This window comes from Hyaena hyaena, unplaced genomic scaffold (genome assembly GCF_003009895.1).
Source record: "Hyaena hyaena isolate Hyena2069 unplaced genomic scaffold, ASM300989v1 scaffold_128, whole genome shotgun sequence".
In the NCBI taxonomy this organism is placed as follows: Eukaryota; Metazoa; Chordata; class Mammalia; order Carnivora; family Hyaenidae; genus Hyaena; species Hyaena hyaena.
In genome coordinates this window covers 2,113,810-2,236,092 of record NW_024080760.1, presented here as the reverse complement: position 1 = coordinate 2,236,092, position 122,283 = coordinate 2,113,810, and the positions used below count along the sequence as shown (strand labels likewise).

The window sequence follows — 122,283 nt, the reverse complement described above, 5'->3', positions numbered from 1 at the left end:
AGCTGGCAGTCAGCACAGAGCCCGACGCGGGGCTCGAACCCACGAACCGCGAGATCATGACCTAAGCGAAAGTCGGACGCTTAACCGACTAAGCCACCCAGGCGCCCCTGTGGTATTACATTTTAATTTGTGACATAAATCATTAAGCTTGTCATAATCAGGAAACGATATGAAAAAACTGAAATTTTTTTAAGTCTAGGATTTTATTTTATTAAAAATTTTTTTTAATATTTCATTTAATTTTGAGAGAGAGACAGAGACAGCATAAGCAGGGGAGGGTCAGAGAGAGAGGGAGACACAGAATCTGAAACAGGCTCCAGGCTCTGAGCTGGCTGTCAGCACAGAGCCCGATGCGGGGCTCGAACCCACGAACCGCAAGATCATGACCTGAGTTGAAGTCGGACACTTAACTGACTGAGCCATCAGGCGCCCCTTAAGTCTAGGATTTTAAATCTCATACAAAAAGTAGAAGGAATTTTAGAAGCCACCTGCCAACTTTGTAGATGACAAAACTGCAGCCTGGGAAAGTTGATTTCTTAAGGTCATGTAAGCACTAGTCAAAGAGTGGTATTGGCATTCATGTCTCCTGGGTACCAGTCATAGAAACTTCTCTTCCGAGATGCAAGTTAGGGCAGCAGATAGCAATAAGGCTATAACTTATTCTTGAAAATTTCCTGCCAAGTATCCCTCATTCAGCTGCTAATCAGTGGCTTTTCCAACACCTTCAACGGCTTGGTCAATTAGGAGAACAGTGGTTTTACAAAGAAGAGTCTAAAATAATGATATTTCTAAGTGAGAAGTACCGTTGGACTGCCCACTGCAGACACCACCAGGCTCACTCGCAGAGAGAGATGAGAACTCAGTGGCTCAGTCGGTTAAGCGTCTGACTCTTGGTTTCGGCTCAGGTCATGATCTCACTGTTTTGTGAGTTCAAGCCCCCCAATGGGCTCTGTGCTGGGAGCCTGCTTGAGATGTTCTTTCTCCCTCCCTCTCTGCCCTTCCCCCACTTATGCTGTCTCTGTCTTTCCCAAAATAAATAAATTTAAAAAAATTTTTAAAAAAAGAAATGAAAACAATGCCTTTTGGAGATTTGACTGACTGATGAAAGCCTTGCACTCACCTCTCTTCTCAGGGATTTTGGAATGAATAACCAGCGAGAAATAAAGCATCATTCTTGCTTATCTTATAATTTGGGGGAAAATGGATCAAATATCAAGGACAGTGGGCAAGGCAAAGTGTTGTCTTCCTATCTTGAATTTAGAGACTTAGAAAGAATTCTAAGAAAACTAAGTTCTGTATCAGCACAATCCAATAGAACATAACATGAGCCATATATGTAATTTTAAATTTTCTGGTAGGCATATTTTAAAAAGTAAAAATTAATGTTATTCATGTTTTTTTCTTTTTTTTTCTTTTTATTTATTTCTAGGAGAGAGAGAGAGAGAGAGAGACAGCGTGAGCAGGGGAGGGTCAGAGAAAGAGGGAGTCACAGACCGAAACAGGCTCCAGGCTCTGAGCTGGCAGTCAGNGACCGAAACAGGCTCCAGGCTCTGAGCTGGCAGTCAGCACAGAGCCCGATGCGGGGCTCGAACCCACGAACCGCGAGATCATGACCTAAGCGAAAGTCGGACGCTTAACCGACTAAGCCACCCAGGTGCCCCAATGTTATTCATGTTTTTACTTTAAAAGTAAAAATTAATATTATGTGTGTATTTATTTAACCCATCACATCCCAAATATAATCATTTTAACATGTAATCAGTATAAAAATTACTATTGAGTGATTTCACAGTGTTTTGGTCCCCTCAAATTTTTGAAATCTGGTGTGCATTTACGTTTACAGCCCTTCTCGCTGGGACTGGCCACATTTGGAGCACTCAGTAGCCACGTGTGGCAAGTAGCTTCTCTATTGGACTGCAGAGCCTTCTACAACACAATTCGGTCTCTATTGGGTCCATGCCTGTGGGTTTTGTTACCAAAGTGGAAGAGGTATTTGGGACTAGAAAAGATGATGCAGTCATTTCTATCTTTTAAATGTCCAGCAGGCAATGTGTTTAACTTATTATTCAGAAATGTGGATGGGAGATGGGGTGCCCAGCTGGCTCAGTCGGTAGAGCATGAGATTCTTGAGCTCAGGGCCACGAGTTCAAACCCCATGCTCAGTGTAGAGCTTACTTAAAAATAAAAAACTACAATAAATAAGAAAAGAGAAAGAAAAAAGTGTGTATGGGAACGAGAGAAGTTAATCAGCCTCAGCTGGGCAACTTTGCACACTTGGCCGACAGCTTGAATTCACTTCCCCGACTCTCAGAAGATTGTCTACCGCTGACCTTGCAGGCCACCCAGCCTTCCGCCTCCATTAATCACACCCAGAGGAGCCCCAAGGGCCTTGCCAGGGAGAGGAGCTGTTGCCACAATTGGCAGAGGGTTTCTCTTATCAGGGACTCGCAGTCGGAGAAAGAAAGTCTCCTTGTTCCAGGAGGGTTTCTTTTGTTTGCTTTTTCTTTTTGCTTTTAGCTGAGGGGTGTTCCTGGGGAAGATGAATGCCATTGGAAGAGGAAATTCTTGGCAATAAGAGAAAAAAGCTGCCCGGTGCCGACGCGTGCCCCACCCAAGCAACTCCCAGAGTCAGGGGATCCAGCCAGTGTCTGAGTCCTGCTTGCCCGGGATCACAGGAGGGCAGCCCCGTGGCCCCCGCAGAGGCCGGTCCAGCCCCTTCCGCTCCCCTGGGCGAGGGCTGCGTTCACAGTGGCTGCGCCCACAGCCTTTGCTGATTTGAATCAGGGGAGACCAGGCAAGCCGTGCAGACCTTGGCATCTCGGAATCCACAAGTGAGGAAACCTTGAAGCCACAATCCAGGAATCTGGGGCGGGGGGTAGGAGCCTGGAGACCACGCGCCCAAGAGAGGGGGGTCCAAAGAGGCAGAGGGCCTCATCTAAGTCACACAGCTACATGGCGGCCGCACTGGGAGTTGAAAGTCTCTGCCTGGCAGCCTGGCTACTCTTCCTTCTAATGCCTGCAGCGCTTGCACATGGATGAAGAACCTTCTCTGGGGTTTGCTGCTGAAATGTCACTATCTATTTGCGGGTGCTTGGCGTTGTAGGGGTGTGGTGGAGAGGGAGAGGGAACCTGGGAGCCACACCCGAGCTCATCACCCAGGCCACCTGTAATGGGGCTCACAGCGTCCAGCGCAACCCCCAATCCCAGGCTGGCCGCACCATCATTCAGTAGATATTTCTTGTGCTGCTATGGTATCATGGAATGTTCCAGATCCCAGGGGTCCAGCAGGGAATAAAATAGGCAGAAACTTTTGCCCTTACCCTTCCCCCTAGTGAAGGGAAATAAACAAAATAAGCAAATGGCATAGTTGGTTCGAAGGTGATGAGCAGGGAAGGGGGTTGCCATTTAAACAGGGTGGTCGGGGGAGGCTTCACTGAGAAGGTCATATGTGAGCACAGTCCTCCCAGATATGGAATGTTAGGCAAATCCTTTACCCTTCGGGACCCTTATAACAATGGTAATGATAATAATAGATTTAGCAGGCTTAATCTGCAGCCTTCGAAGTTCTTTATACACCTGAGACTCATTTAATCCCCACAGCCCTATGAGACAGGAGCTATCATTTACCTCATTTTACAGAGTGGGAAAGAGAAGCAGAGAAAAGGGAAGCAGCTTTGCCTGAGATCCCACGCTTAAGAACGCAGGCAGTCACGTTGACTCCAGAGCCTGCCCCTTTCTTTGGCAACCCTAAAATGGATGGTCTCTGACAGATTTCGGGTCCGTCCTGGTTTCAACAAGGAAAATCGACAGGAAGCGTTTCCAAGCTAAATGTGACCGGGGGCTGGTGCTTTATCTGTGTGCGTTTCTCCTAGCGCTTCCATTTTGCTGTCTCCAAAATTAAGTGACTGCATGTTCCAACCTCTAGTGTTTTCAAAACATCATGCTGGACTTCGCAGAGGATCCTCAGCTGTGGCGTTGGATGTGAACCCGGTCCTAAGAAGCGGATCTTCGCTTTGGGCAGAAGAGAAACAAACCCATTTGAAAGGTAGGCAGGACGAGATATCACAAGAGGCTGCACCGCCAATGTCCACAGTGGTGAGTCCCTTTGGGGGCAGTGAGGCCTCCGGCAAGACTTGCTCAGAGGCTTAAAACAGGGGGTCCTGCCTGCCAGGAGGACATGGGCGGAGAGTGAGCAGAAGGGAGGGCCCTGCCCCAGACAGGCTCAGCCCAGATTCAGGCTGGGACAACGCAAGGCACATGAGGAGAATGTCTATCAAAATGTCTATCAAAAACAACCCTATTCTGAAGTCTGTTTCCTAGAGCTGTTAAGATTAATAGGCACACAACTGTTCCCAACCCCTAATTATCTGTTCTGATTTAGGGGGCTAAGAAGCTGGCTAATTGGCAACATCAACAAATCCAAAAGTAATTTCCAGCTGGCTTTGGAACGCGGCTGCTCTGACTTGCTAATTACCTTGCTTCCCCTGGACGCACATCGCCAAGGCCAGGTGGGAAGCTGTCATGGACAGTAGGAAGAATCCCTTTCTGTGGTAGAGAGGAAGAAGAGTCTGGAAGACCAAGCACAGCCAGGTGAGTTTTTTTTTTTTTTTTTAATGATCATGTATTTATTTTGAGAGCAAGAGAGCACACGTGCACCAGTGGGGGAGGGGCAGAGAGAGAGATGCGGGGAGAAAGAGAATTCCAAGCAGGATCCACTCTGTCGCTGCAGATCCCAATGTGGGACTCCATTCCATGACCGCGAGCTCATGACCTGAGCTGAAATCGAATCTGAGGATTAACTGACTGAGCCACCCCGAGTCACTTAGCCAGGTGAGTTCTGTACATCTTGTTATTTACACTGAGCGTGTGTGACCTTGGGTACAGCTTTCTCTTTATCTCAGCTTCCGCAGTCTGTAAATGGAGGCTATAGTCCCTTCTGCCTCCCCGAGTTGTTTAGGGACCAGCTGAGCTAGCCTAGGTGCAGCAAACACTATCAGTGTTGCATGCAGACGCCCTTGGAGCCTGCTCCCTGGTTCTGTGACCCATCCCCCAGTTTCCGAGTGCTTTGCTTCCAAAGGCTCCAACCTGACACCTTCTTTGGTGGATGGCCCTTGGTCTGCTGTAGCTGCTGCTCCCCCTGCCCCCTTGCTGGCTTCTCACGGGAGCACCTCTGTTGTAAATCACTCACACGTGAATCTTCTTCTGACTCTGCTTTGGGTGAATCCAACTGAAGACAGTTAAGAAAATCATTTTGAAACTTTGCAAGTGAAACACTTGTTAGGAATTACCATGTGAAATAACTTCAGAACTGACTGTACAAATCTTACATCTCTGAATTATTGGGGTCAGGACAGAACGAGAGGTCAAAGGGGACCCGACACTAGTTGTTCCGTAACTTACTCGGCACAATCAGCCTCATGACTACCATACTCCTGACTTTGTGTTTACCGCCCCATCACAAGACCAACTGGGAGCCTTCATCTTCTTGGGCCTCTGGGGGCCTCTACTGCTGCTCTGTCAGCTCAGGCTGCACTGTTTTCCACCCAGGGGTCGCCAGCTTATTCCCTCTACACTTCCTGCGTGACCTTTCTCAGGGCTCCAGGAAAAAGCCAAGTCTTGAGCGTAGGACAACAGCCCAGGCTGGATGCATTTTTGAGAACTGTATAAAGAAGGTGCATGCTTTTGGAAACTGTCAAGGGAAAAAATCATGACCCAGATTGTTGATCAACAGAACTTAAATAGAAACAGAGACTATCGATTGTGTCACCCGATTTAGTATTTTTATAAGGAACATATACACACATGCTTTCTGAATAGATCCTCAGAATTCAAAGTCTTGTTTTGATCTCTCTCCTATGGCTGGTGAGTTTCCAGATATCAGGGACATCCCCCCATGGTAGCCTGGGGATAAGGAGGGACCCAACACCATGTTCAGATCCTCAAAAGTTTTCACCTTCATTTAATGAGAACATTTCAGCTCCTGTGCAAAACCAGATCACTTTAAAGACAATAAATAATCACACTTACCTTATGAGACCCAACAGCTTTATTTTATAATGGTCAAATTCTTGGCACCCTGTGCTTTCATACCAAAAACCAGAGAAATAATACATGTGCTTGTATATTTATGTGTGTACAGACTTCTTTAAGTCATGTGTATTTAGCCTGCCCCCCTTGACTTTCATAAAACAACATAGACTTGATCTAGAGCAGGACCCACCCAAGAGCTGAAGGAGAGATGGGTCAGACTGAGTAGAGACTGAGAGGGAAACCGGAGAGCTGTTTAGTCTACAGCCGTCCCATTCTTCTGGGGCATCAGCTGAATGTACAGACATGTGGGGTCAGAACCATCAGGTGCTTCATTCAAGCCCAGGCAGGTGAGCCTTCAGCCCTGGAGAGGTCTAATTAAGATTGTCCCGTGTCCCGAGAGGAGGGTGGGACATAGGCACAGGGAACCCAGAACCCAGCAGTAGGGACATTTCTCATAGGGTTGCAGGGGACAGTGAGTGAATGTGCCGAGATCAAACCACGGAACCTGGTAGATGATGCCATGAAAGGCTACCCCTTAAGCTCAGAAGAACAAAGCATGGAGACCGACTTAGGAAGTTGGCAGTGGGCATGTGCTGAAGCTTAGAGTTTAGGGCTAGAGCTCCGTAAATCCCTCCTACAGGCCCGGCCAGGACTGAACCTTTCTGAGGGAGCCAGACAGACACTGGTCAGACTCTAAATCAGACCCAGGTCCTCTGGCTTTTGAATCAATGGCTCCATTAAGAGATGTCTCCAGGACCAAATTAAAAAAAAAAAAAAAAATCCCAGACCTAACCTGCTACCCCTGTTAGTCTGCCTCAAGGGCCCAGAAGTCATTTGTCATATGTGTCCTTTCCAGGGGTGCAGATGCAGGAGAAATGGGCTGGATGTTTGTGGAACATGAATTTCCTGAGCACGAATCTGGTACGAAACACTCAACATGAGTGAACTGGGTAAACAGATCGCTTCTAGGAAAGTCAAAAATCATCTTTTTCCAACTGAACACCTCAAACCACGTAAACACAGAATTTCAAATCCCTAGGTTCTGCTGGAATTTTCTCATAGCAAATATTGACTGAAGTTGGCCGGCTGACGGCAGGGTCTTGTCAATGCTTTGGTTATCTGGAAACTCTGACGGGCTGTAATGGGAAGATAAAATTGTGGGGAGTCGAGAGGCCCGGCTGGCTTCTGGCCCAGTCTCTGTTACCAACCAACAGCTGTCCTTTGATGGCGCTCTTCGACTTTGTGCCCGCCAGTTTCCCCCCTCTGTAGCACGAGGCCACTGACATGGAAGACCTCTCAGATCCTTTCTAGCTCTGAAAATGCATGATTTTATGACATAAAGTGGGGGGGGGGGGGATGCGCTGTGGCTAAATTCATCTGATGTTAATTTGGACATAAAATCATTTTGATAAATGTGTTCAGGCGTGGGAGGTGTCCTGTGGTGCATTTGCAAGATCCAAACGGATCATTTCCAAACCCCAAGCCTGTACGAGGCTTGCGGCCCTGGTGGGGAGCCATTTGGAGTCTCCAGGCTCAGCAGACTGTGCGGACTTTGGAGCCTCTGACCACAAACGCTGGTCCATATCTGGCTGAACCTGCAGTAAAGAACACTTCGAGTACTTTCCTTCCCTTTTTACCTGGACAGAGCTCAGTGCAAACACAGGCCGGAAACTCCAAAAGGAAAACACAAGCCTTTAAATATATAGTCTGTTGAAAGCATTAAAATTCTTCCAAGGGACGCACCAGACCTCAAACCACATTGGCACAGGCTATCAGAACAGACTCTGAGATCCTGCTTCAGGGTCACCGGGGAGAAGCAGGACAACGCCCATGTGGCAACTGTCTCTAGCAGCATGACCCTATTTCAGACATCTGTTGCTTTCCTTAAAAAAAAAAAAAAAAAAAAAAAAAAAGCTTTTTCTCGTTGGGGAGTAGCAAAGCCATTATGATGATGGGTGGCCTTCCTTTGGCATGAGCGTTAGAAAAACCATCCAGTGTGATTGGGGAGGGAACTCTCCTTCAAGAAAACACTGTTCACAAAAATTTTAATTCACAAAATCAAGAATGAAGGTAAAGAGGATTCTTCTGCTCTCTAAAGAATCTACAGCAAGTTCATGTAGGTAGAGTGGTGATTCCCAACAGGCTGCTCTCCTGCAGAAAGGAAGCCTGGTCGTAAGCAGCAGTCGTCTGGGTTCTGGATGCACAGGGAGAGGTTTAGCAGAGGCAGGTGCTCTGCCAGGAACTAGACCAGACTTGGGTGGTGATAACAGGTAACAGTGCTCTCTCCTGCACTCCCCGTGTGGGCCACCCCTTTGCTGTGTCTACCATGTACATTTGCTTTTATAACAGGAGAGAAGACTTTTTTTCTTCCAATCGTAAAAAGAGTATCGATTGTACGGAATGTCCCAGGACTAAAAGTGGGTTCAATGAGACACTTGAACACCTCGTTAAACTTACCTCTTACTTATCCACAATGCTGGTGGTGAAGAGCAATCTAGATATTCCAAAGCCACAGAGAGTCCAAAAATAATTTATATCAGGCACACAGGTGATTATCTTGTATTGTTTCTAGAGTTTTGCTATAGAATCCCATATTTTTAGAATGAGATTGGTCTGTGCCTTTTTAAAAAAATAGTAGTAAAACATAAATTTACCCTCTTAATTTTTAAGCATACATTACAATATTGTTTACAGTATGTACACTGCTGTACAACAAGATGTCTAGAACTTTCTCATCTTGCAAACTTAAACTCTATACTCATTGAACAAGAACTCCTCTTTTTGCCCTCTCCCTACTTCTGGCAACCACATTCTACTTTCTGTTTTTATGAGCTTGATTACGTAGCTACCTCGTATAAATGGAAACATGCAGTATTTGTCTTTTGGGGACTGGACTGGTGTATTACACTAACAAAATATCCTGAAGATTCATTCCTTTTATAACACACGATAGCATTTCCTCTTTTTTTTTTTTTTTAAGGCTGAATAGTATGCCATTGCATGTATAGACCATATTTTGTTTATCTGTTGATGAACATTTAGGTTTCTTCTACCTCCTGGATATTGTGAATAATGCTCCAGTGAACATGGGTGTGTACCGATTTCTCCAACATCCTGTCTTAAATTCTTTTGGTTAGGGGGCACCTGGGTGGCTCAGTTGATTAAGCGTCTGACTTTGGCTCAGGTCATGATTTCACAGTTCCTGAGTCTGAGCCCTCTGTCGGGCTCTGTGCTGACAGCTCTGAGCCTGGAGCCTGCTTTGGATTCTCTGTCTTCCTCTCTCTCTGCCCTTCCCCTGCTTGCACTTTGTCTCTCTCTCTCAAAAACATTAAAAGAAATTTTAAAAAAATTAAATTCTTTTGGTTAGGAGCATCTGGGTGGCTCCGTCAATTAAGCATCCTACTCTTGGTTTTGGCTCGGGTCTTGATCTCCTGGTTTGTGTGTTCAAGCCCCACATTGGGTTCTGTGCTGAGAGTATGGAGCCTATCTGGGATTTTCTCTCCCCTCACTCTCTGTCTCTCCTTACTCTCAATCTCTCTCTCAAAATAAATAAACATTTAAAAGAAATAAATTCTGGGGTGCCTCAGTGGCTCAGTCAGTTAAGCGTCTGACTTCAGCTCAGGTCATGATCTCGCGGTTTGTGGGTTCGAGCCCCGCGTCCGGCTCTGTGCTGACAGCTAGCTCAGAGCCTGGAGCCTGTTTCAGATTCTGTTTTCCTCTCTCTCTGCCCCTCCCCCACTCATGTTCTGTCTCTCTCTGTCTCAAAAATAAATAAACTATAAAAAATTTTAAAAAGGAAACGAAATAAATCCTATTGGATAAATACTCAGAAGTGGGATTGTTGGATCATAATGTAGTGGAACTTCCAGACTGTTTTCCATAGTTGCTACACCCACTTACATTCTCACCAACAGTGCACAAGCCTTCCCTTTTCTGTACATCCTCACCTATGCTGGTTATTTCTTTTTGATACTAGACATTCTAATAGGTATGAGGTGGTATCTCACTGTGGTGTTAATTGTATTTCCCTGATTAATGTTGTTGAGCACTTTTTCATATATCTATTGGCCATCTGTATGTCCTCTTTGGAAAAAATGCTTATTCAGTTTGTCCAAACTTATTCAGTTTGTTTTTTAAAAAAAACTTTCTTTGCCATTGAGTTGTATGAGTTCTTTATATATTTTAGATTTTAACCTCTTATCAGATACATGGTTTGCAAACATTTTCTCCCATCCAGTACATTGTCTTTTCACTCTGTTGATAGTTTCCTTTGCTTTGCAGAAGGTTTTTAGTTGGACGTGGTTCCACCTGTCAATTTTTGCTTTTGTTGCCTTTGTTTTTTGGTATTAAATCAAAAAAAAAAATCACTGCAAAACTTAGGTCAAGGAGCTAATTGCCTATGTTTTCTTCTGGGAATTTTATAGTTTGAGGTCTTATGTTCAAGTTTTTTTGAAATCTATTTTGACTTGTTTTTGTGTATGGGGTAAGACAGTTGGCCTAGTTTCATTCTTTTGCTTGTGGCCGTCTAGTTTTACCAACGCCATATATTTATTTATTTATTTTAATTTCCGAGAGAGAGAGAGAGATACAGTGTGAGCAGGGGAGGGTCAGAGAGAGAGGGAGACACAGAATCCAAAACAGGCTCCAGGCTATGAGCTAACTGTCAGCACAGAGCCCAACATGGGGCTCGAACCCACGAACCATGAGATCATGACCTGAGCTGAAGTCGGATGCTCAACTGACTGAGCCACCCAGGCGCCCCTTACCAACACCATTTATTGAAGACACAACGCGTTTGCCGTTTTCTTGGCTCCTCTGTTATAAATTAATTGACCATATAATTGTTTGTTTATTTCTGGGCTCTCTATTCTGTTCCATTGATCTGTGTGTCTAGTTTGATGCCACCACCATACTGTTTTGATTACTACAGCTTTGCAATATAATTTGAAATCAGGAAGCATGATGCCTCCAGCATTATTCTTCTTTCTCAAGACCGCTTGGGCTATTTGGAGTCTTTTGTGGTTTTATACAAATTTTAGGATTATTTGTTCTCTTTCTGTGAAAAGTGCCATTGGGATTTTGACAGGGGCAGCATTGCATATGTAGATTCCTGTGGGTAGCATGGATATTTTAACAATATTAATTCTCTCAGTCTATGAGCACAGTATATCTTTCCATTTATTTGTGCCTTTTTTAACTTCTTTTTTAAGAGTTTTAAGTGTGCAAGTCTTTTAGCCTCTTGGTTAAGTTTAAGTTAACTTGGTTAAGTTTCTAGATTTTTTTTTATGTAACTATAAATAAAATTGTTTTCTTAATTTTTTCTTTTTGATAGTTTATTATCAGGGTATAGCAACTCCACTGATTTTTGTAAATTGATTTTGCATCCTGAAACTGCACTGAGTTTATTTATTAGGTTCTAACAGTTTTGGTGGTGTCTTTAGAGTTTTCTGTATGTAGTACCATGTCATCTGCAAATAGAGATAATTCCAGTTCTTCGTTTCTAATTTGGATGGCGTTTTTTTTTTTTTTCTTGCCTAATTGCTCTGGCTAGGATTTCTATTACTATGTTGAACTAAAATAGTGAAAGTGGGCATCTTTGCCTTGTTCCTGATCTTTGAGGGAAAAGACCAGCTTTTGAGCACAGAGCATGATGTTGGCTGTGGGCTTGTCATAGATGGCCGTTATTATGTTGGGGTACATTCCTTCTATACCTACTTTGTTGAGAGTTTTTGTCGTAACTTTTTTATGTACAAAATGGGTCCTTAGTTGGGGAGGGATTCATAGCGAATCTCTTGGAATCCATAAAGTTATACAAATTGTGGTTTTCATTTTGTGGGTAAGGGAACAGAAGGTTGAGAACTCTCAAACACGGAGATAAAGGTCCTGGTGGAGAGGGGACCCCTGAGAAAAGGGGCAAGGAGAGATCGCTGGTGATGGGAATGTATCTGTCAGGGAAGTGATGCCTGGTGTTGAATTATTACTGACTCCTGTGCTGTTCCCCAGTTCCATCCGATCCAGACCCTTGGTAAAGTTACATTGCCATATCCATGGTGCTGATCTGGGGAGAGGGGTGGTGGTGAAGGAGGAGAGATAGGGGCTGGTGGGGGGCAGAAACGGAAGTGCAGCAGCAGGGGGAGGACAGGAGCCAGAATGGAAGTAGGGGAGATGGTGGGAATGTGAGCCCCTAGGGGTGCTGAGAAGTCTAGACATGGTACTGGGTTTCACACTGGAGAGGAGGATGCATTTTCTTCAGTTATTTAAGGAAAGGGTACCTCAGAAAGGAAAATGGGACACTATTCCTGCCCCTAAAGCTGGCAATAACCCAGTTAGGGGGAGAAGGCATGCGTGCATGTGTGTGCACACACACACAAGAAATGTACCTAGTAACTAAGGCAGCAAATGCTAAATGCCCATTCCTTGAGCAGAAAAGTTAGGAAGCACTATGAGAGTTTAGAATTTAGAGGGATTACTTTGGCTGGAATCCGTAGTGGTGCTGGTGAATGTTTAACAACCAGCTCCTGGGGAAGAAAATTAAAGGTTTACTTTGTAGCACTTGCCGTTTTCCATGGTGTGAATACCATAATGCCACCACGATCAATTTCAGGTCACCAAGTTGACTTCATGAGACTTGGAGTTGGGAAGTGACACACAAGAGCATGCCAATATAGAGTAGTTCCACCAGAAAGGTGCCGTTGGGGCAATTAAACTCATGCATAGATTATTGTCACATGTATTATGATCATTCAGAAATGCTGACTTCTGAGCATTTACTACCTTTCTTTTTAATACAATTTCTTTCATTGTAAGTTTACATAATTTAATTTTTAATAATGCCCATGTTCAATAATTGGCTTGCAAAATTCCTGAAAAATTACCAGTTGACTCTTATGAGCCAACTCTAGGGCACTACTGGCTTCAGGCTTTCTGGAAAGGTGGGACTTAAGTTAGGCTTTACAGGGTGAATAGGAGTTTGATAGGCTTGGCAGAAGGCATTCTAAGCAAGGTAAAAGATGTGGCAAACGTGTGGCTGTGGTAGGGTCCCCTCCCTTAGGAAAGAAAAAACAAAACAAAACAAAAACCTAAAAAACCTCAAGGAAACCTGGCTATACATGTATGTGACAGCATCTCTCATGACCTTGTAACTTGAGGCCACTTAATCAGACTGCATGTTTGTGTGTTACCATATATGGGAGACAAAGAAATAGAAAATGTGTAAAAAACTATGCCACGTGGTGTTTGAGTCTCAGTTCTTTGGGTACAAGCCCAAGTGAGCAGTGCCAGCATGAATAAAGTTGCTTCCTAGAAAGAAAAGCAGGGCTTGAACTTACAAATTGTAAGACCATGACCGGAGCCAAAATTAGATGCTCAACCAACTGAGTTACCCAGGTGCCCCTGTTTCTCAATTTTTAAATTGATTTAAGAGACTGTATTAATGTCTAGTGAGAGCTATTATACCAGAATACCACAGACTGGGTGGGTTATAAACAACAGAAATTTATTTTTTCCAGTTCTGAGTGACTAGGAAGTCCAAGATCAAGGAGCTGCCAAATTCAGTGTCTGGCTACATTCTGGTTCATAGATGGCTGTCATCTTGTTGTGTCCTCACATGGCAGAAGGGGAGAGGAGGCTCTCCGGAGTCTCTTTTATAAGGGTACTAGTCTCATTCATGAGGGCTTCCTCTTATGACTTAGTCACGTTCCCCCAAAGCCCCACCTCCTAATATCATCACACTGAGGATTAGGTTTCAACCTAAGAGGGTGGGAGTGTCACATTCAGTCTGTAGCAATTAGTCCTCTATGGGTGTGTAAAAAAAAAAAAAGTATCCCACAATTAGTGGCTTAAAATAACAAATACTAACTTCTGTGGGTCAGGAATCTGGATGGGATCCTCTGCTCAGGGTGTCTCACAGGCTAGAATCAGGGTGTTGGCTGGGGCTGCACCCCTCTCAGGGTTAACTGGGGGTGGATCTGATTTTAAGCTCACTTAAGTCGTATTGGCAGGATCCTCCAATTTATCTGGACTGTCAGTCCAATGCCTCCCTTGGCCCCGTGCCACATGGACCTTTCTATGGGGCAGTTACAACATGGCACCCACTGTCCATCACAGTGAGGAGGTGAGAAAGCAAGAGACAATGAACAACACACAAGTTGGAGGCTCAGGAATGGTAGCCCATCACTTTTTCCAGATTCAGTAGACAGTGAGCTGTTACATGTCCAGTCAATAATCAAGGGGAAGGGATTACACAAGGGTGTGGATGCCAGGAGGTGGGGGTTTCTGGGGGCCATTTCAGAAGCTGTCTGTCACCTGAAGTTCTGTGACTTCCAGCTTAGCCAGTCTAGTGATGGACTTGGGTGCTGCCATTGCATGAAATTAATTCCATGCCCCAGTCCCCCAGAGGTTCTCACTCCTGTCTCACAGCAACCTTGAGATGTCGGTGTTGTTCCCATTTTATAGCAAAGGCACTGGGAATTTAATGACTCATCCATTTCTGCGTAGCTAGTAAGTAAAAGAATCAGATGTTGAACCCAGGTCTCCTGAGTTCTAAGCTGTGGCCTTTGCCCTTTGCTGTATGGTCCTAGGTCGAATCATGTCATTCCCCTTGCCCCCCACCAAATTCATGTCTTCCTAAAACCTCAAAATGTGACCCTCTTTAGAGCTTGGGTCTTTGCAGACGTATTTAATTAAGATGAGGTCATGCTGAATTAGGGTAGGTCCTAAGTCTAATGACCAGTGTCTTTATGAGATGACCATGAGAAGACAACACAGGGGGAAGATGCCGTGTAAAGATGGAGACAGAAATTGGAGTGATGTAGCTACAAACCAAGGAAGGGCAAGGAATACCAGCAACCTTCAAAAGCGGGGAAGAGGCAAGGAAGAATTCTTTTCATAGAGCCTTCAGAGGCCCAGTTGGCCTGTCAATACCTTGATTTCAGATTTCTTTTTTTTTTTTTTAATTTTTTTTTAAATGTTTTTATTTACTTCTAGGAGAGAGAGAGAAAGAGACAGTGTGAGCAGGGGAGGGTCAGAGAGAGAGGGAGTCACAGACTGAAACAGGCTCCAGGCTCTGAGCTGGCAGTCAGCACAGAGCCTGATGCGGGGCTCGAACCCACGAACCGCGAGATCATGACCTAAGTGAAAGTCGGACGCTTAACCGACTAAGCCACCCAGGCGCCCCTGATTTCAGATTTCTAACCACCAGAACTGTGAGAGAATAACTTTGTGTTGTTTGAAGCCATTTGGTTTGTGGCCATTTGTTATGGCAGCCCCAGGAAACCGATACATGTATTATCTCCCCTGAAAAATATTCCAGCCATAAACCGTCTGATGTCTACAGCATGTTACAAGGGCTTGTTGATAGTGGTTGAAGAAGCACAACTACTCTGCATTAGGTTCCAATCAGAATGCAGTCTCTCAGTTCCCCCTGGTCAGTATATCCTGTCTTCCAAGCTAGGAGCCCTAACCTAGGGCGGGGGTGGGAGGGTGGGGGGAAGGCACACAGTAAGTAGATTCCCTGTCTGTGATCCAAGATCACAGGTCAAAGATTAGAATCCCTCTGCCCTTTTCTCCCCCTCATTCCCTTGAACTTGAATGCACTTGGAGTAATTGGCTTACAGTAGCTCTGTGTGTGTAGAGTTGTTGGTAGTCTCTGTTGCCTTGTATACACCTCTAGCTGAGGTCAGGGTTCAGCTAGAAAAGGGGTGGGTGTTGTGGAATGCCTGTGGGACATGTCGTCCTGTGCATTCAAGTTGGCAGGTTTGCACAGAGGAATCAGTAGCATTGGATCAAAGAAGAGGGAGGTCAAAGGATGTTCTTTGGACTCGGTGCTATGGCAAGGGGCTCCTGCTCATGTTTGCAGGTTCTAAAATGCAAGAAATTCCTCTTGTAGGAGGAAAACAGTTCATCATGTGAATTATGACTAAGGTTTAAGGATTATCCTTAAAATAGTGGTAAAAAAAATGTCTGCCACCTTCCAACTGACCTTCTGATGAAAGTAGCTTGTGTTCTGCAGGGCCCAGTGAAGTATCTCAAATGGCAAGGGGCCTTAGAGATGGTCTAAAACTACTCCTTTGGTAGAAAGAGAAGCAAAGGCACAGAGACCCTCTCCTGCCCATGAAATCAAGGCACAGACCAAGGGCACTGTCCTCCATTTCTTCCTCTACTTGGCATTCGGCTGTCTTCTTAAATCCACATCTACCTGTACAAATCTATCCCTACAGCATCTGCAGTTTACATTGTGGGCTCCAGTGGAGTGTAACCATCCATCCATCCATCCATCCGTCCACCCATCACATATTTATTGAGGAAATTGCTATGGATCCACCACTATGCACAGTGGATATAGAGATTATTATTACTAGATCCTTGCCATCAACTAGCTTACTATCTAATCAGAGAGCAAACACGTGTATGCAAATAATGAGACCTCAACCTCAAATGAGACCAGACTCCTTCAAGGGAGCATAGACTAGTTCCTATCTGCAAACCATTTGAAGAGTTCGAAAATAATCATCACTAGGGGCCATAGACTCATAAATAGGTATTATCTATTGACCTATATAATTTGAAAAGTGGGTGGAACATATATTTGACAACCACACATTCTGAATTTTTCAAAATAGCTCTAATTGAAAATACTCTCTTTTCAGTTCATGTGTTCTAACTGTTGGTCAGAAAGAGCTGGATGTTACACAGTTAGGGTTTTCTTACCAATTCTATCTTGTCTGTCCCCTTCTTTCTTTGCCTCCAACAGATTCATTCTTTGGATCACAATCTTATAATGTATCTATTCGTGAAAGAGTAACACCCTAAGCCATCCATTAGCTGTATCTTCAGCAATCACATGAAACTCCACTTTGGACAGGGAGGGCACTGCTCATGTGGTACAGGCGTGCTTGAGTGTATCTGAGAGCACTGGGTTGGGGAGCTGAGTGGGGGATGGAAACTTATGACTATCACGAAGTAGGCACCAACAGGATGCTTAGGGGGTATTACCACTGGGTTTTGGGGTAAGTGTTCAGAAGTCGGAAGAAGATGAGAGAGGGTCCTGGGGAGTGGGAGAGAATCTGATTCTTCCAGCCATTCATTCCATCACTTCACCCAGGGGCAGGCCTGTTAGACAGGAGCTCACTGGTCAGGGGCCTGGAGATCCAAACCATAATAAGCAGGAAGGGCCTTTAACGTCTTTGCATTTCAGTTGTATAGGTAAAGGGAATCAGCTCTCTCTTTTCCCAGCAGTTTAGAGAGAAAATAAGTCAACATTGCTTTTTGGATTAGTGTGAATGCCTTTTCTCTATGTATAAGGACAAATGGTTCCCCGGAAGGCAGATGTTCATTCAATCATGGACAAATTTAACCAGAAATTAGGGAGCATGCTAGGGAATGGGCTCAAGGCATCCAGGCCTTCATCCAGCCTGGTAGCCCTGACACATGTCCCTGTGCTGCCACAGATGTCCTGATTCCCCCCCTTACTGGCATTGCAACAATTATCAAGGAAACTAAAAAGTATGTTATATAATATATGTGTATTGAAGTCGATATATAAGTTTAGAATAGATTTGCTATAGATGGACATTGTCCCTCAGTGAAACTTATTTTGTTCATCCAAACATAATTTAGGCACCAACTGTATACCAAACATGCATGGGACTGAAAAGGGAAGAGTCCTTGGGGTACATCAAGTTGTAAAGTCCTCTGGGAAGGAGGCAGGAGTAGTGCCTCCTCCCTGCTGGGGAGTTGGCTCTTTGGACCTGATACCTGCTCCCCAAGCCAGATCACTGGCGTGAGCCCCATGGTGAGCCCCCTTACATCCCACGACCGGAAACTCTAAGGCATTGTCCCAGTGCTCTTCCTCATTGATATCATCAGAAATATGCTTCAGAAAACCTCTGTCTCACAAATGTTTTGACATCAGTCATTTGACCTATTACTCTTTGCTCTGGTGCTTTAAGCACTTGGTGGGCTTATGGTGACCCTGTCCTCAATCTTGTCTACAGATTATAGGAAGGACCCCAGAGCAAGGCCCAGGGAAGTTCCGTGACTTCTTCCAGGTTGGGCAGTGAGTTAGGATGCCTCAACACCCCTCCCAACATGCACTAGGTTACCCAGTGATGGCCTTACACCATCTTGGGCTGGGAACAATCCTAGATGTTTATCTTGTGTCGTGGCTCTCATCTTCCTGAAAAGGAAATCGAAACCCAGAGTGGGTTATTGGTGGTTCAAAGCCAGGGAATGGCAGACTCCTAGAGCTAGAAGGGACCCTCGGCCTTTTGTTACCTAGGTTTGCCTCCAACCCAATGGAGCAACACTTTTCTCACACTTCTTGCCAGGTGATTACCCAGCCTCTACTCGAACACTTCTGGAAATCGGGAGTGCATGGGTTTTTCTGTCCATTCCACTTACAGACATGTCTCATTGTTGTCAAGCTCTTCTCTGTAATCAGAGGGGATCTGGCTTCCTGCTGTGTCCATCTGCCTTGCAGAACCATCACAACAAAACCGACAGCCTCTGGGTCCTGGGAGAGACATCCCCACCATGGATCCCTTTACTCAACCAGACCATTTCAGCTCCTGTTGCCTCAGTTTCCCTGGTCCAGGCTGATTTTCCTTAGCATGGCTTAGTTTAGAATGTTTATTTATTTTGCTTTTATTTGTTAACGGTAACCACTACCTTCTCTAAGTCCCGTCCATCCCCCCCTTTTCTGAGGTGCAGAAGGCTCTCATTAAACATCAGTGAGTTCACTGCACTCTTCAAAATCAGGACAACAACAAAAAAAAGCTTGCACGTACTTCGCCCGACAAGCCTCCTTAAAGATAATCATAGATCTGTCACAAAATATGCAGGCTTATGAGGGGTTGTCAAAGTCTTTCCCGAAGTGGGAGATGTTTAGGGGGAAAAAAATTCTTTTGCATTAGCTGAAAAGGAACAAAGTAGAAAAAAAAAGAAAAAAAAAACAACAAGGACCAAATGATTCTGTGAAGGTTTGACATAGCTACAGTGTTGCAAGCTTTGTCTTGATTAATGATAAAGCAGCAGCTTCCAGAAAGAAAGAAAAATTAAGTTCTGAACGGTACATGTAATTGGTGTTGACATTTCTGTTCTATGAGTTTTTCTCTTAACTGAATGGGGAAGTAGGTGAGGTTAGAGAAGTGAAGTGTGACTTTCTAGTCATCCAGATTCAAGTCTCTGATTCTGATGGGAAGTAGACCAAAAGGCACTGTACATACTCAGTTTTCTTTAAGCAATGTTCTGCTCCCTGATTCCCTTTAAGTTGTATGCACACGATGACTCTCGGGAGGGTTGATGGACTCTTCAGCATTTAAGATGTTTTTAATTTCTTTGTTAAAAATGTTTGTTTGTTTTAGAGAGAGAGGGAGAGAGAGAGAGTGAGTGAGTGAGCGAGCAGGGGAGGGACAGAGAGAGGAAGGCAGAGGATCTGAAACAGGCTCTGCACCGGCAGCAGAGAGCCCAATGCACGGCTCGAACTCATGAACCAGGAGATCATGGCCTGAGCTGAAGTTAAACGCTTAACTGACTGAGCCACCCAGGCACCCCTAAAATTTCTTTTTGACCACTATTTGGATTTGTATCTCAACACAAAGGAAAAGAATTCAGATCCTTCTGGGTTCTACAGAGGGGATCATAGAAGGCAGCTGTAGTTTTCTCTGTTTTTTGGGGCAGCCTCTTGGAGGTCTGCTGGACATCTGCCTGTGCCACCATTTTCTGAATGAAGTCCACCCTGACCTAAGCATCTAGGTGCTTCAAGGGCCAGCATAGACACGCCTTCACATTGCATGGCATTGGAGGGACAATTTCAAGGACGTGCAATAAAGAAATCCAGTGCTGTGGCTCCTCTGGGGCTCTCCAACTTCCCGCAGGCATGATCACATCACTCTGTCCTCATCTGATGCCAGATCTCCCAAGCAGTCCAGGGATTTCTAAGCCTTCTGCAATTACTCAGCATAATAAGATTTCAGAGCTCTCCCTGGCTTAAAATGTGCTTTCCATTTTCTCACCAGCCCACTTCCCTCCCCCGGCCTTGCCCTGAATTAGAAGTGCATCAGCAGAAAGATTCACAAGCCACTAAACTGCCCAGTGGCATATTTCTGTCTTCCATTTCTTCTATGAGCATCTCCTTGCCCTTCTTCTTCACACACCCAGGCTGAACGAGAGCACGACATTCAGACACAGCTATGGTGCCCTGCCTGGAAATAGAGCATTGTGAAAATCCACTTAGCCTTTCCTCCAAATGAGAAAGCAATCCCAGCCTTCTAAATTCCCAGTAATTGTAATGAGGATTATGAGCAAGCATTGCAGAGATCAATTTTCAAATGAAATGGAAGAGCCCTTTCAAGTGCCTCACCCTAATTGTAGACTCTTTGAGTGTTACTGGAGCTGGTTTTGAAAACCAAGTTGATGATGCCTTAAATTAAGTTACCTGCACCTGCGCATGCAAAGGGAAGGGACATCAAAGAAAGAATCAGTGCAAATGTCAAACAGAAAGAAATGCTGGGAACAGACATTGAAGACATCTGGCTTTTCTGGAACCCGCTGTTTGTTTCATAGGCAAGGACCATTAGTGACTTGAAGGAGAGGTGGGTGTGGCTTTGCTGTGTCCTCAAACTTTCCTGTGAGTCTGTTTCTGAAGCCTTCTTATTTCTAGGCAGAAAGGGTACATCGATTATCTCACTTGTCATTCTTCAAAACTTTTCCTTGTACTTTATTTTCAGTTTTTTAGAAGTGTATTTATTATTTTGACAGTGAGCACACGTGCAAGTGGTGGAGGTGCAGAGAGAGAGAGAGAGAGAGGGAGAGAAAGAGAATCCCAAGCAGGCTCCACACTGTCATCGTGGAGCCTGACGTGGGCCTCAAACTCACGAACTGTGAGACCATGACCCGAGCCAAAGTTGGATGCTCAACTGACTGAGCCACCCAGGCACCCATCCTTGTATTTTAATAAAGAGAAGTAATTGCTCAGGTAAGAAGTCACTGTCACCCTGAATTCATGCAAAGTCAGGTTTAGGCTGTTGTAAAAGAAATGCAGCATCTTTTATTTCAACCTAGAGAAAAGGAACATTGCTTGGGAGAGGTAGGTCTTTTGTGGATTTGCTCAGATGGAAAAATAACAAATTCTTAATTAATGTCATTTGTCTTTTTTTTTTTATGGAGTTGGACGTGTTTCGAATCTATTTTTGTATGTAATTTTAACACTGCCTCCTAAGACTTTTTTTAAAACTTTATCTCTGACATGTGTCAGATTCTAAATTGACACTGTTTTAATAGGAAGGATTTTGGTGCCCACTAGGAAGTGGCATTGGTGGCTATAGAGTCGCATGGACTGGGGTTTGAGTCCTCTGTTGGCAGCACTGTTTGCGTGACTCTGGGCACGTCATCAACCTCAAAGGATAATGACAACTCCCACTTCCTGGTGGCATTGTGGAGATAAGATGACCCAGTGAGCACAGCCACTTACACGGGGCCGGGCACAGAATGTGAAGAACATTAGCTGGTATCTGGGGATTTCTGAGCAACACGGCCCTGGCGATTTCAGATCCATGGGGCACATGTCTCTGCTCCCCACCACCCTTCCCAGGAGGGAGCCAGACAGCGGGGACACCTCCTCCTGTGCCCAGGCTTAAGCCCTAAGTAAATAACAGATTTAATCTCAGGGGAAGCAAGTGCATTCTATTATGGGCACGGAAACATTTTATCGGTCTTCAGACAAGGTAAACAGATAAAAGAACGTCCTCTTCCCAGTTTTTCTGAGGTGTAGGAAAATGGCCGTGTGAGTGTCTTGGCAGCCGTGGAGGCACCAGTAGTACAAGAAAGAGGCCCCTGGGTGGCTTAGTCGGTTAAGCTCCAGCTTTGGCTCAGGTCATGATCTCACAGTTCGTGAGTTCGAGCCCCGCGTCGGGCTCTGTGCTGACAGCTCGGAACCTGGACCCTGCCTCGGATTCTGTGTCTCCCTCTCTCTCTGCCCCTCCCCTGCTCGTACACGCTCTCTCTTTTTCAAAATAAATAAATTTTGACAGATAGACAGAATGAACCATGAAGCGTGCACAGGCATTTCTGGACGCCTGGGTTCTGAAGCCACTTCTGTCCCTGTGGATGAGGCACAAGCTCCACGGACCCAGCTCCCCCTGAGAATATGATGGCTCCACTAGTGGGTCCCCACGATGCTGTGACCAGCGCTTACAGGTGGTTGTGACCCATTCTGGGGGTGTTTTGTGACAGCGGTGGGCCCATCTGATAAAACCTACCTGACAAAAAGGCCCAAGGCAGGGTGCGTTTTTCCTTCCAGATGCTCACCTTCAGGGGAAACACCCCACCCGGCTGTCTGGGAGGCTGATCCCAGGCAGGTCAGCCACCACCCGCCACAGGGGGCCACCTGGGGATGTTCTCTTCAGGGCCACCACCCACTGCGGTCGAGGGGCGCTGTGCTCAACCGGGGGCCCCTCCGGAGAAGAAACAAGTTTAACTAGAGCCTGTGGCGATTGTCCAGACGGCCAGGAAAACGCACCCAGCGCTCCATCAGAGTGACGGAAGGTCTTTGCAGGGAGTTTCAGAACCTTCCATATTTAGTTCCAAACTGCACGTCCTCGTCTCCAGTTTGTCAGCGGGCCAGCTGTCTCTCAGTGGGAGTGCGCGCTGCTGTGTCTTCCTGACGTGGGTTTACTTGACACTGTCGTGCTCGCTCCATTTGAAAGCAGGGTCCACTCGCTGTAGCCGGAAGCACTTAAAAATCAAATGTGGACCTCTGGTGCCTTCAAGATGATGAGGGCGCGTCACCCGTTCAGCGGTGTGTCTTGAATTTGTCACAGTATCGATATCCTTACAAAGTGCTCCGTAGGCAGAGTAAAAGCTTGGTAGCAAACCATGAGTGAATGTGGAGAATGCTTTACTTACCCATAATTTGCTCCCTGACTGAGCCGTTTGCCTTTCCTCAGCCTGCCAGCCGCCATGACACCTGTAGTGAGGATGCCAGGAAGTCCCGGGATTTCCACAAAACGACTGACGCTCTTGCTCTTAATTATTCTTTCTTTTAATGTTTGTTTATTTTTGAGAGAGACAAAGTACAAGTGGGGGAGGGGCCGAGAGAGAGGGAGACACAGAATGCAAAGCAGGCTCCAGGCTCTGAGCTGTCAGCACGAGCCAGACGCAGGACTCAAACCCACAGACTGAGAAATCATGACCTGAGTCCAAGTCAGACGCTTAACCGGCTGAGCCACCCAGGCGCCCCTTTCTCTTAATTATTCTTATTTTTACTCTAATGTAAGACTTGGGTTTAAATGAAGAAGACCTTAATGACTCCACCAGTGTTTAAAAACCAAAGGCTCCTACTGAGACGAAGAGTGGAATGTGTGGTTAGAAGTGGTGCATGTACGTACTGGGAGGGGGTGAATCCAGGATGGTGGGGGAAAAAAAAAGAAACCAATGAGCTTGGGAAACAGTGATGAGCCATCCATCAATCAATGAGCGCCTTCTGCTGGGCCTGGTGCTGATGTGTGGAGCCAACGGCCTGGCCTTCGGACTCCCCGTCGCGGCCTTTCTAAGGAGAGCTATTTTCTTTCTTTCTTTTTTTTTTTTTTTCAATTTTTTTTTAATGTTTTATTTATTTCTAGGAGAGAGAGAGGGACAGCGTGAGCAGGGGAGGGTCAGAGAGAGAGGGAGACACAGACTCCGAAATAGGCTCCAGGCTCTGAGCTGGCTGTCAGCACAGAGCCCGACGCGGGGCTCGAACCCACGAACCGCGAGATCATGACCCAAGCGAAAGTCGGACGCTTAACCGACTAAGCCACCCAGGCGCCCCAGGAGAGCTATTTTCTAAAGTAGGTTGATTTAAGGCACCGGCACCTGTGCTGCGCTGCCAGGAGGGGCCTGCTTCTCCTCTCCTCCCTCTTCCTTCCCTCCTCCTCCTCTTCTTTGGTAAAACCAGAACTCCGCACCTATATGAGTTTTCTGTGCAGTGTTGTGACAAATGACCCCAAACCTAGTGGCTTAAAACAGCACACATTTATTGGCTGACAGTTCTGGAGGTCAGAAGTCCAAAGTGTCTCAGCGAGCCGAAAACACGACTGCTTTCCTCCCAGAGGCCCCAGGAAAAGCTGCTTCCTTGCCTTTTCCAGCTTCTGGAGGCCGCCTGTGCTCGTGGGTGCTCTCTTCCCAGGTTCCGGGGATTAGGATGTGACATCTTTGGGACCTCATTCTGCCCACCACACAGGCAGATTCACGGAGTGCAGGGGAGGGTGGGCGTGGGGGGAACAGCACAGTGGTTGCTCCTCTCGGACTTGATCAGCCTTCTGAGGAGGCCAGGAGCCCGCAGCGTCTGGGATGGATTTAAACCTGACCTCTCCTTCCGAGTTCTTCCTTCCAAAACCACACAGCTCCCTGTGCATTTTGTCAAAACGTTAACTTGACTTGTCAGTTATACACAGGGATCCGTGTAAACAGATATATAAGAGATGATCTATTATATTTGACAAATCTTAAGGCACCCAGGAGACAAAAGCGCAAGGTTTTGTTGTGGTTGAAGAGTTTAGGGAGGGGCGCGGTGTCTCCAGCAGAAGATAGAAAATCCCTGAGTGCTTTGAAGTGAGTAAAGGGAATTTTTGCCAGGTGACCGCATTTACTTCGGCCCTGCCCGTGCTTACTGTTGTCTGCACCCATTCCTTGCCCTAAAGTAAATAAAATCCAAATGCTTCCTTAAGTAGAGACCATTGCAGAGTTTCCCTCCAAAAAACAAGTAGCCACCACCTCCACCAAAACCAAGAGCAAGAGATCATGCCTGTGCATTATCCACAGTTGTAAAGAAAATTGTTTCCTCTGGGGCCTGATGTTGTCTTTAAAAGATTCCTTCATTTTCTCCTCAGCACCATGTCCCCCTTCGCCACCCCCCACCCCCGCCCCAAAACAGAACTGTAATCTTCAAAGGGATTTTTTTAAAAGCAGGTAGGTTGAATGAATCCTCACCAAACTTCCCTGCGGGGCAGCAGCCTGCTATAAGTTATGAGAGTATATTTGTTTGTGATAAAGTGTCAGGATAGGAAAAGGCACGCTAACAGTCCTTTGACAAAGTTTTCTGTCTGTGTTTGCATCTTTAACCTGGTTGCCATATGTTGTTTCTGAAGGATTAGTTAATTAAAAAGACCTTGTTTTCTTGTTTTGGATTCCGTGTCTCCCTCTCTCTCTGCTCTTTCCCCGCTCATGCTCTGTCTCTGTCTCAAAAATAAATAAACCATAAAAAAAATTTTTAAAAAGACCTTATTTTCTGAACAAGTTGGACTAGCATTAGCAATATGCCCGAAAATAAGAAAAAAAAAAAAAAAAGAATTTGTCAACTGCAGAAACGTCTCAAAAAATGCTTCTTAAAGTTTTGATAAAACGTTTAAAAAAATGAACCTGGAGTCGAAAGAGAATATCGATTTTGCTCCAAGTTCATGAGCATTTAACCCATAAGAAATGAATACTCCTAATTCTTTCAAATATCATACATAAAGATCCACTGGCAATAATAAAGTCAGAGCCTATGATTTGCACACCTCTAAATCAACTGTGTTTTTTTTTAACTGTAGTTTTTATTTATTTATTTATTTTTTTAATATTTTTATTTATTTCTAGGAGAGAGACAGCGTGAGTAGGTGAGGGTCAGAGAGAGAGGGAGACACAGACTCTGAAATAGGCTCCAGGCTCTGAGCTGGCAGTCAGCACAGAGCCCGACATGGGGCTCGAACCCACGAACTGCGAGATCATGACCTAAGCGAAAGTCGGACGCTTAACCGACTAAGCCACCCAGGCGCCCCTCAACTGTAGTTTTTAAGTAAAAGTTAAAACAGTAAGTGCATGCTGCCCTGTTAGAATTCAGTGTTGCTCAGCTGTTAGTTTTTTAAAACAATAGTAAATATTTGCCTAGAAGTTATTTATAGTTACTCAGTTTCCTAAGGCTGTTGTAGCCCAGTACAACAAACTGTGTGGCTTAACACAACAGAAATTTTTTTCTCTCACGGATCTGGAGGATGCGAGTCCAAGTTCAAGGTGTTGACAGGGCCATGTTCCCTCTGAGGGTCCAGAGAGAAGCTGTTCCATTCCTCTCTCCCTAGTTTCTGGAAATCCGTGATATTCCTTGGCTTCTAGATGCACGACTGCCTTTCTGACTCTGTCATTACATCGCCTTGTCTGTGCACATCTCCAAGTACCTATGTCTTCACATGGCCTCTCCTCTCCCATGCGTCTGTGCCGAAATTTCTTTCTTTTTATAAGACCACAACCTTAACACATTACGACCTCATCTTTACTAATTATATTGCAAAGATGCCATTTCCAAGTAAGGTTCTATTCTGAGGTTCCAGGTGGACATGAATTTGGAAGGGACACTGTTTGACTCAGGACAGTTACTGTCTATTAGATCAGCTTCTTAATCCATAAAATGGGAACAATATTGCTTATTCATATTTGGTTTTAGTGTAATGAATAAGACTCCTTCTTTGAATCTTACTCCTGAGATCTAGTGAGGTCAGAAGCCAAACTTCTTCTGGAATTATTTTTATATAACCTGAAAGTTACTAAGCAAGGAATTTTTTTTTTTCATGTAATCTCTTCAGACTAGCATTTCCCAGAAAACACCTTGGGAAACATCAGTTTAATAATGTGGCCTCTATGTCAAGTAGAAATAATAAAGCTAGAGATGTAAGTAGTGTGATCTGAATATTGGTGTCCTTTCCACCCATTAAAATTCATATGTTGAAATCCTAATCCCCAAGGTGATGGTATTGGGATGGGGGGGAGGGGGACCTTTGGAAAGTGCATGGGTCATGAGCGCGGTGGCACCCTTGTAGATGGGATTAGTGCTCTTGGAAAAAGAAGATCACACTCTGTGGTCTTCCCACTTCCACTCACAGGAGTGAGAAATTGGGAGTCAGCAGTCTGGAGGAGAGCTCTCACTGGACCCAAGCATGCTGGCACCCTGATCTGGAACTTCTGGCATCCAGAACTGGGAGCAACAAATTTTATATTGTTTATAAGCCACTGAGTCTGTGGAATTTTGTAATAGCAGCCTAAAAAGTCCAAGACAGTTAAGTAAAACTCTTGTCTTCAAGTCTTAGTCCTTCATAATACCCCCCCCCCCACACACATACCCACTTTGAACCATTCAATGCCAGGTAAGATCTTGGCTTCAGGAGGGCTGTGTCAGAACTTTTACTAATGCAGCCTAAGATTTCCATTAGTGATTGGATGGTTGCTTTATTGCTTTGATGATGTTAAAAGATGCACAAAGGCTTTGGAGATGGCTATCCTTAACAGTCGTAAGGAAGGAAGGGTCTCGTGAATGCTCAAGGCAGGGAATGATGGTCCTTGCCCAGAGAACAGCGCAGGCGGATGTGGGAGAGATCAGTTTCTGGAACGACAGTGTACAGGACTCTGCTGATCTGCTCCCCCGTGAAACTGGTGAAAAATATTTTAAAAAGCAAGCATTTAAAGACTCTGGAAATGGTCCTACGGTCTGACAGTAAAGGAAGAAACATCTGTTTGAGAAAATCTATGCAACTTTGGTAAAAAGTTGAGAGTCTGTAATATCTGAAATGAGACCGCCCCCTCCCTCATCCTGCTGTCTCAGGAGGGTGAAGACTTCACTCTGGACAATGGTGGCCACCAACACAGGCTGCCTCGGCCCCAGCTCCCGGGTGGAAGGCTTTCTTCGCAGGAGGAGAAGGACTTCAGGGTTTCTTCCTACCCCTAGATACCAGGTGCTGCATCTCAGTCCCGGCAAGCATCGTCAAGAGGTGGGGGCTTCCTTCTCTGTCTCAGCCCCTGCTCCTGGAATAGAGACTTGACCTTGGGTAAGGTGCTATGAGAACACTGGGCCCAAGACTGTCCTTGCCCCAGCCAGGAGAGGCAAGCCAGCAGGACTTCAGGCTCCTACCTCCTCACCTTGCAGGGAAGGCTCAGCTCCTAGAAGAAAAACGTCACTCAGAGAGCATCTCGCCACCGTGGCGTTCCCAGCTCCAGGGCCCTGGCTCAGAGATTTTGCCTGGAGGTGAGGGGGAGAAGCCATTGTAAAGACAACTCCTCTCTCCCTGAAGGAACTGATTTTATTTGCAACAGAGAGTGAAAACGTTCAAATATGAAGGCACTTTCAAGAGCAGTGGAGGTTGCGATTAAAGGCAGTTGAGAGGTGATTCATAGATTTCGTGAACAGCCTAGACTGTAGGCAGGCTAGTTTGCAGGATGGAACAGAAGAATAAGAGCTGGGGAGGGGCCCTCCTGATGTTGACACTGACCTCAGAAACTGCTTCTTCAAAGGAGCCACAATTTGAGTGAGTTCATTTGTAGAGCAATTTATGCCCCAGTGCGCTGTTGCAAACAATAGAGCAGTGGGCTGGAAATGATGAGTTTAACAGCTGGGTGTGGTTACTCAAAGAGAGGAAGAGTTCCCTGCGAATACCACAGTCACCCCAGGGTGACCGTAATCCAGCCAGCCACTAAAATTAAACAGGCAAATGACAATAACAGTTGGGGTGCCAGTAGCCAGAGTGGCTACAGTATGTTATCTAAAGTGTTCAGTTTGCAACAAAAAAAATTATGAGGCCTGCACTGAAACAGGAAAGTCTGACCCACACTCCAGAAAAAAAGCAGGCAACAGAAGCTGTCTGTGAGAGCAACAAGATGCTGGACTTAACAGAAAAAGACTTCAAAATAGCCGCTATAAATATGTCCACACAACCAAAGGAAAGCGTGATTTTAGGAGTAGAGGAAGGTATGACGACAGTGTTGCATTACATAGAGAACATCAGTGAAGAGATAAAAATTGTAAAAAAGAAGCAAATGGAGGCCCTGGAGTTTAACAATATAATAAATGAAATTAAAAATTCGCTAGTTTAAAAAAAATTTTTTTTAATGTTTTATTTATTTTTGAGACAGAGAGACAGCGTGAGCAGGGGAGGGTCGGAGAGAGAAGGAGACACAGAATCTGAAACAGGCTCCAGGCTCTGAGCTGGTGGTCAGCACAGAGCCCGATGCGGGGCTTGAACCCACAAACTGTGAGATCATGACCAGAGCCAAAGTCGGACGCTTAACCGCCTGAGCCACCGAGGCGCCCCCAAAATTTGCTCATTTAACAGAATGAGAAGACAAGCCACAGACTGGGAGAAAATATTTGCAAATGACATTCTGATAAAGACTATTATCTAAAAGTCAACAATAAGAAAATGGGCAATCTGATATTTAAAAGGCTTTTTATCATACTTTTATCATATCCAACAATTGCACTCCCTGGTTTTTATCCAAAGGAGCTGAAACCTATGTCCACACAAAAGTCTGTATGCAGGTGTTTATTGCAGCTTTATTTCCCCCCCCACAGTATCTGTGAGTTTATTTATCACGAGAATCTATTCCATAGCCCAATATTCACGTTTCATAGTTCAGGAACACAGGTCAGTGACAAACTTCCATGGAACTCAACCCAAAGAAATTCTATGCTCTAAAACCGCTTTGCACTCTGAAAGATACCAGCCTTCTTCATCTCCTCAAAATCTTTCATGGAATCATAATCTGTAGAAATCTGCATATGCCTTCTTTCTTGGTTTAGCCACAGCAAACTTACTTATAGAAAGCTGCAAGCCCCAGGGACACAGCAAACGCTCCAACAAATGAAATCACAGATGCTTGGCCAGAAGGCCTTGCATCTGCGGTTTCGTCAAAGCACAGGAAGTCATGGTAGTTATTCTCCACAACACCAACCTCAAATCCAACGTCTTTCCTAACTGATACAGAACTGGACCTATTGCATCTTTATTCATAATTGCCAGAACATGAAAGCAACCGGGATGTTCTTCTGTATATGAGTGGGTAAATAAACTTTGATATATCCAGACAGTGGAATATTATTCAACACTAAAAGAAATAAGGTATCAGGTCATGAAAAGATATGGAGGAATCTGAAATGCACGCTACTAAGAGAAATAAACCTATCTGAAAAGGCTATATATTATATGATTCCAATCATTTCACATTTTGGAAAATGGAAAGCCATGGTGATAGTGAAAAGATTAGCAGCCGCCAATGCTTAGGGAGGATGAAAGGATGAATAGACAGAGGACTTTTAGGGCAGTGAAACTATTCTGTATGATACTATAACGGTGGATACATATCAGTATACATTTGTTAACCCATAGAACATAGAACATCAAGAGCGAACCCTAGTGTAAGCTACGGACTTTGGGTAATAATGATGTATCAGTGCAGGTTCATCAACTATAACAAACGCACTAGTCTGGTGTGGGATGTTGATGGTGAGGGAGGCTGTGCATGTGTAGGGGTAGCAGATATATGGGAAATTTCTGTACTTTTTGCTCAGTTTTGCTGTGAACCCAAAACTGCTCTAAGAAATAGTCTATTAAATTTACCAGAGGCCTCAGAGCATTTGAACTAGCAGAATAAAGAATTAGTGAACTTGAAGATAAATCAATCGCAAGTATGCCAGCTGAAGAACAGAGAGCAAAAGGAATGAATGAAAATGAACAGCACCTCGGTGAAATGGGCGATACCATCAAGCACAGCAACAGGAATTACTGGAAAGAGAAGAGAGAGAAAGGAGTAGAAAAATAAAAAACTTACCAGATTTGTTGCAAAACCATATGGTGCACATCCAAGAAATTAAATAAACTCTAAATAGGACAAAAAAAAAACAAAACCCAGAGCTCTCTGAATAGACACATCATGATAAAAATTATGAAGGTCAAAGATGAGAGAATAATCTTGAAGGTAATAAGAGAAAAATTACATGTCACCTACAAGAGAATCCCAATAAGGTTAGCAGAAACAATGAAGGCCAGAGGCAGTAGAAAAACCTATTCAAAGTGCTCAAAGACAACAACTGTCAACCAGAGTTAGTATAGACACCACAAGTAAAAAAAAGGGCATAGTCCACAACAAGACTGATTTTGTGTTAGATCAACTTACTATAAGCCTGGAAGGTTCCCATGACCTCCTTGGGCTCAGTAATTCACCAGAACAACTAATAAAATTCAGGAACATACCTAAGTGAAGAGACATGTTGAGTGAGGTCTGGGAGGATCCTAAACACAGGGCTTCTGCGCCTTCTCCCCATGGTATCATCATCTAGCACCCTCCTGGGACATTGATGTGTTCAGCAGCCAGAAGGCCCCACCAATTGTTTCCAGAGGTTTTATTAGGATTGCATTGCATAGGCATGATTTACCGAATATTGACCCTGTGATTGAACTTCATCTCCAGCCCTCCTTGTCTTCTTTGCGGGGGAGGGGGTGGCAGGAAATCAGGCTGATATCATGTGGCTCAAAGCTCAACCTTCTAATGACATAGTTGGTCTTTCCAACCATGATCAGCCCCCATCCTGAAGCTATTCAGGGGCTCACCAGGAGTTACCACGTTAGCATAAACTTAGATGTTATCCCAGAGGTTTGTACGAAACAAAAACACTTCATCACTCAGGAGATTATAAGGCTGTTAGAAGCCCCATACCAGGAACTTTAGGCCAAGACCAGACAAATTCTTTATTAGACAACATTCATGGCATGCTGCTCTTTTTATAGGTTTCAGGATACAGGTTTGTTAGATTTTTTTTCAGTTTGTTAGATTTTTTATTGAGGATTTTTATATCTATAGTCATAAGAGATACTTGGTTTGTAGTTTTCTTGTGACATGTTTATCTTATTTTGGTACCAGGCTGGTAGAATGAGTTGGGAAGTGTTTTTGCTACTTTTTGGAAGACTTTTGTGAAGAATTAGTATTAATTCCCCTTAAAATACACTTGGTAGAATTTACCAGTGAAGCCATCTGCTGCTCTTGGGAATATTTTTGTGAGAAGTTTTTAAACTAATTCAGTCTATTAACTTGTGTAGATCTTTGAATATTTTCTATTCTTGAGTCCGTTTCAGTCACTTTGTCTTTAGAGAAATTTGTCCATTTTATTAAAGTTATTGATATTTCTCATTCATTTCCCCTTCATTCATCATTTTTACTTCTGTAAGGTTGGTAGTAATGTCTCCCATTTCATTTCTGCTTCTCTGTATCACTATTCTGACAATGAGAGTGGGGATAGTGGCCTGCTTTTTGGGAGTGACACTCAGGCTTTGTGAGGAGGACACTGGCTGGGGTGGTAGCCTCTGGTCTTCTTGGGTGACATCTGGTATGGAACCTCTGCCCTGAGTGAGGTGGACTGAGGGCGTCCCCTGTCCCAGTATTCTTGGCTTGCCATGCCTGGGGCCGAGCCTCCACTGCATGAGTGTGCATGGGTGAAGGAAGGCGGACCCTGACCTCTTGGCTGCATGCACCTGGAATTCAGCGTTTTCAGCACCCAGGTTGAGGGGATGAGAATGTTGGCAGCCTGCCTCCCTGGGGAATAGCTGCAGCACTCTCCTATGGACCAGGGGAGAAGGAGTCTGGCCTTCCTGGCCACATTCACTGGAGTAGAGCTTCTGTCCTACTGATCTGGGGTGGTGGGAGTGAGGGAGTGGGTCATGGCTCTAGTGCCACAGATTCTCAAGCTTTTTACCTAAATTTGGTAGACTTTTTTTTTTATGTTTTATTTTTGAGCGAGAGATAGAGACAGCATGAGCAGGGGAGGGTCAGAGAGAGAGGGAGACACAGAATCTGAAGACAGGCTTCAGGCTCCGAGCTAGCTGTCAGCACAGAGACCGACGTGGGGCTCGAACCCACCAACTGTGAGATCATGACCTGAGCTGAAGCCAGGCACCCAACCCACTGAGCCACCCAGGCGCCCCTGGTAGATTTTTTTTTGAATAAATTGTTTCTCCATTTGCTGTATACCCTTGGAACAATTTGCAGAGATTGTAGATGGTTATTTATCAAGGATTTTCACCAGCTGTTCAATGGAGAGAGGGTCCTCAGAACTCCTCATGGGACATTCTGGAAGTTTGCCTAGTATCCCCTATTAGCCACCCTTTTCACGGAAGACATTGCTTAATTTTTGGCTTTATAGCTTCAGGTGGCCATGCAACAGCTCAGGCAGGGCTGACAGAAAACAGAAGGCTGAGGAAGAGAACCTAGGAGGCATACACGTAGGGAATTGGGATCGAATTGAAGACAGTGTTCAAATATGAAATGATTAACTTTGAAAAGAGAAGGATAAGGTTATGAAGAGCTAGGATGTATGTTCACCGAGCAGCACACAAGTGGAATGCTTATCATGCAGCACAAGGTACTTAGACGCAGGGAACCATCCCTTTGCAAGATTGTTAAATAATAGAATGTACTACCCATGAAGGTTGCAGAATTGCATTTTAAAACAGGCTAGACCCTTGTTTTTAGATCTCATGAGTGACTAACCGTGCAGGTTCTCTATCACCTCCTTCGTTATGATAAAACCTAACGGGCATTTTATTAACAAAAATTATCAAAGTAAGTTCAGCATGCTACCTTTCACCTACCACTCTGAACCTCAGCAAAGCACCCAAGAATATCTTAGCATTTGTAATAGCGAAGCGCAAGTAAGCCAAATAAGGTTCTGGGCCACACAGATGATTATTTTGTTCTTCCTCCAGAAAGTTAAACAAATAAAAGCAGCTGTCTTTCCTACTTGCTGGCCTGCGAGGCTAACTTAGGTGTGTTTCTGCCTAAAGACCGCAGCACAGGGTAAACAGCCTCATTAGATCCCTTGCAATGCTTAGGCGCTTAGGTCATGTCAGCTTCCTGAACATGGGTGAGCTATTGTTTTTTTCCTCCCCGGGATGGGGAGATAAAAACTACACTTCAAATATTTATCCTTCTTATCTTTCTTGCTCTAATAAGGGCCTTGGCTGTGGGGCCATTTCCAATGAAATGCCTAATATAGAACAAAGTCAGTTGAAAGAGGTAGCTGTTATTTAACGAGATGAGGATTTTCAAATTAAAATCTTAACAATATTAGGGGAAACGAATGCTCTCTTGTGTTGGCAGGATTGCAGAACTTGGCCTTCCCATTCCGCTAATGGCAGTTCAGCGTTTTCTTCGATAAGAGGAAGAAACAATAGACACAGTGATGGCAACTATCAGTTTCTCTTAGCAATGAAATGAAATTAAGATATGCTGGGCATAGATTGAAACTGTAATTTGCAGAGTTTAATTAAACCTACTAAAGTTGTGCTCTAAGCTTGACTAGAACTTGAGTTTTGGGTTAAATGGGGGAAACTACAACCGGCCAATGTACACACGCACAAACTAAATTATATGTTAAACCACAATTATGTGTGTGTGTGTATGTGTGTGTGTGTGTATATATATATATATAGTGATATATCCATAGTGATTATAGCTAAACTATATTTAGATCTAGATAGATCTATGTCAAGGAATGTGGATAACTGAAATGACAGGCAAATACATTTTCCAGCTTTCACAACGTGAAAATTGCCTTTTGAAATGGGGAGGAACCATTCCCTCATCGACATCCAGTGAAGTGTCAGTGTTGCTGATTGTTTTTCAAGAGGGGTATACACCCCTCAAAATAGATAAACAGGATTGCTTCAAATCAGTTTTTAAATCACCGGGTTTTAGTGAAACTAAGATGGGAATTTCTTTTCCCCATTAATGAACATCATGAAGTCCTAAGGCACAAGGTGGTTTAAAGGTTATAGAGATGTCTTTAAGTCGAACCCTATCAGAACAGAGAGGAGGTCAGTCACTTCAAGTGCTTTGGTGAATAGGAAAACGAAGTACAGTGTGCATTTCTGTGAAAAAATTGGTTTCTCATCTTAGTTTCACTAAAACCTGATGATTTAAAAACTGATTTCAGCAGCGCCTGGGCGGCTCAGTCAGTTAAATGTCTGACTTTGGCTCAGGGTCATGATCTCGCAGTTTGTGGGTTCGAGCCCTGCGTCAAACTCTGTGCTGACAGCTCAGAGCCTGGAGCCTGTTTCAGATTCTGTGTCTCCTCCTCTCTCTGACCCTCCCCTGCTCATGCTGTCTCTCTCTCTCTCTCTCTCTCAAAAATAAACATTAAAAATTTTTAAAAATGATTTGGAGCGATTTGTGTATTTACTTTGAGGGTATTTACTTTGCCGCCCCCTTGGAAAGCAGTCATGGCACTGACATGTCACCGGGGCTGCCTTGCCACACTGACAGGCAAGTTTCAGACTGTAGGAGTTTGGAAATACATTTGCCTGTCATGTCGGTTATCCAAGTTCCGTATTCCTTAAGAGCTGACAAGACAAGAATTGAGCACACAAGATCCTCAATGTCCCTGTGTCATGAAAAAAAAATCACATAATAAAGAGCAACATAGTTTTTGGAAACCTGTTAAGTTCAAGGTCACAAATCTGTAAAATAGCACAACGGCTGAATGTTGGATAACCCATGAGTTTTTAAAACTTTTTAAACCTTCATTTTAATGAAGTTTAAAAATATCCAGGGTAGCTCCGGTAGCTCAGTTGGGTAAAAGTCTGACTTCAGCTCAGGTCATGATCTCATGGTTTGTGAGTTCTAGACCGGCATCGGGCTCTGTGCTGACAGCTCAGAGCCTAGAGCCCGCTTTGGATTCTGTGTCTCCTTCTTCTCTGCCCCTCCCCTGCTTGTGCTCTCTCACTCTCTCTCTCTTTCAGAAATAAACATTAAAAACATTTTTAAAAGTAAAGGAATTAGCTAGAGAATGGAGTTATACAACATTATGTACATGAACAAGGTTGTCTTTGGTTAGGTAAAAGTGTTTAAAATACTTCTCTCAGTCCTATTAAAAATTTGTATATCTTTAAATGTACTAAAACTTGAGTTGGTTTATATATACGCATTTCATTCTAAAAACTTAATACAAAGTTCCAGGGTATCAATATCAAATTGTTGTTATTTTGAAGTAGAGCTAAACAAGCAGGTTTCCCCATATATGTTCTAAATTGCAGAATCTTAGAATGGCTCGGAACCTGAGGTCATTGGCTTGCATTTCCCACCTGCTAGGATAAATACTAGGGATACATGCATCACGTGTCTTCTAGTCTCTATTTGAAGAAGTTCATAGGCAGAGAAGCCGGTGCTCCCCATTAGCATGAATGACTCAGGGTTTGGAGTATTTACTAATGTTAGTCACTGGGCTAAGTGCTTCTCTAATGTTGTAAAATAATTCTGTGAGGTAATAATATCTAGTTTCACAGACAAAGAAACTGAATGTCAGTGGAGACGAAGTAACTTGCTCGTGTTCATTCTGTGACTAACTGATAGTGTCAGGTCTGTTGGCACAAAGGTGGTGTGTTTTAGACACGATAATATATCGTGTGACAAATTTACTCTCATTTACATGATTTCTCTCCATGTATTCTAAGATAACCACTTGAGGCTTTCTTTCCCCTCCCACAAACATTTATATAGACAATCCTGCTTCTCATCTTACTCTTTATTACCCTTCTGGTTCCCTTTTCCAGGGATGACACAAAGCAAGCAATGTGATTGTAGGGAACAAGTAACCTTTTCCACACTGTAGTTTACTCTAAACAACTGTAATACTAATTTGTAAAATTTCAAACAGTACAAAAATACATAGGGTAGATAAATGCCAGTCCTTCTCTATGCCCTGTATTCAACTCTATGTAGTTATCAGGCTTTGTCATATCCTTCCATTTCTTTATTCCGTTTTCTTACCCGAAGCAAATACGGGAAGTTCTTGCTCCAAACATATTGTAACGTGCCCAGTTTCAGTGACAACAATTTAAGCAACACCACTCCCTCAAGGACATAGTTCTAATTTCAGTTGCACAGCATATTAACTGTAATTACCGAAGTACAAACTTCACCGTTAGCTCCTCAGTCCATAAATCACTGCGTAATAACAGACGTGCCCCATGATCAGTGGCTAATAATGCCACTACTTCCAAAGTCTGCTGGTGACTGGTCACTGTGCGTGATATTCAGTTTATGCACAGACAGCAGAGTGTGTAGTTGTGGCGACTTCTTGTTTCCTAGTGATAAAGCCACGTGACATTTTACAAAAATGGGTAGCCAACAGAGGGAAAGACAAAGTATACAGCAAAGAAACAAAGCGTGAACACACTGAAATGACATTTGAGTTGAATGTAGATGGAGCCGTACAGGCAGTAACTGGTCTTGGGAATGCTGTTGCCCTTCGATAGACTCGTCGCGCACTCAGGGAAACTGAGTGAGGGCGACCTTGATGTACATGAGGAAAGTGGCTTTGATGAGAAGGATGATGGCGTCCCAGAGGAAATGATGATAGAACAAGAACAAAGCTTCACATTAAAGAAACTGTAGGAGACAGAGCATAGCACTGAAAGCATGGATGAAAATGTTGGGAGCTGATTCAAACTTAGAAAGGCCTATGACAATTTGCCTTTGAGAAAAACGCTTGCTGTGTATCATCATTTATAATATTTACTACAGTGTGCTAAATTTTAGCTTTATTATTTTTTCATTGTCCTCATACTTCCATAATTGACACTGAGAGTTTTTAATATTTTATCATTTTTAAAGGTCATGAAACAGTCCTATCTTCTCTCATTGACTATTAAGATTTCTTTGCACAGTTTCAGACTGCATGGTCCTCTTGTGGTCTTGCATTAACTGTGCAAAGTCAAATGTATCAGCAAATCCTCTTGGTTTCACCTCCAGAATGTCTCAGATTTATCCACTTCTCCCCTACTCGCCCAATTCATAATTAGCCTTTTCCTGCTTGGACTAGTAAATTAATAGCTTCCTACTTCTCTCCCTGCCCCATTCCTCAGAATCCATTTTTCACTTAGCAGCCAGAGGGATCTTTTAAAATAGATTTAGGGTTTCCCTATCTAAAAGCCCATGACGGCTTCTATTCAAACTCTGAATAATTAGAACTCACGTTGCTCAAAATGTGCTTGCTGCCTATCCTTTGACTTTACTTCCATCCCTCTGGCCCCTGTTCAGGGCAGCAAGTTTGTACCAGCCTCATTGCCCTTTGCTTTTAATGAAATGTAGGGACATAAAATAGTATCCACTGTAATCCTTGGTTCTTCACGCTCAATAAAAACTCCTGAAACCACTGCCCAACCTACAAGCTGGACTCATGTCGAATGGTCACCTTCATCTCATCTCTCTGCTTCCTTGTATCCAAGGTTAACCACCATTCTTAATCTGGTAGTTATTATTTCCAAGTTTTTCTTTTTAAAATAATTTTAACTTCTCTCTATGTATATACCTAACGTATATTTAGTTGTTTAAAATTTTATAGAAAAGTCATTATGTTGAGTGGAATCTTTTGGGGCTCTCTCCCCCACCCCCTAGCTGACTTTGATGGACTCTTCTGACGATGGTTATCTAAGTTTTGCTGAACCCGGTGCTATGAGCTCTCCAGCACATGCATCCTGCGTGGCCTATGGCACTCACTCCGTGGAAGTATCTAGGGGTCCTAACGCCCAGAAACAGATTCATGCATGCACAGAGCTTTGGCATATGGTATAGGGAGCATGTCATGTCAGTAAGAGAATGTTTTGCAATAAAAATAGGAAACATGTTTATTCATATAGAAATCACCACCACTGGATTTCTATTCCATATATATACATACATACACACATACATACACACACACACATGCTAGAGGAATTAAGGACTTAAATGCTTAAAAATGCACAAAACTTGGGGCACCTGCATGGCTCAGTTGGTTGAGCGTCTGCCTCTGTGATTTTGGCTCAGGTCAGGATCCCACGGTTTGTGTGTTTGAGCCCCATGGTGGGCTCTGCGCTGCCAGTGTGGCAGCTTGTTTGGGATTCTCTCTGCCTTTCTCTGCACCACCCCAACCAAATAAATAAACTTGAAAAAGATACACAAAACTCAAAACCTAAAAACTTTATGAGTCTTAGCAGAAAGCATATTATCATTTATCACTCAGGAGAATAGTTTTTTAAATGAGACACAAAAAATTTTGACTAAATTTATAAACTTTTTTTTTTTCTCCAGCAAAAGGCACCTTAATGAAAATGAAAAGGTAAGCTACTTGGGGAGAGTATTTGCAATCATGCACTATCACAACTGGTATAATGTTTACATGACAGTAAGCACATAGAAAACAGAAAAATGGGCAAGAGACACAAAGAGGCATTTTTTTTTTCCTATGGAAGAGGAAATATATATGGCCAATTAAGAAAATGTTCTACTTTGCTGATGGTCCTGGTGATAGAAATCAACATCACGATGACCTATCATCTGACCTTTGTGAGGACAAAATTCAAGTCTGTCAATTCAGTGTGGGAGGGAATGTGGAATCAGTGGCTCTCACAGTCTTTGCCACAAGAGTAAATTGGTAGAACCACTTTGGGAAAAAGTGGCCTCCATGGCTTCTGCACTTTCTGCAGGTGGATGTGTGATTGGCTATGTTCAAGTTCAGTGTGAGGCCTTTTCTCTCTCATTTAACTTGTCTTAGAAATTACCCCTTTTGGTTTATTTATTCACTCTTATCTCTCCTTTCAACTACAAGACAAGCTCTAGAGTGAGGACCTTGTCTAATCTGTTCATCACTGGAGCTGGAGCACAGGATCAGAGGTGCTCAGTTAAGTGGCCAAATGGATGGATCTGCATTTGATTTAGCATCTTTTTATTGTTCTCTTTTATGAACTGTGTGCTTGCATTCTTTGCCTGTTTCCTATCTTGGGTAACTTTCTCTTATTAGTTCAATGGAGCTCCTCACATATTATAATGATTAGTTTTATGACCAATTTTGTTTTGCAATACTTTGTTTTTCATTTTAACTTTTCATTTCTGTTCTCATTTATTATACAGATGCTTACAATTTTTATGTAGTCCTAAATATCAATCTTTCCCATTATTCCTTTTGGGTTTTAGGTCCTACTTAGAAATGCCATCCCCACCCCGACACTATATTCTTTCATTTTCAACTTTTATGCTGCCATTAATTCCTTTCAAATTCTGTATACAGTGTTAAGTAGAGATTTTTTTCTTTACAAATGTTCCCAAGACCATTTACTGATCACCTTTCCTAAACGTATTTTTTAAGATTTTTAATTAATGTAATTATGATTTTATTTTCATTATTTGCAGTTTTTTAAAAATTAAGTATTATGCTCATTTCCCCCAAAGTTCCGGTCATAAACCATGAATTATAGGCTTTTAATCAGTAAAATTATCTCATGATCTACTTAAAACAGAAAGCATATTAAAAACAGAAACATGGCTTTAGAGAGAAAATATTTAATCTATTTCATGAAAAAAAACTGTGCAAAGTTTTAGAAAAGAGGCATTAGGTTTCAGTATAGAGTATAAATACATTCTTGCTTTTGTAACCACACGCATTACACATCGTTCGGGTTGGTAGTGAAGGCTGTTGCGCACACTCATTCCAAATGGTCTTCTGTTAACACATGCGCTGGAAAGCGTCACTGAAAACAGTCAGGAGATAGATGCAGAAATACAATGTTATATAAAAATATATTAATCTGCCTACATGAAACACTTAAAAAAGCAGACCACAACCATTTTTAGAATTAGAGTATGGACGGAAATATCAATATGTGAAGTTCTAAATTGGATTTTCATTGCATTTTTATCTCTGGAGAAAAAAATAAGCAAACCTTTGGAATGACAGATACGAAGTCAGCACAGCAGACCAACTCTATTTTCAAAAATAAAAACACAACCTTATCCACACAAAAGATGGGAGAGTCTGAGTCTCTAAAATTTGACAAATTGATGAAATGTTACAATTTGGAAATCTGTTTTATACATATATATCTCAAGCACACAGCAAACTTTGATTTGTCCACAAACCACATGTAATTACAGCAATGAAAGTATTTCTAAACTGGTTCTCAATGCACCCTTAACAGAATTTCAAACTTAAAAAAAATATTAACCTATGTAAAATACAACTAGGAAGGTATGTATACTGCAAACTAGAGAGAAATTAATCTTAAAATCACCAGGGGGTACTGTTCTGCTCTGGAAACCGAGATATTATTAGGAATTCTAGAAAAAACACTTTACCACAACAAAACCTTTCTGCTGCAGAACCATAGCTCCTCACGGAAACTTCTACAGAAACTACCATTGTTTTTAAAGAGAGGGAAGACTAAGGTGTGGAGAGGAAGTGGAAGTATATATTTTACAGGTAAATTTGGGTGATGAGTATTGGAGGCATGCATGGACAAGACATTTCAACTCTATACAAGCAAGACCTTGTTAGTTTTGAACAGCATAATGAACAAAACAGGCAGCTCGTCCTGTCCATACTCACAGAATGATTGTAATTCTGGCGGGGTTAAGAATAATGACCACAGGGGGGGGAAAAAAAAAAAGGAATAATGATCACAGATTCTAACAATAGAAGATTGTTACATGGCAGAGTCCTTCTACATTTTGAGAAAGGAACATGTCTATTTTTATCCTTCATTACCATAATGTATCAACTACTGTTTTGCTCTCTATTTTAGAAGATATTTATCATGAGCACAGCACACCAAAGAGTCATAAAAATACTGTTTAAACTGGGCATATTTAATCTGAAGGCTTCCCCCCCATTTCTCAGCATTATGAGGTCTCATTTCACTTTATTTCAAATGTAAGTATGTAACCAAGCATATTAAAAACAAAGGCAATACATTATGTTTGTCCATGTAACTCATAGTTCCAAGTTTTTAAACATTAACAAATTTTGCTGACCTCCGTGTCACCGAAAACCGGCAGGTCTGTTAGTTGCTCTAGAAGAGGAAGGAATTCATACCATGCCCTGGAAGCCACAAAAAGGTCCGAGTATATGGTTGTTTAGCGATCATTTGTGCTTGTTTAGTGTTTCTTAGCACATGGCTGCTGGTAGAGGCAGGGAGGCATATTTGGAAACACTTGTGATTCTTTTTGGCTGGGGCTTTCGACAGAACAAAATGCTCTTTGGTGTACCTGTAAGTGCCATGCCTTGAAGGGGGACACCCCAGACAAAGGACAACTCTAATTAGGCAAACATTCCACAACCAGGATCTAGAGTTTTCACCATTCAACTCTAACCTTTGAAAATAATGAAACCCAATGAGCACACTAGGAAATAGAAGGGTGGCAATCGGAAAAGCTGCCTCGCGCTGCCTCCTGGCCCACTGTGCCCAGGCCTTGGCTGGTCAGACCGGCTGCCGGGAAGCCAGAAGCAGCCAGTGAACGTGTAGGTCTGATGTGCAAAAGGGCCAAGGTTGGCTGTCAATGAACACATGTAGACAGATCGGTAAGCCCCTGATTTATAACACTATTCTTTATGTTACCCTATTGCCAAGAAAATGGGGAAAACAAACTTAATTATTCAGGACAAAATAGAGATTTATGGTTGGTGTGAATTCTTCATTTAAATAAACTATGTCTCTGCCACAGGAGGAAGAGGAGGAAATCTTGGCGATTAATGGTGAATTCTACTTCTAAGGCAGGACACGGTAACTACCTTGTAAGTTTTACATTTCCGTATGGGTTTCAGGAGTGAGATTTTGTTATAATGAACAAGTTCTAATAATTTAAATTTGCAAACTATTTAATGGAAAGATGTTTATAATCTTGTTCCTGGATGATTATTGAGTCACAGTGGTAACATTTTACTCCATCCGTTGAGTACCTAATGCTAGAAGAGGTTTACTGTAATAAAACCCCATGTATTTGAGTCACTGGAGTGGGGGCGGGGGAGGAGGTCTTACATACCAGTGTCATTTATGAAGCGAGTAAGCAGAGAACTTTATGTGTTAACAAGACTGGCCAAATACTATGTATGCTTCTAGAACTTGCTTTGGTTATTAAAATGTTCTTAAATATGGCTAAGATTCTTAGGTTGTTAGACAGTCCTGTTCTAAGAATTAAGTTATTCTTATGACAAGGTCCTATAATTACCTTTTGAAGACCAATTAAAATAGCATTGTTGGAGCTAACATTGAAAATCTACTTAATTCCTTAATACATCCATCTGCCAAGAAAAATCCTGGATAACATCTGAATTTAAGAAAGAATAGTACATAAAATTTTTTGGGGAAACAAAAGTATACAGACCGTTCCAGCCATGAAGGATAAGAACGTATAATGAAAAGTCAAAAACTAATACAGTTAAATGGATTTAAGTTAAATTTCAAAAACAATCATCACTAGGACTTTTTGGATTCTTTAGATTGACTATTATTTAGTATATATTTAAAAGCTTCATGTTTTTTAAAAAATTAACTTTTGAGAGGCAATTTAACATGGTAGTTCAGCCAACTCATCCAGGCCTGGCCACTTCCTAAATGCGGGAGTTTGAACATACTGGTGGAAAGGCTTATCACTCTTCTGTTTCAGTTTCCTCGACAGGGAAATAAGGAAAATTGTACCTCTCTCAGAAGGCTGTTATGAAGATTAAATGAGTTAATACATAAAAAGCACTTAGAAAAGTGACAGGCACATATTAAGCACTCAATATATTCGGCTATTTAATTTACTCTATGTAAATACTACAAAGGCTTAAGAAAGCATTCACAGAAGCAAGTACTCTAAATTCTGCAGTCTGTCTTCACTCTACATCTGGGAGTAGAGGTAGGAATTAGGAGACTGTATTAAAATAAAAGACAGATCACTCACTATTCACCTTGTTAGTCATTCCACGAAATTGGTCCAGCGACAGCCTGGGCCAGGCACCACTCCAGTGTCTAACATTATTCTCAGAGCTTGAGATATGGTCACCAATGTTCTAGAGCCATTTTCTCATCTGTAAAATGGACGTAACATCTATTTGTCTGACTCATAGGTTACTTTGAAGCTCAATGAGGCAAAATGCATGAAGGCACTTTGAAGATTTTGTAGAGCACCATCCGAGTGTATTAACAGGAATGGGGTGCAGGGTGAGTATGCGTGGACCCTCTCAGAGGAAGATATTACTTGCAATTCTGGGTTTAAGAAAATTTTCATAAAACTGTAGGTTTCTAACTCTAACATCATTTATAAATAGTAACATATTTTATTATAAAACTGTGTTTCTCTTATTGGGTCCCAACTCTCTGGAGAGTATTAACATATCAAATAGATGGTTGAGAAATATTTTCCTTTAGAAACTGCCATTGCAAAGAAAATGTCAAGCTAGATATTATGGTCATAAATTATCATTATTAACTAATAAGTAGCAGTTCCATTAATTACTAAATGCTTTGCAAACATTATTTCATTGAATCCTTATAGCGACCCCATAAAACAGAGCGGCCCCATTTTACACAGTTAGAATCCGAAAGCCTACAAAACACATGCACTTTAACCTCTGCACAATAAAATCACAAGAAAAAGTCCTAATCATTTCTGTCTTCACCAAATCACATACTTAAGAGAACCAATAGATCAAATCATTCCAAATTATGTTCTGATCATTGCAATAAAGGTGATTTTAAAAGTTACACCAGTGCTTACAATTCAGGTTCCTTTAAATTCAGTATCACTTTACATCTTCAAAAAAATCTTTTTTTTCCCCTGAAAATAACACATTGTTCACTGAAAAGAAACTACAAGTAGAATTAAAATATTTATAATTTCATCATTCAGGAAAACTACCGTTGACATAGTTCCTCTCCAGATATTTTTATGCAGTTGTGAACTATGGGATTTAGTTTTTGATGACTGTTTCTAAACATGATACCAAATACAAGGGCCACACTGAAGTCTTTTTAATTGGCAGACATAATAAATCATAAATTTTGTGCATGCAGAAAATTATTACAGATATCCATTTTCAGTATTTTCCTAACATTTCCAACCATGGAAAAAGCAGCAGAGACTTATTTTGGTAATACTAACCAAAAGAACACTGCCCATAAGAGAAACTTAGATGGGAAGTTTTTGACTGTGTTAAAGATTTATAGCTTTCTGCAGATCTAATAATACTATGACTATAGTATTAATTAGAAGTTAAGGAGAAAATTGTTTTGTAGTCATTGAACTTTGCCAGAATTACACTTGTGGGTGATTCAACTGTAAAGTTTTTCCTTGTGAATAGGTTAAATATTTGCTTGAGGCAGCATATTTAAGATAAGCTAAGTTCTTTTCAGGGAACCTATTACTCCTGAGTATAAATTCAGGAAAAAAAAAAAAGTTTCACTACTTGTGAAATAATATCCCAGAGTGTGATGGAAAAAATAGTGACAAAACTGCACAATAATTTAGGGCAAAGACCCCAGGTACTGAGTCAAAGTGTGTGTGATGCCACATTACTGGCACTTCGATTAAGGTGACTTATACTGAAATCTGACTCTTTTTAAACTATCACTGGGCATAATTTATAACAGAAAAGCAAAAGTTAAAAAAACATGCAAGTCCTTACAGAAAACAGAAGGCAGAAAAGGATCAAGAAGTTTTTAAAAATAAACTTTCTAGTGCTTCCTCTTATGTAAGAGGTTTATGTTAGTCATAAATTCTAGGAACCTATTTATACTGCTTTAGTAGGATTCCTAAAAAAATCATACTAAATCCACATAAATAATATTTTTAATGTAAAAAGTAGTGCATACTGGTGACTAAGAATAAGAATGTTCAATAAAACTGTACTTTGAAAGAAAAGTATAAGCTTAATCCTAACTGAAAACTGTCTAGACAAAAGGAATATTAATAGATTCTAAGAGATAACATAATACATATGTGTTTGTGTATTATACTGAAAAATTAATTATCAGGTATTTCTGAATTAGGATAAAACCGTATATACTTCTTTCCCAGGGAGTGAAAACGTTTATGTCTTTAAATAGGAAAAGATTAAGCCAACATATTCTTATTATGTCCAAATGGAAATGAAAAGTATAATATTTCAAATGAGATTAAAACAGGACTTCAGCCTATTTTTCATAAAAGAGAATATTAATGTTATTCATCCCTTTCACACAGAATGCTTTTTATGGAAAGAAAAGGTTTATGAGGTAATTACATAATAATTTTAAACAAGATTCCTTTTAATTTTACATTTATGCTTCTCTTTAAAAATAGCTTTAGCAGTTTACAAATTAAATCCAAACCATGACTTTGCATTTCCTTACTTCAGAGATTTAGAGAACCTCACTAAATGAAGCTATTATGTTCAAAACTGTATTTCAGAAAGAAAAATGGGCAAATGATGGTACTCTAAAGATTTGTTTCTGAAGGAGGGAAAAGCATATTATGTCATCTTGCCTATAAAGATTTTTTGGGGAAATATAGTTTATACCTTGCATTTTCAAAATCCTGTACACTGATTAAATCACAAACATACTGAATCAGTTATAGTAAAAACAAGAATAGGCTTTTAAATAGTTATAAAGGGAAATTATGATAAGAAAAAAAACATTCCATATCTTCTACTGACAAATTTCTTTTGGGGTTAAAAGCCACCCCAATGTCATTAAATCACTATATGTTTCAGCCCTAATATTTTAAAGAGTAATAAATATATATACATATTAATAGGATGAAAGTGCTTCACACTAAAACTTTCCTTGAAGGCTTAAAAGTGATTTTTAAAAACATCACAATAAATGATCATCATTTAATAAAGTTCTGAAATATGGGAACCAAAAAACCCCAAATGCAACGAATCTGCATATTTTCACGCTTACAAGTGAAATTTAAACCTCTGAGAAAATGTTTATATCCATTTACTCAGATTCACCCGTCACAATTTATTCTTTATCATAAATAGTATCCCGGATAGTAATATGTCCCAAAGTCCCTTTCTCCTTGTGAGTTCTAGTATTTCTGAGGACTCACTTATCATCTGATAAGACTGCATTCATTCAGAAAAAAGTTAAGGAATTGAGTCAGTACATCTTTAGACATCTTTTTCTGTATAGAGTTATAAGGCATTAATAACAGTATGTTATCATAGCAAATAATTTATAATAAAAAATAGAAATTCTCTTTTAAATTGCTCTCAAATGAGAGAATCACAGAGGAGAACAAAGAACATATCGACCACCCTGATAACTCTTTAAGCTTCTACTGTGACATGAAGACTTTTTTTTGTTGTTGTTTGTTTGGCTTAAAACCGACCTTAGGCCCTGAATGGCAGGTGTCCTGATACCAACACGTGGACTAGATCTCAGGTTCTGTTTAAAGTTACTGTGAAACGTATATATTTAAATGTGCTATTCACTACTAATAAAAATAGAAAAAGTTAGTTAAAATATTTGGTTTCACTATTGTTATCAGTATTCATTGCAAATTACTGTCATGATAATAGTCTAGACTATAGTGTGGACTTAAGTTTTGTGCCAAATAGCACAGATTACAAAATCGTGGTTCAAATGATGGTCAACGATTTCTCTGGTACACAGCCAGAAGGAAGGGATTGGTTTCTAACAGATAAGTAAATATGGAGCATAGCTTTACGTTAGTATCAGTTGCTAGAACTGAGCACTGAGTCTCTTGGTATCCAGAGGCAGAAATAAAGCTGCGTTTCGTAAGGTACAGTGGCTGGGAGGACGGGGGACAGTGGCTCTGGTGACTGGGTAGCTAGCTGGCTTGCTAAAATACATACGCGAGCTCGACTGGCGTCATGCACCCTTGCTGCGCACTGGTGATCTGTAAAGGCTGACTGAACATAATTCCCTTCATCATACAGGCACTGCTGTCTGCGCTACAGTAATAAAGAAACACGCTGATAGACAGAACGGCTTCAAGTGATAGGCAATCTCCAGGAATCTGCAGGGAGATGGCTGGTTGACTGGAAATGCTCTCAATTACTCCAGAGGGTATCTGTCCTTGAAGAAGCCATTCATTGCCTAGAAAATAAAACCATAAATTACCAAGACTGTGTAAGACATCATGTAGGAAATCAGACAAACCTTACAAAGACTAGATTCAATCAACAGATATTTACTGAAAGCCTCTAAGTGTGAGGCATTATGCTCTGCGTGAACGACATAAATAAGATATAATGGCCACCCACGAGGTGTTCCCAGTCTAGTGATCTCGATATCAAATTATTAAAATTCTTCCTCTGAACACCATAATTTATAAATTTCTACTGAAATCAGACTGAATAATGAAAATCTGGCTATAGAGTCTTAATCCTTGAAATTAAAAGTGAAACCTATTAAGTTCTAGAAATTAACATAAATAGGTCATTTTTACCAGGTAAAAATGTTCGGGAATATCATGAAAACTACAAAATAAATGAGGGTATACAAATATGTGTACAACTCTGTGGTGACTCTCAAGTCCTTTAAGTAATGATGAATTCTTAAATATCCAAAAGTAAAAACCAAATAATTTTTAGAAACAAGAAACACTGTATATATTATTCAGATGATTCAGATGATTCTATCTACCTCATTTTAATACATAACTCTTCTGAGACTTAACTGCGTAGATTATAACACAAGTCTAATAAGCCATTAACAATCTTTAAGCTTCTAGTATCAGAATTGTTAAGATGTCTTTATTCATGAGTGCCTCCTCTCAGAAGGAATGTCCGTGTCCTACTGAGGAAGCACACATGTACATGGACTTTCAGCTTAAAGAGGGGTTAGACACCTAGAGCCAGCATTTGGAAAACACATGCCATGCTTTCCCGCCGATTTACATGGAAAACACCGAACAGCATCTCATGACTTCTCACTGACGTGGGCCATTTGCACAAAAGCCAGACCACCTACTGAGTGGTGATGAAATTCTAGGTCTACTTTTTAGCTTCTTTCTTTCTTTTCACTTCAAAATGAGCCAACAGACTCTGGGCACCTGCTTATATTAGGCTGCTCAGTCTCTCTTCTAGTGTATTGCTTCTAGTTCTCTGTTGATTGAAAAATTGTATTTGAGAAACAGAAGGTCAAAGAAAGAGGAAGGAGAAGGTGAAAGGTGAAAATCTAAAGAGTTAAGAGCTTTTAAATCATTATTTAAAAATTCTCTTTAAAATTCTTCAGTCGTCTTTGCTTATTTCTGTATTGGGGAATATGTTTTATTTAATGTTAGGCTTCGCTAGATGGCAGGTTACTGGAGCACTTCTTATACTTTAAATCAAAACAGGGATAAACTGTGCTACTTTAATATCCAATTCTAGAAATAAAACACAAAGTTTCCTTAGTATTTTTCAGATACATTATGTGTGGGGAGAATTGTAAAGTTATAATATGCTAATGGTGCTTTTATACTGACTTTTTTTGGGGAGGGGAGGACAACCTTATACAGACCACAGTTAAAAATGGGTATTTTAAGTCTCTAAATAATTGGTCGAGAAGAAAAGCTTTCCTTTATTCATAGGTGTATAAATGTACCCTATAAAATAATTATCAAAACCCTTAGATTATTAGGACTCTAGTCTGAAAGCTTATTTGCCCCTGCACAATAAAAACAAAGCCACTACTTTGGACAAGTGATAAAACAGGAATTTTCTCTACAGACTACTTCACTCTAATACTATCTGTATTTTATATTCCAGTGGCTCATTATTAATCTGTGTGTTTGACCAAGTAGACCTACAAATGTTAATTTGTCAGTAACATATTTTACAAGTTAATCTACTGCTCTTTAATTTCACACACAGATGAAACTAATAATGGTCTCCAATCGATGCACTGCTTTCAGACTAACAGCCGCAGGCCCAGCAGTGAGGCCCACAGTCAGGACCTGCTTGAAATCCACGGACAACCGAGGTATGGCCAGGGTTTGAGTGCATCCTGGTCACAAAGCTGGCTCTGAACACCCTCCACGCCTGCAGAGCTCAGCGCTCTCCCTTGTGGGGGGCGGGGTGGTTGGTCTCCCACAGCTCAGCTGGCCACCCCAGAGCCAGCCTCCCCAACTCTGGCCCAGCAGTTCCTCCCGGCTGGCCCACCGAGATCTCTGTTCTCTCGGTTCAGATGCCCAGCACGTGGCTGCTGCCCTGGGAAAGCAGGAAGGTAAGGAGGCAGAGAGCCTGGGTCTGGGTCAGGCACACAAGAAGTGTGTGAGAGGGCGTGAGGGAGGAGGCGGGAGGAAATGGGAGACTGAGAACATGTGAAAGAGCGTGGGAGAGCAGGGCAGAGGAAGGTCAGTAGAGACAAGAAGTCAGCACTTGGTTCTGGACCACTAATGTTTTATTTTAAAGTTGTTGTCCACTGTTAGTGGGGCTGGAAAGCACTGCTATAAGGCAAGCGGCAGGCTGAGTCCTTCTTATAAATTAATGAGGAGCACACAGGGATTCAAACACACACTCAAATCTTTACACAATTTACAGTCACTGGGGATACTTTGAGAATAGATGTGAGCAGGAAGTGCTCTTAGCTTACACAACTACAAATTAGTGAGTAAGGACAAAAGCTCTGCCCGGGTGCCGATCACAGTAATTCACCTGTATTCAATTACATATCCTCCAACAAGGTTTTATTCTGCTACTTGAAGGGCATTACTTTGAAGATACGGTTTTGGCATCCTTCTTATAGCAAGCAAGTAATCGGGCTCAAGTTCTACCTCTGGCATCTCTGAAGAAGAAAATGTAGCTTCAGGCTTAGTAACTGGTAAATCCAGTCTTAATGATCCTTTTGAAATAAAATGAACAGCAATTGAAAAGCTCTAAAGCACCTAAAAGATGCTATCTGGAAAAGTAAAAGATAATAGTAAAACCACCAAAGAATGGAACTGGAAAAAGTCCAAGTCAAGTTACTTCAGTTAAAGTAGTATGTTTTTAAAAATATCATATTCCACCAGGGAGGAAGTCAATTTCATTCTTTAGAATAGAATCTGAGATTTATATCACTGTATTACTGGAAGGTAGAACGGTAAACATGATTTCATACTGGAATATTTCCAAGATTATTCTCATACCTTCAGCTGTTAGAAACCAACAACTGGGTACTCCTTCAGTTAACTTTGTTCCTGAGGGGAGGTCTAATCTTAGCTTGAACTGCAGAGTCTGGCCTGGAGATGCAGCCACTGGTGAAAGTCTAATGTTTGGAGCAGATTTAGGTAGTTTGGGTAATGTCTTCTGTTTTTCTCCTAGGAATGGGCCATCTACAACAGCGTTTTCAGATCTGAAGACTGGAAGCTAGGAAATAAGGAAATCTGTTAATTAAAACACAACTACTTTATAGTAATTATAGAGAGCTTAATTTTGGATCTCAGTAGAAAAATGAGGTTGTGTGTCAATGAAACTTAATTGCCATTCTAGTCTGAATTAGAAATGTGCTTCCTTAGACGTCCTTATGATTATTTTGTAGGCTGAGAAACATATTTCATCCTGGCAAAAAACGTTACCAATATTAATGAATGAAACAGAATTAAGTTCATTGTCTGATATGTTAATAGATGGTAGGAAATTAAAATGTTATCAATTTAAATGTAGGGGAGATAATTCCAATTACAATTTTCACTGCCAACTATAAGATGACCTATGTCAGGAGAAATGACACTTATGTTATGATGGTAGTCTGTATTTTTACTTTAAATCTTGGGAAGCTAAAACCCTAGAATTTTAGGAAGAAAAACTCTTGCATTTTTTTTTCAGGCAAATGTTACGTATCAGGAGGTAGCTTGAAAAATTTTGGAGACTATAGCTTTATCTTTAAAAAATTGGAAAGGGGCGCCTGGGTGGCTCAGTCGGTTAAACATCCAACTTTGGCTCAGCTCATGGTCTCATGGTTCATGGGTTTGAGCCCTGCATCGGGCTCTGTGCTGACAGCCAGCTCAGAGCCTAGAGCCTGTCTCAGATTCTGTATCTCCCTCTCTGTGACCCTCCCCTGTTCATGCTATCTCTCTCTCTCTCTCAGAAATAAATAAAACATAAAAAAAATTGGAAGAAACTTAAATGAGTTCTAATCAATCTTATGTTCAATGTGTTGAGAAATGTGGCTGCTGGAGTTTCCTTTGGGAGGTTATTTGCTAACAATTCACCATAGGAAACAAAGACTACATGATGATTTAAGAATCATTAAAAAAAAAAAACAAACCTCAAAACACCTTGACAATCCACGCGATACGTGTGTGTTATGTATCTTTATACATTCTGTTTTTAGACATTTAAACACAGATCTGAGTCCTCTTTTCTCCTTTTCTGAAAGTTCAAAATGTCTCCAGCTTCTAGTATCTTAAACATTCTCGGAGCAAACAGAAGTTTTATTTTAACGGGAACAGAGCATTCCTGAACTAGGCGTTAACTCACTACTCTACCTGTTTTACCGCCAACACTGGAGAGGGTTTAGCCACAAGTGACTGTGCTGTGAGGACTTCAGTATGATTCTTAAAATGATACTCTTCAACTTCTATTTCCCATTGCTTACCACAGATATCGTTCTTGTTTCTAACTCCATCACTTTAATTTGATGATTATTGGTGTCCGCTACATATAATAACTGGCCATTCTCTCCAATACACAAGCCTCCTGGTTCATTAAAAGTTGACTCAGTAAAGCTGGAAGTGATAACATTACTTGCGTCTCCAGTTCCTGCTAATGTTGTACAGTTTTTTGTTTTGGGATCCACAACTTTGATCTAAAAAGAAAGAACAAAGAAGTATGTATTTGAAGGTCAATCTCCTGTTTGTAGTAAGGAAAAGTGTAGGATCAAGCAAACCAGAGGATTTGATTGCCATTAGCATTCCTGCTAAATGTCAGAAAAAGGATAGGCATTTCCATGTTTTCTTGAAAAGCCAAACATTCAAATTACAGCCTCGGGGGAGACGCTCCATTCTGAGAGCTAAAAACTACGTAAAACTCCCAGTTACATCTTATCTTCTAGCAGCAATCTTTGATGAAATTATTTCTGGAATTAAAAATTAAATTCTTTTCCTCACAGTGAGACACAGTTGAACTGACTTTCTTCTTTCTCACGAGCATCTAACCCTGGCTGAGAATTGGCTGCTTATGTTAGACCTAATGATTCCCAATTGTGTCTCAATTATGTTAATTTATGGTATCATCACAAGGTATTAACATTTATTTTCCACTAGTTTTTATAGAGAAGAAAAATGCAATAAAAATGGAAACAGTTGAATAATCTGTGCAACAGAGACAAAAATGGAAATGTTGCTGAAAATGGAATTATTTGCTAACAGGCACTGCAACTATGCAACAGCATGAAAATGTTCCTTTGTTAGTTGACATATTAATTTCCCTGTCACCTGCCTTCTTTGCTGTGTTACTAGGCAGCTTTGATGGATTGCAATTCACAATTTTTTTGCAGTAGTCATTGGGAATTTGTTCAGTCCCTTCCTCAGCTCAGAGTGCCACCATATGCTCTCTGCAAAGAAAGGACCAAGAAAAGAACAACAAAGGCTTATCCATGGTTGTCAAAGACTGTTACTCCTCTCTATGCCACAGATGCAAAGCAGGGTGTTCTATAACTCAGTAAGGACTCACCTTGTGATTATAAGAATCTGCCACATAAAGTACATTCCTTTTCTTGTCCCAGGTTACTCCAAGTGGGTGTTGAAGCTTGGCATTGATTCCTACTCCATCAACATCACCAAAAGCAAATAAATTCTTTTTTTTTTTTAAAGAAAAAAAAAGCATATATTAAAATTTTTACAGTGTTACGGTATAGGGTATAAAGTAAAAAGATGACTATATATGCTAGTTAAGTTAAAGAGGAAATGGGTCTGATGTTTTTAAATGTTTATTTATTTTTAAGGGAGAGAGAGAAAGACATAGAATCTGAAGCAGGATCCAGGCTCTGAGATGTCAGCACAGAGCCCAACTCTTGGGCTCAAACCCAAAAACCACGATATCACGACCTGAGCTGAAGTTGGATGCGTAACCAACAGAGCCACCCAAGTGCCCCGAAAATGTGTCTGATTTCGCATAAATAGGCCTGGGTGTTTGATTTACACAAGAAAAAAAGAATGACAGGATTTTGAACCTATGTTAATTCGTGGTGCTTGGTCGTTTTATTCACAGTTATGATGCCTCCGGTCAGGAACAGGTCAAGTCTACTAATCTGGTGCCCCTTCCACCCTACTGCCAAATATCTAATTTATATTTTCCTCTGCTTTCGGTAATCAGTATTTTATCCTTCCTTTCTTCCTGAAGCCTGGACATTTGTGTAATCAAGCAGAGTCCACTAACTTTTCTTAGATGGTTTTGTTACTTGTGTTCCTTTATATTCACATTTCCTTTGGCCTGACTTCCACTTTAATTTATGGATAGGCCAAGAATGTTCTCTCCTAAAATTTATTAACTCTTCACAATTCAAAAACCACAAGCTTGGTAAGGGTCTGGGCACAGCGTGCAGCAGTGACTTTCAGGCATTACCATGGGGTCTCGTTCTCCTCCGACAAGGTGCTTCACCGCCCCATCTTTCAGGGAGACGGCTCTCACGGTACTGCTCTCACTGTCTGCTACAAACAGGCAGTGCCAGGGCTCTTCAGAGGCCAGAGAAAGACCAGAAGGTTGGGCAAAGGCTGCCTTGTGAGGATATGCATTATTTCGGTTCTCTTCGTTTCCACTTCCAGCAAACCGAAGGCAGGTTCCTTTTTTCAGCTCACTAAAAAAAAAGACAAGTTCATAGGTGGAATCAACATGGTTATGCTGTATCCAATTTAGTTAGCAAATGAATGTAAATGATGAAATCAGTGGTGATAAGCATTGTTGAAAAACAAACTAGTGATCCTGGCCTGAAGAGGCAGCTTTACTTTCATTGTAGTTTTTCTTTTTTGAGAGAGAGAGAGAGAGAGAGAGAAACAGAGAGACAGAGACAGAGCTCACAAGAGGGCGAGGGGCAGGGAGAGCGGGAGACCACGGATTCAAGCAGGCTCTGCACAGTCAGTGGAAAGCCTGATGTGGGCTCGAACTCACGAACCATGAGATTATGACTTGAACCGAAACCAAGAGTCAGATACTCAAACGACTGAGCCACCCAGGTGCTCCTTTCACTATAGTTTTTCTAAATCATTAACTTATTCACTGTGTAAGGACCTTTACTTTTTTAAGACACACACGAAATTGAAACTATTCTGAATGGCTAGATAGGAAATCCCTGACAAAATCATTGGCTAGTTTTGGGTTTTTTTCCCCTACACTTGGCCAGAGAGAGGTATAGCTAGATCCCACCTTCACTTTAATCAAATGTAAAATCAATTTCTTAACATACAATAGGAAATTTCTATTTAAGGCACTCTGCAAGGATTCTTTTTGTAATATGGAGAAAGTTTTACACTTTGGCTTCTAAGTTTATGCTGGAGGAACCGTAAGGAAGGCATGGTGGTGTGTTGAAGGAAGGAAAGAAGCTGGCTCAGGATGCAAAATAGTGAGACTACATGCACATCACCTCCAGATATGGCACAGCAGACAGAAGTCCAAAATGACCACCCATCACTTATTAGTTGATATGTTCCCAATGCTAAGTTAGAGAACAGGGGATAGAGGCAAAGGGTTACAGAATATATAAAATATGGTCACTTATTCAAGAAACTATTTAAAAAATATAGTCATAAAAATACATGGGATAACTAGCTGTGCCAATCAGATGAATTAAAAGGTAATTAATATGAGTCTTATTTCTATTGGAGTTTCCTTAAATAAAAAAGAGTGGGGAGAAAAAGTAACTTCTAAAATGTTAGGAGTCTTGCGCATTGGAAGATCAGTAATAAAGATAAAACATTAAAATTATGATACGGGCCCATGTGATCTGACTGGACATTTTCCTATTATGAACAAAAAGTGACAACTCTACTTATTTGGAAACTTGGTCCACTCTTGACCATCTAGGTCGAAAACAGCCATCACTTGGAACAGCGTATTCTGGCCATCTCTGCTACTTCTTTCTACTGTTCATAATGCGGCCTCCTATTAATGTTTCTGGTCACCTCACTGCTCAGGCTGCTATCATCTCATGCCCAGAGGTCAACCCAGCCCCCTCACTGTTATCTCTGTCCCTAGTTTCATCCCACTCCAAATGCTGCCAATGTTCTTTCAAAATCACAGACCTAATCATGTCACTTCCCAGCTTAAAACTTTCCATACAGGCATGCAGACTAATGTTCACACGTCTTAAAAGGACACACAAGGCACTTCATGATCTGGTTTTTACTCACATCACTGGTGTCATTTCTTGCCTGGATAACCTCTACTCTCCCTCACTCCTACTCCTCTCTCAGATTTTAGTTTAGCAGCTTCTTCCCGGAAGCCTTCCTCGATACCTCATATCTTACTGCTATCTGGTGTTCCTCTTATTTAAAGGACTGTTGCCATCCCTTTTACACACTCTACTGGCATTTCCCAACTATTTTCAGTTTGCTGATCTCTTTTTTCCTCTGTAAGCCCACTGAAGAGAGTAACATCAAAAAAAATTTATTCTTAATACAGTGAACCTATTTCATCCCTACTGATTAGCACAGTGCCTAGCATCCAACATGTTTAAAAAGTATGTAAGATGAATGAGTAAATGTTGCTAAATAGCACACACAGCAACACACGTGTGTGCACACACACACACACACACACACACACAATCTGGAGCAGCTGGTATGTATCTATACAACTGCTCCTTCCTACTGATAAAGGTATCTAAGATGATCAGCGCTTACTTTCCATGGTGATTAAACAGTCTTTATAGAGGCGCCTGGGTGGCTCAGTCAGTTGAGCATCTGACTTCGGCTCAGGTCATGATCTCATGGTTCATGGGTTCGAGCCCCATGTCAGGCTCTGTGCTGACAGCTAGCTCAGAGCCTGGAGCCTGTTTCAGATTCTGTACCTCCTTCTCTCTCTCTGACCCTCCCCTGCTCACGCTGTCTCTCTCTCTCAGAAATAAATAAAACATTAAAAAAAAAAAGTCTTTATGGTCTAGGACTTTCATTCATTCATTTATTCTGTAAAACCTTACCGAACTCCTATTATATACTACATCCTGTGCTATGTACAGAGGACACAGAAATGAAGGAGAAAGGGTCCCTTAAGGGACAGTCTAGTGGGAGGAAACAGTTATGTGAACAAGTACAACCAGGAACAGGGAGGGGGAGCGAGAGAGGGAAGGAACTTAGCACAGTAATGAAACTGCACTGGGGTGCGGTGAGGTCAGAGCGAATAGTATGCGTAGTTCTCTACCTGGAGTGTTAGTGAGAAAGGATATAAAAAAGTGTGCAGACACACTATTTTTTCATCTTTATATCCCCAACAGTGGCAGCAAAACTGCATTTACTGTATGTAAACCAAGCACTAGGCTGAGCTCTTCATAAATATTATTAATTTTCAAAACAAGCCAAGGAAGTTGATATACATAAGAACACAGAAGCATAGAAGGTTGAATGGGCTCTCCTAAGCCCAGAGAGACAAGTGGCAGAGCCAGGACTCAGTGTGAGGCCTGACTACAGAACGCGAGTGTTAACCTTCTGTCCCGCGGTCACGGGTTAATGTTTGTATCGACGAGCAGGGACACCTGACCTGCATGTCAGGAGATGAATGCCCAAAGCACCTGTGTTCTCTCTGGATGCTCCAGAGGGCCACTCTTCCCAGGTTCCTGGGAGTTAGCAATGGTGGTCACAAGCCTCAGGCTCATGAAATAGAAGTGACATATGTCACTCCCAAGTAGAAGCTTTAAGAGCCACTGAGGGACTCACCAGCTGTCTCTGTGCCAGGATGACTGGCAAAGCTCCAGACAGTGGCCGCTTCGTGGGCCTGGTGGCAGAGGGATGCTCCCCAGTGAGCCTACTGAGTGAGCCCGAAACACACCCGTCTTATGCTCCGACACCCTGGGATGTAGTTACGGGGGTCCAGCCAAGCGCCCGCGGACTAGCGCCGAGGCGCCATGAGGATGGAGACTCGGGAAGAGGGGATTCTGTGAACTCGTGTAGTTCACGTGAGAGAGAAACGGTCACTTACTTTTTCTTTGGTAGGCTGCCGCTGTCCAGGAGCAGTGCCCATATCTGGTGTGTCCCGGCCATGGCTATCCAGAGAATGTCATCTCTCTGGACCTCTGACCCTTTATAAGAACAAATAGTAATTATCACATACGTATCTCATTAATACAAAGGGGTTTAGAAATTTAAAAGATGACAGCAGTATGTTTATAAATCATCTGAGGGAAAAAATATTTGCAGTGTTTAAGTTGTTTTTGAAATTTTTCCATTTTCCTTATGAAAGGTTTCTTTCTTAATATTTATAAATTTACCTGTAAATTCACAGAAATCCAAAGTATTAATAGCAGTCTGTCCCTCTGAATCTCTGGGCACAATGTTTTTAAATATCTGATTTCTTATTTTCTCTGAAAAAATAAGTTGACATATACTCTCCAAAGAAACTCTGCCAAATACCTAGCATTAACCACTGAAATTATATGCGTTAATAACAAGGTTTTTGAACAATTTCTCATGAAAAAAAACCCCCTATCTTTTAACAGTGTAAAGAAATAGGTATTTCCTTTGGGTCACCTGGCTCAGTCCATGGAGCATGTGACTCTTCGTCTCAGGGTCATGAGTTCGAGTCCCAGTTGGCCATTGAGCCTACTTAAAAATATTTCCACCACCAGGTTAGCTAGACTTAGATACACAACACTTGCTATTTAAAAATCCATTGTTTAATTGGCTATGAGACTTTTTCAAAAAAGCACCGTTCACATACAAAAAAGCAAAGAGTAGCACATATTAGAATATAGATAGCTTTGCTTACTAAAATTCAGAAGTAATTTTCCACTTTCTTAGAGGATGTTATAACTTACTAAAATGTGACAAGGATCTGTTTCTCAAAGTCTATTGTTAACATATTTACTTTAATTCAGGGGTGTTTGGCTGGCTCAGTTGGTAGAGGATGCACCTCCTGATCCCAGTCATGAGTTCAAGCCCCACATTGTTGGGTATGAAGCCTACTCTAAAAAATATGTGTGTGTGTATACATATTTTACATACATATATAAAAATATATATGTGTGTGTATACACACACACACATATTTATTTAAACTGTATTCTGAGGTGACTTTTACATATAATTGAGAATTTTTAACTAAAACAATTTGGTCAGATATACCTTATGCTAAAAGGAGTATCTTGGTATGGTAAGGCTATTTTTTTTTTTTTTGTATCTTCTTTAACTTCAAGTAGTTTGTGTCCAGAGGTACTTTTCTTCCTTAACTTCTATTACTTTCAATTTAACAACAACAAAAATAATGATGATGGTTCTCAAAAACTTGTGGTTGCTATGTGCCAAGCACTTTACAGAGATTATCACTTACATTTTCTGAAACACCCCAAGGTAGTGTTATTAGGCCCTTTTCATAGATGAAGAAACTGAGGCTTAGAGAGGTTAGGTAACTTGCCAGGATCACAGTGCTGGTAAATGAACTGGAATCTGACACCAGGAGGTCCAAGAGAAAAATCTAGATCACATGTTGCCTCTTTTTCTGTGTTCTTAATTGCTATCCTACAAAATCTAAAGGAAAGTATTTTAATTTAATTTTTCATAGTCAAATATTTTTATGAATGTAAATTATATTAAAAGTGACAAGGGCATCCATTTATTCTGGGGACTCTGTCTCTGCTTAATCACCTTAAAAGTAGATCAAAAGCTTTTCATAATTATTTTATTTTGCTCCTGCCATGTGAGGACAAAGTGCAAAGGCGACCATCTACAAGCCAGAAGAGAGCTCTCACCAGAGACCAACCATGCTGGCACCTTGACCTTGGATCTCTAGCCTCCAGAACTGTGAGAAAATAAATTGTTGTTTAAGCCACCCATCCGTGGGACTTTGTTATGGCAGCCTGAGGTGACTAAGACATTCCCCCTGAGAACAGCAATGAGACAAGGATATCTGCTATCAACAGTTTTATTTAGCATCATATGAAGGTCCTAATTTGTGCAATAAGAAGCACAAAGCATAAAGAATAGACACAAAACTGTAATCATTAGAAGATGACATGCTGTTAAAGCCTCTACCCGGCCAAAAGAGAGCTGTGTTGATATACAGCTGAGTCAAAGACCCAACCAGTTCTCCAAATTGACCGGCCTAGTTCAACCAGCGCTTACTGTATGAAGGCCAAGCTTCATAGCATTAAAGTGTGAACAATTTGTTTGGTTTTGCTCTCTGTGTACTTATTTCCTTTAGAAGCCTGAGAAACAAGAAAAATTATAGAAGCAAAGGCTGTGTCAGTTCAGGATTTCAGTGTCTTGGGATTCCCCATAACAACTGATGATGACAGCTGGGGGCTACAGGGGTGGTAAAAATGATGGCCATCCAGAACACTTCCTATGATTAAGGCACTGAGTTAAATTAGCACATTTCAGGGAGTATTCCTTTAATTTAACAACTTTAGAAAGTCTTAGTCTCATCATCTCCATTTTATAAAGAAACTGAAATTGGAAAGGGTGAAGTAATTTGTTAAAATTCACACACCTAAACCTGGAATAATAAAATAATAATCTATTAGTGAGCCTGATTCCAGATTATTAGTGCTCTGATCAGAACAAAGAACTACAGAAGTGAGCCTGAGCTCTTTTGACCAACTCTCCTTCCTCCCCCTTCTGCCTCTACCGCATGCACTTAGCCCTGGCTTCAAGGACCCAAGAACATTTTCTGTGTGATCGAGAGCGAGATCCGATCAAATGTAAGCATGGCTCTCTACTCCAGCATGTGTGCCTAGGTTCACTCTTTCTATCCTTCCCTTCCTGCAGCCTGTGGGATAACCTACGGCTGAAAAATCCTTTACCAGTATTTTTTCCAATCCCGTGCCTTTCCATTTTTGGTTTGTTTCAGCTTATCAGCAGCTCTTTGTGACTTTAGGATGAAGCTCCATCTTATAACAAATACTCTAGAAGTATTTGTTAGGCACCGCTTTCTATGTGCCAAGCACTGTTCGAAATGCATCACATAGTAATACTCCTAATAATTCCTGCAATAAACTTTTGAGCTATATACTATTAGTATCTTTAATTTAGATGAGGAAACAGAGGCATAAAGAGGCCAGATAACTTGTCCAAAGTCATATAACTACTAAGATGTAAACTAATTAGAACCCAAGCGGTCTGGCTTCAGTCCATGCTACACTGCCTCTCAGGAAGTTTTTATGCTGGCCTTATCATTTCACTGAGGGCTGAAGAGTTTGTTCTTACAGATAAAATCAGAAAGGATGGAAGGGTAGGGAAGGGAGAGAAAAGGTAGTCTGGCATTTATAAAGTCTATCAAACCAACAAGAATCATTAATAATTTATACTATTCACCCTCGATTTTGAAATCTAAAGCACATAGTTGTAGCACCAAGTATAGGTATTCGTTTTTTCCCTTCTAACAAGAATGTGGTGATCATGAACATTTCAATTTTAAATTAAGAATGCACTTAGTATTACTGACCTCCAACAGACACACAAAAAAAGAAGAAGAAGAAAGACCATGCAAAAAACTGAAAAAGTTTTGGGAGTATTTTAAAAGACAAAACCTCTTATAACTAAGAATTAGTGAAATAATTATAGAAGACGGGAATAAAATCAGCAAATGAAATATGAAAATGAAAATTACCTGCCATCTAGCTTTTAAAAATTCAATGTTATTTTAAGCAACTATAATCAAAAATAGACCCAATGATTAGAGCCCTCTAAATAGCACCTGTGAAATTATCCATCAGTGTAAATAGGCTTTTTTTTTTACACGATGTCTAAACCTCCTATGAAGCAAAACCTCACACCACTAGGAGGAAGCAGCAGAACCTAGCACCCCCCATAGCACAGGACAAAGCGAATTACAGCTGGAGGGAGGGCAGAAGAAAAAACCTCTCCACCTCTGGGGAGGGCGTCTGTAGCCAAAGGCCCCATACTGACACCAACACAGGGTCCCCACTGCTGAGGGAGAAGAAGAAAACTCAGAAGTTAGCTGCCCCAGAGAGAAGGAACAGGGACGGTGAAAAAGCTTCCCACCTCCTTTCATGGAGGCCCAGGCATACAGCGCGTCCCCAAGACTGAGGCTGACCAGGACAGAACTCCACCTTTGCCACAGTACAACCTGGCACAGAATAGCAAATGACAGGGGCACCTGGGGGGCTCAGTCGGTTAAGCGTCTGACTGGCTCAGGTCATGATTTCATGGTTCGTGGGTTCGAGCCCCGCGTCGGGCTCTGTGCTGACAGCCAGCTCAGAGCCTGGAGCCTGCTTCGGATTCTGTGTCTCCCACTGTCTCTGACCCTCCCCTGCTCACACTGCCTCTCTCTCTCTCTCTCTCTCAGAAATAAATAAAAAACATAAAAAGACAAAAAAAACCATGATACATAAGAATTGACGGGCAGAACATCAGAGTCTCACATATAACTAGCTAAAATCCCAGAAAGAAGCAAAAGGAGCAGAAAACACACATGAAGAGATGATAGGTGAGAATTTTTCCACCAATAGTGAAGGACACAAAACCACAGACTGGAGAATTCTAAGCAGGGTAACTCCTAGACTTATCAGTCAAACTGCTAAAAATCAAAGAAAATCTTGAAGGCAGGCAAAGGGAGGAAAAATACTTTAAATGTAAAGAAACTAGGAAAATAGTTAAGTTAGACCTCTTGTTTAAAACTATGTAAGTTATAAAACAATGGAATGACATCTTCAAAGTATCTAAAAAAAACACCTCAATCCAGACTTACACATGGAGTAAAAATTACCTTTCAAAAATAAGAGCTAAATACTTTCTCAGACACCTCACCCTCCAACATTCCCCTTAAAAAAATGGCCAGGAGAAATCAATGTCAGCAGACATGTGCCTCAAGAAATGTTACAGAAGTTCTCCAGACTAAAGCAGTATTATTCCAGAAGGACACGGGATTCTAAGAAAACAGTTTTGGGAGCAGTTTGGCAGTTTCTTATAAAACTACACATACACTTACCATATGACCCAGCAATTTCAATTCCTAAGCGTCTGCCGAAGAGAAAGAAATACATATGTCCACATAAAAACCCGTACACAAATGTTTATAGAGGCTTTCATCATAATTGCCGTAAACAAGAGATATCCAAAATGTCTATCAACTAGTGAATAAACAAATGTGGTATGGCCGTACAATGGAATACTACTCAAAAATAAAAAAGAACTGCTGATACAAGCAACAGGAATGGGTGTCAAAAGCATTATGCTAAATGGAAGAAGCCAGACATTAAAAGACTATCCTGAGGAATAAGAAATAGAGCACTGCTGGTAGCTTGAGTAGGCGCTTGAGTACTGGGAAGGAGACTGAACAAAGGGTCACAATAACTTTATGGGATGATGAAAATATTCTGTATCTTGATTGTAACAATGGTTAGAAGACTGTACATTTGTCAAAATTCACAGAACTTATACCTAATAAGGGTGAACGTCACTTTCTATAAATTATATCTCATTAACCCGACTAAAAAAAAATCTTATAAATGCAAAGTCAATGTGATAAATAAAAACTGTTCTCTCAAATTTTAAATATAAAACCGTTTTTATTTAACTAAAATAAAAACACATTAGTCACATTGTATAAAATTTATTTCTCAAAAAAAACCCTCTCAACTGATTATCTTAGAGGATGTTTTTTATAGTATTTCACAGCACATTAATGGAAGTCAGAGAAGCATATTATCTAAGTACATTAGTACCAACACTGTAGATTTTTAGACTAGCATACTGAAGAGATGGATTTCAATCAGTAAGAACAGCTAAATTATAGGTAGGGAAAATGCTGATTAAAGGGCCAAGGAAGGTTAATGGGATTTGGGCACCTTGTCCTTTCCATAAGCTATTCTAAATCAGGTAAACTCTAAAGTACTTAGAGATTAGCAGGGGTTTTGACCTTTAGGATAAAAAAAAAAAGCAAAAAAAACAACTCTTAGAAATATGACACAGATTCTGAAAAAATATGAATTTGTTGTAGTTGTTATTTTCAGTGTTTTTTCAGTTATAATAATAATAATAATATTTTAAGTTATTATATTTCAGTTATTATGAAGCTCTGATCATGTTTAGAGTGATGATAAAAAATGAACAAAGATGAAACAATCTTTTTTGTAAAAATCATTTTATGTTGTTTTTATGCTTTTATTACAGTAATGGCACGATAAGGTTAACTATTCAGTCACTACTTAAAATACACATGTATGTACATATATACATTACATGTATATTTAAAACGATCAGAGGTATTTCAAGTACCATTCACCAATCTCTTAAAGTATGTTGTTTATTAACTGGGTCTCTTGGAAAGATATATATTCAACCGTGTATTTGTCCTCATTATTTTTCATTCTCTTTACCTAATCTGTTTTTTGTAAATTCAATTTTTAATTAAGTATACATCCAAATGGATACATGTTATATACATGACGTATAAATATCCTCTCCCAAAGAACCACCAGTCTAAAAATTTGTGTTTTTCATTCTCTTCTTTTATGTTTTAATTTTACCATGTCTGGATGGATCGCTCGATGTACATGACCCTTGAAAACAGGTTTGAACGTGGACAGAGATTTTTTTATCAATACAGTATAGAACTGTAGTTGTATTTTCTCTTATGATTTTCTTAACATCTTCTTTTCTCTTGCATACTTTATTGTAAGAATACAGTATAGAGGGGGCTCCTGAGTGGTGCAGCTTGACTCTTGATTTCAGCGCAGGTCAGGATCTCATGGTTCATTTAGAGCCCACATCGGGTTCCATGGAGCCTGTTGGATTCTCTTGTCTTCCTCACTCTCTGCCCCTCCCCTATTCATGCGCTCTCTCTCAAACATTAATAAACATTAAAAAATAACACATTACATATAATATATAAAATATGCATTAATTGAATGTTTATGTTGTCGGTAAGGCTTCTCATCAAGGTAGGCTATTAGTAATTTTGGGGGGAGTCAGTTACATGCAGATTTTTTTTACTGCAGGGGGTTGGTGCCCCTAACCCCTGCACTGTTCAGAGGTCAACTGTGTAGTCTTGCTTCCTATTCAACTTTCTATAGAAGAAATCTATTGTAGGTCTCTCCTGTAACTTGATTTTTCACTCAACAGATGCCAGACACTTGTCCATGCTGCTAGGGATAGCTGTGCTGTGATCCATTATTTGCACCACAGAGCAGCCTAATATATGAAGATATCACAACTCCTAATCTATCTTTCATGTTTTCCTCCTGATAATTCCACCCTCTCTCAAATTCCTAATTATGCTAGAATTTCAGATATATTCTTTTAAAGTATATAAAAAAAAAAGTATGTGTTTACAAGAACAATTTTTCTCAGCCAGTCCCTTCCAAGGTGCATTTACTTCCGCATCTGTTTAAACCAGTTGTACAATTACATAATTTACAGATATAGATATGAGCCAATTAAATATGAATGCAAATGGAAAGTTGTTTTTATGAAAACATTTCCCAAGTTTCCCAAGTTGAATACTTGGGAAAGATGTAATGAAAGTAGCGAAGTCAAATTGTTGAACTAAGTGTGGAAAAGACTATTGAAAAGAATAGGTTAAAAAAATTTCAGCCCTCAGATTTCCTTGCAGGTGTTTTGAAATTCTCATCACACTTTAAAGAAACCAAAACAATATATTTTGAGTGGTCCAAGACTATCAGGGGCCATGTAAAGAAAAGGCTGTGGTCCTACATCAAAAGATTGGCTAAAATATATATACTTAGAGTTCTTAAAAGAAAGTTTTTTTTACTTTTATGATTTCCAGATTTAAAAGATTTTTTTTCCTAAATGGATCAATTATCACAGTGAATCACTTCAGTAATGGATTCTACTCAATTTACTTCTACTTTTATTTCCACAAAGGATTTAGGCAACTTATAAAGAAATAAACACTAATAAATAAATTTAAAATAAGGAAATTGAAGCAATAGGTAAATTGGGCAGAAAAAATCCAACTGCACTAATATCAAAAAATGAATGTCATGTTTCCATTATATTTTGCTCAAGATAATTTGCTTCTAAGTTTTCTGGTAATTGAAACAACAAAGCAAATACAATCAGTTGTAATATTCAAATTATCAAGGAGTTTAAATCAAACTCGATACTTAGGAAAAATAACATAGAGATCAGAAAAAAAATTCTCTAGTAGAGAAATTTATAAGGTAATGACTGAAGTACCTGCAAATCTCTACGGTAAAAACAGTAACAAGTCCCATAGGGCTGTGTTTGGATGAATACACAATGTGAAACACATATGCACACATATAGATATAAATGAATGTGATATGTTTATGTGTCTATATTTTTTTAATGAATGACATAATGCCAAAATACAGTTTAGTTAAAACAATTGTAAGAACATCCTATGATGCAATTTCCCCATACTCTGACAATACACATTAATCCAGGATTAAATTTTAGAGTAACTTAAAGCAGTGGCTCTTAAAATGTTTCCTGAGTAACATACAACTTTGAAGCTCTGACCAATTCCTCCAAATCTTACAAATATTTTGGAAGTTTAAGTACCTCAAAAAGCCTAACCAGGAAGGCTAGAGTATATGATTCCAGGTAAAAAGCTCTTGGACTAGAATAGTCACTGTGATTACAAGGCCTCCATACAGTGCTTGAAAACCATTTTCTCTTAGCATTTTGAGGGGTGTTAAGCTTAAGTGCACTGAAGATGACTCCTCTTGCCAAGTACCTGGAGTGAAGCTATTTTAAGCTGTCAGTGAAATGCAGAGCATATGCTCTTAATGATCTGTTGAGCTAAGGTAGGACTCACTTCCTTTACAGAGAACTGAGCTTAATAAAGACATACATCTCAGCACATCAGTCCATGTGGAAGCGAGGAGGGTACTTGTCTCTAGAGCCAAGATTTTCCTTAGAAAGCACTTTGGATGCATTCTCAGTAGGAAATAAACAACCAGAGATTCCATGCCATAATGTACGAAAAACTTTTAGTCTAGATTTAAGTACTCCTTGGCTACTAAATAAATCCAATTAAATATAGTATCTGGTAAAGTATATCCTGTTTTTAAGCAATGTAAGTTCTAATTTATGTGACAGACTGAATTATTCCTCTTAATTCATCCACACCCGTACCATGGCCTCATTATAGGCAAAGTGCATATCCCCACCTCATGACTTTGAGCTTAATTATGTGACTTGCTTAATAACAGTAGGTAAGCAGATATGACATGAGCAAGGGCTTAAAATGTGTGTATCTGGGCTTATACTCTTGTGCTCCTGCCTTTTGCCAAAAGAATACGCCTTAGACAGCTACTGGTCCAAGGAGGATAAGAAACAAATGGACAGAAATACACCCAAGAAACAGCCTGAAACCAAGCCCAGGCTGAGCCTTGATCAGCTGAACCCCAAACCCGTGTGTGAGAAATAAAGGTTTAGGTTTGCAGGAGTTTTGGGATGATGTCTTATGAATGTTACTGTGACAATTAATAACAGACACGGTAAATACAAGTCGTAAGTTGCAAAATGTAAATATCAATAACTGAATTGCTATACTGACTGTCAGCTTTAAATCACTCGGGGCTTACACACGAAGGCGAGAAAATGGCTTTTTTCCAGGAGGGAGAGGGACAGCATACCACAGTAACAATTCTCACCCACTTTGACTAGTTTACTGAGAGGGAGGTTTCAGGCTGTTTTTCCATCTATAAGATTTATGTCTAAATAGCTCAGCAATATATCCAAGGCAAGGAGGCAGGGCAACAGAGAAGACCCATTAGGGATATTTTTAACCCTGAAATTATTTAGAATTTGGGGTGCATGGTGACACAAAGCAGACTGTAGCTGGTTTTACTGTTTTAAAATTCTCTGCATATAACATAACCCCTTATTGATTGCACCTGGGACACATGCTCCCTCTGTCTTCCCAACCCCTTCTCCCGTTGATCCCCCAAAACACCTCATGATTACTGGGACACAGAATTCCAAAAATAAAATTCTCAAAAGTAACTTACACAAAATACCTGTTATTTTTTAATTAAAATTTTTTTTTGATGTTTTATTTATTTCTGAGAGAGAGAGAGCATGAGCAGGGAGGGTCAGAGACAGAGGGAGATACAGAATCTAAAACAGGCTCCAGGCTGTGAACTAGCTGTCAGCACACAGCCCGATGCGGGGCTCGAACTCACTAACCGTGAGATCATGACCTGAGCCGAAGCTGGACGCTTAACCGACTGAGCCAACACCCAGGCGCCCCCAAAATACCTAAGTTATTATTAAGCGCAGTAGTACCAGTTCATTCAATTATTTTATGAATGGTGAAAGCTTTATAAAGTTAATCACAATGGAAAAAATTAAGGTCTCTGAATTATAACCAAATTAACATCATAATAGGAAATTATCTCAAATGTAAAGCCATTAAACTAAGCCGGTGCTTATTCACTCTAGAAATATATTCAGATCATACAAACCATTTAGTTCCTTATACCATTTTTAATGGACTCTACTGTCTTTATTCATTACGCTGGGTTTAGATATGTTGATAACTATCTCAGTATCACTGAGGATCAATGAAAAGTAAGGGTACGAATGCTCCTAGATTATTTTTTGGTAAATTAATATTGGTAATAAAGTTTACAAAGATAATATAAATCTCATTCATTATCAATACCAACATAATTCAGTAATTTTTTTAATTGCTCAAAAGGAGCTATATTTCAATACAAATTTTAATCTAAAAAAAGCAGCTATCACTTCTTGATTTCCTCTCAAATTAAGAGTAAATTAAAAGGACATTGTTAAACACCATAGTTAATGAATAATCATCTGACATTCTGAAACTACAGTCTTTCGAATTTAAGAATATTCAGAACTGTATTAACTGGAAACTGCAGCTAAGCTGAAATGCTTTAACATTAGAGTAATACATAGTCTATCTTATGTATAAAATACAGCATGTAAGCATGTAATATGTTATATATAACAGTATATACTGCTGACTTTATTTTTAAATTAACAAATCCCACCATAGATAATAAAAGTCTAAAATAACTAGCAATTAGAATTAATCCCAATGAATGCCCCCAGAATTTCTTTAAAATATTACATTTATTAAGCAAAGTTTACTTATATTTAATATAAAAGTTTACATACCTGATGCCCCAAAAACTACATCCCAGGGGGAACTAATGGGCTGTTCTTCTCCTTTAGCTCCACCTTCTTTATCTGTACCTTGAATTCCAATGCCAGCTACAGTGCTCACCACCTCAGCTTGTAGATCAATCTATAGAAATTAACACGGTTTATGCAATGCATGTTACTTTTGTGGTTTTTTTTTTCCTTTTGGTACATGAGGACTTCCAATAGAACATATATAAAGTTTTTGCAACACAAATAGTCTTAAAAATAAAAGGCTAATCAAGTACAGTATAGGGTGAGCTTGATATTCAAATGCAGAAAGCTCAGTCCTTTTCATTTCCCCATCCACCTGTTCCCCCTCCCTCATTAAAGCCTCTACCAGAACTGGTAGTGACCTCATCTTAACTGTAAAGTATGTTAAAAGAAAGTGTATTTCCAAATTTCAAAGCAAAATCTGGAAAAATGCATGTTTCTTTTTTTTTTTTTTTTGAGCAAGCACATGTGTGCAAGTGGAGGAGGGGCAGAAAGAAAGGGAGAGAATCCCAAGCAGGCTCCACACCCAGTGCAGACATCATGACCATGATCAGGTCATGATCGTGACCACGAGATCATGACCTGAGCCAAAATCAAGAGTTGGGCACTTAACTGACTGAGCTACCCAGGCAGTCCAAAAAATGCACGTATCTTAAAATTAAATGTATGTATTTCAGTTACCCTTGCCTAGTAATTGACAAAAATAGAGCTGAATGTGTGCCAGGTACTAATCCAAGAGTCATCCATTCATCCATCCTCATAATAATCCTGTGATTGTGATTTTGATTACTACTGAGGATACTGAGGCACAGATCATAAAGTAGGTTTCCAAGATCCCACAGCTACTAAATGGAGGATCTGGGATTTTAACCCAGGCAGTTCTAGCTCTACTACACTATACTGCGTCTACTTTATAAACTGAAAAACTAATCAACTCTACTGAAAATAAAGTGCTTTGGTTTCATCTTTTGAGCTCCTTCCCCTAACATTTTACCATGAAAGTTATCAAACATAAAAGTTGAAAGAATTTCACAACAAACATCTGTACACCCACCTACTATCAACATGTCACTTACTTGCTTTATCACATAAGCTATCAATCCTTCAAACCATTTATACTTTTTGACACATTTCAAAGTAAATTCTAAACATCTGTACACAGGCTCTAAATGTTCCAGCTTGCTTATCATTGATAAGAGGTCCGTATTTTTTCAGTTCCCTTTTCTTTTTTGAGGCAAAACTTACAATGAAATGCAAAGATCTTAAGTGTATTGTTTAATGACTTCTCATAAATGCATAAAACTGTGTAGCCCTAGCTTACATAAAGATATAGAATGTTATCTTCACTCCAGTAAGTCCCCTTATGCCTCCATCCAGATAATCCTGCCCCCAGAGACAAATAGTATTGTTTTTTCCATCACAGATTAGTTTTATCTAAGACCTCAGCTAAACTAAACAGAATCAAACTATATGGACACTTTCACTTAACAGGTTTCTAAGATTTATTCATACATAGGTAGTTTGTTCCTTTTTATTGCTGAGCACTATTCCACCATATGAATATACCACAGTTCATTTATTTATTTTCCTACTGATGGACATCTGGGTTATTTCTCGCTTGGGGCCTTCAAATAGGGTTGCTCTCAATATTCTCATATGAGCCTTTTGGTGAACATGTGTTTTCACTTCTTTTATGTACATACACAGGACTAAAATTGCCGTGTTACAGGGCAGGTATACGAGAAGTATAAACAAAAAATGCCAGAAGGATTTATTTACCCCAGTGGTCTATACTTTTGTATTCCCACCAACGATGTATGAAAGCTCCAACTGCTCCACTCCTTGCCAGCCTATCGTGTTGTCAGACTTCTTAATTTTAGCCATTAGAGCACTGCATTGTGTTTGCAATTTACATTTCCTTTTTAACCCATGATGTTGATCACTTTCTATTTGTCATCATTCTTACATCCTCCACTGTAAATTCTAATGTGAAATTTTAAATTTATTTTTTCTTTTATGATTATTGTTTTTGTGTCCTGTATTTGAGAAACCTTTGCCTACTTGCCAGTCATGAAGGTATTTTCATGTTTTCTTCTAAAAGCTTTATCATTTTAGCATTTACATTTAGGTCTGTGATACATCTTGAGCTGATGTTTGTATATGGAGTATAAGGTAGGGGTCATGTTTCTTCTTTCCCCCGATATGAGTACCTGGTTGCTCAAGTGCAATATGATGAAAGGACTTTCCTTTCTCCCTGGACTGCATTGATGCTTTTTTAAAAATCAAATAACCGTGTAGGTATGGGCTTCTAGACACTCCATTCTTTTGTCCTAATCTACACATCTTTTTAGAAGTATCACACTGTCCTGATTCATGTAGTATTATAGAAAGGCTTTAAATCAGATAAGTGTCTTTTAACTTTGTTTTTCCAAGACTTTTAGGTATAATAAATGCTTTGTTTTGCACCTCCATATAAATATTGGCATCCACTTGTCAATATCTTAAATAAAAAAATAAAAGTACCTCATGGAGTTTTGATTGAGATTTTTACATTGAATTCACAGATCAATTTGGAGAGAACTGACATCTTAATATTGAGCCTTCTAATCCAGTATTAGATGAATTTTTCTCAGCAATGTTACAATTTAAAGTATCTAGATATCGTATATTTTTGTTAAATTTATTCTATGTATTTTTTTAGTACTATAAATAGAGTTAAAAAATTCCAATCCAATTGACTATTACTAGTAGATAAAAAAACTGATCTTTTAATACTGAGATTGTATTCAACAACGTTCCTAATTTCTCTTATTTAAGTGGTATTTTCATAAATTTCTTATATTTTCTATCATGTCACTAGAAAATAAGGGCAGCTGTTCTTCTTCCTTTTTGGCCAGTAGGCTTTTTCTCTTTCTTGCTTTATTACAGTGGCTAGTACTTCCAGTATAGTGTGGTGAGAAGGGGGCTCCTTGCCTCGTTCCCAATCTTGGAAGGAAAGCATTCAATATTTTGCATTAATTATAGCTATAAGCTTTTTGTAGATGTCCTTTATCATATTAAGGACATTCACTTCAAGTTTACTAGTTTTATCATGAATAGAAAAACATTAAAAAAACATTTAAAAGCAATTGTATGGTTAACACCTTTTATTCTGTTACTACAGTGAATTACAGTGATTTAATTAAGCAGTATCCTCTTGCATTATTTTTAGTGGCTGTTCTATAATCTCCTGAAATTGTAAGGAATATTCATCAGTGTAACCCTATCCATATTTTTACTGAACCCAATCTGCAAAATATAATAGGCAGCTAGGGATGGGCCCTTGAAATATATCTTGATTTAGGAAATGTATCAAAAACTGATATGATAAAGAATTACTCTTGCAAAAACCCACTGGTCCAGGTGATATTACAGAGATGTTTTAATGAATATTCAAAAACTGTTAATTCCTGTGTTAGACAAATTATTCCAAAAAATAGAAAAAGAGCAAAACCTAATTAGTTAGTGTGACTCTGGTTCTAATATCAGGTGAGAACAGTACAAGAAAATATAGAACCATTTAATTTATGAACATGAATTTTAAAATATTAAAGTCTAACTTGGGATAATCAAATCCACCTTGGCTTTTTTTAACAAAATTCATGATTAGATAAGATTTATTCAAGAAATAAAAAGATGATTAAACATCAAAAACCTATTGGGGCACCTGGGTGGCTCAGTCAGTTAAACATCAAAAATCTATTAATACATTACATCAAGACACTAAAGGCAAAAAACTATATAATTATTTCAATAAATGTAGAAAATATATTTGATAAAATTATATAATAATTCTTAGTAACTAGATAGAAAGTTTAACTTCATTAATAATTTTATTTCCCAAAGCTATAGAAAATATTAAATTTCTGTAGAAAATTTACTCCCTTTTAGATTATGAGCATAACAAGATACCCTACTATTACTGCTAATGTTTAAAGGCAATTGAGGTCCTTGCCAGCAGTTTTTGAAAAAACTTTTTTAAAAAGCAGGCTCCAGGCTCTGAGCTGTCAGCATAGAGCCCTACGTGGAGCTCAAACTCACCAACCGTGAGATTATGACCTGACTAAAAATCGGACACTTAACTGACCAAGCCACCCAGGAGCCCCTTAAAAATTTTTTTAATGTTTATTTATTTTTGAGAGAGAGAGAGAGAGACAGAGCATGAGTGGGGGAGAGGTAGAGAGGGACGGAGGCACAGAATCCAAAGCAGGCTCCAGGCTTCGAGCTGTCAGAATGGGGCTCAAACTCATGAACTGTGTGATCATGACCTGAGCCAAAGTTGGACGCTTAACTTAATGAACCACCCAGGTGCCCCTTGTCAACAATAAAAGAAAACAAGACATGTAAAAACAAAAAGGGAAAAGATAAAAAGTGCCATTTGTTTTTGAAGACATCATTATATGAGAAACAAATAAGGTTTTACAGAAATGGATGAGCTGATCCTAAAATTTGTATGGAATTGCAACGGACTCATAACAGCTACACCAATGCTGAAAAAAGAAAGTGGGAGGACTCCTACTTCCTGATTTCAAAACTTATTAGAAGTTACACCAATCAGGGGCGCTTGGGTGGCTCAGTGGTTAAGTATCTGATTTTGGCTCAAGTCATGATCTCATGGTTCATGGGTTCGAGCCCTGCGGCGGGCTCTGTACTGACAGCTAGCTCAGAGCCTGGAGCCTGTTTTGGATTCTGTGTCTCCCTCTCTCTGACCCCTGTTCACACGTCTCTCTCTCTCTCTCTCTCCCAGAAATAAATAAAACATTAAAAATTAATAAAAAACAAAAGAAGTTACACAAATCAAAACAGTGTGGTATAGGCATAAGAAATGATATATAAGTCAATGGAATAGACTTGAAAGTTCCAAAATAAACCCATGTATGTATGAATAATTATTTTCTACCAGGTTGCCAAAACTCTTCAATGAAGAATAGTCTCTTCAATACATGATTCTGGGAGAACTGGATATCCACATTCAGAAGACCTCTATTTCACACCACATACAAAAAATAAATTCTAAATGCAGCAAGGACTGAACTATAAAACTTTCTCAGAAGAAAACATAGGAGTAAATCTTCATGATCTTGGATATGGCAACCAAAAGCCTAAGCAACTAAAGAAAAAAAAATTGAGAGTCCTCAAATTTAAAACTGTTCTACATCAAAAGATGTGATTAAGAAAGTGAAAAGACAACTCACAGAATTTGAGAAAGTATTTGAAAAATCACCTGTCTGATAACGGATTTGTACATAGAATATATAAAGAACTCTTACAACTCAATAATAAACACAACCCAGTTTAAAAAAAAAAAACTGGTAAAGAATCTAAAGAGACTTCTCAAAGGAAGATATAAAAGCAGTCCATAAGGAGGGGACCAGATGCTTGACATCTTTACTCATTAGGGAAATAATTATCAAAACCACAATGAGAGGCAACGTTACAACTAGTAGGAAGGCTAGGGATTTAAAAAGTGGAAACTAACAAATAATGGTGAAGATATGGAAAAATTAGAACTCACATATATTGCAGGTAGAAATGTAAAATGATGCTGCCACTGTGGAAAAGTTTCTTAAGAAGTTAAACATAAAATATAAAACATATAACTCAACAATTCTGTTACTTAGGTATCTACCCAAGAGAAATGAAAATGTATGTCCACACAAAATTTTTACATAAATTCATAACAGCCATTTAATGTCAGCCATTAAATGTCAATAAACTGCTGGGCAGACAAAACATGGTATATGTTTATACAACGGATTGCTATTCAGCAATACAATGGAAGAAATCACAGATATGCTACATCACAGATGAACTTCAAAACATTACTCAGAATGAAAAAAGCCAGACACAAAAGACCATGTATTATGTAATTCTATTTCTATGAAATGTTCAAAAGAGGCAAATTTATAAATAGAAAGATTAGGGTGGGGCCTAAAAATAGGGATTAACTGTAATTGGGCATGAGAGTTCTTGGGGGGGGGGGTGGTTAAATGTTCTAAAAACAATTTATGGTTATGGTTGTACAACCTGTTAAATTTCCTAAAAATTCAATTATATACTTGAAATAAGCGCTATGTAAAATATATCACAATACAGTTAGACAACACTAACACTACATGTTTTACAAGGTCATATGCAAATAGGAAGGTATGAATTGAATGTACCAGAATGGCAGGCAGGCTACAGGTGTGTGTTTATGCAGGGGAATAACAGGGGGATGAGAGTAGGCTAAAAAGGAATTTATAAATTACTAAATGAATTATTCTAAACAAGAGTCAGGTCTGCATGAAACAATGATGTTTGTGAAATATGAACATACGATCAATTCTCTGCAAATGAGGTCTTAAGAGTAAACTATAGTAAATATTTTAATATATTTATAAAAAAGAAGAAATAATAATTCCACATTTTTTGGGGCAGACACTAAACTAAGTCATATAATTTAAAAATAACTTCACATGGGGCACCTGAGTGGCTCAGTCAGTTGAGCATCTGACTTCGGCTCAGGTCATGATCTCATAGTTCGTGGGTTTGAGCCCCATGTCAGGCTCTGTGCTGACAGCTTAGGGCCTGGAGCTTGTTTTGGATTCTGTGTCTCCCTCTCTCTCTCTGCCCCTCCCCCACTCATGCTCTGTCTCTGTCTCAAAAAAAAAAAAAAAACTATAAAAAAATTTTTTAAAATAACTTCATGTGACATGAATTTGTTGTGATTATGCTGCTTAAAAAATATTTGAAACACAGTGAATATTCCAAAACTCATTAAGTTCGAAGGCAAGAGAAAGAACACAGAATTTTAAAAAGACAAATACACCCTGAATGTTGTGGGCTAAGTACCTTACAACTTCAACACCTTGTCAGATATCTGGGACATTACAATGAATTATACAAACATACAACCCTGAAAAGACATTGACCTTTAAGGACTTGGTAATGATAGAAAATCACTTTTTCCTAAAGTGGGAAATCAAGACATACCATGAAATCATGAGTCCTATGAAAAGGTCTACCTAAAAAAGCCTTCCTGGTCAAATAAATTTAGAAATACTTCACAGATATCCTCCCACTAATGTATTCACAATATATTAACGTATTAACGTCTCTAAGAACAAAGTCTCCAAGACTTTCAAAGAATAAATCTGCTTTAATTTGCAAATCCACAAAATCCTTGCCTCACATAACATTTTTTCAAATTAAAAGAAATATACATCAGAAAATGCTTCATTAAATATGTTATTTGCTCAAAAATGCATTCAACAAATATCTATTGAACACTTACTATGGGCCAGACCTTGTTCTAGGTACTTAAAATTTGAGCAGTAAAATCAATTTTCATCCCCTCATGGAAATTTACCTTGCAATGGTATTACAGGTTCCATCCATGTTTTTTCCTATTATATGAGGTGATAATATTGTCAAATGGGCACAAATATCAAAAGGGAGAAAAAGTGAGAAAAGCAAGGAAGTATGTGAAACAATGTGTTTACACAGGATGGGTCAAATGAACTTAGTTACTTATTTCCTAAATAGACATCAACTTAAAGACCAATGGATTATAGCCAAAATATTCATTTATATGAAATGTTTAAAATAACTAAGTACTTCTATAATGGGATACTATGCAGTCATATCATTCATATGATTAATATGGAACACAAATTTAAGTAAACTGCGAAGAGGGGCGCCTGGGTGGCTCAGTTGGTTGAGTGTTGGACTCTTGATTTCAGTTCAGGTCATGAGCTCAGGGTTGTGGGATCAAGCCCTGTGTTGGGCTGCGTGCTGAACATGGAGCCTGCTTAAATTTCCCTTTCTCTCCCTGCCTCTCTCCCTCTTTCCCACTCACACTCTCTAAAACAAAAATTAAAAAAAAAAACTGTAGAAGATTATGTATGTATACGATTCATTTATTTAAAAAAGATTTTCTAGAGACAGTCTTTTATTTACTTTTTTTTAATTTTTAAAGAGAGAGAGAGAGAGAGAGAGAGAGAGAGAGAGAGCGAGCATGAAGGGGGGAGGGGCAGTGAGATGGGGGGCCGGGGGTGGGGAAGAATCTTAAGCAGTCTCCTTGCTCAGCACTGGGCCCAACATGAGGCTTGATCTCACAACATCAGGATCATGACCTGAACAGAAATCAAGAGTTGGACACTCAGGGGACTGAAACACCCAGGCATCCCTAGAGATAGTTTTAAATACCAATTTATTTGTATAAGGCAGAAAATCACTGAAAAGACAAAAATTTTAACAATGGGGAAGCTAAAATAGATGATATGAGCCTTTTTTACCTTTCTGTACGAATTCATTTTTTTAAACAAGACCATATATAACTTTTATAATGAAATAAAACAAATTTTAAGATTGACTTCTTTATGCGTATTTCCAAACAAAGCATAAAACGTGAAGAGAGGTGGGAGTGGTAGGATCTTTCTTCTAGGTTTGAGAAAATTTAACTGAAAAAAGGACAAAGCACTGCTCTGTAAACAGTGGTTAGGGAAATATTTCGCAAGGAGGTGATTAGGGACATTGAAACAAAAGGATCAACAACAACAACAAGACATGACTGATGGTTAATCTTCTGTGAAAACTACAGACTGATACACAGAAAAGTAAGACCACTAAGAAAACAACTAAAACAAGTACCTCTGAAAAAAGCTGAATTAAGAGGACCTGCGGTGTTTTAGCATTATCCTCTCATTTCAAATATTTAAAGCAGCAATACTAGTTTTTCTAATAGCAGTATTAAAACTTCATTTTAAATTGAAAATTACCTTTCTTATAAGGTGGTTTTCAGTATCTGCCACATATATGATATTATTCCTTATGGCTACACCCTGTGGTGAATTAAAAGTTGACTCTGAAAATATTCCATCTTTTCTTCCAGGGTTGGGTCCTAAAAGACAAGACAGCCACAAGACAATTTTTTTCTTCTTAAAAAGTTATCTCAAATTAACCCCCCCCCCCATTGTTTTTCCTTTCTTTTTATCTATATAGGAAGATGGATACAAGCTGAATCTATCATGGTAATTATTTTTTAAACATATGTAAATCAAACCTAAATAAATAAACAAACAGTATTTAGAGCCTGGATTTTAATATAAATAGTATGATACTTTTACCTAAAAACTAGTGTTTCCAAAGATCTATTTTTCTCGAGAGTAGGTTTTGCTATTGACAGGGCTTACTGGATAATGGTCACTAGTGCACTTTAGTAGCATATATCAGAAGAGGATATTTCTATTTTTTTATTATTTTTTTCAAGTTTATTTATTTATTGGGTGCTTGGTGGCTCAGTCAGTTAAGCATCTAACTCTGGCCCAGGTCATCATCTCATGGTTTGTGGGCCTGAGCTCCACGTAGGCTTTGAGCTTATAGCTTGGAGACTGCTTCAGATCTTCTGTCTCCCTCTCTCTCTAACCCTCACCTGCTCACACATGCCCTCTCTCTAAAATAAATAAACATTAAGAAAATTAGTTTAGGGGTGCCTGGGTGGCTCAGTCAGTTCAGCATCCAACTTCGGCTCAGCTCATGTTATTACAGTTTCTGAGTTCATACCCGACATCGGGCTTCGCACTGACAACACAGAGACTGCTTGGAATTCTCTCTCTTTCTCTCTCTCTCTTCCTCTCTCTGCCCCTCCCCTGCTTGTGCTCTCTCTCTCAAAATAAATAAAGTTAAAAAAAAATCTGTTAAACCACAACTAACCAGTATTTCCTAAGTGTGTCTGACCACATAAGTCTTCTAAAAAACTACTATAGAAAAATTATTAATTTATCACAAGATAACATTATTCCTAAAACCATGTTTGGGAAAGGTAGCTTCCTGCTGGTGTCTCTGTTTAACAAAGGAGAATATTCATTTACATTATTTTGAAAATTATAAAATTAAAAACCTTTTAACCATTTAAATTGTATCTACTATAACAGATAATTTTTGAGCAACAGTTCTTAGCAGTACTGTCTTAAACTCAAACACCAAGTTGCCCAAACAAAAGAAACACAAAATACAGAACTCTAACAAAAATGAAAAAGAAGAAATGTGAAAAATTAAAGAGCTAAGGAAACAATATCTAGGAATACTAAGAATAGCACCAGGGCTTAAGAAGACGACTCCTTTATTTGCATTAGGAATGCAGATACCCCTACTTTATGGACTAAAGCAGGATTGCAAAGAGATGAATTCTGTTTCTTTGTTATGTTATTAGATGTCAATTCAGCCTGGATAAGCAGGATTAATAGCAATGTACTAAACAGACTTTATTAACTATGTAGATGTACTGAGCCCATTTAAAAAAAAATTTTTTTTTTTTAATGTTTTATCTATTTCTAGGAGAGAGAGAGGGAGACAGTGTGAGCAGGGGAGGGTCAGAGAGAGAGGGAGTCACAGACTGAAACAGGCTCCAGGCTCCGAGCCGGCAGTCAGCACAGAGCCCGATGCGGGGCTCGAACCCATGGACCGCGAGATCATGACCCAAGTGAAACTCAGACACTTAACCGACTAAGCCACCCAGGCGCCCCTGAGCCCATTTTAGATCTAAAACCAGGGAGATATATTTCAATACATTTCCTTGAGTTTTACTGTAAAATATATTACATATCATAATTAGAAGCAAATTTTACCTCCAATGCTGTACTGAATTTGTCCATTCTTCCAGACGACCAAAATTCTGTGATGTCCAGTGTCTGCTATTACCAATCTATTAGAAACATGGTCTACTGTTACTTTGCCAGGAAACAGCAATGGTGAAGGTGGCAAAGAATCTTTATAGAGTTTTATTTCAATTTTATTATTTCTGATCTGTCCCCTGTCTTTATAATACTTTAAAGCTATTGAAGTATATAAAAATAATTTATCTTTTTGTCCCTCTCCAATCAAAGAAAATAACATATTTCCACGAGGTCCAACTATGACCAAAGTTGGCCAGCAGGAGACTTCTAATTCTTGCCACAGGCTGGCATCTGCATCATTAACCACAGGGTGGGTGATGTTGTATCGAAGAACGGCGCTCTTAACGTTATCCAGGACTTTTTCATTTGGAAACTTAGCCGAGTGAACACCAACAATCAGAAGACCATCTAAATGGGAAAAATTGTACGTTAAACATTATGAAGTATTTGAGTCTGAATGTCACCATCTACACAATTAGACTATGGGTCATTAATAAACAGTCCAGAGATTTAAAAAAAAAAAAAAAAAAGGCAGAACTGAAAGTGTCTTCAACTGCATTTAAACACATGTATAAAAAAATTAACGCTCAAATATCATGACTTTCTTGACAACTACATAAAAATACATATGATCAAAATAATGTGGCTATTTCAGGATTAAACCTCTTTGTGTCCTTTAGAAAAAATTTAAAAAACACGTTAATTTCTTATAAAGATATTGAAATGCTGTTATTTTTTTCTCCACCTATTATAAAAGCCCCTTGGAAATTCATAGTGACTATCCATGGCTGCTTTTTGTTAGTATTTATTGTCACATTATCCTTCTAGATTTTTCTTGCCTTTCCGCATTACAGATTAACAGAACGAATATAAGCAAGATGTTTCTATAATATTAAGGTCTTTGATTTCTTTAAAATTCCTATTACGTGGGTTCTTAGAACAAGCCTTAATTGTAGATAGTAGACAAAAAAAGAAAAAAAAAAGGAAAAAGTGTTCAGCTGGATTCAGAGAAAAAACTCAATACTGATTACAGAGGTAATAATGGCTGTGTAAGTTACAATCTCCCAACACACTCATCAAAAACTATGCACATTCATCACGAAGAAGAAATTAAACCATACAAAATTGGGAGGTATAATTTCCTAACGGACCATCCTTCCATTTGCAACTATTAACTCCTAACAAAAACACGGACATCACACATGTACATATACCCCTCACCCCTGCTTGAGGACAGAGAAAAGTAAACAAAAGCAGGTAGATTGTTGGGGGAGGGGTGAGTTTCAAAACTTGGAAAAGCAAACCTTGAAGGGGAGTTTCCAGTTTTATCTTCGCTTCACAACTTTGCGTTGAAGGTGGACCCCAGTTTGGGAGCAACACAGGTGGCTAAGACTGGGGAAACCCCTTTCTGGCCTAAGGAGGCAGGAAAACTGGAGAGTGTGGGGGAAACATCAAGGGGAAGAGAACTGGAGAAGGGGACTCCCCATTTTTGAGAATGAACACTGACAAGTCTATACACATACTATACCCATGTGAGGCAGCCTTACAACAGCACAGCACAAGCTTAAAGAACCAAGATGTGGACTGCTGGGCTGGTGAAAGGAGACATGGAGCTGATGGAAGAAGGGATGGAACTCTGAGTTTGCACCAACAAAGGTGAATGCCTACAAAAACAACTGACAGACACCAGCTCCAAAATGAAGCAGAAGTTTGAATTAGCAGACAAAGGACAGTAAAGGAACTCTAACTATGCTCTGTGAGGGAAAGAAAAACATACTTGAGGGGCACCTGGGTGGCTCAGTTGGTTGAGTGTCCGACTCTTGATCTCAGCTCAGGTCAGGATCCCCAGGGTCATGGGACTGAGCCCCGAGTCAGGCTCTGAGCTGAGTGTGGAGTGTGCTTAAGATATTCTCTCTTTCCCCCTCTGCTGCTCTCCCCGACTCTCACTCCCTCTCTCTCAAAAAGAAAAAAAAAAAAAAAGATTTAAAAAGAAAAACACACTTGATATGAATGAAAAAATAGAAGATAGAACAGAAAATAGAAATAGAAAATAGAAAAAAACTAAATGAAAATTTTAGAACTCAAAAATACCGTATTTAAAATAATTCACTGAATGAGCTCAATGGCAAAAAAGAGATGACAGAGAAGAGTCAGTAAACCTAAAAATACCTCAACGGGAAATTATCCAATCTAAGGGGCATAAAGAAAGAAGATGAAGAACAAAAATGAACAAACCCTCGGGGACCTGTGGAAGAGTTTTAAATGATCTAATGTATATGGATTTTGAATCACAGGAGGGGACAAAAAGATCAGGACAGAAAAAATATCTGAATAATGCCAAAACTTCCAAAATTCATCTGAAGATACAAATTTACAGAAAACCCAGAAATGAACGCACAACTATGTGACCAACTACTCTTTGACAAAGCAGGAAAGAATATCCAAAGGAAAAAATTCTCTTCAACAAATGGTGCTGGGAAAACTGGACAGCAACATGCAGAAAAATGAAACGGGACCACTTTCTGACACCACACACAATAATAAATTCAAAATGGATGAAAGACCTAAATGTCAGATAGGAAACCATCAAAATCCTAGAGAACACAGGCAGGAACCTCTCTGACCTCAGCCAGGGCAACTTCTTACTAGACACGTCACCAAAGGCAAGGGAAACAAAAACAAACATGAACTATTGGACTTGATCAAAAGCTTCTGCACAGCAAAGTAAGCAATCAACAAAATTAAAAGGCAGCTTAAAGAATGGGAGAAGATATTTCTTTGCAAATGACACATCTGATAAATGGTTAGTACCCAAAATCTATAAAGAACTTATCAAACCACAAAAACAAACAACTGAGTTAAGAAATGGGCAGAAGTCATGAATAGACACTTTTCCAAAGAAGACATCCAGAGGGCTAACATGAAAAGATGCTCAACATCACTCATCGTCAGAGAAATACAAATCAAAACCACGATGAGATAACCACCTCACAACTGCCAGAATGGCTAAAATTAACAACACAAGAAACAACAGGTGTTGGTGAGGATGTGGATGGAGAAAGGGGAACTCTCTTGCACTGTTGGTGGGAACGCAAAACTGGTACAGCCACTCTGGAGAACAATATGGAGGTTCCTCAAAAAACTAAAAACAGAACTACCCTATGATCCAGCAATTGCACTATTAGGTATCTACCCAAAGGATACATAAATACAGATTCAAATGGTACATGCACCCCAATGTTTACAGCAGCATTATCAACAATAGCCAAACTATGGAGGGAGCCCAAAAGCCCATCAACTGATAAATGGATAAAGATGTATTTACGTACAATGGAATATTACTCAGCTATCAAAAAGAATAAAGTCTTGCGATTTATAATATGGATGGAACTAGAATGTATTGTTAAGTGAAATAAGTCAATCAAAGAAAGACAAATACTACATGACTTCACTCATGTGGAAACAAAACAGATGAACATATGGGAAGGGTGGAAAAAAAGAAAGGGAAACAAACCACAAGAGACTCTTAACAATAGGGAACAAGCTGAGGGTTGATGGAGGGATGTGGGTGGGCAGATGGGGGATGGGTATTAAGGAAGGCCTTAGTTGTGATGAGCATTGGGTGTTATATGCAAATGACAAACCACTGAATTCTCCTCCCAAAAGTTTCTGCACTGCATGTTAACTAAATAAAATTTAAATTTAAAAAATAAAATAAATTTACTGAATTCAAGAAATTCAATCTAAACAGGATACATTAAAAGAAAATCATGTTAAGACACATCATAAACTCGGAAAACCAAAGATTAAAAAATAACCTCACAAACATTTTTAAAAGAAAATACACAAAACCAACCCAGTGATTGATGGTTACTTAGGGACTGGGAAGAAGGGTGGTAGGGACAAGTGGGAAAAATTATACACTTAAAATATGTGCAATTTACTTTGTGTCAATTATGCCACAATAAAGTTCTTTAAAAAAATAGCATGAGCTCTGGAGTCAGGCTCCCTATAATCAAATTCTGGCTTTACCACTTGCTGAATTGCTTTGGGCAAGTTACTTAATCTCTCTGGGCATCAGTTTTTATATTTGTAAAATTTGGAAAATAGTAACTGCCTCATAGGTCAGTTTTTAGGATTAAGAGATAATCCAATTAAGGTATTTAGCATAGTACCTAGTATACTATAATAGCTCAATGAATGCTGCTGTTGTTTATTTTAAGTTAGAAGTACAAGGATGCCTGGGTGGCTCAATTGGTTAAGCGTCCAACTTTGGCTCGGGTCATGATCTCAATTTTCATGAGTTTGAGCCCCACACTGCGCTCTTTGCTGTCAACAAAAAGCCCCTTTGGATCCTCTGTCCCCTTCTCTCTGCCCCCACCTTCTGCTCATGCTCTCTCTCAAAAATAAATAAAAACATGAAAAAAATGGGGCGCCTGGGTGGCTTAGTCGGTTAAGCGTCCGACTTTCGCTTAGGTCATGATCCCGTGGTTTGTGGGTTCGAGCCCCGCGTCGGGCTCTGTGCTGACTGCCAGCTCAGAGCCTGGAGCCTTTCAATCTGTGACTCCCTCTCTCTCTGACCCTCCCCTGCTCACGCTGTCTCTCTCTCTCCTAGAAATAAATAAAACATTAAAAAAAAAAAAAAAAAAATTTTAAAAAAAAAAAAAAAAAATTTTAAAATAAAAAAAAAAAAACATGAAAAAAATAAAGTTATAAGTACAAAGATAATAAAATACAAGTTTTTCTAACTAAAGCAGTTAGTAAAATAGCAAAGAAAATACATTGTGTGAAGAAACACAATAAATAACTAACCTAATGCATACAATGATCATGCATGATAATAAGTAAATATGAATGGGCTTAACTCAAAAAAAATTGGGGGGGGTGTACCTGGGTGGCTCAGCAAGTTAAGCTTCCAATTTCGGCTCAGGTCATGATCTCACGGTACCTGAGTTCGAGCCCCACTTCAGGCTCCTGCTTCAGATTCTGTGTTTCCCTCTCCTCTGTCCCTCCTCCGCTCACACTCTGTCTCTCTCTCTCAAAAATAAACATTAAAAAAATTACAAAAAAATTTCTTTGGATTTTAGGAAGGTGCGTATTTTTATTCCAGGGTTACCTTTGTATTAATACTTTTTATCATGTTATAAAAGTATTAATTCCCATTTTTCATAACCTTTAATTATCTGGCCAATCATTCTTAAATGGCATCATTTAATTCCTACCTACTACTTATACAGTAATGACTAGTTTTCATTAGTTGTATTCTTTCGACTTTTGTCAGAATAGGATTTTATATTCTTCTACCCACGGTGGCAGATTTATATTTTGTCACTTTGGCTACAGTGGAAGTATGTTCCAGCATCCTAGTCCCTGACTGGTTCTGAGCTACCCCGTACTGTACGAGACACCGTGTGAGCAAACGGGAAGGTGTAGAGGCAGCAGCAGCTGTATTCTCCTGCTTGGAAGATGGTGCAGGGCGGCAGGTGCTCTTGCATTCCATGCCGTGGTCGCTCACCTGCGGGCTCACCTTGCTGGTGGGCTGTGGGACAGGAGCTAGGCCCCACAGCTGTACCACAGCCACTGCCAGAGATCTCCCCCTGCCCTCAGCTTCTCCAACTCTTGGATCAGATGAGTGTTTAGCTCCACAACGAAGGACACCCACTTATTCTGATGGCCACCCCACTAATTAGGTTGGAAGCTTACATGGGTTCCAGTTTATGCTGAGCTTGCTCTCCTTTACTTCGTATCCATCTTTCCTTTTCAACTGCCTAACCTGCCTGACTTCAAGTTGAGGCACCAGACACACAAGTAACAGTCACATGCAGACTGGATAAGCAGCTCCCAAAACTATGCAAGGGCAAGTACCTATAATAAACCCTTTATTATTTCTGTTCACTGCTAGTGATTCTGCTTCTCTAATAAAACCTTAACACCCCAAAACTGTACCTCCCCATTTTGGTCTTAGCTTTATGAATATGTGTATGAAATCTTTATCCATCCATCTGGCAGTTCCTTTAGTCACCCCTGGTTAGAAGATGACATTTCTCAAGGAGATTCACCAGAAAGCAGATTCATAGGTGCATCCATTCACAGGTGATTCTCCGAGTTCCTGGATATTCAAAACTAGTTTTCTACAACCCTGATAGACCCTTCAAAGACAGCTGGTTAGATAGAATATCCTTGGTTTGTACTTTCTTTATGTAAGCTTCTTGAAAATGTACTATTGGGACGCCTGGGTGGCTCAGTCGTTTAAGCGTCTGACTTCAGCTCAGATCATGATTTCACAGCTCAGAGCCTGGAGCCTGCTTCATATTCTAGGTCTCCCTCTCCCTCTGCTCCTCCCCTACTCGCACTCATGTCTGTCTCTGTCTCTCTCTCTCAAAAATAAATATTTTTTTAAAAAGAAAATGTACTGTTGCCTTGCTTTGTGTGTTATTCATGTAAAGTCTGTCCTAATTTCCATGCTTTTGAAAGTCACTGTGTTTCCTGGAGGCCTGAAGATATTTTTTAAACATATTTAAAATGTAATAGCTTAAAGTAAGATACTTCTTGGGCTGTTCTGTGTCAATTTTCCCCGGTATCTGATAGTACCTTTCAATATGTAGATTCAAAGTTTCTTTTATTTCCAGAGCATTTTCTTGGATTCTACTTTTACATGTTAGCTTTGGTCAGTTGTTTTGATTGACTTTTCTTCAGTCTCCAAGTAGCCTTAAGTTGGATCTCTTCTGCTTGTCTTTCATTTCAATCATTTCCTCTATTTTTACTTCTTTCTTTAGCTTATTTTCATTTTCTTAAGTTTGTTCTTCTCCCCTGCTTCACTCCAATGCCCCTGATTACATTTTTATATAAATTTACTACCCCTTAGGCCCCTTGTAATTAGTCTTCATTTCTAAAATAATTTGGACTTTTTTCTTCTATTTCTTTTCTGAATTCAACACTCCTTACCTCTTATGGGGGGGGGGCATTTTCATTCTTAGTTTTTGAATTTGATTCAAAATCCTTTTTAATTATTCTTAAATGCTGTTTGAGGATATGTAATTCAATATGGAGGACTTACAATCTTTGTAAATTTTGTGATTATTTTTAAGTAAGAATGTTCATCAGCACTTCAACTCTAAATTACATTTTCAGCTGGATGTGATCTGTTTTTTAATATTCCCATCCATTTTTTGACAGTTCCTTTTTTCTGTGCAGTTTCATTTTTGGATAGCATTGTTGTAAGGCGGGGTTGATGTGTATTTTCTCTTTTCTTTCCTGCAAGATCCTTAACTTTTCCTTTTTTTTTTTTTTTTAAGTAGATGATCTTCAAGGGAAACCATATCTCTAAACTGGATTCCCCTCAAGAAGCAATCCTTCTCTGAGGCTTCTGTTCTTAGTCCCATACTCTTTCAAGAGCTGGTGCTATGATCCAGACAGATGTTCAGTATTTCACACTTAGTGTTAGAGTTTCTCTTTCTACTGGTAAAGGGGTTATTCTGTGCTTAGCCCAAGACCTCTAAACCATTTTTTTTCATTGAGTCTCTTTTTCCATGGAGTCTTTTAAGACCCCCCATCCCTGTTCCAGCACCTGTAGGCTTGCAGCAGGAGGTCCTTTATTGGAATTCAGTTTATTTCTCAACTTATAGGTAATTTGAAAGGCATGATATTCTCTGTCTTAGGTGGCCTCCATTCTCCTCCAAAACCAGAAATAAGAGAGATTTTTGTTTTTAACATCAAGTATATTGAGATAATAATTTACTTAAATTTTGTCCCTCAATACTTTGTTAACTGATTAAATAAAATATAACCAAATCCTAAAACCAGCCCTTTACTTAATGGAGAAAAATAAGAAGTATTTCCAAATAAGTTAAAGAATAAGGCAAAGATGCCCACTGTCTACTACTATAAAATAATGAATTGGGAGGGGGCTTTTGGCCAAATATAAACATAAGATTTGAAAATTTTCTTTGGAAAATAATATAGCATGTTACGGAAACCACAGAAAATCAATTACAAAACTAAACCAGAAAATAAGAGATTTAGGAAGTAGAACAAAAAATTAACAACAAAAAATACAAAATTAACAGATAAAAACCAGTAGCTTTTATATACCTATACAATAACCAGTTGGGAGTATATAATGGTAGACAAAACCCCACTTACAATAAACAGCCACAAATACAAGAAAAGATTTTCAAACACATTCTAAGATATAATTTAAAACTACATCAAGGGGTACCTGGCTGGCTCAGTCAGTAAAGCATCCAACTCTTGATTTTGGGATCATCCAAGTTGGGTATAGAGTTTACTTAAAAAACAAATAAAACTATACAAAGATACCATCTTTTCCCTATTAGATCAGTACAAAATTTAAAAAGTGCGTCAACCATACACAAAAATAAACTCAAAATAGATGAAAGAACAAAATGTGAAACAGGAAACTATCAAAACCCTAGAGGGAAAACAGGCAACAACCTCTTTTACCTCAGCTGCAGCTACTTCTTACTCAACACATCTCCAAAGTCACGGGAAATAAAAGCAAAAATCAACTATTGAGACCTCATCAAGATAAAAAGCTTCTGCACAGTAAAGGAAACAATCAACAAAACTAAAAGGCAACTGATGGAATGGGAGAAGATATTTGCTAATGACATGTTGGATAAAGGGTTAGTATCTAAAATCTGTAAAGAACTTACCAAACTCAACACCTGCAAAACAAATAATCCAGTGAAGAAATGGACAGAAGACATGAATAGAGATTTTTCCAAAGAAGACACAAGATGGCCAACAGACATGAAAAGATGCTCAATGTTGATTATCATCAGGAAAATACAAATCAAAACCACATTGAGATACCACCTCACACTGGTAGGAGTGGCTAAAATTAACTCAAGAAACAACAGATGTTGGTGAGGATGTGAAGAAATGGGAACCCTCTTGCACTGTTGGTGGGAATGCAAACTGGTGAAGCTACTCTGGAAAACAGAGTGGAGGTTCCTCAAAATATTAAAAATAGAATTACCCTATGACCCAGCAACAGCATTACTAGGAATATATCCAAAGTATACAGGAGTGCTGATTCATAGGGATACATATACCCCAATGTTTACAGCAGTGCTATCAACAATAGCCAAATTATGGAAAGAACCCAAATGTCCATCAACTGATGAACAAAGAAGACGTGGTACACACACACACACACACACTCTGGAATACTACTCGGCAATGAATGAAATCTTGTCATTTGCAACAATGTGGATGGAACTGGAAGGTATTATGCTAAGTGAAATAAATCAGTCAGAGAAAGACAGGTATCATGTTTTCGCTCATATGTGGAAGTTCAGAAACTTAACAGAAGACCATGGGGAAAGGGAAGGGAGAAAAATAGTTTCAAACAGAGAGGGAGGCAAACCATAAGAGACTCTAATGCAGAGAACAAACTGAGGGTTAATGGGGGTGGGGAGCCAGGGAGCAGGGAAAATGGGTGATAAGCACTGAGGAGGGCATTTGTTGGAATGAGCACTGGGTATTGTATGTAAGCAATGAATCATGGGAATCTACTCCCGAAGCCAAGAGCACACTGTATGCATGGTATGTCAGCTAACTTGACAATAAATTATATTTAAAAAAAAAAAGGCATGTCAATACATGTTACTGGAGCAACATGTTACTGAGGGAAAAGAGGCACCCTCACAGTCTATTAGGAACACAAACTAGTACAACCCTCCTGGAGCACAATTTGGCAATCCCCAACAAACCTATACTATACGCCTTTAACTTTGACCCAGAAAACCCACTACTAGAAATTTACCCTTAAGATATGCCACCAGCAATACAAAAACATACCACGAGGTTATTCACTGTAATGGCTAAATACTGGAAACAGCCTAAGGGCCAATACATAGGACAGGACAGTGAGTGAATAAATTTTGGTGTACACGGACACATAGTACACACATACCCACACACACAAAATGGAGTGCTATGTAGCTATAAAATAATCAAGAAATTCTCTATATAGAGTGGTTGCCAGGATAAACTGTTACATTAAAATAGCAAAACACTCAAAAACATCTAGAGTAGGTCACTGTTAGTATTTTTAATTTTTTTAAATGTTAATTTATTTTTGAGAGAGGGAAACAGAGCATGAGCAGGGGAGGGCAGAGAAAAAGGGAGACACAGACTCCAAATCAGGCTCCAGGCTTTGAGCTGTCAGTACAGAGCCCAACGCAGGGCTCAAACTCACAAGCCATGAGATCATGACCTGAGCCGAAACCAAAAGTAGGTTGCTTAACTGACTGAGCCGCCCAGGTGCTCCAGTGTTTTTTTTTAAAGAGGAAATGAAAAAAATAGAAAGAATGGAGGAATGGGATGAAAAGAATGGGAAAATAGAAACAGGCAGAAGAGGTGGTAGATGGAACTATACTTCCTGACTTCCTGACATTTAGGACCATGCTAAAATTTTACATCCTCAAAAACAAATATAATCAACTAAAAATACAAACAAAAACAAATGAATCTAGCTGTACTTAAAATGAATAACATAACCTCATGGGGAGTGGGAAGGACTAATATAAGTAATTTTTTAACTAGTTGGGAGGGACTAGAAGAAAAGCCACCCCAGTAGCAATGGGTATAGGCTGTACCTAGATCTTGGTTTCTCAAACCCATTCCCAATATTCAATACTAAACAGAATCAGAGAGAGGTCCTTGGAGAAACGGCTGATTCAGGGAAGGGACTGGGAAAGTATAACAGGAACCTTTAAATACTTTGTAGTAACAAGTAAGGAAGTGCTCAGATAATAAGGACAGGTCAAAAGGACACAGGTGACAGCTTGGAGAGGATTCCATTCATCCAACAGGGACAATATGAGTATCTAAATAATGATTTAGAACCCAATGAATTAAGAATCCATGAGTCTTTTCTCTCTGTATTTTACAAGTGTAATATATATATATATGCATACTATGTATCAAAATATACATACATCTCATCTGTTCCCACTGATCAATATACCCAACACTTCTTTGAAGAAGTGAAAGTTAAAGGGAGATGTGAACCAGGAGAAGGTGTTAACTAAGTGAAGAGAGCAATGAAGGAGATTCATGGAGAGAAAACACACATAAAACAGGGTGACTAGGGCAGGGAATGAAGGGGAGCGAGGGATTTAAAGAATCTAGGTTGTTATCCTCAGGAGCAATGGAAATCCTATGGATAATGAAGTGCAAGTCTCAAAGGTAATTTACACCAAACTCATGACTTTCCCCTCCAACCTTCTCCTTTCTATAGTTTCCTTTCACTGAATGGCACCATCATCTGTCCAATTTGTCCAATTATACAAGCCAAAAGCCTACCTAGGATATCTCTGTTATACCAAAGAGCCCTCTCTCATCACCCGTATTTAATCCATGATGAAATCTTATTAATCTTATCCCTCTATAACTAGTTTCAAGTTGTTATCATGTCTCACAGGAAGCACAACAGCCTTGTCACAGATCTCTCACATCCAGTCTTGTCCACTAGTTACCTAACCAGAAATGGGACGGGTTTTTTTTTTTTGTGTGTATTTAATTTTGAGAGAGACAGAGTGCGAGCGAGAGAGAGTGCGAGCGAGAGACAGAGAGCGAGCGAGAGACAGAGAGCGAGCGAGAGACAGAGAGCGAGCGAGAGACAGAGAGCGAGCGAGCACTAGCAGGGAAGGGGCAGAGAGAGAGACAGAATCCAAAGCAGGCTCCAAGTTCTGAGCTGTCAGCACAGAACCTGACATGGGGCTTGAACCCACAAACTGAGATCATGACCTGAGCTGAAGTCGGACAACTTAACTGACTGAGCCACCCAGGCACCCCAGGAGTAGGACTGATCTTAAACACAAATCTCATCCTGTCACCCTCTTCCAGAAAAATCTGCCATTGTTCCTTTTGTAAAAACCAAATCTCATCTCCCCAGCATGTTCTCCATGCCCTTCTCCCCTTCCCCTCAGGGTGTTAAAGCAACCTGGACTTTCTTCAGTTCCTCCAGAATATCATTATTCCTCTTGCTTTAATGCCTTAACACACAATCCTCCTTTGGCCTGCAATGTTCTTCATCCTTTATCACCTAGCAAAACCATACTTTTCTTATACATCTCAAGCTTAATTTTCACTCAAGAAAGGTTTCTTTAATTCTTCCAGATTAAACCCCATTATTTGTTTTCATAGCACCCTGTAATTTTCCTTTTTAGTACTAATCAGAAATTATACAAATAGTTGTGAGTATTTGATTATAAGTCTTGCCCTTGTTAGACAGTAATTCCTGTTAATTATTTAGGGACCATGCATGTTTTATTATTCACTAGCATGGTACTCAGTAGAAAATAAAATAATGAATAGACAGGCCATAAATACTAAAGAAATCTATATATTTATACAATATATAAACCATATTATATTATCTAAATAGAATATCTATATTAATCTACAAAGAAAACTGCCAAATAATAATGCCTATTTTTTCAGTGTCAATAACCTTAAAGTATAGAGATTCTTAAAATATTTTGCTTTAATTGTACACATTAAAAAATACAATGTCAGAGATTCTTCACTTTATGAATAATTTGCCAGCACAGGGATCAAAGCTACTCCATTTTAATAAATAATGGAAGGAAAAGAAGGGAGAGGGAGAAGGGAGGAGGAGAGACGAGAAGGAGGGAGGAGGGAAGGAAAAGCTGTATAAAAATAACTGCTTCTAAAATATTAGTAATAAAATAACTTCAAAAAATCACTTTAAAAGTTTCAAAGGTCTTTTCAGAGATCCAGATATACAGAATTGTAGTAGATTATAATTATACATAGTAATACATACATTATATATTACATAGTAGAAAGTATATTTTAATCACACACATTGTCCAGTTAAATGTGAAGATTGAAAACTGTTGAGTTTTCCACATTACAAACTTGTAAATGGAGACATTTTGAGATCTAGAACACAAGTATAACACTTCACTGGGCAAGAAAGAATAACATTATTCCAAGCAAAATGAACGCTAGGTGTCAGGGCCTTAAGGCAAGAGGAACAGGGACACTGAGGAACAGAAGGAGGCTAGAGCACTCTGAGGGGAGAGGCGGGTGTGGAGAAGTAGGATTTTAGGTCTCATCCTAAGAGAGATGAACCATGAACTGAAAAGATCAAAATCACTGAACATTAAAGCACAGAGCCAAAGCAACTTTGAAAAATTTTTTAGAATTTCAAAAACTGACATTATCCTTTGTCTATCCTGAAACATCCTAACCTGACCAATAAAGTGACAGATATTTTCATCATACTTTAACTATTTAAAAACAGAATAATATATGTGCTGCTGTGAAAAGAAAATGTAGGGTGCAGCTCCGAGTTAACACGGCATGTATGCCAGAGATTCTTCCGAAGGCCTGCTCATAAGGCTGGCTCGTGCCTGGATTTCAGGACGGTCCCCGCGATTCTCGGAACGGGGAAGAGGGGCTCACTATGCCTACACCGTTTGTACAAATAATATGGTTTATGCTGAACCCTTGCTTTCCTTCTGGGACTCTAGAATTTTTGTACACACCACCAGACAGAAGCTGCTTATCTGGCCAGCTCCCAGGAAAAACCCTGGTTGCTGAGTCTTTAATGAGAGTCCCTGGTAACATCTCAAATGTGCTATAACAACTCCTTGCTAGGAATTAAGTTGTCTTGTAGGACTCCACTAAGAGAGGACTCTGAAGCTTATGTTTTGTCTCCCCTGGACTTAGCCTCTTGTGAACGCCTTTTCCCTTTGCTGCCTCCACTTTGTATCCTTTAGCTGTTAATAAATTAGAGCAGTGAGTCCTCCTAAAGAAATACTGAACCCGGGGAAGGTCTGGGGAACCCTCACACACAAATTACATACGGACCCATGGAAAGGTTTAGTTTCATTAGGGAATTATAACTACATTCTTCTAATCTTTAATAAAGTATAAAACAGAAAAATAGCATCTCCTCCATAGTGAGAATGCCAGCATTTACCTGGTGGTACTCTGGCATTTAGGTTGTTAAGTCTGATTTAATTATACATTAACATACCCCTAGGAATCACATTTTAGAATATGTCAAGTTTCCCTAATAAATGTTTACTTATAAAACAAGAGTACTTTTCCTCAATAGCCATTGGGCTATCTGTGGGTATTACATAATAACATAGCATTAATGTACTCAGCATAAAAAGGCAAAAACATTTTTATAAACTCTGAAGTAGAAACAGAAAAAACAAAAAGAAACAACAAAAAAACCAAAAACCATCTGAGGTACCTGTCAGTTTAATATAAACCATGTGCTAAATGATTATGAATTAATAACAAGCTCAGGGCACAGCTACATTTTTAAATCTCTGAAGGTCAGAGCCATTGATTACTATTAAATATCTTTTATTTTAGACTCTGGCATTTATAATGTCTCATGCTATTAGGAAAATGAGGCTGGTCACAGTTACAAACTTGATTTTAAAAGCTGTTTCAGAGAGGAAGAAGCTGGGTATGAGTTTGGACCCTTTTTGGCCTGGTTTTGAATTAATAAGCACTTCCCTCACTTAGCTGCACATTTCTCGCTTACTGATAAAATGAACTGATTATTCCATGGAATTTAAAATAGGCTGCTGAATGTCACTTCAAGAACTATTAGCATTGCCGCAAACATGTTCAGAAACAGAGCAGATAGTAATGAGACAAGACACATCACTGTAAGAAAGCAAATTAATTTAGTGACAGCTTATTGAACTTCTATGTGATCATCTCTAGGTATGCCTGCTTTTGTGAATAGGAATTGAATGTATCTTTTCAGCAATATAAAAACATTTCTAAGTTGCTGGAATTTTCATAAAATAGCACCTCACTGAACATTTCTTTGAAATTACATTGTTCGGACCACTTCACATATTTTACTCTTCAGAAGTGTATTTGTATGGAAAAATAGTTTTTATTTTTTTGTCACAATGTGCTATAAAAATGATGCTTCCGGTAAACTGGTAAAAGTGTTACAAGGATCCATGCCAAGAAGTTCTTGAATTTGCTTCAGGTGTGGGATTAACCAATTAAGTTAACCAAACACAGTCTACTAGGGATGACCTTAAGTATGGAAGCAGTTCACTGGGATTGTTAACCCAGTCTGGAGCGCTTTTCTAAAACACAAATCTTACTGTCATCTTCGTATTAAGCAAACAAACCAACAAACCAAAAACAACCTTAAACATCTCAGTATCTTCAGTAGAAGACAAAGTACAAGCTCTTCATTCTTAATAACACCACCCTTCACAACTGGGCCAACCTCACGTACCTTCCTCTCCTTTCGTCTTCCCCAGGAGGCCCTACAATCTTGCCACGCTGATATTATTTACCTCTCCCCCAAGAAACCTACTTTTCCAGGTCTCCCTGCTTGTTTGTCTGTTGCTTCCTCCTGCTTCCTTTTCATTTTCAGCTGTACTCCTGCTCAGTTTTCAAGTTCCAGCCTGTCTCTTCCCCTGAGAAATCTTTTCCGATGCTTCTAGGCAAACTGAATTACTCCTTTCCTCGGGTTCCATAATGCTTTTTATTCACCTCTGTGGCATATTTCCTCAGTTAGCAGAGTACCCTGCACATACTACATGTCCAATAAATATATTTATTTATAGGAGTCTGACCAAGACACACAGACACCCAAAACTTAGTAGATAATGAGATACTCATTTCTTAAATCAATACAGATAAAATTTTAGAAACATGAATTAGTTACCAGGAATGCTGGAGTTCTTGATAAATCTCATTGACTGGCAATTTCAAGATACAATGTATTACAATTTGTAAGCATGGGAGGTTTTACTTGCAATGAAGATTTCAAACTATCAGTTCTTTTATTTTTTTAAATCACTCTTTTTTTAAAAACTAAGATATCTTTCAATTCTGTGCACGTATACCCTATTCTAATTTTTACTCTATGTTCACTGACCCTCTCTCCTCTTTATCACTGCAAGTGTGACACTTCAATTAATTTAAACCTAATTAAATGGAATCTTTAATTATTTTCATTCACCCCATACACGCTCTTTTTCAGAAAAAAGTAAACAAGAGGAAAAAGATCTGAAAAAATTTCAAAGTTCTAAAGCAAATACTAAGTATAATCTCTTACATCTTCAGAATTTGTAATACCATAAAAGAGGATTTCCTAGTGTGCTTTGGAAAACATTAACCTTTATAAATCATTTTTTAATAAAGCAGGGTCAAAGAAAAGGTATCGGCTACAATATTTTGCATTCCACTGTAGTTCATGTCATTTCAAATTAAAGGAAATCTAATCACATTTCCTAATAAGAACTTTAAACCTTTATATCTTAGTGAGAAGAGTGTAAGATTAGAATCACAAGTTTCATTTTCTCATAGAACAGATTTAGGTAAGTCTAAATCTACAAAATGAACTTTTAAAAATACTTAATCATCAAAAAGCAAATCACGGTCTAACCTCAGAGAAAAAAACATATATTAAACCTGGGTCTTTAGGAAGGCAAACCATGATCTTTAAGCAGAACTCTTCATGAAAAGTTACATGGAGTCCTTAAATCATAGATTAGAAATTACTTTTGGAATCACTGAAGTCTTTACAAATGTTCATTCTCCTATGAGCAAATGAGTCAGCTACTTCTCCAGTGACCATGCAAGGACAGTCTGTTGGAAACCAATTAAAGGGCAGATACCTTTATCGGAGTATGTGTGTTCTAATGCATGAAGATCAGGCAGTAGGTGAATACAGTTTATGCAGCAGTAGGTGAAGAAATCCAGGATGACTACTTTTCCACACAGATCCTTGTAGACAGAAATAGGCTCTTCTGTGTTCAGCCATTCTAATCCTGAAGTTTACACAAAATAAATTATGATTAAAAGAAAAGGCAAAGATTATTTATCTAAAACTTTCCATTAAAACATAAACCATTATTTCTAAGGAGGCGATGGGAGAGTGGGGCAAGATGGGAAAGATGCTATCATGGAGCAATGTGCAAATATAGTAAGAAAAGTTACTAATTCTTTCAGAAATAGAATGGTCTCTGTGTGAAAGAAAACAAGATCAACACAGGTGAAAACAAGAGTAAATATCAAATATTAAGGGGACCTATGTACACAATCGGGTTCAAATGAGCTTTTTAGAAAGAAGCCTCAATCTTAAGAAAAGCAAGATAGAACTAAATTGAAAAAGGAACAAAGTGTTAAAATATAAAGATAATGCTCTGGATTTGAAGCAGACCTTAACCACAAAATATTTCAAATGCAAAGTTAAGCAAAATACACTATTATAGATTTCATGGAAGCAACATTAATATTGATGAAGAATGTGTTGGCTTCCCTCCAAAGAAAAATGGAATCTCATTAATCTGTACTTTTGTAAATCAGAATTTATAATTACTTGAGCAGGACTTACAATTTTAACTACACACTATACAGATTTTGTTAGATATTAAAAGTACAGCATCTCTATTTAACCAATTTAGAAAAACAAAGATAATGAGCTTTTTGTTTTACAAGTAAATGCAGCCACTAGAACTAATTAATTTAATTATACCTTGAAGCAGGTATTTGGAAATATTTTACAGAAATTGAAAGCCAAAGCTGGGTGGAAGAAGTGTGTAATAACAGCTAATGACTAGTAACAGTAACTAGAGATACTCAATTTAAACAAAATTCTAAAAAAAAAAAAATCTGCAAATCAAACTAGCATGTCTGACTTAATAGTCCAACTTAGTGAGGTTTTAGGGGAGAGTGAGCTCTTAATTATGCATTTTAATAAAGTATTAATTGTACAGCAGATCAAGTAATCACATAAAACCTCAACCTAATGTATATTTCATATCTTAATGGCAAAATATTTATGAATCAGTCTTTTAAATTTATTTTTTGTAAATAGTCAGGAGTGACTTAGATTGGAGGGTATGGAAAGTATTAAATGTTACTGCACTTAACCATGCTTAATAATAAATTTTACAATAACAATTACAATGAATATAATTTTTAAAAGCTGCCAATGTTTGGGATGCCTGGGTAGGTCAGTGGGTTGAGGGTCCAACTCTTGGTTTCCACTCAGGTCATGATCTCACCATTGGTGAGTTCGAGCCCCGCATCAGGCTCTGTGCGGACAGTGTGGAACTCTTGAGATTCTCTCTCTCCCTTCTCTCTTTGGCCCCTTCTCCACTTAGTCTCTCTGTCCCTCTCAAATAAAGTTTAAAATAAGCTAACATTTATTGAGCTCTCCTATTAACTAAGACCTTTAGGTATATACCTCCAATCCACATAATTAAGCTGAAAGGTAAATACCAGTTCTATTTTATAAGGTAGTAAAGCTTGGAGAAATCAAGTAAAATCATGCAGCTAACAAATGGAATAACTAGGACATGATCCCAAATCTGTCTGATTCCATCCATTACACCAGTTTCCCATAAACACCTACTTCTTTTAAGAAATGAACAAAGCATACAGTTTCAGAGATAGTTATGGTTATGACTTGATTATAGTTCACTGATAAACCAAGGAACAACTCTTACCTAGTACCCTGAGCTCAATCAGCTAGAGCAGAAAATCTGACTATGTCAAATACGAAGCCTGAATATTTTATTATATTATTTATGAATCACTAAGGTCAAATCTCATGGTAATAAAATACACCCACTTGTAAATATAAGCCAGACTAGAACATAAAAACATTGCCCCAAAACCTCACTGGTGACTAGTTTATAGCAGTACACTATGTAACTTCTTACAACTTTTTTTTTTATAAACACGCACATATGTATACAATCTCTTAAAGTTTCTTTGATGGGAAAAGCAGTCATGCACCCAATTGTTTTGTAATAATTCCACAATATTTCAAATCCAGTTTACGATTAGCAACAGGGAAAAAAAAAAAAAAAAAGCATTTTTGAGGTGGTAGCAAAAGGCTTGGAGAGACACAAGACAGTGGTCAGAGGCAAAGTTCCGATATCCCTGCCGGGAGATACCGAACCCTGCCGTATCCAACCGATTAACTATACATGTGGTTTCAGTGTCGTGCCAGGACGCATGCCAACACCAACAAAACAATGCCAGTGTCCCAACCACAGAAGGGAAAGTACGGTTTCATCTGTCGCAGCGAGATGTGCTGCCCAAGTAGCACTTCGGCGAGTATCAGTTCCCGGGTGTTCCAAGCACTCAAAGAACCGGGATTCAAACCCTGGAGATAGGTCGTAATTGACTCAGATTTAAAAAATGGCAAATGTCATGACTTTGAACGGAGAAGGGTGGCACCGCTGATACTTGCCAATCTGGGGTCTGTAGGGTCTGACTTGGGCAGTTATTGGTTGTGAAGCCTTAAGGAGGTTAGTTAGCCTTCCTGTGCCTCAGTTTCCTCAACTATAAAGGAAGTCTGTTAAGAAGCCTCAGAGGGTGGTAGAGAAGATTAAATAGTCCCCTGAAGTGATGACAACGGTGTGTGGCACAGAAGTGATCTGTGTGAAGATGAGGCACAGCGGACGGCAATGACGATGCTGGGCAACCAGATGCAACGACAGGATGGCACGGACATTTCAATCATCGCCACCCGGACCCACTAAACATTCAGGGAATGTCTGCCAAGTTAACACAAGGCCCGGGCAGGGGCTCGGGATACGGAGGCGAAAGTGCACGTCCCCGCGCGCCAGAAAACCACCCTCGGCCGCCGCTCCGGGACCCAGGGAAGCGGCGCCGCGGGCGAGCCGCCCCCGCGCGGCCGCACTACCCCGCCTCGGCCCCCGCTTCAGGGGAGGGCACAGTCCCCGAGGAAGGGGAGGTTCCGGGAAGGGTCCCCACCCCAAAGCCTGCCCCTCACCTTCCGGAAACTCGGGCACTGACAAGTCCTGCTCCCAGCCGTCCACCTTCTGGAGATACTGGTAGACCAGGCTGTCCTTCTCCTCCTGGGTGACGGCGTCGAGCAGGGCGTACTCCAGCGAGGTCTGAGCCGGGAGCAGGCCCGCGAGGCTGCAGCCCCGGGCGCCGGGGGCCGCCATGTTCTCTCCGGACGGTCCAGAGGCGGCAGCCGGGCCCGCGGGAGGGTCTCGTGCGGGGAGAGAGGAGGCGCTTACAGTCCTGTGGTTTCAAATCGGCACATTCGCTTCACTCTCCGCCAGCCCCTACTCCACGCAAACGACACCTTTTCTTTTGTAATCATTCATTCCGATGCTAAGGTACAAAGTGTTGCAATTCCCGGGCCCGTAATTCAGCCACCGGTCCCAACCACCCCGCCCCTTGCAGAGCTTCTCGGCACAGCTGAGCCTGGACATTCGGAGCGCCAGATTCAGCATGGAGAAAGCCTGTGGGTCAGCGTTCTGGAAGCTCTAAGAAAACCATTCCCCCCCCCCACACACACGTCACTTTGGAAATTAGAGAGGTTTAGAACAAAAATAAGGTAAAATAAAATAAATCCGTAGGACTTAGAAGGACCCAAACTTTTTCGAAGTCCCGCCCTTAGCCCAGGGTCAGCCGATTCGACACAGCAGTGGCAACAGGACTCTGTTCCCGCCAAGACACGAGAGGTAAAAGGGGGTGGGGGGGGGGTAGGGATAGCCTCCTGGGAGAGATTTTCTTCAAGTTCGGAGTGACAGGCAATGGCTTTAGCGTATACACAGATACGGTATTTTGTCGCCCCGCCGTGCTGAAAGTGCGAGCGGGAACAGACTGTCAGCGGGGCAGGGGGAGGGGGGAGCCGAGTGCAGCGGACGCAGCTGGAGCTGCTCCCAAGGGTGTGCGGGCGGCAGGTGGGCTGCGGCGAGGACCCCGGTGGGCTGGGCTTCCGACTTCGGAAGCGGAGGGCTCTGACGGCTTTTATAGAGGCGGCTGTGCTAGCAGCTCACCCTCCCCCTGCTTGGGAGGATAGGCCCCACTCACTGGCCTTGCCGCCTTCTAGGTTCAAAGAGAAGGTAGAGCAGGTGGGAGGCATCAGGCCGGGAACGTTGCCTTCGAGGCTAGTGGAGGGAGAGAAGGCTGGCCTCCTCTAGGGCAGACCACTTCTGCAGTCTCGAGTTAGAAGTGTGGGTGGCGTCGGCGCAAGCACAATTTCACATACTTGAATTTTGTTTGTTCACTGTGCAGTGTGTGTGCGTTGCTGCTGGAGGAAGATACTGGACTGACCCAGGAAACTGAAGGGGTTGAATATCCAAGAGTCACACATAAGGGCAATTTTTACCCCCTGAATCCCACACTTCTTTGATTATGGTGTGACTGTGGTGGTACTGGTGAGCCGAGGCAGCCGTTTAATGTTTCGAAAACCTGCTAAGCCCATTGCGCAGGGACTGTGTTGCATTTGTGAATTATTGGGACAATTGTCCAGTTGAAAGGGAACTGAGGAGCTTTACAACAATTTTACAAAGCTCGCTCTAAGATTAAGCTGTTGAACTTATACTTCCCATCAGTATTTAATTTTCAAAGTATTACTGATTCTTAATTTTATGAATCAAGTGCTTGGAAAGGCCAAGTCACAGGTGAAATAGCAGCCACAATGGGAAACTTCTAAATGCTACCCCTGTGGTAGATTCTCTTAATTTTATTGTAGTCTAAATAGAATAGCATGTGTTCTCAGGTATAAGGTTTGTAGTTTGCCAGTATATCCACTGCCAAAGCTTTAGATTCCCATCGAGTTAGTGGGGTTTTTGTTACTTTTTTTTTTCGCAGCAAAATATTTCCATTTAAAAATTTTGTAACAAGACATAGATTCTCAATCTAAGAATCCTTTTGCCATGTTAGAAGATGCTTTTTTGGAAGAAGACATCTGGGAATACAAATCTAAAAGAAAACCGAAGCCGGCACATACAAATAATTGCTCTGAGAATACTCCAAAATCTGTTGAAAAACCAACAGATGGAAAATACCAGTCAAAACGAAAGAGACGTAAAAAAGGAAATGTAGACGCTAACGAGAAGACACAGGACCCTGAAATGTGCCTTGGAGAAACCGGTAGTCAGACTTCTGCAGCTTCTAGTCAGAATTCTAGTTGTGGGGATGGTATTCAGCCATCCCAAGACCAGCAGGCCACTCCAGGAAAGCGCTGTAGGACCCACAGAAACAAACACACATCTCCAAAGATACGTCCAGTGTATGATGGATACTGTCCAAACTGCCAGGTGCCTTTTTCTTCATTGCTAGGTCAGACACCCCGATGGCATGTTTTCGAGTGTTTGGATTCGCCACCAGTCTCGGAAACAGGTAAGACTACAAAACAGATAGTAATCTTTAAATAGTCTAAAAGATCTGCATTAGCCAGAAAAATCAGTCCAGTGGAACAGGCAGGCAAGCAGGAAACTGCAAGGGAGAGGAGACAATGAAGTATAAATGACTTACCCTAGGAGGAAACAAAGAAACCCTTCTTAAGAAGAGTAAAAAGACAACAGCCAATGGTATAATTTTGTAAAGAATGTTGCAAACTTGAAAACAGTTGAAATGCAGTTTATTATTTGGTAGAGACTCCTAAACATTTCCATTATTTTTCGTAAATGTTAATTGAGCACATACTGTGCTAGATACTTTCATGCTGTTGACTTTCTTGACTCTCACAATGACTGCAAAAGGTAGGTGGTATTGACATTTTATAAATGAGCACTTTTTTAAAGTTTTATTTATTTAAGTAATCTGTACGGCCCCACGCGGGGCCCGAATTCATGACCCCAAGATCAGGGTCACATGGTCTTCTGATGAGCCAGCCAGGCACCCCTATAGAGTAGCAGTCTTGAAAGTTAAACTGCCCATTTGTGATCTTTTGTGAAACAGAAATTTAAAGAATTATGCATATAGTCAAGTCTTTTTTTTTAAATTAATTTATTTATTTTGAGAGAGCATGCACACAAGCAGAAGAGAGGCAGAGAGAAAGAGGGAGAGAGAATCCCAAGCGGGCTCCGCACTCCAGCTTTGGGCTTGAACTCATGAACCATGAGACCATGACCCGAGCCGAAATCAAGAGTCGGGATGCTCATTTTGTGAGCCACCCACGTGCCCCTAGAGTCAAGTCTTCTAAATGTGATTATGTTGGATTTGTCATGGCATTGTACAGAAAGAAAAACTGGGAAGGAATCTCGGGTTTTTAAGATTCTAATTTAAAATGTGCCAAGTATAAATGAAGTAATGCTATGCTTTTATTATCTTTTAAGATACATAATGTCATGTTTAACGTAGGAAGTCCTACTTGGAGTATGTGAAGAATGGGTTATGATGATTTGTGTACCTCAAAGTTATCATATAACCATATATAGATTTCTAAATCTCAAAGAATTAAAATTCAGCAAAATAAAAATACTACTCAGTATGGCTTATATGTTATGTATGAATCAGAAGACATTTTATTATTAACCTCCAGTTATTTTAAAGTACTGCATGAAGATGCAAAAGAACTTTAAAAAAAATTGGTTTTAGCTTTTTTGATAAAGTGAATGCCTTATCAAATGCTGGTAATGTGCTTTAAAGTGGCTTGAAATTCAGAAATGGGAGCAGTGAGTGCCTCAGGGTGAAATGTCTTATGATGAAACACCTCAAAGAGGTCTTTCTTTTGGTTTTTCACTGCCTAAACTCCTTTGAATAGAATCTCAGATGGACTCTTCTTAAATTGAATTCTGTTCCATAACAAATACTTCAAGGAGGTGGTTTTAAATTAAGCAATGAGGTCTTCTAGTTTAATGTAACATCTTTTTGGGGTGGGAGAGGGGGGTCCTTTTTTTATATATAAACCTAGAAATTAACATATAAGGGGATTTGCCACGATGGTTTACAGAATCTTTCTCAATTATAATAGTGTGATGGGGAGTACTCTCCAGATTAGTATGAAAGCCTTCTTATTCACCAGTTTATCAAATTGAATTTCAAATCTTAGAATCTAAAATAGTCAGTGTATGAACAGCTGTTACTAATTAAGACTGTTAGTACTCTTATCCTATGCAGTATGAATATTAAAAAATGGACCCTAACTGGGTACTTTAGTTGTCCCAAATCCATGTTATTTGGTAAGATAAAAATTGGGGTAGAACTTTAGTTCTCTGGGAGACTTACTAGTCTTTTTCACTCTTTATTGCCTGAGCAGTAGTGGGCTATTCAGCACTGTAAATACCTCATGTAAAGCATGAACAGCATTTTGAAGGAGCTCATATTTGTGAGAGTTACTTGGGGTGGAGGCTGGGGGGAAGGTATTAGTCTTAGAATTTTTTTTTTTTAAAAAGATGATCTGAAAAGAAACTTTAAAAATATTTGATTTAAAAAGAATACCTAGTACCTTGGAAAACCATGCCAGATTATTTTTATTTTATGCAGGATCTTTTGATGGTATAAATAAAGATAGCTATGGTCCTAAGGCTTCAAAGTAGGACTGATTGCTTTTCACTTATGTGTGACTCTGTCTGTGCTTTGATCCACTATTACTTTTTACTTTGTTAAAATTTTCAGAGTGTCCTGATGGTCTTCTATGTACCTCCACAATTCCTTCTCATTTCAAGAGATACACTCACCTGCTACTGGCTCAGAGCAGAGCCAGCAATAGGCCTCTCAGCAGCCCACCACCTGCGTCAGGGGGTTGTTGCAGTGAGACTAATTCAGGCTTCCTCTGTAGCCTTGAGGAAAGATGGTCTTTGCATCAGAAACAAACGGAAAACGTAAAAAATGTTTCAACTCCCCCCTCACCGGTGACACAATGCCTGAAGAAATCCCGGTCTCCCACTGAAACCAGTACAAAGATTTCTTCTTCTTGGACAAATCTCCAAACGTCCCAACAAACCCCGCGACTTCCAGAACGTGTTAATGATGACACACTGGTTGGAGTTGGTTTGCCTCTTGCTGAAGAATTAAGCAGCCAGAACAACTCAGAACGCACACCCTTGCCAGCACCAGAAAGTGACTTTAGCAGCTATGAAATCTCTTACTCTCCACTTCAAAGTGATGAGGAAATGTACGATCTAGATGAAAAGCTAGGTGATTCACAGCAGGAGCTGCTGTTCACCGAAAGCTCTAAAGATGGCAGCCTGGAAGAAGGTGACACCAGCCCTACTTTGTTTCAGAGCCTCCATGGCTCCTCACTGAAAGACCAGCAGGAGAGTGGGCCCGACATGCCCTGCTTCTTAGCTCAGGACAGACATGAGGAAGCACTGTATAAATACAGCACGCTAACTGGTCCATCTCAGCTTCTTTTCCAGAATAACAGTATTACTTTGTGTGATGGCAGAACATACACTGGTGATGATTTTGTGCTGTTTCCATCGGCATTAGCAGAGGGCCTCACTTCCAGTTATCAAGCTGTCATGGCAAAACCTGGCCAGCCTAAATGTCAGTCAAATAAACGGAAACAGGTCGCTGAAGAATCAGCTGTTTGCAATCAGCTCTCCCTTCCATTACTTAATAGTGAAGTACCAAAAGCTTTTGAAAGCCAAGGAGAAGGGGATCGTTCTTTCCATCCAACCCAAGGTAAAATTAGAAAATCCTCAAGTAAGAACTTCAGTGGTATGAACAATGCTAACTGCACATGTGTCTGCGGAAAGGCATTAGGGGGTATACAGGGCAGTAAAGGTACAATTCCAAATATAGAGAAATCTAGTATGACTGCTGCAGCTGGGTCTCTGAAAATGTCGCCGTCTGGTCCAAAGTGTCCTGCGACACAGTCTTCCCCCAAGGTAATGAAACAAATGGATATAGGTGTTTATTTTGGGCTGCCACCCAAAAGAAAAGAAGACAAGTTGCTGGAGGGAAGCACAGTAGAAGGGCTGAACTTACATCCAGCTGTGAGTCCTAAGGAAAAGAGGTCCTGGCGGCGGCAGCAGCAGCGCAAGAGGAAAGCAGAAAGATCTTTAAGTGATTCAGAATTCGATGCGAAGAATTTAAGCGAGACGCCACCCTCTGTGGAATTTGAGCAGTCACCGCATCAAAGAAAGCGACCGAGAAAGTCAGATTCACTACAGGCAGGAGCACATCAGAAGAGGTCTCATCACCTAATTAATGGGACAGAATCTGAAACCGTCAATTTAAGGAAGGATAAAGTCTTCAAAAAATCAGCTGGCGGCAGGCAGCAAAGAGGGAACACAAAAATCCCAGAGTCACCTAATGCAGGACAAGGAAGAAAAAAGACATGTCCATTCTATAAGAAAATACCTGGTAAGTTGAAATGCCAATGTTTAGTATATCTACAAAGAATTGACTTAAAATTTCATGTTTGTTCCCCAGGTTGTGTGTCTGTGTTTGTATAAACCAATTTGTATATGTATTCCTTTTGTTTTTTATGATAATTCATTGACCTGTAACTTTTGTTTTGCCTACTTCCATGCTTTTGCCCCATTCAATGCAGCAAACTTTTATTAAATGTAAATCTATAGAAATATCTATGTACAAGATACTATACTAGTAGATGGATATTACAGATTTGACACAGGTGAGTAAAGGTCCACTTCATATGGAAGGGGGGAAGCCTCTCTCTGTAAGGAGTTATGATAAAAACAGTCTCTATGCACTGAAGAAAAATACAGAGTGCTACATAGCCTCACTGACAGAAAATTAACAAATTGCATAGGTCATAATCAATGTCAAATAGTTTTAATCCACATCATGACTTAGTTTCTCAGCCTTTTCATATTTTATAACTCTCAGTGCCTTCGTAAGTGAATACACAGTATTCAAAATACTTCAAAAATATGTAGTAAAATGAATTTTATTATCGAAGAAACCAGTAGCTCTTCTGAAGAGAATATAAAACTGCCAAAATATATCTCGTTTCAGAAAGATTTTTAAAGTGCTTTGATGTTCCCGATCTGTAATTCAAAATGTTTATGTAGGGAATAGCATTTATATACATGATAGCACCAGTTTTGTCTTTAATAATTCCTGTGATGCATTTTTTTTTTTGTATTTTAAGTGCACGTGAGACTAGCGTGCCACATGTGGATAAGCCTCAGTGGGATCATGAAGCTATGCTTCACACTCATCCCAATCCACACACTTGGCTATTTCTTTCGTGAACATTTTTCAGAACACCTCAACCATTTTTCTTTATTGCTCCTCTCAGTAGCCTTTTTGGGGCATTTTTAAAAAAGATTTTATTTTTAAGTAACCTCTGCAACCATTTGTAGGGCTTGAACTCACAACCCTGAGATCAAGAGTTACATGCCGACTCAGCCAGCAGGCACCTAGAATTTATTTTCTCATTTCCCTTCTTCCTCCCATCCCCCACGGTGAAATTCAAATACTATACACGTGCTGTTCATCTGTTATTGTATGTGGCCCTTTGGAGCGCTTCAGGCACTGTAACATGTAAGATCACTTGAGACTTCAACCATGTTTGCCCCCAGTATCCATTGCCAGAATAGAATAAAATAACAAGAAAGTAGCATTTTCCTTTTGCTGTTTTGTAGAAGTAAAAGATTTTAAGTCAGGAAAACAAAGAAATAATTGGTTTGTCGCTTAGCATTTTAATTTCTTTTGGTACAGTTATTCATTGAAAAAACAAGGCCAATGTTGGGTTATTTACTAGAAAGTCACAAAAATTATTTTCATTTCTAGTATCCGCTTTTGCTGAATTTATGTGGCATAAGTTTTTAGGTTATAAAGCTCAGTTGGCATCAAGTTGGTTAGAAAGTTGGATCTATTTGCATTCCAATTGAGTATCTTTCACCCCGGTAGCTATTGCTCAAGTAGCTGTGTGCTCTTTTCATGACAGGGACTGGCATTACAGTTGATGCCTTCCAGTACGGACTGGTCGAAGGTTGCACAGCCTATTTTCTCACACATTTTCATTCTGACCATTACGCTGGATTGTCTAAAAACTTCACCTTCCCAGTTTATTGTAGTGAGGTAAGTTTTAGTATTCTAAACTCTGAATGTATGGGATGCAGCAAATTTCTAAGTAATGTGGTTGAAAAAGAGTAATTAACATTGTAAGATCTGTCATCCTACTAGAAAAGCCATGAGAAAACAGATTCCACATTAAGATTCTAAAATTAAATGAGTTATTGTCAATAGTTACAATAGCGTTTTTTTTAATGCTTTATTATTCAGAAACTGTAAACTACTTCACAGTGCACTAAAACACCTAGGTTTCATCCTAGTGTTGAATGAGTAGTTAATGAGTACCTACAAAGGCATTCAAGACAAAATACCTAACTTCAGGGCACTCATGGCCTTCAGTGGACACTTTCCCAAATACACTGTGTTGGGGTGCTAGAAAACTGAGCAGAATATAGGAGAAAGTGCTTTACAGTGTCCCAGGCCAAGGTCAGAGAAAGTTTCCTGGTGGAAGAGATACCTTGAATTAATTATTAAAAGGTGACTATTTTAGGGGTGCCTGGGTGGTTCAGTCAGCTAAGCATCTGACTCCTGATTTCAGTTCAAGTCGTGATCTCAGGGTTGTGAGATCGAGCCCCATATCAAACTTTGTCAAAGCAGGCTTGGAGACTGCTTAAGATACTCTCTCCATCTACCACTCATGTATCTCTCTCTCTCTCTCAAAGAAAGAAAGAGAGAGAGAGAAAGAAAGAGACTATTTTAATGCCTACTACTAAGGGATTTGGCTAGAATTTGATTTAATCCTCATTCTTGAATTAACCTCCTTTTTCAGTTGTTTTTTTTTTTCATTTATTTTTGAGAGAGAGAGAGAAAACATGAGTGGGGAAGGGACAGAGAGAGAGGGAACGAGGATCTGAAGCAGGCTCTATGCTTACAGCAGTGAGCCCAAATGGAGCTCAGACTTACAAACTGTGAGATCATGTCCTGAGCCAAAGTCAGACACTCAACCAACTGAGCCACCCATGCGCCCCTAACCTCTTTTCATTAATGAGGCAACTCGGGCTGGGAGAGGGGTTAAATGATGTGCCCCAAGGCATAGAGCTAATAATGGCAGAGCCAGAATTTGAATGCAGGTCTGTCCGATTCCAGAACCAGGTGGAAGAGAGAGGAGAGGGCATTCTAGGTAGAGAGTAGAGTTTGTATAAGGGCACACACACCTTAGAGAGATTGACCCGTCCCAGGCACTTCAGATAACTCAGAATGGCTAGCCGTGACATAGGGAATAACAGAAGATAAACCCACAGAAATGAGCAGGGGCCGGCTCACAAGGGGTTTTGTTTGTCTTCCGGGGGTGAGGGACTTTGCACGGATAGGGAGAGCCAGTGACAGTGTTTAAACAGAATTGTGACAGTCATTTTAGGAAGTTTTTTTCTGGTATTCTGGAGGGTTTCCATGAATATTAGTGGGGGAGCAGGGAGACTAAGATACTTGGTTCTAAACTAGATATGAAACAGAAGACTTATCTAGTGTTTTGCTGTGTCAGCAATATGTGCGTTCTGTTTTGCAGATAACTGGCAATTTGTTGAGGAGCAAACTTCACATGCAAAAGCAATACGTCCATCCTCTGCCGATGGACACCGAATGTATAGTAAATGATATAAAAGTTGTTTTGCTTGATGCTAATCAGTAAGTATTAAAGTCACCTTAAGGCTGGCCTATTTTTTAAAGTATTTTTTAAAAAATTAGTATATCTATTTAAGAATTTTTTATTGGAACTAATGTGATTGCTCTTTTTATAAACTTGAGTAAAACATGTTTCTCCTTTTGGAAAAACAACAACAACAATGTACCTGATTATGGAATCAGAGATTAAATATAGTGAGATCCTTTAAATATTACCTAACCCATTTTTAATGCTGCTTAAATTACTGTGCTTGATATATGACATCCCTCTTATTTTTTTAAAAAATATTTTATCATGTTGCTGCTGTTTTGAAGAGATAACCTTTTGCCATATTCTTTATTTTTTTTAATTTTTTGCCATTTTCTTTAATATCATTTATATAAGTTAACAGATTGTACTCCATTCAGATACTAGAGAATTTTTTTTCCCTTTTAAGAAATTCTTCAAGCTTTTGATACTAAAGACTTGGAAAATTTTTTCTTGGAAATTGTTTCCCTTTTCCCTCTCTTTGTTAGTTTTTTTTTTTTTTTTTTAACGTAAAGCACTGTCAGTATCATTGCCAAAATGTTACTCTCAACCACACTTCCTTCTACTTTTCATACAATGTTAGCCTTGTGAGATAATAGATAGCCTTAGAGATCATAGATGCTTAGAGAATTAAAATTGAGACTAGCTCTCCAAAAACCCAGACCCATGCTCCATCTTCAGGTTGCCTTTTACTTCTTGTCTGCCAACTTCTGTTTCTTTTTTTAATCACCAATTATGACAACTCAAGTTCTGATTTTTTAAAGTCAACTTTATTAGGTATAATTTATATAAACAGCCATTTTAAGTGTTTGCAGAATTTTGACAAAAATACCCACCCATGTAATGCCCACCACAATAAAAATAGAGGACATTTTCCCCACCCTAAAAGGCTTCCTTATGCTCCTTCTCAGTCAATTCCCAACTGACTCTGGCCCATGGAACCATTGATTTCTTTCCTATCACTATGGGTTAGATTTGTCTTTCATTTCCTGCACCCTAGGGATTCAGCTAAGTGAAATCGCATAGTATCTACTCTTTTGCATCCAGCTTCAGTCCTTCATCATGTTTTTGAGATCCATTCATGCTGATGTGTGTATCCGTAGTTTGTTCCTTTTTATTGCTGAGTGTTACCAGTTGCATGGGCACACTACAATATCTTTATTCACCTCTTGACGGACAACTGATTTTTGTTAATTGACCTTGTATCCTGAGACCTTGCTAAACTCCCACATTAGCTGTAGTCAGTTTTTTGTAGATTCGTAGAAATTGTCTGCATGTATGTTCATGTCATCTGCAAGTATAGACCGTTTTGTTTTACTTCTTTCCATTCAGAGTGCTTTTTTTCCCTCTTGTTTTTGGTCCTGGCTCAGACCTCTCAGTAGTGAGAGCAGAGGTACTGCCTTGTTCCTGACCCTAAGAAGAAAGCTTTTGGTCTTTCTCATTGAGCTTGATGTTGGCAATAGGTTTTTCATAAATGCCTTTGTATGAGGTTGAGGAAGATGCCCTCTGTTCCTGGTGTACAGTTTGTCATCATGAATGGGTATTGAATTTTGTCACATGCTCCTTCACCCACTGGGACAATCATATAACTTTTCTCCTTTATATTGTTAACGGGGTAAATAATCATGATGGGTTTTCTGAATGTTAAACCAGCGTTGCGTTCCTTGGATAAACCACACTTAATCTTCATGGATTATCCTTTTAACAATATATATTGCTGGATTTGACATGCCAGATATTGTGTTAGAGACTTCTGTGTCTGGTTTTCATAATGGATGTTAGTCTGTAGTTGTTGTTCTTTGTTGTTGTTGTTTTTTAATTATGTTTTTGTCTGGCTTTGACATTAGGGTAATGATGGCCTCGTGAAGTATTCCTTCCTCCTCTATTTTCTGAAAGATGTTGTGTATATTGGTATTATTGGTATTCTTTCCCAGGCTTGGTATTATTATTATTGATAATATTGGTATTATTTCTTTCCCAGTTCAGTTATTCATCTGAAGTTTTAGGGCAGAAAGCTAAGGGGAAGTTTTTAATTACAAAAGTAATTATGTCCTACTTCTTCCTAAAATTCAAAACTAAAGTTCCACGTGTTCGGGCAGTAATTTCCAAGTCCCAGTATATCAGGTCATCCCCAAGTCTACCGTGGCTCACTAGGAGGACCCATGGGACTCAGAAAAGCTGTCGTACTCATGGTTATGGTGAAAGGATTCAGATTAAAATCAGCAAAGGGAAAAGGCAAACGGGGGCAAAGTCCAGGAGAGACCAGGCCCAAGTTTCCAGGTGCCTTCTTCTAGCGAGTGGCACAGACATACTTAGTTCTCCCAGCAATCAGGTGTCACCACACACGCAAAGCCTGGCTGAGCTGGGAAGCTCATCGGAGCCTGGAGTCCGGCCAGGGCTTTTATCAAGCGTCAGTCATGTGTACATGCAGCACCCACGTGACTTGCCTCGGCTACTCAGACCCCAGCCCCAGAGAGCAAAAACAGGTATTCACCATAGATAACACTGTTAGCATAGACTCTCCGGTCCAGCTAGCCACACGTGGCCCCGTGCATCAGGCCCACAGAGCACTCTTACCAGGCAGAATATTCCCAGAGCTCAGAACTCCTCTCTCAAGGGCCAGCCAAAGACTAATCCTAAAGACAGGTCTTAGTGGGGGAAGTGTGGAGTTTGAACAAACCTGGCCTGCTGAATTAATCCTTTTCTGCACCCGGATTTTTTTTTTTTTTTTATGATGTAAACTTTGCTAAAGTGAAAATGCTACATTTCCTCTGTAGTGCAGTGCTGTGCCGAGCCATCAGCTGCTAGAGCGTCTTCACCCGCTGATAATGAATGAGTGCTCTTCCTTTGGCTTCCGTGCACGTTAACAATATTCCTTCGAAATGTTTGTGTTCAGCTGTCCAGGTGCTGTCATGATCCTGTTCTACCTTCCTAATGGTAAAGTCCTATTACACACCGGAGACTTCCGAGCACACCCCACCATGGAACGTTCTCTTCTCGCGGGCCAGAAAGTCCACACGCTTTACTTAGATACAACGTAAGAGAGGCTTTGCTTGTATGCTTCCTTTTCCCACTGACAGTATTTGCCCCGTATATCATGAATAATCTGCACAGTTGCTTAGGCAATCAAAATGATGGCTTATTATCAATTACTATCCTAACTATTTATTAGAGAAATGCCGTTTGAAAAAATACATATTTGCTTGAGAACAAGTTTGAGGTGACCTAGTCCTAACCAGCTGTGACTCAATTTTTTCTATTTTGTAATTTCCTTTTGAAAATATGGTTTATGTGAGAATCCTGTTACTGAAACAAGGAAGAGAAAGTGGAGGACAAACTCTAGGAAACACTCTTTTATTTTTCCACAGCACCTATGTAACTAGTAAGTATAATTGTGGAGAAGAAACAGAAGCCAAAATGCGATTCTGTTTCAGAATATTCAAAATTCTTGTTCATTTGTCCAAAATGTAATTCTTAAGTGACAATTCTGAATTCCTAAATGTTATATAAACATAATGGCACCAGCCATTTTTTATTATATATTAAAATACCTCATCATTTTGTTAGAATTTAATTATATCGACTATTTCAACCTTTTTCAAGAAGTGAGTTCGTATGGCATATTTTAATAAAAGATGGCCTTTCCATATCCAGTTTTCTAACACTATAGCTAATTTTTCCATTTTTAAAAAATTTTTTAATACTTGAAACACTAGATAAGTTAAGAAAATGATATGTAAAAACCCCACCTTTTTTGTTACTTAGTTTTGCTCTACATAGAATTCTGAATTTCTTTGTGGGTTTTTTTATCCCTAAAAAGTGACCTAAGTCACTTAAGACACCTAAGTGTCTTCTCTATTATTATGGCTGACCAACACAAACAATTTTAAAATGGGGAAAAATATGTTTCTTTGATGTTCGTACTTTATGACTTTTTTTAAGTAAAAAAAAATGCTTAATTTTCATTCCACGTAGAGACAACTAGCTAGTGGTCTGAGGGTTAATTTTCCATTTGGTGTTACTGTATTGAGGTAGACCCAACCAGATCTGTAGAATTTTTTAATACTGTACATATTTCTGTATCTCCTCAGAAGAACAGATGACCATGTGAATATTCACTGTCTGATTTAAAACTACTTCAGTACATTCATATTTGGTTTCATCATTTTAATTTTTAAACGAAATCAGAATTCTTTAGTTCAGAGATAACCCCTGTCACTAGTATTTTCTTTGATAGTGATTGGGGTTAAAACAAAAAAGCTGCTGAGGTTTATAATTCACAGCTAAAATAGCAGGTCGGCTTAAGCAGTCCTTGAAGAAAAACAGGCAGTTTCTTTATACGGGGGCGATAAAAGAAACATGAAAAAGATACATTGAAGATGCAGAACCCCAACAAAAATGAGCCCCGGCCCTTCACAAGCATTTTAACCATCGACAGTGACAGAACCGCAGGGGTGTTAATATGTTACACTGCTGCTGTCCGTACGCTTGCTAAAGCTTGCTTTCTAGAACAACATCCAGCTTAATGCTCAGGCTTTCTTGTTGCTCATTTAATAAGTGCCGTATTTAACATATTACAGATACTGCAGCCCTGAATACTCCTTCCCATCTCAGCAAGAGGTTATCCAGTTTGCCATCAACACGGCCTTTGAGGCAGTAACTCTAAACCCACGTCTTCTTGTTGTCTGTGGCACTTACTCTATTGGAAAAGAGAAAGTCTTTCTAGGTGGGTGGTAGCTGTATCTAATTTACATTAATATATTATAAAGATCAGATTCTCTTTTGCATAAAGCCCTTTCAGTCTGGGTGCTTGCACTCAATACTTCTTTCCTGAAACGGTGCACTATTACCTTTGTAGTTGAAGAAAAATTTGATAGAGTTGGATTCATTTAAACTCTGAAAGGCTTCACTTAACGGAAACACTTGAGAAGTGTGTTTGCAGTAGCCTTTACACGTATACAATGTTTACAAAGCAAATGTCCCTGCTACCTATGTTAGTATTTCAGTGAACTTTGAAAATTTACTCCTGCATAATTGTATCTCTGCACTCTTTGAAGATAACCATCAATTAATTGCTTTAGAGAACAGTTTTCATTTTTGTACATCAGTGATTTCTGGATATGTAAATGTAGTTTGTCCAGATGGCATTAGACTATTTTGCAAAATACTTGGCATTTCTTCCTAATTATGGTCGCCTCATGGCAAACGTTAAGATATGAAGTGATAAAGCCGGAGATTTAACTCCTCCAACCTTGGTTCCTTCTTTTCCTCTACCCCTGTCTATACATCTCAATTTTTAAATACTAGGTCCTAAAAATAAATTCTTTGGCTTTCTCACAGTTTTTACTTCATACAATTAACCAACAAAATAATGCTGTGTTTTTGAGATATTAAAAATGTGAACGTTTTGAATTTCTTTTTTTTTTTCCTTTTGGTAAATTCTTATTTTAAATTTTGATTAGGTTGTAACTTAATTTTTTTTCACAAGCTCTCATTTTACTATTTTTAACCTTTTCCTTTGCCTATAGCCATTGCTGATGTTTTAGGTTCAAAGGTGGGCATGTCCCAAGAAAAATATAAAACCTTACAGTGCCTCAACATCCCAGAACTTAACTCCCTCATCACTACAGATATGTGCAATTCCCTGGTTCACCTTCTCCCAATGATGCAAGTTAACTTTAAGGTAAGCATTCATGAGATGTCTTTTTAGAATGAACTAGAAAAGGCAATACAGTGATTATAAACTGGACTCCCATTTTACTTGCATTTAACTTAGAGGAATTAGAATGGAGTCCTAGTAAACTTTGCCCTAGAAGGTCTTCTAAGTGGAGTTTACAATGTTTTTATTTTGTGTGTGTGTGCACGCAACTGTATAGGGTAATTCATATGCCCTAGGAACTAGAGAACTATCATAAAAGAAATAAAAATAGAAAAGTATGCAACTATCTCATCACTTACACCTTCTGTTTTTAAGATTGTTTTCCATTTCTATCCAGTGAGTGGAGCAATGAATGGAGAATTCTAAGAGTTCTTACTTGTCTTACGGCCTATTCTGTATTAATATTAAACCCCTGTAACACTGATATATTTTGGAAATTAACCTGCTGTGAGGATTAAGTGCAACAGCGGAAGTGCATTCAAAGAGGATGTTCTAGTGTTAGTTCTGAGGTAGAGACTAAGAGACAGAAGATATGACCTCACTCTGATTTGGGGGACTTACTTGTCAGGTTTATTCATATACTAAGTTTCATTCCATTTACCAGCATTTTGACACCTAGCAATGGAATACATCAGAACTGTGTATTAAAAATACATAAGAACATAATGTATACACACAAAAAATGTTTTTCACTTTTGTTCACATGTTCATGAAATAACATTTGTGGAGCTTTTCGAAATAGCTTAGGATGTTAATTGCTGAATCTGTCTTATAAACAATAAAACTTACCCTATATTAAGAAAATGAGGGGCATCTAGGTGGCATCCGACTCTTGGTTCCAGACCAGGTCATGACCTCACAGTTCGTGAGATTGAGCCCCTCGCTGGGCTCTGCGCTGACAGTGCGGAGCCTGCTTGGGATTCTCTCTCTCCGTCTCTCTGCCCCTCCTCTGCTTGCTTGCTCTCTCAAAAATATAAACTTAAAAAAATTAAAAATTAAAAAATTAAAAAAAAAAAGAAAATGACTATTTTACTTCTATCCCTGGAATAAGGAAATTGTAACTGGTGTAACTATTCCTTTGTTCATGAGATTAAGGCAGAATTTTCATGGTCTGTTTTCCCAAGTGTATAATTCACTAAAAAAATTCAGGGATACTCAAGTCAGACTTCTGTCCCTTTAAAGTCATCTTTGGAAACATATTTGAAATTTGGGAGGCATCTAATGTGTGTGGATTAATGAGATATCATTGATTATTCATAAAGTGAACATTGATATCTTGAGGATGGGATGGCATGTTTTTATTATTTTTATCTTACAGTTTTATTTCTCACTATTGTAGTTTGTTCCCTTTGAACAAATGACCCATTTAGGAGGATAATAAGGGTGTGAGAGTCAGAGTTTTATAGAAACGAGGGAGTAGAGCATTTCATGAAAGAGTTTCTAAAGGTACCCTGTGCTACATGGAGGTCATGTAAGGAAAGAACGGCAATTTGGCAATTAGAGCCTGTGGGGTGACCTGCACAAGAACATTTAAGTGAAGTGACATTGGAGGAGGCCAGGTGGTAGAGTGCAAAGGAAGGAATGAGAAGGGCTTAGGATGGAATGAGGAGGTATGAACGGCCAAATGAATGAAAAGATATACAAATGGCCTAAAAAACATGAGAAAAGAGGATCATCATTGATCAGGAAACTGTAAATCAAAACCACAGTGAGCTGCCACTTCATACTCCCTGGGACAGTGGTAATAAAGAGAGAGACAGTGTCATTTGTTAGTATATGGAGAAACTGGAACCCTCACTTATTGCTTATGAGATGATTAATGGTGCAGCTGCTTTGGTAAACAGTGTGATGATTCTTGAAAAGTTAAACATGGGGTGATGATATGACCAGCTAATCTTAGGTGTATGCCCAAGAGAATTGAAAGGTGTATGTCTACACAAAAGCTTCCACACAAACGTTCACAGCCACATTATTCGTAATAGCAAAAAAGTGGAAACAACTCAAATATCCATCAAATGATGAATGGATAAACAAAATGCACCATATCTATCAAATAGGAATGTTATCCAACTATAAAAAGGAATGAATTAATGAATTAATAATATATGCTACAGTGTAAATGAGCCTTGGCAACATTATGCCAAGTGAAAGAAATCAGACACAAAAGGCTACATATTATGTGATTCCATTTATACGAAATGTCCTCAGGAGGATTATAATGGAAACTTAGCTATCTATCCATAACTTAAACTTTTTTGTGGGGAGGCAGCGCCTGGGTGCCTCAGTCAGTTAAGCATTCTACTTCAGCTCAGGTCATGATCTCGCGATTCATAGGTTCAAGCCCCACGTTGGGCTCAGAGCCTGGAGCCTGCTTCAGGTTCTGTGTCTCCCTCTCACTCTGCCCTTTTCCACTACTATTCCATCTCTCTCAAAAATAAATAAACATTAACAAAAAATTCAAAGGGGCACCTGGGTGTCTCAGTCGGTTGACCTTCCAACTCTTGGTTTTGGCTCAGGTCATGATCTCACGGGTTCAAGCCCCACATCAGGCTCTGTGCTTGCAGAACCTGCTTTGGATTCTGTGTCTACCTCTCTCTGCCCTTCATGTTTTGTCTCTCTTTCTCTCAAAATAAATAAACTTAAAAAAAAAGACAACTGTTTCTTTAAAAAAAATATTTTAAAAAATGAATCCTTTGTGAAAAGGTCAATCAGTAAGGCTTTTAGTTATCAATGGTATAATACATGATGGGAATTAGAAAAGGTTAAGAAAGGGCACATGGTTTCCATTTTTAAAAAAGATCTGCACAGTGGGTTTTATTGACCATCTCCCTGCCAGGCTATAAGCTTCCAGTACGCGAAGGCCGTGTCTCTGACCCACCACTCTGGCACCATGACCTGGCCAAATACTGGAGCAGATATTATTTAGATGAGGGGCTAAGTAGATGGATGCATGGATTTGTCTTTGTTTTCTTCAGAACTTTCCACCAGCGCTCTTTTATACTACTTTGGTAGCTCAGAGAATGTATGATTAAGAAAGAAAAGGAAGAGCTTTAGAAATCCAAGATGACACCATGTGCAGTTGAGATTTTTTATTTACATAAAACTGGATTGTATTATAAATTCACACTAACTCCTTGACACTGTGGGTTTTGTCTTAAGACCAAAAATAGTAGACTTTTGGTATCTCTTGTCCCATGACTCTTTTTATTTGGATTTTTCTTATCTTTCAAAGATTGAATTTTGGTCACTGATTGTCATATTTCATCAAATGTCCTCATTTATGATGACTTTAGTTTGGAAAATTCTACTCAAGATTTCTTAGGGAAGCACAGTGCTTCCAATCATAACAGCATGAAAAGTGTCAAAAGCATTCTAGTTCATGTTTAAAGAGTGAAAAGGAGTAAAGCCCCGGAGAAGAGTGCCTTTGAAATGTGCATGTTGAGTATGAAGCCGGCCATAGCATTGTGTCCACTCTCTATCTGTCCGTCGGTCCTCCGTTGTGCATACACAGGTGGATATGTTTGGCTCGCTGTTTCCCAGTGTCAGTATTAGATTCTCTAACAGGGATACTTAGATGCTATTATCCCCAGCATCCTCGCCGTATATTCACTATCCTCATAATAGTAGGACTTGGAGTTTTTTTCTATTCTTTTTTTTTTTTTTTTTGGTAGCTATCTGATAGGTTATCCTTAAATACATAACTCTTATGTTTAAAGTTACTTCATCTAATAAGTCAGGCAGACAAGGACAAATATCATATGTTTGCACGTATAAGAGGATTAGGAGGAACTTAACTGAGGACCATGGGGGAGAAGAAGGGGGGAAGTGGTGGGGGAAAGGGAGAGAGGCAAACCATGAGAGACTCTTGAATGCTGAGAAACAAACTGAGGACTGATGGGTGTGGGGGGGCAGGGGGGAGATGGGCATGGATGAGGGCACTTGTGGGGATGAGCACTGGGTGTTATATAGAAACCAATTTGACAATAAACTATTTGTAAAAAAAAATTAAAAAAAATAAAGTTGCTTCATCTTATTTTCAGACTGTACTTAAGCTTGTTTAGATAAGGGGAAAAGTTTGGTTTTTGTCTTTTTTTTTAGTGATTTTGATTTTCTTTTTTTCGAAGTATGGCTTGAGGTTATTGCAAATCAATGTTTGCCAGGTGCCAACTTGGTGAGTCTATGCCAACGTGATCGTTCTGTTTCCTTCCGCATAACCCGCCTTCATGGACCATTCAATAAATATCCTATTTTTATTTAACAGGCTTTACAGAATCATTTGAAGAAGTGCGGTGGAAAATATGATCAGATTTTGGCTTTTCGACCTACAGGATGGACACATTCTAACAAGTTAACTAGTATAGCAGACATTATTCCCCAGACCAAAGGAAACATTTCAATATATGGTATAATTATTACATTTCTTCACTGTTAATATCTGTTATTACATTTTTAAAAAGAGCTGTGAAAATAAGATCCAAGAAAAACAGGCACCTGGGAGTCTTTAGTAATCGAGTTTCAGGGCCCCTGGGTGGTTTAGTTGGTTAAGTGTCTGACTCCGGCTAAGGTCACGATCTCACAGTTTTTTGGTTCGAGCCCCGCATCGGGCTCAGTGCTGACAACTCAGAGCCTGGAGCCTGCTTTGGATTCTGTGTCTCCCTCTCTCTCTCTGCTTTTTCCCCACTTGCACTCTGTCTCAAAGAGAAATAAACATTAAAAACAAAAAAAAGGTTTAAAAAAATCAAGTTTCAAATTGCTCTACATTCTCTACAGCTGTGTCTTTAGTCCATTATAAACTGAAAGAAAGGAGCGTGTTAGGAGTGCACGGGCATTGGTAACACAGATCGTCTCGTTTGCGGGGCTGGTACTGTGGGGGAGACCACAGCCATCACTTGTGACCTAGGCATTCAGGTGCCACTGTCAGGCTGTCAGCAGGAAGACTGGATTAGATGCCATGACAGCAAGAGGGACAGATTTGACTCATTTTTGTCATTTCTTGGAGGATGTTTACTCTTGTCCTCAGAAATTGCTTACTGTAATAGTGGCTGATGGAAACATTTTTGATGTCACTAGACTAGTGACTTAATTTCAGTCCCTGACGACTCTAGTTAAGTCCAGGCGGGACCCTTTCTCCCTTTCTCTGTGGTACTTGGTCTTCAGCAAAGACAAAAGGATTTCTAGGATTTGATTTTTACTGTTACATTTTTTGCTTATTTTTTACGTGTGCAAAGCTTGGGGACTGGAATCTGCTTACTTGCTCAGGAAACCAAGAGTCTTCTTCTTGCTGACTGCTCTTCAAATTTTATTCATTTTTTTCCAGAATTTTCCTGAAACACATAGCTGAATGAAGTGCTTAAGGAGAAGAATTATTTAAAAAGAAAGCCTAATTAAAAATAAGAATCTATAGAAATACATATTAAGAGTCTACATAGAAATGCAATAGAATTTTTTAATGTTCAAAGTTTCTATATCATTTTAATCTCTATTATCCATAAAAGTTGTTAATACTTTTTTTTTTTTATCAGCAATAAAGCACCAAGAAGTTTTTGGCAAAAATACTCTGGATTACTTTCATTTTTTATTTTACTTTGGGCTTGTGTGGGGTTTTGTTTTAATAGTTTGATTTTTCACAGGCAGTATCTTTTCTTTTGTGTTGCAGGAATCCCTTACAGTGAACACAGCAGCTACCTGGAAATGAAGCGTTTTGTTCAGTGGCTGAAGCCCCAGAAAATCATACCTACCGTGAATGTCGGCACTTTGAAATCCAGGAGCACAATGGAGAAGTATTTCAAAGAGTGGAAGTTGGAAGCCGGATATTGATATTACCGGAAAGGACTCAGAGCTAGTCAAGTAACTTACATATAGCTCATTACTAGTTAAATCTTCAGTGATATGAAACACACTTTATACAAAAAACCTCATGAAGGCTGCACATATAAATTGTTTTTCTCATTTACGTTTGAACAGCGTGTTCATGGTGCCCAGTGCCGAGTGTCTCCACATCATCCGTAGTGATGGAGCCTGGCCTTGACCAAGAGCCCTTGATCCTTGCTCCCTCCACGGAAGCAGGTACACCCTGTATCCAGCCTCAGGAGAGGCAACAATGGCAGGCTTAGGGGCCAAACTATGCATGATAATGGATAAACGAAATTGAAAGCATTACATAGAAGTAATTTTGTATCTTTAAAATTATTTAATATGGGGCATATTTTTATGAAATAGCTTTTATGTGATATGAATACTTAAATAAAAAATTAATCTTATATTTGCCATAGTGTCTTTTGGTTTTTTAGATTTGTAACTGTGATGTTCATACAGTTTTATAAAATTTCAATGAAAATAATTCACCATTCACTCTAAAGAAGATGATTCAAAGAGCCTAGGTAGTCACCCTATAAAGGATGGCGAAAAGTATGTATCTGAACTGTTTACTCAAGGCATCAGATTACTAGAAATTCAGGTTATAGTGGTTTTTTTAATGAGATTATATAATTTATTTATGAATCTTGATCTCTCCAACACAGACTAAGTAGCTGATCCAAAATGAAAACTTAGGGCAGGCCAATTCATGTTCAAAATGTTTTCATGTTAAAAATGTTTTAAAAAATAAAAAAACAGCAAGTATAATGAACGTATGTATGTGGGTGTATGTGTATTCTCACGTTATCTTTTTTTTTTTTTTAATGTTTTGAGAGAAAGAATGAGAACAGGGAAGGGTCAGAGAGAGAGGGAGACACAGAATCCAAAGCAGACTCCAGGCTCTGATCTATCAGCACAAAGCCTGACACAAGGCTTGAACCCACGAACCTTGAGATCCTGACCTGAGCCAAAGTTGGGATGCTTAACCATCTGAGCCACCCAGGTGCCCCGGGGAATTTCTTAATAAAGGTTTTCATGGAAAATAGTTTCCAGTAATGATTTCAGTCACCAGAAGGATAGTGTTCTCTGTAAACTTTATTTCACAGACTTGGATTTTACATTGCTTTGGAGGTCAGGGTTACACAGGTCACATTTAAGGGGGAAAGGCTTTTAGGAGCACAGTAGTAATAAATTCAGTTTAACTATGTTCTCAGTCAACTTCAATCACACGTTTAAAATATTTCAACTTGTTTGGGCTTGAAGTTTTAAACTTTTCATAAGCTATTAAGTGTTAGAAAAACTTTGTCTAGCTCACAAATACAGGCATGTTTAATATAGGGAGATGGTCAAGTTGCTTATGGTCATTTTAATTTATTATTTGAGTAGTGAGTTTTTTTTCTTTGAATTGTGATTTTTCCTTGGTAAAAAGGATTTTCATGATTTTGAAGGCTTTACCTTGAAAACCCAGGCACGTTATCTAAGGGCAGCCTCAGCCTTTTTATTATCCAATGCAAAGAAACCTCTTTCTACACAAACAGCACTATTTACAGCAGCTTGGAATGATTTTGTTTTGCTGCTACTGCCACAGAATATTCAGAACCCCATTTAGGGCCCATCCCAAAGAGTTTTAAATATAAGTCACAATCACAGCCAGACTTCTCCGGGCTCTGCTGAGAGCTATATATGAAATTCTTCGTTCCAATACCTAACACTTCGGTAGATAAAAAATTTCAATTTTAAAGTGAAATGAAAGAAGAAATCTACCATCAACCAAAAATAAATGGATGACAGCTCTTGAACATCTTAAACAT

The 122,283-nt window shown here is 39.6% G+C and overlaps 2 protein-coding genes across 8 annotated transcripts; one reads left to right on the top strand and one right to left on the bottom strand.

Annotated features, from left to right (window-relative positions):
* Positions 1-40,160: 40,160 nt before the first annotated feature.
* Positions 40,161-99,744, bottom strand: NHLRC2 (NHL repeat containing 2). Its single transcript, XM_039237636.1, has 11 exons — positions 99,343-99,744; positions 96,209-96,361; positions 79,485-79,940; positions 77,637-77,758; positions 68,818-68,947; positions 57,701-57,800; positions 54,137-54,368; positions 53,246-53,368; positions 52,170-52,379; positions 50,719-50,938; positions 40,161-47,702 (listed from the first exon to the last, which is right to left on the bottom strand). The coding sequence occupies exons 1-11, from the start codon at positions 99,518-99,520 to the stop codon at positions 47,446-47,448; spliced, it is 2,181 nt and encodes a 726-aa protein (XP_039093567.1). The 5' UTR covers positions 99,521-99,744; the 3' UTR covers positions 40,161-47,445.
* A 109-nt stretch (positions 99,745-99,853) lies between these two features.
* On the top strand, positions 99,854-120,828 carry DCLRE1A (DNA cross-link repair 1A). Of its 7 annotated transcripts, none has more exons than XM_039237664.1 (11): positions 99,854-100,045; positions 100,602-100,744; positions 101,181-101,711; positions 103,932-105,626; positions 107,182-107,315; positions 108,814-108,932; positions 111,854-111,994; positions 113,538-113,683; positions 114,486-114,640; positions 118,878-119,019; positions 120,273-120,828. In XM_039237664.1, exons 3-11 carry the CDS (start codon positions 101,246-101,248, stop codon positions 120,431-120,433), a joined length of 3,159 nt encoding a protein of 1,052 aa, XP_039093595.1. In that variant the 5' UTR covers positions 99,854-100,045; positions 100,602-100,744; positions 101,181-101,245; the 3' UTR covers positions 120,434-120,828. The 7 variants fall into 7 exon arrangements, with proteins under 7 accessions (XP_039093595.1, XP_039093598.1, XP_039093596.1 ...); XM_039237667.1 differs by having other exon boundaries at positions 100,602-101,711; positions 120,273-120,463; positions 120,581-120,828; XM_039237665.1 differs by lacking the exon at positions 100,602-100,744.
* Positions 120,829-122,283: the final 1,455 nt, after the last annotated feature.

What these genes read in the sequence shown, in the direction of transcription:
- NHLRC2 (XM_039237636.1), bottom strand. Translation starts at nt 99,520, where the DNA reads ATGGCGGCCCCCGGCGCCCGGGGCTGCAGCCTCGCGGGCCTGCTCCCG. An exon ending in GGCAGCCTACCAAAGAAAAA is followed by an intron (nt 54,369 to 57,700) that starts GTAAGTGACCGT and finishes CTTTTTTTTTAG; the next exon opens with TGAGCTGAAAAAAGGAACCT. An exon ending in CAGATTCTTATAATCACAAG is followed by an intron (nt 52,380 to 53,245) that starts GTGAGTCCTTAC and finishes CTTTCTTTTTAG; the next exon opens with ATCAAAGTTGTGGATCCCAA.
- DCLRE1A (XM_039237665.1), top strand. Translation starts at nt 101,246, where the DNA reads ATGTTAGAAGATGCTTTTTTGGAAGAAGACATCTGGGAATACAAATCT. An exon ending in GCCACCAGTCTCGGAAACAG is followed by an intron (nt 101,712 to 103,931) that starts GTAAGACTACAA and finishes TAAAATTTTCAG; the next exon opens with AGTGTCCTGATGGTCTTCTA. An exon ending in ATTCTATAAGAAAATACCTG is followed by an intron (nt 105,627 to 107,181) that starts GTAAGTTGAAAT and finishes TTTTCATGACAG; the next exon opens with GGACTGGCATTACAGTTGAT.